This window comes from Oenanthe melanoleuca, chromosome 2 (assembly GCF_029582105.1).
Source record: "Oenanthe melanoleuca isolate GR-GAL-2019-014 chromosome 2, OMel1.0, whole genome shotgun sequence".
NCBI classification, from domain to species: domain Eukaryota; kingdom Metazoa; phylum Chordata; class Aves; order Passeriformes; family Muscicapidae; genus Oenanthe; species Oenanthe melanoleuca.
The window spans coordinates 124,897,194-125,041,372 of NC_079335.1; the positions used below are offsets into that span (position 1 = coordinate 124,897,194).

The following is a 144,179-nucleotide window of genomic DNA, read 5'->3' on the forward strand; positions in this document are numbered from 1 at the left end:
ACAGAATAACAGAACTGTTTGTGTTGGAAGATCTGGAGATCACCCAGTCCAACCCCCTGCAAAGGTAAAGTCACCTAAAGGAGGTCTGCACTGGCAGGAACTGGACACAGGAATGTGTCCAGGTGGGTTTTGAACATCTCCAGAGAGGGACAGTCCATAACCTCCCTGTGCAGCCTGTTCCAGTGCTCTGCTGCCTCAGTGTAAAGCTCTTGCTTGTTTCGAGGTAAAACTTCTTGTGTTTTAATTTTTGGCCATTGCTCCCCATCCTGTCATTGGGCACCACTGAAAAGAGCCTGGCACCACGCTCTTGGCACCTGCCTTCAAGATATTTACATGCATTGATGAAATCTCCTCTCAGCTTTCTCCAGACCGAAGAGGCCCAGTTCCTGCAATCTCCTCATACGAGAGACGCTCCAGACACGAAATCATCTTTTTGACCCTCTGCTGATTCCCCCCACTTGTGGACACAATCAGGAACTGCAGCCCGCCCCTCCAGTCTGATGGTTTAAGGTGTTCAAAATGTGCTATTGCGAGGGCTTTCGCCACGATGTTTTCCAGGAGCGCAGCACGCCCGTGTACACCAGGCCTGTGAGGTGTGGGATGCCGCCGGCCCCTGCCGGTCTCCAAGGGAGGGCGCGGGACTAAGCCGGGCTGGGCGAAGCACCTCAGCCACTGCCTCGCCCCCTCCACCCGGGGCAGCGCGGCTTCGTCCCGCCACATCTGCACCGCGGGGCGGGGCAGGGCAGGGCAGCCCCCGCCAGGCCCATAGCCGCTCTGCCCCGCCCTGAGGGAGCCGTGTCCCGCGGAGCCCGTTCCCTACGGAGCTCACTCCCACCCCGCCATGGCGGCGGCAGGCTCCTCCCGGCATGCCCGGCATTTCCCGGCCGCGCTGCCTGGAGACGGCGGCCGGGGCGGGGCGGGGAGGAGCGGGGCGGGAAGGGGAGGATGCTGCGGCCGCCGCGGGGTGAGGCGGCGGCAGGAGTAGCGGTGCTTGGCGGCGCAGAGGATGCGGCGGCGGTGGTGTCGGCAGCAGCAGGCGGAGGAGCGGGGAGCGATGCGGTGCTGCGCGGCGGGGCCGTGGCCGCACAGCGCCCTCACCACGCTCCTGCTGACAGGTCGGTCAGGGCGCGTCTCCCCGCGGGGAGCGGTGGCGGGCCTCGCTGCTCCGCGGTGCCCCCTCTGCTCGGGCTCCGCGTCCCCTCCCGGCGGAGCCGCCCCCCCGCCTCGCCCTGCGGCTGCGGCTCGCTGCGCGCCCCGTTCCGCCGCTCCGTGCCCCCGTCAGTGCGGGCCGGGCTGTCCCGGCATCCCCGCACGGCGGGCGCTCCACAGGGGGCGCGGGGATGGCGGCCTGCGCTCCGCCCCGGGACCGCCACGGCCCCTCCCGGCACGGCGGGGCCGCGCTGAGGGCCCGGGGGCGGCGGGTGAGGCCGGGGCGGGAATGCCGGGGGGGCCCGGAGCCAGGCCGGGCTCAGAGCCGCTGATGGCGCGGGAGCCTCCCCTGCCGGGGCCTGGGCCGGGCCCGCGGCGCTCCGCAGCTCCCTGACCTGGTGCCTGATACGAGGGGCGGGCTGTTGTGAGTACGGGGTTGTCTTGTGTCTTTTGTGTTGCCCCTCTTCTCCCTTATTTCCCATCTTGACCACTTAGTCGAACCGGGCCAGAATTAGACATTCAGAAAAAGTCTTGATCCTAATCCGTAAAAGCGAAATAATAGCTTTCATGCATTGGACAGGTTTTTACCCGCAAGGTTTTTCACAGCGAAATACATCAAACAGCTAACTCTTAATGGCAGCCGAGCCACAGGACTGCCTTTGTGAGACTTGTTACACCAAGAGTAAGTTGACAGCAAGAAATCTATTTGGGTTGTTTTGAGTTCTGAGAGGTCAGTGGTGTGTTATCTGCAAGCAGTCTGCTCTGTCTCCTCTTGAATAGTATCTAGGTGCCCTCATAGTACTTCTTTTACTTGTGACCGTACTTGTCATAGGTTATTGGCAGAATTGACATGAGGCACTGAATTTGTTAAAGATGTGGTAAGAACTTAAGTGTGAAGTTGTTTAATGAGAGGGTAAAACTTCATTTGTTAGATTCAAGACACTGCTTTCCCCTTACATGGAAATTTTTCCTGCCTCTTCCACCTTCCCCTCCATGACTGATTGTGGGATAGCAACCAAGCAAGAACTAGGACAATTTAGAATAAACTTTCAATATCAACTGAAATAATGTATTTTAAAAATGTCAACTAAATGCTCTTTTAGAAACTGAGTTGTGAGCTTAATCCACAAGTCCTTTCCAGGCTACATGGTAAGGGAAGAGGTCTAAAGGTTTTTTCATGATGGCTTTTCCATTTAGACCTTTCTAAGGTTGGCTCGGTAATATTTCATTAGTTAAAACCAAAGAATACATGGTTTGAAACTTATGTAAAAAAAAAGGCATGAACTTTAGTTCAGTTACATTCTTTTAAGAGATATCTATATAAAATTTATTCTTTGGCAAGGTGAAGATTTATAGTATGTTCCTGATCTAAAAGAAGCTGTCCCAGGTACTCACCTAAGCTCCCCTCTATTCTCCCTAAGTAAAGAACTTCCCGTCTCATCTGCTGGCTCCAAGATGAGCCCAGCATGAAAATCCTTTCTTTTGAATCCTGATCTTAAGTGAACTCTCCAGTACTGCAGCATTACTTAACAAGGCAAGAGACATCTTACAGACAAAATGGCACATGAGAAGTAGCACGGGACTTGTAAATAGATTTCTTTTAGTTCTCTTCAACTGATATGGATTCATTTTTCCCATTTGTGTTGTCGCACGATCTACAGAAGAGAGTTGACTTATGCTTTTCACATTTCCTAAAAATCTATGAAAAAGGCTTTCTGGAGGAGGATAGCTGCTGTTATAAGTCAGAAGGATTGTCTGCCTCTCACTTCTCCCTATCCTCCCTGAGGCAAAGCATTATTTCAAAATCCAGGGGTTTAATGAGAATTAAGAATTTGGCAGTTGAAAGAGTGATTTCAGTTGCTCCTAGGGGTCTAGTATGGTACTCAGTTTGAAGGTATTGACTCTCAAATGCAAGCTGATGCTGCTCCACTGCTAGAAAACATGGGACTTCACTGTGAGAGTGACATGTAGGATTAAGCATTTCTACTAGAAACCAGTTAGGTATTCTTTGATTCTAGCTTTATAGTAATAGACTTCCTAGAAGTTTGCTAAATTATGCTGGTATAGCTGTCTGTCTTATTAGTTTGGTAGTGCAGTGATTTGCCCCCATATTGTGTATCTGCAGAGAAAGTGGTTATCAAAATGTTGAGTGACTGTGGCCAGTGGTTTTGCCCTGGATTTCTGCACATAGAGTTCATTGTCAGTGCCCATGTTGTTCTTGGAATCCCTTTTCATCCCAGGAATAGGGAGTTGTGGAGCAATGGAGCTGTATTCTCATTTCCCCATAAAGGGATTAAAATGGGGAAAGAAGCTCATTAGTTCTCACCTTGCAAGCTGTGGTTATGTGGTCACATTAATTTGTCATAAGGCTGCACTGCTGCCAAAAAGCATTCTCCAGCCCTTGCACAGCTAGGGATTGTTTGCTGCTTCCCTTGATGATGAATAACTTGTACACTGATACTGTGGATTGGGTCATCTGGCTCAAAACCAGTTGACCCACAAAAATAGTTCAATGAAATATATGTACTGGCCAGGACTGGTATGGGATTGTTTGTGCTGGTGTGTGCTAGGTGATGAAGAATGTGCTGGAAATGCCCCCTTTGAGCAGGGCTGCAGACATGCCCATTTAAAACAGCTGTGAAATCACTGGCTGGGGCAGGGATCCAGGAGGCTGAAGCACATCCCTGCACTTGTCCTGCTGTTGACAGCAGAAGTGCTCTTGGCAACACTCCTCTGCTAAGCCACACCCTGTGCAAGGAGGCAGAACATTTCACAGATGGTCTGGTGTTTTCAGACTAACACCACAGCACACCTGCCCTTTTTCCTGTTGTGGGTGCAATCATAAGGGCAGAGAAGCAGGTTTCCTTCAGAGAGCCTCTGGATATCTGTCTGCCTATGAAGATGCTGCCTGTAGTACTAATTTGAGCCAGGTCAATACATACAATCTACTGTCAATAGGTACTTACTTGAATAAGTAATAAGGAGGGGAAAAGTAGCCATTCCATTAATATGCTTTTCATTACAGAAACACATTATTTATAGGCAGTACATGGAGACATATAGAGAGGTCCTAAAGCCAGACAATAGGAAGTCAGCTTTATAATAGAAGATGTAACTGTTCAGTGTGTTATTTTTGCTCCTTAATGTTTTTAGGTTTGGTTAGAACTTCATTAAGGTACTTCAGGAATTGCAGTCACTGAAATAAAACCCTTTTTGTAGAAGAAAGATTATTTCCAATCAAACTAAGAAAAAATTATTTAAAACCTTGACAAGAGTATCTGTTTTTTTCAGTATCTGAAGAGCTTTCAGATTCTTCCTGAATAAGTGATAAATTTACAGCAGTCATTATCAGTGTACTTTCCTTGGCAGGCTTTTAGAGGAGAGTTGCTAGTTTTGATTACTTCCATAGGAATTTGTATCTAAATGTTGTTACAGTTGCAACAGAAACAGCCAAAATGTCTTTCAAATGTAAGTTATTTTAGTGACAGTCCAAGCTATGAAAATGAGGAGTTAGAAAGGACAACCTACTGAGCAGACAGAAATCTTAGCATATTGAAATCAATGACTTTTCTGAATTCCTTAGTCTTTCAGAACAATTGCCACCTCAAAAATTTGGAATGCAATTGCAGGGATACCCTGATAGTTCATATCAAAAGTTGATAGAAATGTAGGAGACATCTTGGAATAGCAGGCCGCCCATGGGCCTGACCTTTGTGGAAATGCTATTCTAATTTGGTTCTCTTGTCAGGCCTACAGTAGGAAGGAGAATGGTGGTGGGTAAATGCTACTGTTAGTAAATCATGAGGGTTTTGTTCTCCCAGTAGTTAATTTGTAGCATTCTCATGAATGCAAATGCTGAAGTTTAACAGTGAGACTGACAAATGCTTTATTCAATTACTTTACTTGAATGATTTAGGATAAATGTTCAGATGTTACAATAATCAGTGGATAGCACAGGAACGTATGGAAAACCATTGCCTACTGAACAAAGGTGAATAAGAACAGAGCCAAGAAAGATTTCTAGGGTTGATTTGGGCTTTTAAAGAGTTTGAATAAATGGAATGTAGATGGACCTGAGCTATCTGCAATGGAAAACTGTCACACGTTGATTCCTCTTTCTTACATAGCAGCTGTTTTTGAAGAGGGTTAAAAAACATCCAGTCTCAATGTGAATTTCCACTGAGAGAATCCCCTTTAATTCATGGTGAATTTCTGCTGTGTTCTATAAAGTAGGCAAGAGGACAATGCATGGAAGTTGGAAGAGGAGGGATAGTAGATGGGTGCTGCAGCTTCTGCCTCCTTTAATGGATGATGTGACCAACTGGGAAGTATCCAGTGTGGACACCAGTGGATCCTCAGTGACTGCCTGGCTACAAGCTCTGATTTCAGCTGTGGCAGAAAGCACCTTGCAGACGTTTCTCCTCAGATGTTTCACTTCAACTTGTATTGTCAGTTTCCGACTATTCTGCTGTGTGGTTCTCCGTAGTCCTTCAGAAAAATGTGCTGTGTATGGATCTGCACTTCCAGCTCAGAATGCAGGAAGGAGGGCTGAGCCAGATGGGATATGTGGTAGAGGAGTGCAAAGGTAGCTTTTTGGAGCAGGGTTGTGCTGTAAGAGAGTAAGGGGCAGTGTAAGCATGGCCCGAGGCCCTGGTCTGTGGCATCAAAGTAACAAGCATGTGTTTGTGTCAGGTCCCAGGGGAAGGTGGAGGTGTAGGAGAGAGGGGTATTGGCAAAGTTTGAGAACTGGAGCTGTGTGCTGCATTAATAGTGGGGGAGATGGGCTTGAGTTCCTACTTCAAAGAAGGAATAAGAGGATAGGTAGAAGTGAAGGGTACTGTGTGGAGGTCAGAGTGCAGTGAAGGAATGGGGAAGGTAAACTTGGTCCATGATACTTGGGCCCTTTTCTGAATGTTATGTGGTCAGAAATTGTTGTGGGTGTACTCTCTGTTAAATATTCAGTTGTTAAATATTATGCAAATACACTTTAAAAAGGGGGAAAAGTCTAAATTAATATAAGTGTGATTGTTACACAATTATAATTAAAGAATAGTTAAAAGAAAACATAATGGGAGGAAGAAGAAAAAACTGATATGCTTCACCTGGGCATGTTCAAGTCCCAGGCACAGAGATATGAATTGCTCCTCCTGTTGAAGGCAGTGGTGGATTCTCCAGCAACTGTGGCAACATGTGTAACAGACTGAAGAGCCTGACACTATTAATATTTTTTTCATCGTGAGTACAAGGCTGATTAAATTAATTCTAAACTGTCTCTTTGATAAAATGCATAGTTTGAATCCCTGCATTCTGTAGTATAAGGTCTCTTTTGTCATCCTTTAATCATATTCAGATGTTCCCAGAGCCTTTCTTGTGTTGTCAGTTGCTTCTTGAAGGCTCTGCTAGACAGAGCATTTGAACAGTGATTGTATCTGTGTCAAGTACAAAAATAAAGTCTGCCTGTTCCTCCTTGATGTTGCTGTTTATGTGTCAGCTGTTCTAGCCAGTGTTCTGGTGAAAGCTCTGTTCAACCTGATTTACATGTCTAGGTTGTTACCCAAGCTGAGCATCCCTGAATTGTGCTAACAGTGTATGTTTGGCATGCTGCTGCCTTTGTTCCTGGTGTGCAGTTACATTTTATTCTATTGAACTGCACATCACTGATCACCATTTTACCAGACAATGCAGACTGTTCTGCCATCTCTATTATCTGTCAATCTCCTAGCCTTTGTTTTTACCTGAAAATTCAATCAGTATATTTGATACATGCAAGTAATTCTTTGTCTCCCTCCTCATCTACATCTCTTATCCTGCCTCTCTTCCCTCCACCCCAGTTACATAAGGCTAATGCCAAAACTCTGTGAGACCCACTAAAAAGCTCATATAACTTTTTAGCAGCCCTGTTCTCTTGCTTTTCACATCCTATTTTGAAATCAAATCAAAGGTGATATATATCAAAACATCACACTATAAAGGATCTGAAACCAGGCAATACTGGTTGCTTTTCCAGTTCCCCTGGGAAATGCAGTGTAGCATGGTGAGGTACACACTCCACACAGCCAAACCTAGCACAACTTGGAACCCAAATCAAAGGCACTTACTGTTCATTTATATTGAAAACCACAATGTGGAACTTGTCTTTCTCTTTTTTTTTCTTTTTTAAAAATTGTATTTAAATATGCTAAAATGATTTATTATCTACTTTTTCAATCAAAGTGTTAGGCGATAAGCTGTATAGCTAAGGGTATTGTCATTATTGCTGCCTTTATCAGCAATTAAAAACTTGTGGGTTCACCAAAAGTGTCAAGAAGGATGCATTCAATCCTTAATGAGGATTAAATAAGGATTGTGATAAGTATAATAATTTTGACAGGAACTAATGCTATTCTCCATTTAATAATTCAGTAATATAATCTTGTATTAATTGTTTTGTCTGGTACTGGTGCTAGTTTGTAGCTGACAAGCTTCTGATTGTCCAGCTCATCCTGTTGGAATAATGGAACAACTTTATTTGAGCTTTTTAGGAATTTCTTGGGTTTTCAAGAATTACTAAAATTTACACAAAGTCCTATGCAGTATTAAATTTCATAGTCCCTAAGATGTTATTGAATTAAGACTTGCAATATATGCAGATCAATTCAGCAGGGAAAAAGTTGTTAGAAGCGTTAATATGTTGGTGTGGTAATTATTGCATTAATCAAATTGTTACATTTAATACATAAAATTAAAAACACATTAAAAATGCAATTTTTAATTATACTTCATCCTCAATTCACTTTTAAATGTTTTGTGTAAATTATTAATAATAAATATCTGTCTTACGTGCATAGATTGAGTGTGGTGTATCTTTATTAATTACTGGTTAAGCTTGATCTGTTTGATCTCCTGAATTCTGTTTGGAGAATGTCTTGTCACTAATTTAATAGCTGCCTGGTGTTACAGGTCAGAAGCTTCCACAGATGTTTAGGCTCCTTTCATGTACTGTTCATGTTTTCCAATAAGTGTTCATTTCTTCATTCAGGCTGGTGCATCTGTAGACAAGTACTGCTCCTTGATGCTTCTAGTATTGCCATTTTTACAAGTACATTAAGATGCTAATCCAAAAACATCTTTGATCCAGGGTTTGACATGACTTCTCGCTCCCAAACTATTTCAAAATTAAAAAACCTACTCATTATAGCCACTTTCCCTTTCCTAGCATCTGACTGCAGTGCCTTCCCTCTCCACTTTCAGCTGGCATGTAACTGTACAGCTGGTATACCTATTATTCATCACAGAAGAACTGGAACAAAAAGTGGGAAGTGAGGAAGGAGCTTTCTCAGGCACCTCTGCTGCTGTGAGATGGAGGCTTCTCCACAGCTGCTTCCTGTCTCCAGTAGTCATTTGCTCCTCGCTGCGTTTAAAGCTTCCACCTTCAGCTGCACGTTTTCAGCTGATTCCTGGCTGTTTCTAGTTGTGTGGGATGTAGGCAGCCATTTTTAATGGGTTCTTTTTTCAAAATTGATTGTTGGTTATGTCTGCAAGGTAATCAGCCCCATGTGTCTTTATATAAGCATCATTATAAAAGCAGAGCTTGCTTATATTACTTTTCCTACTTTGACCAAAATATGCTACTTCAGTGAAAGCTACTTTATATATTTCTGCCTGTATGTGACGTTTTGCCAGTGAAAATATATTTATTAGAGAATGTTCTTCTTCATCTTAGGCATCAGTACAATTATGTGAGCAGAAGTGTCTGCAGAGGTTTAAGCATTTAGCGTGAACTTAGCATATTTGGAAAAATAGGCATCAAAAAGGTGATTGTCAGAAAGATTATTATATATTTATATATTCAAACCAAGAACTTCTGGTTTTTTGACCTGTTCCTAAATTCTAAAACCAAAACATGGTGTAGAAGATGTCTGATCCCATCTGATCAGATTGTTTGTGGAAGTCTGTTGATCTGACTAATTTTTTTGCATTTGTTTTATTCTGAAAAGCTTTTTTGCTAAGCTCTGCTGATGGCAATAATGGAACTGTTAACTGGACGACTAAGCGAGCCCACAGTTATGTTATCAGCAGAATAAAGGCTGTTCAGAAGAATGGTGAGTTTAGGTTGTAAATTTAAATACCCTGTTGGTTCAAGCAAACCCGCTTTTAATATTACTCTTGCTTTTCCAGTCATGTCCTTGTTTTAGGAGTAGGGTGCTATTTTAAGGTAAGTAATTTGGAAAGCTTTACATTTCCTCTTCAAATATTCACAGACCTGTGTGTTCTTGTTAGTCTTCCCTGACTTTTCCTGTTCCTGTAGCTTTGCTTGAAATAATGGCTATTTATACCTAATACTGCACATTTTCTTATTGTGGCTGGTTGCTTGAAGATACTTCTGCGGTTTGCTTAATACAATAACTTCTCTGTAACAATTTTTACAAGTCTTCTCACACATGAATGTAAAAAGACTGTTTTACTGTCATTTATGCAAGTACACATCAAATACTGTGAAGAAGCTTTGCACTGATTGCTCATCTAGGCAGGCAGGCTGGACTGGCCTCCAGATCAAGTTATTTCTGGGATTCTGCTCCATCTGCTGAATATCAGTGGGGAGAGGACCTATTGAAATTTCTAGAAGAAAAAACAACTTCCATTTGAATTATTTCCTGAGGATCATCAACAGGCTTCAGCCAACATGGTGAAACTTCTGAAATTTCTGGAGATGGGGGTTTTCTGTTTCTGCTAACAGGCTTTGGGATGCAGGCTAGTAAAATCCTGTCTGAATTCCTGGCTGTGCCTGTGTTCAAGACCCATAAGGAGATTTTGGGATCTACAGAAAATCCTCCAAGCAATCTGGAAACAAGGAAGAGGAAAGCGGTGCTGTCAAGGTAGCTGATTCTAGCAGGGATCTGATGTGATCCTAAGTAATGAAGATTTTTAATTTCCCATTATTAGTATTACAGAAGCTTTTCACAGTCCCTGAGACTTTTATCTACCACAGGGAATTTGCCCAGACAATTCACAGCTGGCAGTCTGCTTTATTAGATTAGTATCTATTTGTTAAGTATATTCAGTTTCGTCCCTAGATCACCCAAGGTGATAATTACACATTCATCTCCACTCTTGGGAAAATAATCATGGGTTTAAAAGCTTGTGAAGAAAGTAGCATTGCACTTGTTTCCCTATTTCACTTGTTTCGTTATTTCACTTGTTTCTTTATCACACCTAGTGGTAGCTGTAGTGGACTGAAGACTTACCATTTTCTTTCTGGTTTTGAAGAAACTACTTGGGGGAAAGGAAAGCATCTCTGTCAAGGAGGGCAAGAACTCTTCTGAGTTCTTAATCACCATACTTTTGTCATTATGATGTGTTTGTCATTACAAGATAAAGCAGGTTTCTGGGTTTTTTTTTTCTTCTGAGCTATTTCTAGACTTCCACTGAGATCAGTGTTTTATATCTTCATCAAATCCTTACTGGCATACTTGTTTCAGTAGCAGGGAATGTCTCATGGCTAGGAATGAGCAGGCATTTAGTGGTGGAAATAGGTTTCCTATAGCAGACAAATTAAGTGTTATGTGGAGTTTTTCAGTAATTGTTGATTCTACTATGCTTGTTTCTTTCTGAAATAGTTGCTTACGGAGAAAAAAATACACATTTTTTCACTGTTCTTCCTGTTTGAAATGGATTTTCATTGTAGAGGAAAAGTGTGAGAAATGGAAAAATGAACTTTTCTAGGTATTTGATGCACTTTCAGCCAGCCACCATATTTTTGTCAGCTCTTCTGTTCTCTTAATGTTATTTTTTTAGCTTTTCTAGAAAATATTTTAAAGGAAATTAGTTAACTTCCTTGTGCTGTTTACAGCTCATTCGCAGAATTGAATGCAGAGGCTTTTTGAATAATAATTTACTAATTATAAGTAAATAAATCAATGATCTTACTGTATGCAAGTCTGCATAATGAAAATTACAGTAACTGTAATTATTAACCACACAGAATTGTAACCATTCAAATTTCAGGATCATTTTACTTTTGTCACTAAGATGAAATTATTAGAAAGGTGCTGTATTCAGTATTGTGTTAAAAGTGGTTTTCAAATATGGGAAAAAGCAAATGCTGTGGAATGTGATCAGTAGTATATCCAGAGCTCTACATTCTGCAACATTAAGCTTGAAGAGTATGTAACTAAATGTGGAGATCCACATTACAGATGTCTGCATCTCCTCTCAGATGCCTCTGCAGTCCATGGAGAGCTAGTCAGTGTAGCCTGGAATCTAGGACATGATTCAACTCATTTTACAGGAGAAATCAAAACAATCAACCCCGAGAAGCATCTGTTTCTTCTCCACTGACTATAAAAGGAGCCTGACTAACTTAGTGGTGGATGTTGTTTCTGTAGGCATCTAAAATTAGGTGAGAGAGATTCCACTCAGAGTACGTGGTGTGAGGGCTGGAATGCTTATGATTAATGCCTAATTAGTGGTGCCTTTTTAAGCAGCTCTCAAGTAAGAAAGTTGGTATAATAAGGCTGGAGAATTTATACTAGGATTTAAAAATTACCCTAGCATTAAAAAATTATGAGCGCTTTCTCCACATTTCAAATGTGTCCTGCTTATTGATCCAAGTGTTGAAATTAGCCCCTCTGGGACCTACAAGTTTGTTCCTATGAGTTTGTTACAATGACTGAAGCTTTTGGAGTCTGTCTTTCCAGCACCGTGTTGTGTGGCCTATAATTCGTTTTTGGAGATGTGATAAGTTTTTTCCATTTGGGCAAGCAAGGCTGGTAGTTGCATGTGTTTATCTGTGGCTTACCATCTTTATCTACTACTTTTGTAATCTTCATCTCACTGACAAAATCTATTAGCAATGATCAATTCTTTCAGGCCACTAAATTAAAATTCAATTGTAATAAAATTAGTAATACAAGATACAATCAATCTTATTAAAACACCGTGAGAAAGACCTATTAAATCAGTATTCTCTGTTTATACTTACATTTTGAAACTTGTTGGCTTCTTATCCATCTAATTTTTTGTAATGATTTCTTTATTCTTCTAATTCATTAAAATATGTATGTAGTTCTGCATCAAATTGTGTTATACCTAAAAAAACTATGCCCTTGTCAACAAATTTTGTACTAAGTAAAAACACCTATTGTTTTTACGTATACTGATTGTTCTGAATTAAGTTTTTTTTTTAGGTTTTTGATCCTCAGTCCTGTTAAACATGGCTTCACTTTTTTTTTTGTTTGGGAGAAGTTTCACCTGACTGGACTATAAATAGGAACAAACTTGTCCTTCTGCTTTATCCTTCTATAAGCCAAACATCTTCAGTAAAGAGCTCTCTAACCAAAGTTTGAGTTTTTTTACCCTGGTGGTCTGAGAAAGCCTAGCTTTAAGAACTCATAAAAATCAGCTGAAGTCCTTTTGCTATGTCCTTTTCTGCACAAGAACTGAAAAATCTGCCATTTCTGTTCAGTGGGGAATGAGAACTGTCGGTTGGTAAGGTTCCTCTGTATTCTCTGTTGCTGTCTTTATGTAAAATATCAGGAAAACATGATTGTGTAATTAATTTAGTGTACTTTTATTAATGTAATATTACAAATAAAGCAACTATAAAATTACAATAGTCTTCCTCATTTTTTAAAATTACAATAAAAATAAAGAGCTTATAACATAGGCAGTTTTGTTTATTGCAGTCTTGGAAAGGATCTTGTTGGGCAAAGAGAGGGTTTGCTCTGCGTTCTGTTCTTAAATCTGTGTAACCTTTTAAAAACCTTATTAACAGGTGTCTAATATTTGTTGCTTTCCTTCTCCCAGATGCCTGCATTGCTGTTGAAATGCATGAAGTTACCTAGAGCATGTCTCATTTTTGCCTTTTTTCTGTCTCTTATCTCTCCTTCTGCTTTTCAGTGTACACAATTCTGTCTAAGGTGCACTCTGATCGGAATGTATACCCTTCTGCTGGAGTTCTGTTTGTTCATGTTTTGGAGAGAGAGTACTTTAAGGGGGAATTTCCTCCTTACCCAAAGCCTGGTATGAGATGCTAAGATCTTTCATACTATATGCAAATACAGAGAAAATGTTGTTATAAAAATTGAAGTCTATTTAGCATACTTTGTGGTTCAACATGTAAGATAAACAAGATAGGTTTTAGTTTCTATTGAAATATCTTCAAATGAAATAAAATATGTAGTCCTACACTTCTAAAATATTCTAATTTGTGATTGTTTGTGAAAAGATGCATATAATAGTATATTGTGAAAAAAGGTACTTATTTGGGAAGGTGTAGTATCACATTATATATACCTGATATTAAATGTTCCTTCACTTTTGCATTAAATATGAAATTGTGGAAATGCATTAATTATGTCTGTTTAAAATGCTATTTATCTGGTCAGTGTTACAGACATAGAATGTATCAGGCTATATGAAGGAGCAATTTGAAAGCATGTAGTAAATATAAGATAAAATAGAAGATTAAATCAAATATGAGACTTCATAATACTGTTCTCTTTCATTTTAAAAAATAGTCCTTTGGCTTCAGCCTTCTTTGTGTATTTAGGAACAGTTTAATGTTAGCAAGCAGATTGGTTTTAGAGAAGGAGCTGTGATTTCCTTTGTGTGGTTTTGCCATACACTAAAGCTAAAACCTGGTCACTGCAGGTTAGAATATGTGTAAGCAATCTGGTAGGGGTGGGAAGAGAGAACATTCAGCCACACATGCTTATCAACAATGACAAGGAATAAATGTATCCAACTTACATAAATATGACTATTTTCATATAAGAATAGGGAAGACCTATGTACAGTGCACGCATAATCAAAGCCTGTTTCATTAATAAACTTTTAAGTTTATTTGAGAGCGCTATTACTAAGACTTCAAGGAAAAAATAAGCTTCTGTTAGCATTGATTAAATTCTGAGTAAATGTGGGTAAACTAAAATGGTTTTAAAATCTCTTCTCTTTGTAAAATATGTATTTTTCCTGACATGGCTACTCGAGTCTTCATTTATATCATGGTGACTGGCAGAGTGAAGTTTGCCTGTGTTCCAGTTTTCTCTCAGCTTTGGCACACAGGTGGAAGGAGCTTGGCAATTTTATTAATGATGGGTTGTCTTACAGATGCAGCCTCTTGACAATCATACGATTCCAGGGTAAAAGGAATCTGGTTTCAGATCCTGTTGAAACTATTCCCACAGACAATTGTGATTATGTTAGAAATTCACTGTGAGGTCAGGTGTTTTCATAGTACTTTTATTTTTGTCTGAGCTGGACCATGGCCTGCCTTGATGAAAGAAGGGCAAACCAGAATGCCTCACAGGTGGCTTTCAGAATTTTCCCTAAATCATTTGTGGTGCCGGGAATTTGTCTAGAGCAGGATACTAGTAATGGCCAAACTGTGGGTTCAAGCTCTGTATGCACCATTTACTTAAGAGTTGGACTCCATGATCCTTGTGAGTCCCTTCCAACTCAGAATATTCTGTAATTCTGAATTCTCTGATTCTGACTGCAATAGATTAGATTACTGGGACATCCTGAGAGAATTGTGAGGGAAGTTGTATTACACCCAAGTAGAGGTTTGGTGTGGTTCTGGTTCATTTTACCCAACCAGATGTATACCTGAATAGTAGTTACCCTTGGGCAACACATCTCAGTCTCTTTGTCCCTCTCTGGAGGAGATGAGAGCTGTTCATTCTTCAGTGGGCTTGGTTTCTGTTTTCTGTGCCAGTCTGGCTGATATCTTCTTTCATCACTTGTCCTGCATGCTGTTGCCCTCTCAAAGCTAAGTTGGAGTGTGGGGCAGAGGTGTCTGTGCAGGTTCAGAATGGATTTGACTTGAGTTTTGTGCCTCAGCTGGACGCTGCCTTGGTGGTGAGGATTGGTAGTGTACAGTCCTGATTTCATTTACAAAAGCTAAAATAAACTGAAAAGCTAAAATCCAGACATTTATGAGTCTCAATAAGAACCACAAGAACTGATGTACTGGTTTTACTTGAGAGGCTTTTACAGATTTCAGCTGGACCACTGTATTTAGTAGCCATCAGTGGTTCCCATTCACAGGAATGCCTGATCCTTTTTTGAATTAATTTTTTCTCTAAATTAAAATAACTGTCAGACTGTTGGTGCTAAAGACCTGTATGTGTATCCTAATGCTAACAGAAGCTTTCAGGCATTATTGATTACATAACCACTCTTTACAGTGCATTGAGTACCTGAATCCATCATTAAAAACATAAATAAAATTAAGTTGGGAGGGGGAGTTTAAGGACTGAAACCTTTGTGCTTTTGTCTGTAAGGAGGTTAGATGCTTCAATTTGAAGTGGAACTGAACTCTAAAAATCAGACGTGCTAGTTAGTGAACATGAGTACTCAGCCAAGACTCTAGGAAGTATCTGCACATTATGTCTGCAGTTGGTTACACCTTCCAGGTGTATTCTTAATACCTATAAGTGCTAAGTGATAGTTCACTTATTTCTGATACAGTAAAGGTTAGAAAATTTCAATTTTTTTTTCTTCTTAGGTTCAGAAAACAAGGGCAAACAGAATAAGACTTCCTAGTTGGAAAAATAAAATCAAAGCATTTATCATTTTCTTGTAAATATTCTAACACAGTTTCTTTTATCTAGGTGAAATAAGTAATGATCCTATAACATTTAATACCAATTTAATGGGTTACCCTGACAGACCTGGATGGCTGCGCTATATACAAAGGACGCCATACAGTGATGGAGTGCTGTATGGCTCACCAACTGTAGAAAATGTGGGCAAGCCAACCATCATTGAGGTATTTGCTTTCAGAAGTTCAAAAATGTGCATTTTGGTTTAAAGTGTAAGGTTCAGAACTGTCATTGAGTTCCCGCTTGTTTTTGAATAGTTAATTTCTATTCATGTTTTATTCAAAATACAGAGCAAAAAACCTTTGTAAACAACTGTACTTGAAGAATAACTAAATCATAACTTTGTTCAACCTAGATGTGAGTCAGACTTTTCCCCACTAAATGAAAGTCAATAAGCAGTTGTGAGGGTTTTTTTCATTGTTTGTTTTTGTTTGTTTGGTTGGGTTTTTTTATTTGATTGGTTTGGGGTTTTTTCCAATTATTTTCCATCAAATATCCCTTTGTTCCTTGCTCATGATTATTGATAGGTTTTATTTTAGCAGTTTTTTGAATTTAATTCTTACAAGTGTGACAATGAAAAAACTGTATTTTTGAGAGTTAGCTATTCAAATGTTTAAAATCACTAATTATTAATTGAGCAGCAATTCAGAAGGGAAAAGGGACAGTATTTTCCACCATGTATTTCATAGACAGCAGACTGAATCAGACACTGTGTGGTTCAATGCTGAGAAATCTGCACTTTAACTTGCTCCAACCATTTTGCTGCTTCAGCAGTATATTTTTCTTAAGCCTTTGATGAGTATTTTTTTTTCTAAATTGCATTGATGTAGTTTTTCTTTCTCAAGAATGACAGCTCTGAAGGTTAAGTTATACTGCAGATAGTTTCACCCATGCTTAATTTTGTATACACGATTCTGTTCTGATTTCAGTAGGACTAATAACATCTGAGAATTGATCGTGGGCAGAGGTTCTTGCAGACTTTGCTTATTTTTATGTAGAGGAAACAATTATTTGAAAATGCCAGTTTTTAAATGGCTTGTGCTTTTAGATTCTAGGATCTATATCGAGACCTCCATTCTAAGCATGACCCCAGGCCACATTTGAAGTAAGGTTGCCTGGCATACAAATTAATTCCTTGCAGTTCCAGTCTTAGATGTGGCTTTTGAATTAATTTTCTGGTATGTGAGGAGGGCAGATGGCATTTGATCCTCTTCCTAGTGCCCTCTATGAGGAGTGATTGCATATTCCTGGCCTGAATATGACTTCCATCATGTTATAATTCCTGAGGGGATGTCATGGGGAGGTCACTTAACTGGAGGAGACCTCGTGATTAGGAGAGCCTAGCATTATGCATAGCACTGCAGTAGGGCAGGTAACATTCTTGAGCTCAAGCTCCTTTGAAAGCAGTGCAAGGACAGTTTTTGTTTGAATGAATGTTCAGGACAGAGGCAATCTCTGCCATTCCATGGTGTGGTTCATGGCTATGCTGGCAGCTCCTGCTGAAGTGCAGGCTCACAGCAGCCCTGCTGGGTACTGCCCTGGTCCTGTACACAGCTTGTACAAACAGGGGGTTTGATTTTCTGGGTACTACTGGTTCAACTGCTGTTGAAGCAACCCTTTGAGAAATTGACAGAATTAGGACTAGAGAAATCTCAAATTTATTTTGTTAATTTTATAATGAAATTCTAACATTAAACAAGATCTGATTGTGTTGGCTAAGCTTTCCCCTCCCCACTTAAACAAACCTGCAGCGGATACTCCACAGCATTTAACCTTTTTCATTCAAATCCTTTAAAACATGTACAATATCTATTACTTTTATTTATTTAATATTCAGTGTGATAGTGGTTTGTAGCTCTGTTTGCTGAGAAGCAACATAGTTCTGTCACTATTGTCACTCCTGTGTCTCTCCTTTGCTCTCAAAATGAGTGAACTGAAATCTAAAATTAGAAAGAAAATTAGTCTTTTCCAGTTTGTTTCATGAAAGATTTGTCACCTTGCAGGGATAAAAAAGGTAGAGAAGATAATACATAATTATACTGATATCTAGCCTTGTTCTGTATTTCTTACTAATGAGCACTTAATCATAGTAAAACCTTGGAATGCAGTAACCACTGAGAAGTATCCACTTGCATGCATTTCAGGTATCCTAGATATTTTAATTTTTAGATTAGTATCCTTGCATATTTTATTCATGAAGGTATATGTTTCAAAAAATAATAAGAGTCACAAAGGTTGCATCTACCTCCCAGTTTTCACTTCCCCTACATTTACAGATTCCAAGATTATATTAAAAACTACTTGTGTTAGAGCATTTTTTTAATTCATTCATGGATTGAGATTTCAATGGGACCAGAGCTAAAACTAAATAGTAGTCTCAAAGATGAGAATTCCTGGCATCCCAACACTTTTTCTTTTAAAAAAACTTCACCATGTAGTTTATTTCCATTTTATCAATGAATTTAGATCTTACAATATTGATGGAGGGAGGTTAGAGCCAGCATGGGGAAATGGACAAACTAATCTGTCCTTATGGTGGTTCTTAAAGATAACAGAGGAGAAAGAATACACATGTATGGCAGAACAGTTCTATCAGGACCAAAATATATTATTTTCACAAATATCCCTTCGTTAATTATATTCAGCTATAGACTGGTCAAGAAAATTCTAATATCCTGACTTGCAGGTAGTACTGCATTAATTAAATTGACCTTACCTTTCAAATTTTATATTAGTGATTGAATGTTCATCGGTTTCAAAATAAGGAGACAAGGTGCTTAAAATAGATAAGTATTCCTAAATTGCTAATTTAACTTTCACTGATGTTTTATATAATTTTCATTTTTGCATTGTTTTGTAATTTTATCTCCAGATCACTGCATATAACAGGCGTACCTTTGAAACAGCAAGACACAATTTGATCATTAATATAATGTCAGCAGAAGGTATGTACAGAATATAACTGGTTGTATTTTTAACTGAATCAGCAAATCCCTCTTATGGGGCTCTTACTTTTGAAAATAAATGCTGTAAAATAGTTGTCTGGTGTTCAAACCAAATGTAGGCGCTCAGGGGAGAAGTAAGAGAATTTTTCCTGCTTTAATTCATTTTGGTTTTATAATCCAGATTATTTCTGTCATTCAGGACTGTTTTTCTTCACTCACAGTAAAATGTTTGCATCTTTATTTTTCATTAAACTGCTTGTAATTCAATATTCCCCTTGTCTTTTAAAAGAGATCTTACATGAAGGATTTCACTCTCTTTCTGCATGTTGTTTAGTTTCCTCAGATCTGTGTGTGCCTTATGCAATGAACAATTGTGTAGGCAGAATCAGAAAACAACAGGTTATGGCATATATGGACATTTAGACCTTAAAATTAGTTCTCTTTATCACATTTACATTCTGCAGTGTTGCGAATTGGAATCCATTACTGCTACAGATTGGTTTTGACCCCCAAATTAGCATGAATCTAATTATATCTGTTTAATGAAGTTTTACAACTGAGGCCCTTTTCCTCTAGTCTGCTTCTTCATCTCCCTGTTGTTTTATAAATGACTGAAGGTTTTCAGCTCAAGTAGCAACTCGTCGTACTCTCTATTGAATTAAACATAATCACAGTATTAGGTTCAAACCACTAGTATGATGAGCTAATTCAAACACAAGATTTTTGGAAAGGTATATAAATCATGAAGTAGTATTACATTAATCACTACTCCAGATATTGTGAAGATTTATTTTTGGACTGATGGAGCCTTTATTTAATGCAACACTCTTTTTCATCACGAGTAGATTTTCCTTTACCGTATCAAGCGGAATTCTTCATAAGGAATATGAATGTAGAAGAAATGTTAGCAAGTGAAGTTCTGGGTGACTTCCTCGGAGCAGTGAAAAACGTATGGCAGCCAGAACGCTTGAATGCTATAAACATTACTTCAGCCCTTGACAGGGGAGGGAGAGTTCCACTTCCAATTAATGACATGAAAGAGGGGTAAGCGTGTGTCAGTATGATGTTTTCTCTTCACTTTTTTTTTTTTTTTTTTTTTAAATTAGGTTATTGGGAAGCCTAATATTTTTTCAGGTATTCTAGAAACTTTACAATTGCTGTTTTATGTTTTGGAACTAGGTATGAAAAATTTACTCATGTTATAAGCCCCAATTATAATACAGGTTTATTGTGTTAGATACCACTACAACAAAGCACAGTTCCTATATATTGATGTTAGAATCCAAGGAATATTAATAAATTCCATTAATTGTAAATGAGTTGGTAGTTTCTTTTATAATCCCAGTTTTACTTCTGAGCAGTCATTTGGCATGTTTTTCAAGTTTTTTAACTGTTCCAAATTCATTAAACTCAAAATTTTGAAGCAAGATATGATAGAGCAGAGATTGCAGATACACTTCAATTTCTGAGAGCAGTTAGCATGTAACAGTGTAATTTTTAGCTGTACCCATACTGAGTGAGTTAGTTATGTAATTCAAGAGCACTGTTAATTTCCTTCTGAAAGTCTGGGGAGCTCAGGTTACTGGGTGTAAACTGCTGGAATGGACTGTTTCCAGTTGTGATTTGTAAACATAAATAATGTTCTGAGCACTATTTAACTGGAAACTAGTAGGGATTCAGCTCTTTCAAATATGGTTCTGACAGTGCTTTTCCCTGGTGAAAGTAAAGATGCCTAGTTTTTTTTAGATAATTTTAGATATTTTGGGGTCAAATATATAAGTATATAAGAAAGAGATGAGGGTTCAAAATATGAGATGTGTGCAGAAAATACTGGCTTTTTCAGGGTCCTTTTGTGTCTCTGGAGTTTTTGAGCAATTGTCTCCTGTACTAGACAAAGTAATAGCACAGTCACTTAATATGAATAGCTACACTTCAAATATTTAGTTAGATAATGCCTACTGTAACAAGTGGCAACTGGGACCTAATTTCTGTTTCAGAATCCATTGGTACTTTATTAGCTGGTGCAGCAGACTGTATTTTACAGCAGTATTCCATATACCTAAATATGACAATGAATAATACAATCAGTGTAGTAGTGCTTATTTTATGTATGGTAATGCTAAATCAAGTATGAGGTTTACCTTCAGCTTTCAGTGTTCTGAAACAAATTTTGTTTGCCTTGCATAGCTACAGTATGGAATCCTTCAGAAGAAGCTGAGGGTTAGTATGTTCATATCTGTATTAGGTTTAGCAACACCCAGTCAGTCATTGTGAATTTATTTTGAAAACATGGGAAGAAAATAAAAAATCTATGATGAGTAAGATTAAAGGTTTCCTTGAAACAAAATGATGCTATTTTAATACAATTTTCAAAAATAGTACTGATCTACTTACATGAGGAAGCCACATTGGAGCTCTTTGACTTCATAGAAATAGGCACCACTGATGACAATGAAACATTTACATTAACAAGCAAACCAGAATATGTTGTAATGAGCAGCTGTGAAAGTCTTTTTTATTTCAGTCTGTTACTTGTGTGCTTAAAGAGATGAAAGTATACTATAAAGGAAAATTATTTTAAAAAGTAATTCCAATCTTTAAATAACAGCTGAATGTTACTGTGTACAGTTTGGATGATGTTTGGAGGAGTACATCATTGTCCTTTGGGGATTTTTGAGACATCCTGCTGGTCTGTCACTCATCTCTTTCTGCAGTGTGTATGTGATGGTTGGGGCAGATGTTCCTTTCTCTTCATGTTTACGAGAAGTGGAGAACCCACAAAATCAGCTGAGATGCAGTCAAGAAATGGAGCCTGTAATAACCTGTGATAAAAAATTTCGTACTCAATTCCATATTGACTGGTGTAAAATCTCTCTGGTAAGTTACTTTACTATTGCATAAAAGTGATATTTCTAGAAGTACAGGTAAGAGTTTTGCCAGTCTGATCAGACAGCATTGCCAATTCCACTTTACTGTGACTGATATTTTTTTCCACCTAGCAACACTCTTAAGACTGTAAAAGGATTTTGCCATGTAGGCTGAATTCTGTTAGAGTTGAGCCCCAGTGAAACCACTGTATTTGTTTTCACTAGCAGTGAATTCTATAAATGGCCAGAGAACTCCAGAGCTTAAAGAACTAAAAGTAATGAGAGGTGTAGTTCATTAATTCAGAATGCTGATACCACTGGTTACACTCCCTAAAAAGTGTGCAAACGTGTGTTTTCTCAGATACTGATTCTACACTGACCAATTAATACTTTGCTGTTAAAATGCTGTTTCTGAAAATTATCTAAAACATATTTCATGTTAAAAATTAAATAGAAAAACGAATGAAAGTAATGTTGACTAATTAAATAATAAATAGGAACATTCTTCTCAGTCAGATTCAAGAAAAATGATAACCAAACACTAGAGTATTTGCCATGAAAGGAAAATAATTCGCAGAGAGGCATTTTAAAGTTGTTTTTTTTTTTTTAGTTCCTGTAAGGAAAATCAAGAAATAATACAGGATAGGAAGAGAATGTTGCAGGTAAATCTGGACAATGATGGTGAAGGTATATAAAATAAACTTAGGTGGTTGTTGAGCTGCTTCAGACATTACCCAGGAAAAAGCTGAAAGGGAGATATACAGTGATGGAAAAAATTTATTGAGTATAAAAAAGGTATTCATACACAAAATTGATTGGATAACTTCCAGTCCTTTCTACCTATACACTATAAATTAGGAAAGGTTCTAGAAGGTTGGAAAATACTTGTTTCAAAAAATACCTAGATTATTTCCTTTTTACTGGCTTTCTGTTGAGAAATTGTAAAATGCCCAAGTGTACACAGCAATACTTACCAGCACCTGAAAAATAGCAGAAGGCAGCTCGTCTTTGGCAAGAACAGACTATGTCAAGTCTTCCATTTCTTTCTACCAAAGTAGAGCAGCAAATGTCATTCCTTCTTGGTAAGGTTTTTTGATGCTGTCTCACAAGCAAGCTCAGGAACATGACCTAGATGAAGCTAGGAATTTGTGGAGAGCTGGTTGGTAGCCATAGTCATAGCAGAATGAATAATAATTCCTGTCTATTTCTCATTAATAGCTGGATTATGGAATATGCTTATTAAATTAAATTTGTAGTTCCCCATGAAAGTGAAAGAATCTGCAGGTGCATTGAAGGACATGATGGAATTCAGAAAGGTCTTGAGAAATTGGAGAAACAGTCTTGGAAAACAGGATGAATTTTAAAAGAAGCAGGAGAGGGATAGTGCACTAATGCAAGAACAGTCAGCAGTGCCCATGCAGAAGGAAAATAAGCTGATTAGGAGTACTTCCTCAGAGAAAAATGCCTGCTAGTGGCAGTGGCTCATAAACTAATCATGAAGCAGCATTGTCATGCTGGTTTGAGAAAAGCACAGATCACCCTGGCATGTGTAACAGGAACAGGCTTTCAGAGAAGTGTTATTTTTTGCAGCAGCTATAACACAACCTTCTGGAATTCAGCACTTCTTTTGGCAGTGTGCCACAGTAACTGAATTTAAACTGTCTTAGGGGTGTTTACTGTTGCCAGCAGCATTTCTGCTGTAACCTGCAGCATCAAAGGGAAAAGGGAGCCAAGCCTCTCTCTGTCTAATCAGGCTGCTTTTCACAAGACAGGAATTCTCCCGAGATATATGAGCTGGGAGGGAGTTGAGCTTTGTTTCCCTTATCCACAGTTTAAACAAGTGATAGAAAATAAAGCCATCATATCCTCATCCTCATACTGTTTATGAGGTGGTGTTGGCAGTTAGCAGCCAATCAAAGAGTGGATTTAAGCCCCACATTTTGCAAGGATGGGCAGTGTAATAAATGCTCTACTTGAAGCTGCTCTCTGACAGCTTGGTCTCACACTGTGTATGGACCTCTGTCAGTCACATCAATAAGTGCACATTTTTGTGTGTGTTGTTAGGGTTTGAGATTCAGCCAAGCAGCCAGGTGGAACTCAGTGTCCCTAACATAGAAGATACTCTGGAATTAATGAGCAGAGAATACATAAATTAATTTTTGTTTAACAAACACTTACATATATATGTGTGTGTGCACACATTTGAGGCTCAGCAGGATTTCTAGAACTTCATAAAAATCTCTTCACCCATTGCCTAGGCTGTAATACAGCATTTTATGACTTGAAGTGTAAATTATAAAGAAGTGACAATCATTTGCAAGATTTCTCAATGAGAAGTCAGATGAAAGGTCAAGCATGTAAGCAAATATATTTTATTTGTATTAATGATCTGGAGATTAATGCTCTTAAAGCTTGCACTGATAAAATTTGACCGTAATATCTAACTGAAGATAACAAAACAAATGGATGCAGAAAATCAAGTCATCTGGGAATGGCATGTAAAAGCAATAGGAAATCTAGCAACAAAACAGATTTGTATTTCTAGGATCATTGGGTACAGACACACACACACACACACACAGATTATTATCAGGAATGCAGATTTTGGAGGCTAATTGAATTTGTGTGAGGGAGACAATGAGCTGTTCTCGGCAGCTGAGTGGATGGCTCTTGATTTTTTGAGCACTGGATGTAAAGTGTGATATGAAGGAGAAGGACGAAGAACATCATAGGTATGTGACTTAATTTTTGCCACCTTTATACAAGAGAGGACAGTCTTGTTATTTAGGAAGATTAGTAAGAAATGGATTAATTAATCAAAAAGAAATCATAATCAGTTAATTAGTTTGCACTAAAGATGTTTCTGAATTTGTACTCAAATACTGTTTGTGTGAGATATGCCTAAAATTAATCTGTAAAAGACGTGGTATTTCTAGTAGGCACAAAAGAGAGTAGTAGTATTATAACATTACTTATCACACTGGTCAGAAGCTTCATAAAATGTAAGCTTCTATTATATTTTAAAAAGTGGTTGGTTTAAATTGTATAGAATTTGTAAAATGTGTAATATGGATCTTTTTATATGTTATGGTTAGTTAAATACCTGCCTGCTTTTACATTCTGTTACTTTGTTATTTAATTGCCTTTTTTTCTTCTTTTTTTTTTTTTTTTTTTTTTTTTTCTTCTGGGTATCAGGTTGACAATACAAAACAAGTCTCCACCTTTCAGGAAGTGATTCGTGGAGAGGGAATATTACCTGATGGTGGAGAATACAAGCCACCTTCTGATACACTGAAAAGCAGAGACTATTACTCGGATTTCCTAATTACACTGGCAGTGCCCTCGGCAATAGCACTGGTGCTTTTTCTAATTCTTGCCTATATCATGTGCTGCCGACGGGAAGGAGTGTGAGTACTTCAACATGCTAATAAGTAGCTCTTGATTTTTCTAAGATTATAATGCATAGAAGGTTATTTGTTAGAATATCTCCATTCAGTTCATTATAAACATCTAAAGCAGGCCAAAAGGTACCTGCTTGTAATACTAAAGTATTTTACACTCAAGCACGTGCACTAATTTCCAAGCAAGTGGATGTAGGGCCTTTAGTTGTTTTAGAAAGGGTTAGAATACTCAACATATGCACAAGACTCCCCAAAATCTCCACATGTGCACAGGTCTCCAAAATGCCCCCAGGAAATAAAATAGTAATAAAGGATCATTGATTCAGGAGAATATTAAGTAATTTCTAAAATGCTAACTTTCATAACATAAACCTGGTTGAGGAGACTAGCTGAATTTAGACATATTATCAAAGAAAAACACCTAAAAAGAAAGCAGCAAGTAACGTGATTTCTGCCATTTCTTACACAAACTACAATTTCATTTTGTCACAGAATTTATTTTAGCCAGAAGCTTGTTCTTTAACCTGCATTTTTCATTTCCCTGTGCGTGTCTGTGTGTCTGTCACCACTATCACCTCTCTACGTGCGTTCATCAAGGCCTCACCATAAACCCCGTTGCAAATGCTGCCAAGCTGCGTTTAGCAATAACCTTGTCAGCATTTCTACATCATGTACTGTTTTCATCATCAGATAGATTAATGTTCCAACTATCAATGCTATTATTTAATTCATAAATTTTGTTTTGTTTTTAGGGAAAAGAGAAACATGCAAACACCAGAGTAAGTGTCTTCTTTCCTGTTATTTTTCTTTTACCATTTAATTTTCATTCTCAGTGGCTCGTCATGCTTCATACATATGTGTCATAATCTTCTTTCATTCTCTCTAATTCATGGTTTTAATTCATAAATGTGAAAGCTGCTTTTAAATCAGTCTTGGCAAGGATAGAAGACCAGAATAAAAAGGGTTTGAAATTAAAGACTGTCAATTCAAAATAAAATAGTGCTGTTAGAATAAATACATTAATGTGCAATTAATACTCCTGGTTATTAGACTCTTGAACCTGTCTCTTAAAGGCAGTGAACAGGAAAAGAAATATCCTGGAAGGTATTCAGTGCCTGTAATATGGAGTGTTTTAAAATTGATTTACAAGCTTTTATGAATCTACCACAAGAGTCAGGAGTTAAATAAAACTTTAGCTGCAGCAAATAAATGGAACATCAGTCACAAACTGCAGTCTTGAATCCCATGCAAAATATCTATTCAGACAGAAAAACCTAATAGAATAATTACTACCTTAAAAATTAAATAAATTAAAATTTATTAATTTTACTATGTGAAAGTTGTAATTGTTGCACTGTAGTCTGTAGCATGCATCAAAATCCTTGTACTTTAATAATAATGATAATTGAAAAATTCTTTCTGTTTTGGTAGAGCAGTTTATGTATTCACTCTTTTATTTCCTTCTGACACAGCATCCAGTTGGTGCACCACAGTGCTATCCAGAAATCAACCAAAGAGCTCCGTGACATGTCCAAGAACAGGGAGATCGCGTGGCCGCTTTCCACGCTGCCCGTGTTTCACCCGGTGACGGGCGAGATCGTCCCGCCCCTGCACACCGACAGCTACGGCAACACCAGCATGCCTCTGATGCAGACACAGCAGTAAGTGTTCACACCCACCGCTGGCTCTTCGTGCTCTGGGCTGCATCCCCTAACTGTGGGTTCCAGTGCTTGTCCTCCAAAATGTGTTCGTTATGGGAGGATTCAGTAGTTCTGACTCTCTAGTTCAAGGTTGCTCTGATGTTTGCATTTCCAGCAGAAAGTAAGGCCTTCTGTTATAAGATGAAATGTCTGGCTTTCACTGTGCAGGCTTGCAAGAGGCCTGTCATGGAACAGTTAAATTTCTGCATGTTTTGGAGGAAAACTATGTTTGACAGAGGAATCAATTAAAACTGTTCTATTTTAGACACCCTGTCTCTTGACCCATATCTTTAGAGTTCTAGTATAAAACTACCACCAGGTTGGTGGTAGTTTTGTACCAGAAAATCTATACTTTGTAAGTGGTTAGTCATGTACCTGTCACACATGGTTGGTGTGTGAAATGTTGACATTGAACAGAAGAACATACTCCATTACACAGATAATAAATTCAGACTTGCCAAGAAAAATAGCTCATAGCTCTCTCCTGTTTCCATTGTTGCCACTCTTTCCAAGACAGAAACCAGAAAAATAATTAATTGCTGCTCCTTGGAGTTAATTTGTCGTAACTTAGTGCAACTAGTGAGGCAGACCCAATGCTTTGCACATGTTCTAATGCGGACCATAGAGCTGAAGCAAAGGGGCATTTCTGGAAAGGTTTGGTTGAGGTGCCTGGGGCTGAGCAGATCTGAGGCAGTGGTCTCAGAAGTGGCTGGCATTTTTCAGTGCTGTGCTGTAACACCAGCTCCAGCTGGTACCTCTTCTGCTGGCAGGCCTGCATGGCCCTGATGGTACTGATCCTTTGCCAGCTCTAGCTCAGCCCCAATTTACACATGGTTGTCCTAAATTCCCTTCACAATGTAGATCTGTGCTGCAGGAATGTCTTCTTCTCCCTGTCCCGAAAGCCCAGTTATCCAGAAAGGACAGCTGTATAAATTATTTCTTGTACAAAAGCTGTAAAGTGCTCTGCCCCCATCTTTTATAGCTTCTTCTCTGTTCAGAATAGCAATTTTTATGACTTGGGGGCCAAATCCTTTACCAAAGGCTTTCTTGAGTTGTACATAGGGTATTTATCTGCTTCACCTACATTGTAACCCTTAATTCCTTTTTGTAAAAACACCTCTATGTGGTAGCTGTTAAAATAGACACTTAAGCAGGGCACAAAAATGCAACTTTGCCTTGAGAAGTGAACTGGTCTGACACGTGGGAGTGGCTTACTGTACATTCATTCCACAGCCAATTACTACATTGCAAATGCTGTCACCTTTGCTGTAATCATGGAATATGGAATGTTCACTTACAGAAACCAAACTTTGCTTAACTTCAGAAACCCACAGTGATTCTTGTTGCCTCTGGCATTTCACCAAGTCTGAATCTTTGAATGTAGCTGACAAGTGAAATAAGAACTACTTTCACACTGATTGTCTTTATTTCATGGTCTTGGCTAACCTTTGGACATCTGTATTTGCATAGTGAAAATAGATTATTGCTTCATTAGCAAAAAAAATGAAGTGTAAATACTGATCTTTCATCATAATACACTTCAGACTTTGTATGGAAGCATTAAAGATATTAAATGGTTTTTTATAGGAACCTGCCACATCAGACTCAGATTCCACAGCAGCAGAGTGCAGGTTAGTACTCAGAAACTACTGTAATTATTAAGTGAGCAACGTGGAGAAAACACTAGCCAAAATGTATACAGTCTGTGGACAGTGGAAGTAATTTTTAAATAAAGTATTACAGAATTGTCATTCCAGAATTTTTTTTGACACATTAGTAAAAATTTTGGCATGGGATTGATTAAACAAGGAAGAAATGCTATGTTAGGACTCTGCATGAGAGGCTGGAATTTGGTTCGGCTCACTTAGAAACCTCAAATAATTTCTGTTTCATGAAGCTACAGCCAGATTCCCAAATGCAGTTACACAGTTTGGATTCCGACACTTGATAGGAAATCTAAATTCATAATTCCCACCACTATTAACTATCTTTGAAGAAGGAACTCTTTATTGCAGTTATGAGGCATAACTGGGATACTGGGGAATCTGTGGTGAGGCACATCCATGGTTCAGGTTTCCTGTGTCCTAGTCATCACTTTTATATCATTCTCACTAATGCTCATGTACTGATTGAGGTCAGGAATGACCCATCAGGCTGTGGACTAAGGCTGACTGTCCTCTCTACTTAGCATCATCTCAGGTTTGTGAAAAACCTACAGCCATAGCCATGTGAGGGGGGTTAAGGGCCACACAGAGAAAAAGTAGAGGCCAAGTTTAATTTTTAAATATTCAAAGAGATATTTAATCAAAACTCTAGAGAGTTGTTTTGAACATAATATGGGAACTACAGCTCCAAGCAGATGATTTTTTTTAACTTAGGAGTTATATAAGCAACTCTTCCTTTTCACTGAAAATCCTTCTTCTTCATTACTGCTTTCGGGGATTAAAGGAGAATTTCGTATGACAACATTTCAAAGATTTGAGGCAAGTATATAATAGATGTTTCTCTCCATGTAGGTTTTGTTATGTGGAAATTAAAAACACAGGTATAAAAAGTCTGACAGCAGTTCTGGTAGCTTTGCCATTTGTGTTCTTCATTGTACATGACACTGGCAGTCAAAGCCATGATCCAGAGCCTCCAGCACTGGTTTGGGTTGACATTTAGCACAGCTCTTCTCACTCACTGTTTAGAAGGCAGAATAAGAGTGTTACACAGTGCTGCTCTTCTGATATGACTGTTTCATTTCAAGAATTCCAGTCTGTCTTGCAGCAAATAGGATGCAAAATCACCAGGTAATATTGTACAGTGACAGAGTGAGGCATTTTTGCAAAGGTATGAAATACAAGCTAGCACGAGTCTGTCAGTTTTGAGTCCTAAAATTAGATCTTAAAAATTCTCCTGTGTCTGTATTTTCTGCAGTACATTTTTTTGTACAATACAACCGTTCTTTCATATTCATCACAGATGCTGCCTGTGACAAGATCTCAGAAATCCAGGGGGGCAGAATGTATTTGGGACAGAGGGTGTCTCCTCCTCTTCCCTTGGTTTATAATGACACCTTGCTTTGTAGCTCAGATGTACAGGTGACCCTGCAAGCACTTCCATGACATGATGACATGTGCCTTTTGCAGCTTTTCTGAAAGGATATCCATAACTCCCTTGCCAGAATTTTAGATTTTTAGAAAATTATAATTTAAAACAAAATTCAGGCACTACTAAGAGTTTGTACTTATGCTAATAATAAACTTAGCAATCGATTTTATTGATCTGTTCAAGTAAGAAATTCACAGAAATAGAACACCTAAGGCCAAAAAACCTATAGAACGAGACATTAATTGTTAAATTTTCTTCCTTTCCTATAGAAAACTCGCAGTAATATGCTCAGGGAATTTAACATACTATCAGTCACAGCTGTGAATAAGAAATTTCTGTTTTAAATATTCAGTAGACCATATTTAGTAATTTGAAGAGCAGACCATGGATAATAACTGTTGTCCATTTCAGGAACTATCTGAATCCCCAGTAAGGAATAGTTTTATTTTAACCTTATTTAAAAAGGCAGACTTTGTAGCTGACATAATACTTGACTATTTCACAAAGTTTAAAGTTAGTTGGGAAAGAATTGTGTGAGAGGTGACCACTCACATCTAATGTTTATGACACTGATGAAAATTGCTACTGGTCTGCAATATGAACAGATGCATTAGGTTTTATAATTGTCTCTCTGTCAGTAGACAGAACTCATGAGGACTGTTTAAGGTGCTTAGATGAAAAAGCTTATAGGGTATTCCTCTAATGTAAAAGACTAAATATTGCATGTACACCATGTACCACCTTCTCTGTTTTGTGCCTCAGCCTCCCTATGAAGTCTGTTCCATCCCAAATAGAAAGATAAATTCCCAGTTAAATAATCTTTTCCCAGACCTCCCCCTTCCCAGAAGAATGCTTTGTCATGTATATGTCATCTTTTAATCCAGGTTGTACTTGTAGCATTTTTCCAATGTGGTTGTTGATAAAGGAATAATAAATACTATTTATGTCCTGTGCTCATACTTTTATGGTTGAGTACTGTTGAAACATCAAGTGCCACTGATGGATTATATAAATTCTTATCTATTTGCAGGTAAATGGTATTCCTGAGGAAAGAAAACTAACAGAAGCAATGAATTTGTAATCAAAGAAGGCAGCAAAATGTCTCACTTCCTTATTTGTTCTGGTTGATGCATGAGTTTTTCTGGTGTATATTGTGCATGCCCACAGTATTATGATGCTTTCAGTGCCAGGAGTACAATCACTTCCATATAACTGATGTACTGTATCCTTTTGTACTTTGGACATTTTTGACAATTTGTAAACACTGATAACTTTTTATATTTGTTACATTCAGAAAGTAATCTTTAATGTATATATATACATATATATACATATATGTATGTATGTGCATATATATATGTATCTGTATTAATAAATATCAAGCTTTATTCTGTCTTGTGATCTCTCCTGAAAGTTTTAACAGGGAAATCAAAACTTCAGAGATTCAAAGGATTTCAGACTGTTAATGGGATGACATAATTGCCTAACATTTGCACAGGAAAAGCAGTAGTGTACAAGCATGAAAACTTGTGCAACATGATGAGGCTCAGAAATAGTATTGCACAAATATTAGGTATTAATTTTTTAGAGATTATCAAATATAATGAGCGAAGTTATTTTTGAAAAATAAATAAATAACCCCCCAGAGAAAATAGCTAAAACTAATCATGATAAAAATTGGATTTCTGTTCTTTTACCAGATATTTATGCCATTTCAAAACTTGTAAGCAATAAATCATTTAAAATCTGTCCATTCATTCATCTGGTTATGTTAGAAGAAACTGTTACAAACTATTGCAGGCAAAAATTAATGTCTGCAAACAAGCAAGGGTTTGATACAGTATACCTGAACTAACTCTTTAAAAACACTCTTTAAATTTTTTTTGTGATATTCCCAATAAACAGCCCCAATGTTGTTTATTTTTTATATCCTCCACTTTTCTTTCTTTTTTTTTTTTTTTTTTTTTTTTTGAGTGAAAACTGTTGTGGGAGAATTACGTATCCAGTAAATCAGGGATTATATTTTTACATCTTAAAAAGGCCTTAATTAAAGGCATGCTTTGCTGGGAGGTGGTTTCTTTGAGAGGCATTTGTCCATGCAACTGAAAGCTTAATAATATATGGACTTTGCTAAAAGGATCTGAACTGGGGTTTCCTTGTTTGTCAACTGACAACTATAATTCATCTACTGACACTTTTCATCAGATTTTAAATGAATTTCTTATGCTTCTTTAAATCTTCAAATTTGAGGACATCACACAAGACTTCAGGGTCTGCAGCTGTAACAGCTGACACCAAGAGTTCTTGGGGTTTTACCTCAAAGCATGGTACTGTTTTAAGCTGACACTTACCCTTTGTCTTTTTTTCTGTAATATTTTCTCTTTCAGAAGCTGTATGTTCATCAGGACATTGCATTGTAAGCAGAAAACTGCGTCTGCTTTAAAATTGCTAAATGCTGGCTACATTTCCTTAGCTGAGGTTCCTGAAGTCTTTGCTAAGAGAAATTTGAGTAATTTTGGCATTTAAGACTGAGGATAAAAGGAATTTGTAAAATGAGGTCATTTTGTAAGAAGACCAAAGTAGTTGCTCTTGGTTTTGTGATTTTTGGTTTGTTTGTCTTTGTTTTTCTCTTTTTACAGTTATGACCCAGTTCTGTCAAAGCACAGAACCTTAACTGATGTTAATTTTTAAGCATCAATGATGTGTTTGTAGGCTCGGACCTGAATGCAGGATCTCAGCAGATAGAACAAGTCCTGATCTGCTTTTTAGACTAATTTTGAACACCAACTATGATAACTATGACAGCAAAGTATATAAGAAGTGCTCAGTACATGGTACCTACTTGTATCTTGTCAAACCTTCAGTATCAGTTTACAAAGCTGCTCTGCATGCTCAGCACAGCCCACAGGATGTGACAGCAAATCCTGCAGGTGGTTGTTAGACCAGGAGAGGTAGCTCAAGCTACAGGCATTCAAGTTGAGAAATTAAAGGCAGTTCCTGAAACAGGTGGAATACAGAGCCATTCCTACTCACTTTCCAAGTGGCATCCATCATGCCTTCCTACCTCATCCAAAAGCTACCAGGGAAGAGACTTCACCAGTCAATCAGCTTCCTCAGAGCCACCCCCACTTCTTTCCAGCAGCTGGGATGCTTATCAGTGAAAAGCAAAACACAAAACTGCACACTGAGGTTTATAGTAAATTAAACATTTTCATCTCTTACCCAAGGTGTAAAAAAATTCAAGTACAATCAGCATTTGGGTTCAATTAGTTTATACTACTATTTTCAAATGTATCAGCTGTCAGTGCTTTGAAACCAAAATGAATGGAATGGATTTTAAATAATGATTTTTAATGCAACCAAGATTAAACTTTGTAAATAGTTCTGGGTGTGGATCACAGTAATTTCTCGTAACTCCAGGATGACATGACAATCAATGGATCTACCAGTTGAGCTACTCCCACCTTATTTGTATTAATGTAACAGTGCCAATATACTTAAGGAAATAAACTGTTACATACATGTATAAAGAATCTGTTTGTAGCAGTGGAGGCTCTACCTATTTTGGAAAGAATCTAATGATGTAAGTCACATAGGTTTTAAGAATACCTGAACTATTTTATGATTGAAATTGTCATTTATCTGAGGTAAGTTTAATAAAAAATTATTTATTTTTACTTATTAAAACAATTACTCTGAAAGCATAGATTTATAAAGCTGATTTAAGGCACCTAATGGCTAAAGAATTAGTAATAATTAAGACAGTAAATTCACAGTTTCTTTTTAACATTATATGATGGCAATATGAATTGATATTGTATTAAGATACAACCAAATTAAATAGAAAGCCCTAAAGGTCTCTTTGTACATACATGAAATGTATCATCTAATAAAATGGAAAATACAAAGTAGTGAAGTTTTTGCCTAATTATTTTACAAAAGTGCCTGAACAACATTGTTACAGCTTTTAATGTTCCATCCCCAATACTGCATGGTTGGGTCTGAGACCTGGGGTGGAGCTAATGGTGCAGGGTTTCTTTAACTGGGGATGATGCCTAAGTAAATGTTCTAAATGTTGCCACACTTGATGTGAGCACCTGAACGATGTATCTCCCTGATTATAAAATCAGGAGCTTTGTGGATCACAGAATATGCTGAGGTAGGAAGGGACTCATCAAGATCATCGAGTCCAACTCCCAGTCCTGCACAGGACCGTCCCCAAGGGTCACACCAAATGCCTGAGAGCATTGTCTAAACCCTTGTTGGACTCTGGCAGCTTTGACCACTTCCCTGGGGAGCCTGTTCAACTACTCTTTGGGTGAAGAACCTTTTCCTGATATCCAATCTGAACCTTCTGACACAACTTTAGGCCGTTTCCTTGTGTCTTGTCACTGGTCACAAGATTAAAGAGACTGGTACTTCCTTTGCTGAAGGAGTCCCTTCTATTGAGAGTGGGATTTAAGCAGCTCAAGTAGAACCTAAATTCCTTAACTCGAGAAAGTCTTAAAGATGGGCTTGGTTTCTTGATGTTGCCAGACCACAGAAAAGCCGAGTCAGTTCCTCTGCTTTCCTGCAGTTCCTGGCAGGGAACAGCATCCGGCGCCTCCGCTGCCGAGTTCTGCTGAGGGCCCCTGAGCTCTGGGCTGGCTTTGGCTACTGGAGCTGTAATTCCATCAGAGCAGGGACAGTGCAATTTACTGCAGAGCATCTGCCTTAGTTTGTGACACAGTGAACTGCAGCGAAGTGAGAGACAAGCACTAGAGAGTTTTAACTTAAATGACGCTGCTCCCATTACAAAAATAAGCATCCACAGCACATTTATTTTATGTTTAAATTACTTCATGTTTTTACATAACCTGAAAAGAAAATATATTTATCCCACATACAGTAATAGTAAACAAGTGCATTATTTCAAACATTAAAAATAAATCTTTTAACCAAGTCTGTACAACAGATAAATAGAGTTATATCTACAATAGTTACGTAGTGAAGAACAAAAAAATTATCCCTCAAGCTCACAGTTCCCTGTTGCTGATAATACTGGCATAGATGAAGGTTATGCTTGCTGTCCCCCCCACAATGGTGTCCACCTACACCCTTTCCTTCAGTCACTCAAATGTATTGATCGACGAGGTTAAATTCCCAAGCATTGTAAGCAAGATGCACACAGAACAAACAGTGGAGTATCTTTCCAGTATCTTCAAAACTGCTGGCAGGCTTAGTAAAACTGCTGAATTTGGGGAAAGTGAATGATTTCTTTTTTGTTTTTTATGAGGAATGACTGGTTATTCTTTAAAAGAAACTGTCCTCTGCCACACACACGCAAAAAAATTGAAGTAATTCTTTTCATAAATTTGTTTTGCATTCATTCATGGCTGAAAGGTTGAATTCAATGGTTTACCTGGGATAAGAACAAAAACATGCATGTGATAGTATATATGGTAAAAAGTAGGGTTCATGTTGTTTATAACCATACATAATTGTACATATGCTTGGAAAATAATATTGTGCTCATGTTTTTGCCTGCTAACAAATAACCAGAAGAAGAATAAAATGAAAAAGCAACTAGAGGTCAAACTGTTACTTGAACCAAACACACAACCAACCAAGAAATGTCCATAACTTCACTGATAAGTAGAATGTAAACAACAGCTTGTCACTGCCACACTGAAGGACTATTTCTTTCAATTATAGTTTTTGCTAAAGGAAAAAATTAGTAAGAAAATTGGACACTGCTAAATAGGATGAAAAGTTTTTTTCAAACAGCCCCAATCTCATTTCACTTGTAATTCTGAGACTCAACCACCTGCATGTGACAAAGTTGACCATTCAATCCCTCCTTCTTATGATACCAACAGATTAACTTGCATCCTCTTAAATGAAAATGCTATTACAGCATAGAATATGGCACCAGTTCCCTAATGGGACCTAATTTAGGTCACCTACAAACAGGGAGAGGGTCTAAGATCACCATTCCCTTAAGATCTCATGGAGTGGATATGATAGGATTCCATCTGACTGAAAAACGTTGGAGGGTCTTCCAAAAATTTCCCATCTTGAACTGAGTCTCTGAAAATTATTCATTTGTTTGTTCACTGGGATTGTACACAGAACTACACACAGTTAAATGAATTAGTGAAAACTTTATGAAAAAGCAAACAATTTTAGGAAGAAAACCTAAATTCTCCTTGTAAAAAAAATTAATCTCGGAATTCTCCATATTTGCTGAACACATCTTAAATTTCTTTAAAAACCCTCATAAACATTATGTAAACTTGTATATAATCAATCACTGAATTGATGATTACTTGTAACTTCCACACATGAAGGGTTTCACGTGACATGTATTACTATTTCCACCCCAAACACTAATTTCTAACCAGCAGATTACCGCTTTGCTCAGAGCTGCGCCCGGTGTCGCTGTCTCAGCTCCCGGCTGTGCCGGGCGCGCTCCTTGCCGGGGACGGCAGCGCTCCGAGATCAGCGCTCCGAGCTCCGAGATCAGCGCTCCAAGCTCCGAGATCAGCGCTCCAAGCTCCGAGATCAGCGCTCCAAGCTCCATACTCTGTGCTCCAAGCTCCGAGCTCCGTGCTCTGTGCTCCGAGCTCCGCGTGCTCCGGAGCAGCCCCTGGCCGTGCACTCGCCCAGTGCTGGCTGAATCCCGTGACGTGCCCGTGGTGCTGCCCGACCACCGCACTGCTTCGTGTCTCGTTTCAACAGATATGTAAACAGAAACAAACATCCAGTAGAAAAGACTCATTTTCACATGCAATTCTGTACAGTGCACTCTTGTTTCTCAGATTATTTGAGAAGGCTATTTCCACACAAAATATGTACATTTCCACAATATACATTTTCCACACGCTTAATTTAAATGTGTCCTTGTACCTCCAGTTGAGAATTTTTGTTCAGGCAGACACAAAGTAAACCTGAAGAAAGTTTCTAAGTTAATGCCTTGACTGATCTTGCATTGCTGAGAAGAAGTGTAGTCCAGAAAAAAATCCAGCTATGCATAGCAACCTCTTCAGCAGAGTTGAGTTATCTTTAGGAACAACAATCTGGGCTAGATCATTAGTGATCTGAGAAATCTCATGTGCCACGCACACAAATATGAAAGTGCTGACAAGGACATTAAACATTGGATATCCAGGAATGAGCACCAAGATCCCCTTCGTGTCTGCTGCCAGCCAAATATGGTATTGGCAAATGAAAAGCTAAAAGGAAAAAAAAAAAAGTGTTTAACAGTACTTACACATGTAAATATTTTTACTTACCAAAAACAATATAATTATTACTATTATATCAACTGACACACTTCTGCTTAAGTTAGAAGCTGTTTTCCACATCTTTGCTACAGAACAAAACCATGAGCTTGTTAAACCACACAGTGAAATGGGTTTGCTTGGCCCTTAACCAAACACAGCTCAGGGGAGCATTGGATACATTCCATCAGAGCGGGGAAGAATCTGCCTCCCTCAGTTACTGTCTCTCTGGTGAGGGTCTGAGCTGACATGCCTGCAAATAAGAGATAGTGCTTCACCTGCTGATGAATGCACAGCTCCCTGGAGCTGATCAGCACCTAAAGCCCACCAGGAACTGGAAGAGTGAAATGTGATCCTTTAAAAAAACCCACAAGTCCTGTACTCCATATACCCTATATTGCAATGAGTTTCTCCTAGAAATGTATTTTAGTAATTTTAGATGTTATATTTAATATCAGTAAACAGCAAATAAAATGGGAAGCAAGATAATTCCTACTATTCCAAAATACACACTCAATGGCACAAGGTAACACTTGCACTAAGAAGGGGGTTTACATGTAATGATACATATTTCTTTATTAGTCACAAAAAGCTTTCTTGGGCAAACACATTATTCGTGTACTTACACTAGTAAGTACAATTAATGCAAATTCTTCAACTGACCTAAATTTTTATCTTCCAGCTGCATACACCTCACAGCATACCCCAGCATTTAATCCCCCTTCTCACAACCTTAAATCACCCCATCCCCTAAAACAGCACAAAAATAAAGCTTGGAACTGTGAGACTGCTATTTCAGCCATGATTTTTAAGTGCAACAAAAGCTATAATACTAAGAGAGATCAAACATGACAGCATGGTATTTAGTAAGCCAATAAATGTTTTCCCTATGTGTTACAGTCCAATCTAGACAATACCACCACCTTACATTTTTAATTCACTGTACTTCTGGTCATGCTACTTACCTCTAAAGAAATTTTGCCGAACCAGGCGAAGAATGAGCTATACACAGATCGGACATATCCAGGAATGTTCCTGATGAGGATGAAAGCTAAAATCTTTGTTTTTAAAAGAAAAAAAAAAATAAAAACAAAGAAAGTGACTGTGGATGACAAGCCAAACAAACACATAAAAGTTGTATCCATTTTCACTACACTAAGTGAAGTGGATCATGTATGAAAATTTCTTTAAAAGCTCATAAAAATATAAACACATAGGACATCCGGATAAATCAAAACCACAATCACAGTGTTCAATTTCAGTGCTTAAAGACAATGAAAAACTGACTACTGTTGTTAAACTCTTTTTCACTTTCAGACACAGGAATGAAGCTCAATATCTGGCATTCCATGCAAAAGAACAAATATTTTAAAAACGTTTTTTAAAAAAGCTCAAATAAGAACAGACTAGATTCTATCACTGTATTTAAAAGGACTAATAATTACCTGCACAACAGAAACAGAGGGATGTAGCTCATTGCACTCTGTCTTGTTTTTACAGCTACTAGCCCAAATAGAGTAGGTCTAAAAGACATTAAAAAATTAGTCTGTGTAGCAATTATATGTAACATGTGAAAATTAAACAAGAGTATGAAATTTTGAATGCTTTAGTATTAGTTGGTTCACTAAGACGTGGGACACTAAGAGAAAAAAACGATATGACTTAAGTTTTGCAATTGATGAAAACTTATCTGATGAATAATTATTAATACAACATTTTTTCATCAAAAATACAAGCAATTAATTGTGGAGATAGGAGCTAAGAGCTAATAAGATGTTATTTTTATGATCCAATTTTCTTTTAAGCTTTGCAATGAACTGAAAGAGTAATAATGTTTTCATCTACATCTGACTGAACAGAAAAATATTTTAGTGAGTAGATAGATAGACCTGTACAGAAAAACCCAGCTGAAATATCTCCAGATAAAGATTTGATTTTTTGAGGTTTGTATTAGATAATATTGACTAAGCAAGAACTTCAGAAAACTTATTTTTCAGGTATTTACAAACCTCATTATACTAGGCTGCAAAAGATACTTACCAAAAAGGACACAATTGAAATAAATAATAAAACATTTGAAACTCTGTTGGAGAAAAGAGGATCTCCTTTTCCTTCTGATATCATCTGATGTTTCTGCAATGCCAGATAAATAAAAGCAAACAGCATCCCGTGAAAAACCACCTGTAAAAGACAAACAAAATGCAATTAGTATTTCATGGCTTTTACAAGTACTTCAGGTATGAACAATTAATAGAAATGCTACCAGATAAAGATGTTCTAAATCTATGTTTCAAAAGGTCCTTTCCCAGATTTACTGAAGCAAACAAAACCAGACATTCTACACAGGATAGCCACAAACTGCATTTTTAACTAAACTCAAAACCTACAAATAAAGAACCTTTACTAAATGCTTCAGAGAGCATTAAAGACTAGACAGTGAAATTTTGAGAAGCTTTCAAGTACCTACTATCCCCTCTTCTATCTATGTGACCACTTAAAAAGGCTTTCTCTGGGGAAAAACTACAAGTCTCTGGCTTTCTCCCAAATGGGCAGGTGAAAGCATCCAAGAAGCAGGACAAGTGCATCCCTCTCTCACAGACACAATTCAACAACAGTGTTTTACAATCTTATTCCAAGCTCTCACCAGCTGGCAACATGAGGCTGTTTCAGCCCCACGCAGTGCTTGTCCTCTGCATTTATTTTGAGCTCCTCCTCAGCTGCACCACCCAACCACAGCGCTCACAGCAGCTGCCAGGCAGGGTGTGCTGCTGCTGGGCAGCCCCAGGAGTGACAAGGCTGTGACCCAGAGTTCACCTCCCAGAGGGACACACCAGTGTGAGACTGATCCCATTAAGGGTAAGTTCAGCACACAAAGGCTTCCAGCTTAAAAACTCCACTTACCTTTGCCCAGAAGGAAAGGAAAAAAAACCAATGTCTCCCTGTTCTATTCCCCCACATTGCAGGGTTAATAACTGGAAGGAAAGCACTTTCCCAGTGGAAAACAATTTTAAAAAAATGTACAAGAGTAGTCTGGTTTGGGCACCAAATCCCTGATTTTAATGTTTTAAATGCTACCTTAAAAGAAATATATCCTTAATTAATGCAACTTCCAAAAAGTATAATTAAGAAAGCTACCACAGTAATTTGCCTTGTATTTCAACAGCCTGAAGTGCTACAGGTGTTAAATTTTCACGGTAGAATTTTTAAGAAAAGACAGATCTAGGATACTTTATACTTCATTTTTGAAATCCAGAAGCAAATAATTCAACCTTCATCTTTTAAGCAAGGCTTTAGTAGACACTTTCAGAACTAAAGAAGGTGCAGCTTAGTCTTTTATTAAACACTGGGGAAAACTCCTGTCTTCTCTGGAGGGAAGGAAAACAACCCTCTGTCTACCCAGAAATTTAAACATACATTTAAAAGACAAGTAAAAATTTATGCAAATGTTACATACATAGCGATCCAGCTTCCACCTAAACCACCATTCATAGACATTCCCATTCAGTTCAAAACACTTGGACAATGGCCAAAATGAAAATATCTTCTCAAATGCACCCTGTAAAAGACAAATGTGGAAAAAGCATTAACACTGATGTCAACTGTATTTACTAAATTTAAATCAATAACATGCTTAGTATTATTCTACCCTGATTTCACTAGCTACATGGCACTAGAAAAGTAACAGGATTCTTTAGAAGCCTTTCCCCCACCAAAAAAAAAAGAAAAAAAAGGAGAAAAAAAAAAGAAAAAAATCTTCACATGAGAGATTTTGAGTTTTGCCTCTCCTTAAGGTATTTGCATGCCTTCCCTTTTGTACTCCTCCTCAAAGGGAGATCCACTGACAGGCTGTGATAAAGAACGTGCATGCCACAGGTTGTGATAAGGAATATGCACTCCAAGACTACAGTTCAACAGCCCAAAAACCAGTGAGGGATTAAAACCACACAACCCCCATGTTGATCTTGGAGTGACAAACTCTGCCCTGACTTGTGTCAGCTGCTCTTACAGCATGCAGGGAGTCACTAATTTAGCCTGAGAACCAATCTTTTGATGTGGTATCAAAGCCAACGCCAGGTCTCTAAGAGACACAGAACTTCACTGTCACCCTATCACCATATGTGTTCCCATATTCTGGCAAAACCCAGTAACTCTAAGCACATAAAAAAACCCCACCCCAAACCCAAAGCATAGGCCCTTTTATTTACTACATTTACAGCAGCACATTGCAAATATGTCAAACATAACAAACCAATGAGTAAGACACACAGTTGTGGGTTTCTCCAGCACCCACACCAATTCAAATATGAGAAGAAATCAAAATGTTCCCTTTTTTTTTCCTTCTGTACTGATGATACTGGAGCAAATATACAAGTTATGAGCACATCAAAAAGTAGAGACAGGTAATAATATACTCTTAGGTCATTAAGGATAAATAATCAGGATTTACAAACCTGAGAATATGACAGAAAATATATACACGTCAGTAAGCAAATCAGTTTCAGCAGTAAACCAAAGTGCCACAGGCAGTTCCCTGAGGAAGAAATAAATTAATCATTACACTCATTAATTTTTCAATAGCAAATCCCAGGACACATTAAATAATAACTGCCAATTATTTAGTGTAGCTATACGTTGTAATAGACCCATTCATAAATAAATATTCAAATATTACCAGCAATATTTTATAACTTAATTTTATAATATAAATATTACTTTATGTCATTATAATAAACATTCACAGCAATAAAAAAGCTATTAAGCCTAAACTAAGCCTCATGTCTAGGACAGTAACAAAATACATAAAGAAGAGAATTTAGGTGTTCAAACAGAAACACTGTTTTAAAACCTCTGCTTTACCAAACACTCTGCACAGGCAGTCCTTACTCCAGGTGAATGTAAACAAATATATACATAAAAAATGCCTGCCTTTTGTCATGTAAAACAGGTAGAGTAAATACTATTAAACTTTGAAATACCAGTTTTACTCCAAAGTTCAAGTGCAGGTCATTAAGGACAAGTATCTAGCTGAAACAAATCTGAGACACTACTCCTCAAAGCTGTCGACTGATATTAAGCTCTGCCCAAGCCTCAACATTGCAACAGAGATCATCTCCCCCTCCTGCCATATAAACTGCCATATACAGCTGCCTAGCAGCTGTAAACAGGGTCATAAAGTTCTAATTGAAAATTATAGTTTCACAGTACACTATTGCTCCAAAGTACACAAGAGTAATTTCCTGTTTCTGGAAGTGTCCTTCTAGAAAAAAAAAATTGAAGATATTTGCCTTTGAGATAGCTTACAAAACTACTCTTTAAGTGTATTTTTGCAGCATCTATTCTTGGTATATATTTGGTAAATTTCAATGTCATATCTTCAGGCTATAAAATGGGGATCTTCCTCCATCAATACGGAATGAGTATTTAAGACTCTTGGGGTTTTAGCTCCAATTTAGGCAAATTAAATAATAAACATTTACCACATACTTTACAGCTTTTTAATGAACAGCAACCCATAAACTGGGATTTCACTTCAATTTTTATTCAAAATATTTGTACCACAAGACATACTTCTGACAGCTCACTTAATCTAAGGTATTAGGATAGCAAGTTCCATATTCTTATTTAGCCAGCTAAGGCAGAATTGGTGCTCAACATGGACAGACACCTTGGCAACACAGAAGGGGGAAGTCTAAACACTCCCTGCTCACACTGCACCCAGTGCACAACACCCAAGCACACAACAGACATAACTTCAGCAAGCATGGACAGTGCAACCTATGGTTTTCATTTCCATTCAGTAAAATTACAGTTCTTGGTAAAACACATTTCTGATGATCAAAACCTATTCAAAAGTATTCTAATCTGACTGTGACCAGAGGCAGAGTTTAGTTACATTTTTCAACTGACCTAACTCACCTATGACAAACTGTATTTCTGTGAGAAGCTGTCTGGCTTATTTTGACTAACAAAGAGATGGAGATCCACTAACAGTGTAATTTCTGTATGATTATCATTGTAGTTACATGCAAATGTTTTATAGCAGAAAGAAAAAAAGAAATCTTACCATTTGCTTTCTTCTGGACAATCTGAGGCCATACAGCTAAGGTGGCATAAATGATCATAAACCAGACAGTGACTAATGGCACAAAATAGTAGAACTGGTAAGGTCGATCCATCACTATGCACAACACCACAACCAAGAAATTGAGACGGAATAAAACCTGGGGGGTGTCAGAGGAGAGAAAACAGATGAAATGTAAACTTTGAGGCAAAGCTGAGAAAGATGAGGACATGTTCCTTTAGCACTATACAAAAATATCAATGTATTTTACATCTCACATGTGATTGTATTCCAATCAAAACATGGACAAAGTAGCACAAGAAACAGCAGCAGGCAGGTTATGTGGTTCTGGACCTGCCCTACCCTGACCTGCCCGGGTAGAGATTGCAATGAAAATAAAGTTAACCTGATCTGACTATTTCCCAGGCTGGGACCAAGTACTGCAGTTGCTGGATGCTGTTGATGTCTCTCTTTCACCCCCACAGCTACCTGGTCTAGCTCAGTTAAAGCCAGAGTAGTGCTATTACCAGGCTGTAAACATACGTTTAATAAACACAGTGACCTGAGTCACAGGACAATGTAAGACTTAACAGCAATAAAAGATATGCATAATAAAAAAAAAAAAAAAAAAAAAAAAAAAAAAAAAAAAAAAAAAAATTAAAGTACTACAGCATATGCTGCAAAACCTAGGAGGGAAGCCACAAAAACCAGGTATGTTCTCCAGTACTGTTATGGTGTGAAAATTATTTTTCTTTATTAATAAACATAGAAACATAGGCTCCAATACATTGTCTTTGGAAGCCCACCTGGCTCATTACTTACATATTGCTATATACTGTAATATAATAAAACTGTAATGGATTGTCCATTGCTTTTTATTAGAAAATATTTTTCTTGATATTCAGAGTGTACATGCTTGCATTTTTTACCTTGTAAGAATCATTTGTATGGTTTAAGTTTGTATCAGATAAACACTACCAACTAAACAGATCAGATTACATAGACACAACAGCCATTTTTATTGTTTAAACCTTAGTAAAGTGATCTGATATCACATTATTTAGAGAGTATGGATATATTATAGATACTTTGCTATCTGAAAAATTTATTTATAAAAATAGTAGGCAAATATTCTTACCTGACACACTCTGTATACACCAAAGTCCCCTTTTATCCAAAAATATGAGAAGTGCCCATAACCTGTTTGAAACAGATATGCAGCAACCAGAACTCGAATGTGCATGTACACAGGCAAAAACTGTTGAGAAAAATAAAGTACCTTTCATAAATGTCCAGTAAATGTTTTTGGCTTTCTTTTTCCCCCTCTATTTTATGCTATTTCTGCATTGCAGTAAATCAGATTTAACTAAGGAACACTGTGGTATATTGCCCTGTTTCTTACTAAGCTCTTTTGGTGTCCTAACCTCTGATATTATAATCAATTTTTTTTTATTTATTGCTCTACACTTGCCATATTCTATTATTAGTTATGAGAGACTAAAGAAGGGCTGTTTGAAACCTCACCTTCAGCAGTTTCTAGCTACTAGCAATTAAAAGTAAATTAATGTAATATTCTACACAAAGAAACAGTTTTTTCACTGGTCAGGTAACATATATAATGTTTTTACGAACCAAACCTGCACTTAGAAAAACTAACTCTACTAACACCATGTTTAAAACTTCAGAAACAATAGCATTTTTTATTCATTCTATTCAGTTCTAATGCCCATGTACACTATCTTTCTTTTGAAATAACATACACGGATTGCATTCCCCCTAAAAGTAAAAGAAAATCAAATCACTTACAGTGCTTGCTCCAGAGATATGATAAATCAAAATAACAAGTTGCATCCAGCCCTTCCATTCATCAGTCTGTTCTCTATTTAACACTTTAGTCTAATGCAAAACAAAACAAGAGTGTTGCTATTCCAAAAAGAACAAGGAATATCTACAAAATGAGGAGAAAAAGTTCAAAACAATAAACCACTTTGTGGGTAAATGGGTCTCATCTGTAAAAGTCTTGTCTAGTAGGCATAGATTTAACATGATTTAAATTCTCTTTTAGCTGAGCTCTTATCAATTCCAGTTTGAAAGAGTGAGAATGGCTAAAGTGGTGACATCCATATAGCTTCAAAAAGCCTTTGTATCTAATTCAATGCAAACATTATACTGCTTGAGAAGGCGTTTTTTTATAGGTGACTTTGGAAAATGACCCTTTTTATATACTGACTTTGAAAAATTACCCTTGAATACTTAGAAATCGGTTATTTTACATGCAAATTGGAAAAACAATATTTTTAGCAAGATGTCAAGGTGATCATTACCTCTTTGGTATTTTCAGTATAAAATACCCCCAAAACCAAGATATAGACGATTGGTATGAAGAAAGATGAATGTGTGTAAAATTTATTTTCCTTCATGAAAAGATTTGCTCTGTCACACAGATAAAAATAGGTCATGATTAGACCAAGTTTGCAAAAGCAGTGTAAGAGCATCTCTAAAGTAGAAACGTTAGGTGTGCTGATGACAGGTTTCTTCTCTTCTCCACTTTCCAAATCAGTGCATGATTTGTTCTTCCGATAACTATTCCGATGAATTAAGCTGATAATTAAATATCCAATAATGGACAAAGTAAAAAAACAGAAAGCTATCTTCTGTATCAGAGTGAGTGGAGGCTGAGGCTGGCAGCAGGAGCCATCAATGGGCTTCACTATTTTATTGCAGTAGACATTCATAAGAATCATTGCATTCTGTAAAAAAAATAAGCAGTTTTGGTAATTAATTTTTAATGAAAAAATTAACATTTCTATCAGAAGAAATTTTCTTCTGCATCACGTGCTGACATAAGACATGCAATTCTCCCTTATCATTACAAAAATAAAATCTTCCAGTCCCACCATATACCCAGTTGCATCCAATAGTCCAGTCAAAACACTTCTTCCAAACAAAAAATACTTGAGCTTCTAGAGGTAAGCAGAAATGGCTAATCTTAGAACAGAAGGGTTCTCTCTACTGGCTGTAGAAGATCTATAAAAAAAAATAGCCCACAAACTTGGGTTTGCAGGTCTCTAAAACATGACAGTGAGACTGAAACATGTGGTAAGATGACATTTAGTTCACCCAGCACTTAAAAGCAATTTAACCTGCAAAGCAATGTAACCAAAAGTGACATGAGAGCACGTTCACAAAAAGCGAAGGCTGAAAAGCTCAGAGGGGTTCACTGCATGCATATACACATTGGTTAGTAAAAGAGAAGAAATAAAGTCAGAGGCACTCCATGCAACCAGGGAGGTCTATACTGTGAGTTTATCTTCTTCATGCTCCTTACAAAACCAAATTTTCTGGACACATAGGGAAAAATTTAGGACTTACTTCTTAGCACTGCTTACAAGTCATTGCCACCTTAACTCATTCATACACATGAAAGCATGAAGTTTGCACTCAGGATCTAAAGATCTAGTGGATTAGCATCTATTTTAAAATAGTTATGCACTAATGTGCTTGCTATTATGTTTTATAAAATGCCTATAAAACACTGCACTCCCACACACCGGAATTTTTGGAACAAAATTCCCTGACAAATGCAGTCCTCATTACATCCATACTGTTTGCAGTTTCACAACATTCACTTCAGATCTTGTTTTACTATTAATACTTTTAATGCTGACCAGTGATAAAAACACTTACTGTATCTCTGCTTGATTCAGGGAGATGCAGGCCATCCACAGACTTCATGATAGTTTCTTGTGCTATCAATTTGGATACACTGAACACTTTAACTTTAGCTTTGGAATTTCGGGAGCTGCTGTTCAGAATACGAACAGCTGCTTCATTATAAGCATCTATTTTCTCATTAGTGATCATTTTCCGACTTTCACTCAGCATATCTTCATAAACAGGATCTGAATTTGAAAGGACAAAGAATGAGCATATTAATCTTCTACTTATCAAAGAGTTTCCTGAGCTTAAGTTGCATGGGCTACTTTCATTTAAGAGGTCACAATTGTTTTGGTACAGAAAAAATGTACAGCAAGGTATAAATGCTATAGTTACCAGAGCTGTTTATTGTGAAATGTTCCTACCACCACTACCTATTAATGTGTATGTAGTTATAGGTTAGAAAGCTCTGGTCAGACATGAATGCTTGTTTAATTTCTCTGAATCCAGGAAAAGCACATAATGCTAGAGTGCTTATGCTTTGTCTCAGTAATGGAATCTCCTAAGAAAAGACTCCAAAGCAAAAAGGGCAGAAGACAGGCAGCAGAATAGACATATGAAAAAAAAATAATTCTCAAACCCTCTTTTTTTTCTGTGGAAAAAAACCAGCTCCTCATTTCTCATAAGTCATAGACCATAAACATATTTCACTTTCTCCTGTTCATTCCAGTTTAACTTATGGCAGAATCTCAGTTTTACAGAAAAAAAGGTCAACTTAATTGCCTACAGACTTCAGAAATTTATGTAAAGCTTAAAAGAAAGTGATATGGAGTTCTAGATCAAAAGGTCAGCCGGAGGCCTTTAAATTCCTGTGAAAAGCTGTGACACACCTGTGAGATGCAGATTGATTTACTTTAGGTACCTCATGCCTATGTTTGCATAATCAATGTCTTGACAACTCTGTACACACTGCTTCTCCTCCCACTTGGGCCATTAAAGAGCCCAGAGATTACGTAAATGGACTAGGTCCTTAGCAATACCATGGCAGGACAAGTCTGACAGCTAACTGCTTCTGCTATAAATAAACATGTCTTGAAAAGAATGGGAGATTGATTTGTTGATTCAGATTTATCTCTAGAGCCATCTTTGACAGAAACTTCGATGTGGCTGTAAGGGTACAGCTGGGTATATTGATAACTGGGTTCAAAATCTGCCTCTGTTTCTAACTAAGGTGATGACAATCTAAAATGCTGTGTCCTGTGGCAGAAACCAGAAGAACATTCTACCTCATGAGTTCAGCTTCAGGGAAATATTTTAGTTTTATTGAAGAAAAGCAAAACAATGTAAGCTTGGTGCCATAATAGAAATCTCATTAACTCATTGTGAGGCAACATTTCTTGTCACAGTGTAGAGAAACAAGTTTCACTCTAGAGACTTAAATTCTCCTTATTCTCAGGAGTATATCTATTAATTCACACACAGAGGATGCACTTGTTCAACCTCTTCTGTTATTAATATAACCTGAAAATTCAACTGAACGAAACCACAGGAATACTGCTGTTGCATGCACCTGTGCCCTTGACTCCCAGGAGGTATGCATGCAGCACAGCACAGGGAGAATAGACCTGCCATGTTGAGTCTGACAGTAAGCTAACAAAGAATTAGGAGTTCATAAGGCAAAAGTTTTTCCTGGCAAAGCTTAGAAATCTCTATCAGTAATTGCAGCTATTTAGGTATCATCTTAGTTAAGATTGCAAGAAAAGAGAGACTGAAGTGAAACCAACACATTTTTCAATCTGCAAGTAAGCAGTATGAATATCATACAACATAATGATTCAATAGACAGTGAGGGTAAAAATTGTTACCTACTGTTCATTACTTTACCTTGTAAGACCCAGTAAACATCACTACTTATTGCTAATTTTTCCAAAAGAGGTGCAATTGAAGTGATATTGATTTTATATTGTGCAAGGGCTTCGTTGCTGCCATTGTGAATCTTGATAGACCACTGGAGAAATAAAGAAATAAATTCAGAACCTGTATGTCTGAGGAACCTTAATTAATTGAATTCCTTGGTCCTTTTGTATCTATTTTTTATTATTTCTACACAGCTAAATTTCTTCAGTTTTCTATTCAAAAGTGCTAAAAAATTCCAAGCAGTGTCCAGACAGATAATAACAATCAATCACATCATCTAAATACAGAGTATTTAATATTCAACTTATATGTATATTTGACTTTTCATAAATTAAATGACTCAAGATGTTTTCATTCAAAGTCTACTGGCTTTATCCAACAATGAAGTAGAAAAGCCAGTCTAATCATTGAAAAATCTTGGCCAGTTCAGACAAGTCCACTCTAGAAAAACTGACCACAGCAAGAGATGCAAACAAACAAAACTTGATGGTGGTATCAAGTTCCATTATTTCCATCTGTTTTGCAGATATCCACAAGGGGAAAAAAACCCCAGAAAAAACAAACAAGAGCCCTTTTAATTTCTGGTTTAATCTTCTATAGGAAATCCCTGGGAGAATGCCATAGCCGCACAAGAATTCCTCCTAACTTTCGAAAATTATTTCCCACACTGTATGAAAAATGGATGCAGCACTTTTTTAAAGTGTTATTGTATCTACTGAGTTAGTAAAAACTAAAAAAAGCAAAACCAAAACAATTATCCTAAATGTAGCAAACTCTATTTATCTCTAAATAGCTACATTAAAATTTCATCATAAGACAAGTACACTGATTAATGCACTTCCTGAAAATATTATTCAATACAAAGTAATACTTCATGAAACCAAGTAACATACAGCTGCTCTGAGAACTCACACTGGAAAAAAAGAAGCAATTTCTCCCAGCAGCTAAATACTTACTTTGAAACACCAACAGTATTTAACAGACAGATAAAGCAGCATACAACATGTTCCATACAACAGGAAGTCAGGAACTAAGAAGCAGAGCATGGCAGTGACATTCTCAGAGAAGCTCCTTTTCCCAAAATAAGCAAGCCTGACTTTTGTGTGTGCTGGAGTTCCACCAGCTTAAAAAACTTTACTTCTATTAATAAACTGTTATGCTGCAATCACCTTAAGACACATGTCCAGGCTAAAGTAGCATGACCAGCTAAGTAAAATATATAGGTAAATTTCAAAGTGCAGCAAAGTCCAAGAGCACATACCAACTTAATCTAGTGGCAGGTTACCACACCAGTGTCAGCTATGTTTAGATTGCTGATGTCTCAGATTTTTGAAGCTTTTATTTTTTTGGAAGTCCCTTAAAACAGGGAATGTTTATTTTTGTCCAACTCTAGATACAATATTAAATGTTTTGTATAAATATACTAGTGTTAAAAAGAGCAGAGCCTCCCCTGTATACTGTTAGCTTCTATCTCCTGCTGTCCATAGTGGTGGAATCTTCCATGCAACAAGATTCCAGAACTCCAACCTCTTTAGTTGCTGAATTACAATTTTTACCCATATATATATATATGTATATATATATAAAAGAAATATGTGTGGTGAAAGAGACCATCCCAGATTGGGTCTTGCTCAAAAGTAGAATTTTGTGGCTGAAAAACGTGTTAAAAATACACCTCAGTTATTATGCAAATACTTTATTTAACTTAATAATTTGCTTTTAACTAAATCCACTTTATTAGCTAGGTCAAAGAAAATTAATGATTATTAACCAGCATTGCTGACAAAAAACAGTACTGCATATCACATAGCTGTAATAAAGCATACTTAATATTTTAAAACTACTTTTTGTAACAGCAAATTTGCTGAGAATAGATATTTTACTATAAACTGTGTTTAACAACTTGATCATGTAACCAACTTGAGAACATGAAAGTCATCCTACAAGAACTTCCTTCGTTACTAAAATCCCCTATATATATGTATAACTTACCGTGGCAGCTCCTACTACAATTATATGAGGTTTTGCCACAGAACCCTAAGAAACAAAAAAAAAAAAAAAAAGAAATTAGTTTTAAAATATTCCTCAATTATTATTAAGATTGAGATCTTAATTAACTGTTGACTCATATGCCCATCAGCTAATGGTTACAAAAGGGTAGACTGTAAATATATTACAGAGAACATACACCTGATATATGCAATATACCTGAATTTTCATGTAATAGAATCTACAAAAGCATGAAGTATCAATAAGCACCTACAATCCTGATCAATTTAGCAGCAGTTCTCTATAAAAGCTATTTGAATATCTTCTCCTAAGGTCAAGTAGACTGTAGATCACACTACTCATTTTTTATCTCAGTCTCAGCATTGTCTAACATCTGTTAGACCTGCTGCACTGACCATTGTCACCCCAGAGGTCTGACAGTTCTGTGCAGGACAAGGAAACAAAAAGTCCTGAGCACCTCAGTACCAATTTTATCCTGGCACAGCAAAGGAAAACCAGCAGCTCTCAATTTTTTGTAGAAACCACAGAAAAAGAAAACCAAATGATAATTTCAGCTACCCTGATGGAAGGTGTTGCGCAAGCATGATCAATAGGACAGCAAAATAATCACTGTGAGCTACTACTAAATAACTCCTATTGAAAGGTCAACAAAGGAAGAAACAAGAAAAAATTAGTTGTCAATCTGTAAATGTATCACTTGTTGTCAGCTACATATGGAATAATATGACAACCTGCATCATAACTGAAACACATAAAATAATTAGTATGCTAATTGCAGGAGGTAGTGAAAACAAATCAAATCAAAGAATTCTTGACTTTGCAAATTACCTTTGCCCTACACTCTGAAACACTCAAATTAACATATATACAAAATCATAGAATCATAGTGTATCTCAAGCTGGAATGGACCCATAAGGATCAAAATATTTAGTCACATTAAAGTGGAGTCATTGCAGTCACAGAGGAAGCAAAATGCCAAACCAGACTGTAATTCTTTTAGCTCTTAATAGGATTAATTAACTGGCTTCTAGGAAGAAGGGTTTTTCTAGTTTGTTTAGGGGTTTTTAAGGTCCAAGTGATACCATCTTTGGAAGACCAGGAGACACCCAGAAACATATATACCAATAAACATCCCCTTTCCTCTGCACTGAAGTCAAATTTTAGATCTCTTAAAACAAACCTCAGTCCAAGATTTGATACGTTGCCTCATAGAGCCATTAACTTCTGGATACCACAGAAAATCCTGTAAAATAAAGGCAGAGTTACTCTGTAAGCTTAAAAGACAATCAGTAGACTAAAACAAAAAAAAAAAGCAAAAAACTAAACTAATTGCCATCAATTAACCACAAAGAAAAAACATTTGGCTCAGAGTGTGATTTCCATATAGTTAGCATGAAAAGCCTGATATCTTATTCCAGCATGGAAAACAGAAAGCAAAGAAAAAAAAGGGGACAAGAAACTCACAAAACTTTTCCCTGATGAAAAACAAAATTTAATTGTAGTTCAGGTGTTGGAATTTCACCAAGAAGGTATTTTTTCAATGTGTGCCAAATGAGATGTCCTCGGGTTTCTAATGCAAGCAGAGATAAATCCAAGGTCACATCTATAACTTATCAGAACTTGCTTTTGGCTCAGATTTCCACATTTTCATCAGCAGGTTTTCTTTGTTCCAAAGCTTAAAATAATTGACAGTATGAAATAATAATTTTCAAACACAACAAAAACCTAACAATTTACCTTACAACTTCATAAATTATCAGCTCAGTTTAAATGCCATGGCTATGAAACACATTACCTATCAGCATTCTTTTAGACGCCAGGAGCAGTGCTCAACTTTCACCTAGAAGGACAGTCTAGACTAGTGCTTTTATGTCTCCCAGGGAAAGCCATGACTTCCTAGCATTTAGTTACTCCTTAGGACAGCACTATTGAATAGTCTAAAAATACACCCTGAAGGGAAATGGCAGGGACTACACATGCAGAAACTATTGTAGGAAACTTTGTAACAGAATGCTGAAACACTATCAGCAGAGAGGAAATCTCTATCTTCCATTCCCCTGGGTTGCAATATTTTGGTAGTTCATTTGAGTACTGTCAATCCATTATTTGGCTGTGAGCAGTCATGCAGTCCTCTGCAGTGGCTGAAGGACAGAAGAGTTACTGTGATGACTAGAAAGGGAAAAACTAAACTCTCCACTTGTTCCCAGTAATTTTCTCTTTTGATGGTCAAGTATTTTCTGCATTTGGATTACTGGGTCACAGCCAGTCTGAATATGGAAATTCAGCTACCATGCCAATAATGTCAAAGAGGAACACTGCATCAAAACAAGGAAGCAACAAACTGGGAATATATTAACTACCAGACATCTCCCAAAAGCCCAGACCTGCCATCTCAAATTTTGATGGTTAAGGAGTTTTGAAGATGTGATCCTGTCAGGCTAGCCCAATGCAAATCACACTCCAAATCACAGCCTCTTTGTCCTGCCTTGTGCTCTGTCTCATCTTTTCCAGCATTCAGATAACCACATGATGAGCCACATCAGACCTGATCAAAAAGGAATCCTACAAACTACATTTTGGGTGAATTGACTCCTGAAAAAATCCACTCTACAGCTTACCAGTGCTAGTTACAGCACAAATACAGGAACATACTGTGAAGGCCAACAGAGTAGGTCACCACATGCTTAAATTGCCATGGCCTTACACCCTAAAATGTTACTCTGTACCCTAAATCTTAACCATGTACACAAACAAGTACTGAAAACCCACATTCAGACAACTCAGCGAACACACTGCTTCTTTGGTTTTGATGAATAGAGAAAGAGTTGTCCTCAAGGCATAAATAAATACATGACTAGCACAATCCCAGCACTGCTGACAGCTGTCATGGGAAGCAAAGAAAGATATTGAGGACAGCATTTCCATTGCCAGGGCAGAGGAGAACAGAGTCCTTCAGAAAAACTAGACTCAAGTACTTTGTTTTCTTCTTTTAAATGTCCACATTATAAACAACATTGTGCTTATTTCTCCATGCAAAAACAGTGGAAGGAATACTTGTCAGGATAGCATAGAAAACTCAATGAAAATTACAATTGCCAATCCAAGGAAGACCCAGATACATATTTTTAAACATGAAAAGAGTAAATTTCCTGGCAAAAGGTATGCTTGGAAAGACCAAATTGTAAGATCTGAAAAAATTATACATAGTTTCAGGGCTTATGGACAAAACTAAGCCAAAATACAAGTACTTCATGCCAAATTCTCTTAAAATACAGAATGTTAAGATATACTGTGAAATGTCTGTAAAACATTTATAAAGAATGTTGATGGTCTTAATCTTATTTTAACTTTTCAGCTCTGACAGCATTTTCAATTACATTGTATGAAATAATATCAGGATTATAGCCTCCAATTTTACACTAGATAAAAACTTACCACTTTAATTGAAGCAGATTTATCTTCAAATGGGATATTTCCATGCTGTCAAAAAAAACCCCAAAACAATAAAAACAAAGTAAGAAAAACTTGCAGAACAAAAAAAAAATATTTACATACCTATGCTAACATGCTCTGACACAATATTTATCTTAAGTGGAAAGGATTTTTCTTGTATAAACTTGTCAGTATACTCACACAAAATATTTCTGTTGCTTTCTTGATAAAACAAGCTACAAAAATAAACAGTTATTTTTCCTGGAAGCAATCTAGCTAACAAAGCGTGAAATGCTTTCCATTCACTCAGTTACAAAGGTATCAAATATTTTCCTAAATTTAGCCTCACAACATAAGAAAAACTTACAACTTTTCCTCTTTATTTTCTTACATTGCTCTTTTCTAGCCATCCTTTTCATCTGCCCATCTCATTTACACAAAACAACCAACATCATTTTAATTAAGAATAAAAGAAAATAATCTCAGGCATTAAAAAAAAATACAAGATGCGTTATTAAATTTTCTGAGTGAAAACTGTAAGAAACCAGAAAGGAAGGAGTCAGATCTGCATATACAATACTCCTTTAAAGTTATTAAATACAGTATTAATTTTGGTCCTGGTCCATAAGAACAAATGTACTTCTTTCAACTGAGATCTTGACCACAATGACACTTAATAAAAAAAAAACTCAACTCAAAATCCATCACAGCACTCTATCATCTCACCATTACTTTTGGCAGCAAGAGTGACCTAACCAATTGACTAGGAAAACTAGAGCTCTTGGGCCAATCAAACATCTTGTTTTGACAGATGGAAGTAACTGCATGCTGTATGCTGGATGAGCTGCCAGCTTGCACTTCTGAGTGACAGAATTACTAAATAATTGATAAATCTGATGTACTGTTGAAAGATGTCTTTTCCATCACATATGTACATACATCTATGAAGACATGTGCCCAAGAAGGACCATACAGCAAAAGAAATCAGCATTCTGTTCAACAAATGATACACCTAAATCCATTCTTCCTCCTTCCACCTGGCTGCAGTTTACATACTTCACCTTATAAAATTCAGACAGCTCTTCATCAGTGATTGAAAAGAAGGTAAGACCTGAAGCTATTTTTAGTTCCAGCTTCAAGTCAGACTTGGAAATCTGTCATTGCCCCAAGGATTTTTATGAACAGATTAGATCAGCAATTTAACTGACATTTTAAATGACAAATTAGAAGGCATGAATTACTACTATTTAAAAACACACAAAGGAGCAATCATTTTCTCATCAAGAAACCAAATACAAATCATAAATTGCTATGGGACAAGTCAGCTTCATTAATTTATTCCCTGGCTGCCACAAGTTTTCTCTTGAGCTTCCAGTTCTCTTCTCAGATTCACAATTATCTCATCTGTACTCAAACAATTATTTTGGTCTAATCTTGTTCTTCTTCAAAAGACCTTTCTGTGCTGCTCTTTTCATGTGGCTAGGCCAGCAAACAGTATTTGCTTTTCTGAACCCCCGACAAGAATTATGAGGTAAATTGGGAACAAAGAAAAAAAAAAATCAATCACCAAAACAAGCTATCTCACCTTAATTCCCTCTTCTTTGACTTGAGGATTTATCAGTTTTATGAATGAATAGAACAGCTGTCGAATTCTAGAATCTCCTATAAACACAACATGTTTGTCTATGAGGCAATTTTTTGCTTCACTGTAAAACAAAACAGCAACAGTAATGTTACAGAAAATACATATCTTAGAAAAAAGAATTCTGAAAATCTACAGAGCTATACAGATAATTCTAAACATTATATCCAGCTCTAAGGCATGATAATTTTTTTAAACATGCTGAATTAATAAAGAGTTTATTGAAATTCATATAGAATTGAGAATGAACCCTACTTCTAATGGGATTAGGCAAACTACTAAGTAGGTTTTCCTATTATGTGTGCTACAAATACAGTCATTTCAAAATGGTAATGTACAGCATAACTCTAAAAAAAAAAAAGTTCTCTTACCAGTGAAGGGAAATGAAAAAAGTGTTTGGTAATTTTATTTGGGATATTTTTACTTGCAATTTGACACATAAGGTCAGTAATCTGAGAATGACATATGCAGCCTCATGAGGCTCTCCATAACCTGTGCCAGTACCTCCATCACCAACATTTATTTGTATTTTTATACAGAAATATAACTATAGTAAATACTGTAGACACACAGAGAAAGTACTTGGATAAACTTCTTTCTGATAAATGCTGTATATTGTTGAAAGCCTAGAGAATCAGATATAAAGTAAACAATATATGACACTGCAATTACTACAGCTGCAGTCAAACAACAATGACTATTCTTTCCAAATGAACAGAAGACATGAGTTTCCTTACCTATTTTTATACTTATGCATCATACAACTGTGAGGTTGCCATACTTTTTCTCCAAGAAATCTCCCACTGGACAAAAGGTACTCACATGTATCACCACCTTAAAAATGTTGTATTAAAATTAGAATTCAGACACATGAAATGTAAAACAGAGCCCTGTTGCTATTATAAAAAATAATTTGACAACATCTGGAAACCAGAAATTGAAATAATCAACAACAGTAAACAAATTTAAGTGATTGTAAATACATCTTGCACAAGTTTCTGCAAGTTGCCTTCTCCCTTACTATACACTACTGTTCTGAAAATCCCACCCCATCCACAAAATGTTAGTGATTCCACTTCTGCTGTCAGAAAGATGTTGTGACTTAGAATGGCATTTCCTTTAAGAGACACCAATTCACTCTGCTATCTACTATCCAGAATACACTAATATGAAATTAAAGAATACAACTGTTGAATAAAATAATCTTCTACACAGAATCACCATGCACAGCATCTTGTATAGAACACAAAACTCATCACAAGGTTTGCAAGCCAGTCTGCTACATCTCCATGTTTAAGACAGAGTCGTGTGGTCACCTTAGAACAGGTGATACGGGTTAATACAAAAAAAAACAAAACAAAACAAAACCAAAAAAAACCAAAAAAAAACAACCCAAACATTTACACATTAATTTGCTGATCATTCTGAACCACACTTATCTTTTCCAGTCAATAATTTTTATGCTAATTAAGCCTAATCACTTTACAGGTGCTGATGTTTCAGGTCACGTTAAATTTCAAATATCTCAGTTATGAAATCAGGGACTGCCATCTTCCCAACTCCATGTTAGATTCTGCTGCTTTATAACTGAACACAACTGAACTCCATTCACTGCAAGAGAAGTTGCTCTCCAACATTTTTGTCATACTTGGCATTTCCGAGCACTGACAAACAGGGAAATGGTTGTGAATGAAATGGTAGGGACTTGTTCTAGCTTGTGCAGAAACAATGTACCACTGCCCATACCTAACACTTTCTGTGAAACCTTCACTTCATTAAGCTCAACTCATACTCTGGTTATCAGGCAACACAATTTCCCTGATCCTCAAACTTTCAAACTCATGTAAACTGTCATTTCAAGTAAGTTGCATAAACAATGAAACTGTTAGGAATAATAAAAAACTGTCTAATCAAAAGCAACATGAGTTAGACAATGAGGTGGCTTAGAACTACTATTGGTAAGAAGTTCTCCACTTTGCAGATGAGGACAACTAGATGTATCAAAGTGATGTATGAGTGATCTTTGTAAAAGAATATCCATGACTATCTCCCTCTGGCATTCATTAACTTACTGAGAAAGATCTGCAAGAAAATCAGGACAGTTATTCATGGTCAGATCAATGGTCAGTCTAGCCTGGTATTTCACAGGGGCCAAAAGCAGATGCTCAGAGATGAAAAAGAAGAGGGCAAATAAACACGCTCTTGCCTAATATTCTCCCAACTATGTTCATCCCAAGGACTTACTGAAATGGACATGCAGTCTTCAAGTTCTTAGCACCACAGAATCCTTCCATCTAGAATCTGACATTTTGCATATCAGCTATATCCAAAGCTGATGCCTGAAGAACTATCTGCCTTTATTTGAAATAAATCTACAAGATTTTCTTGGGGCACTCTCTCTCATGACTTGAAGACCACTATCACTTCTCTTCAATCAAGGTTTCAAGACTGGAGGATATCCTTCTATTAAGTCATGACCCAAGCTGGGTACCTCTCTACTCCATGGCACTCCCATCACAATAATTGGCCATAAATAGATCAATCCTTCATCCTACAATACATTCACTGAAGTAACATTCCAAACATCACACATTGGATAAATTTCAAACAGAGACAATATTTCATGTCAACAGGTTATGCCTTCTTTCCCAGCTTTAGGTACTGATTATCTTATTATTGCCCTGAGCAATATTACAAAGCTCCTGAAACTCATTTGATATCTCCCTTTAAACATAATAGTAGAAAATAAAGGGAGAAGATGAGGCAGGGGAACAAAACAAAAGTTAAACAGCAGCCAAGAAAGTAAAGTGGAGGTTACAGATCAGACAGTGCCTCCAGAAATGCTCAACTCTGGCTTTAGCAGATGAAATAGCAGCCAAAGAACTATGAACATTTAAATACACCACAACAACTTAAACATCAATGAGATCTTAAAAGAAAAAGTCAAACAACAGAAAAGCCCGACCAAAAAAACCAATCCAAAGAAAAAGAATTGCAAGTGCCACTGTATACACAAAACACAGATGATTCTTTTCAAACTTTCTTCGTGTGAATTATCCTTCCAACAGATAAACTTTTATGCTCACTTAGATACACAACATTACAGTTATACAAAGTGTATAGTTTTTCTGGATTTTATTATGCTCGTTATTCTAACATTATCATTCCTCAAAATTGTGGTTATTCCACTGAAATTATGAAATCTCAAAGTCTTCATTCAGCACCAGTGCAGACTAAGTTCCACAAAGCTTTCTCTAAAATGCATACTCTCAAAGAGCTGGAAATTCAATTGCTCTCTATTATTCAAAGTAAAAAATGTAGTTTTAAACAGAGTCTACTACCGATTTTAAGAATGCAAAATTTAAAATAAATTCTTATTTCCAAAAAGATTTAGGACTGCACCTTTGAAATACAACTGAAAAACATAAAGCACTAACTTCACTAGATAGTATGTAAACATTCAACATACATAACTCTTCAAAAATTAAAGACAATCTGTACCTACTCTTTATTCACATTGTTTTGCAAAAAAATGTAGGTGACTCTTAAATACAACAGTCTTCTTGAACATAAATCTGACCTTCCACAACCCCAATTCAGCACTTTTTCACACCAGTAAATTTTATACATTTTATATATGTTTGACTGGGAAGTGCACTGGGCTGCTCCTATCTATAATATGTACTTGCATGGCTGCAGCCAAAATTAGCTAAAACCTTCACATGTAATGACAATCAGACAATAGGGAAAGTACAAAAGCACAACAAACACAGCAATCCCTTATGTGACATGGCCTGGCTTTCACGGCCTGGCAACTTTGAACCTATTTGCAGCCCTACCTCATACGTCCCCTAGAAATCAGGAGAACCCTTTTTGGGATATTTTTGATCTAAAAATCTTGCTGTAAAATGTCTTATGTGTAAAACACAGTGCTTTCTTGAGATCATTTAAAATGTATTACTTAATTTCATTTGTCAGTTGGTACTTTATGTGTTATGGCACAGTAACAATCAATTTACCTTCCCCCAATAATTCTTAACATTTCAGATCATGAAGAAGTTACTGGATTTCTGTCCAGGCTAGGGAATTTTAATCTAGTTCAATATTTCTCATAGAGAAGCTGTTTTATTCTTCTGCCATGTGTGCTGCTCTTTTGTACATACTTTCCAAGTTCTATTATACCACTAGGAGTGGGTGACCAACACCACTGAGATTAAGTGAGGTGCCAGTGAGCTTTAGCTGTGCACTATCAGTCAAAACCTCTGGTTTTTTCATTACTTGTCAGAGTATTGTGGCATTTCCTGAGTTTCAACTGTTGGATATCACTGCAGGTTTGCAGAATGGTCTCTTCGATAAAGGCACCTCTGCTTCTACCTATCCTAAAAATTCGTCTGCTGTAATTTTTCCACCTTCCTTTTCTAAACTACTCTTTTGAACATTTTATGTTCAAAGAAGCCCAAAATAGAAAATCTATTTTCACTATGACTCCATACCTTTTAAACATCCTACCTTTTAAACCTTACCCTTTAATTGCTTCAAGAAACTAAAAGCCTTAGGTGAAAAAACCTGAAAGGTTTGTAACAATTCATACTCACTGTATCAATTTACATAAAGGCCAGCAGATTCTCACCATTTTATAATCTAAGACTTACCCCCCTCATTAACTCACCCAGAATATACTGAAATTATGCATATTTTATTTTCCTTCTAACCTGCTTTATATGTCAGTCCCCATTTTCTTAGTCTTGCAATCCCTCTTTAAAAATTTGCCACCCTCCTCCTATCTAGTTTTGTGACTCTCTTGTGCCTCAAGGAACACTGCACAACAGGCAAGTTCAATTACCTCATGCTTGAGCTACGCTAGAATTCAGTAAATGCTTCCAAGTCTTCCAGTTTAATACTAGTCAGTTTATCAGACTCACTGACATGCCAGCTAGAGGGTGAATCTAGGGAACTGTAAAAATAAAGATCCCTTCCCCTTTTCCCATTCCACAATGAACTGCCTCAGCCTTGTCTCCCATGAACGCTGGCAGCCGAGTGTTAGAACACGACACCAGCTGTGCTACACCAGAGCCGCGGTCATCTCCCTGCAGATCACCGCTTTCATTTACACACAAAAACACACCACATTTTTTAGCGTGGCACAGAAACAAGTAAATATTTCCTTCAGCAGCTCCGTTTGCATTTATCATGCCAAGGTTCTCCGCTTCAGGGCCAAAACAGCCGTAGCGAGGAGGAGCGAGCAGAGCTCCCAGCAGCCGGGCACGGCCACAGCTGCGCCCGCCCGCTCCCCAGAGCTCGTCCAGGGCCACCGACAACACGTGAAACCGAACAGCTCTCGGCTTCGCCTCATCCGCCACGGCGGCTGCTTTCGTTATGTTTGAGGCGGTGGTTCCAGGAGTGAAACAATGTGAACCAAATCTCGTACCAATTAAGACTTTAACCACTAATTGCCGGGTAATTAGCCATAAATCATGCCTTACGGAAACAAGTGACAGGGAAGAAGTCACCCTCTACCCCCGCAGCTTCACCTGCCGCGGGCCGGGCCCCCGGAGCTGCGGAGCGCTCTCAGGGCAAACGCCGCAGCCCCGCGGGCCTCGCTGGCTGCCCTCACTCCGCGGGGCCTCGCCCGCCCGGCGGGGCCTGCGGCGACCCCCGGGCCGGGTCCGTACGGCTCCGCGGGCCGCATCCCCGCCGCCGCTGTCCCCCAGGGTCGCATCCCCCGGCAGCCAGCGACCCGCCGCGCCACGCTGCCCAGACCGCCCCGGGCGGAGGGACCCGCCGCCCTCCCTGCGCGGCCGCGGTTCCGAGCTCCGCCGGGGCTGCAGCGGGGCTCCGCCTCCCCTGCCCGGCAGCCGCGGCCCCCCGCGGAGAGCCCGCGGCCGCCCCCTCACCTCGGTAGCGGCGGGAGGCGGCGTGGCAGGCGGTGAGGAGCAGGACGGCGCCCAGCGCCAGCGCCTTGGCGCTCCTCACGCTGAAGTAGTAGTTGATCTCCCGCTTGCCCCCGGTGTAGGCCAGCGCCGCCATCTTGGCTCCTCCATGACAACAGCGTGCGATGGGGCGGGCGGGCGCGGCGGGGCAGCACTGGGTCCCCGCCGGCGGCCAACGCGGACCCCGCCGCTGCCGCCGTCCCCGCCGCCGCGGCCGAGAGCTGCCTCACACCCCGCGGCCCACGGGGCGGAGCCGCCGCCCCTCTCGAGGCGCCGCCGCTTCCCCCCTGCCGCCAGCGGGCGGCCCCAGCGTTCGCCTCCCCGCCCCGCCGCGCCGCGGGGCTGCGGTGGCTCCCGGTGGGTTCGGCGGGATCTCACCGCGCTCGCCCGAGCTCCGAGCTGAGGGGCCGGCGGCGAGGCGGAAACTCCCCGGGGACTCAGGAGCTGAACGAGGGTCTGTGCCGCGTACGATCCATAACGGGCACGGGACAGCGGGAGCTTCGTCCCAAATAATGCGGTTTTTAAACACTTGTCACTCGTCTGTTGGCAAGGAAATGGTCATTCCAGGCTGGGAAGGCGCTCGCTCCCTGTGAACGCGGTACACAGCATACAAGGTATACACAGGTATACAAGCAAGCTGACCCCCAGAATCACAGAACCAGTTAGGTTGGAAAAGACCCCTGGGATCATCGAGTCCAACCTGCGATCGAACACCACCATGCCAAATGGACCGTGTCACCGAGTTTAAGGAAAAACATGCAGTTTTAAATACCTCCGGGGATGGTGACTCCACCAACTTTCTCTGAAGAAAGTCTTTCCAATGTTCAATCCAAATCTACTGTGGTAGATTAAGATGTTAAGACTGTGCCCTCTCATCCTATGGCTATTTACCAAGGAGAAGAGGCCGACCCCCACAGATCTAACTGGATTTGACGGATGCATTAAACGATTGCTGAAATCAAACTTTGCTAAGATTTACAAAAGGGAAATTGTGCTACCTGAGTACAGAAAATGTGGGCTCAGAATCCAGTCCCTCATCGGTGGTGGGGCTGGGAAGCTGCCACCAAACCCAGCAGGCCAGGAGCAGGGCAGGCTGTCATGGAAAAGACACTTCCACAAAATAAAGTAACCACACATAAACAAATTTTAAACTGTTATAAATACATATTATGGTATTGGCTTTTTGCAAATATTGGGGTGGATACTGTGTGTGTGGTGTTGAAATGGTTTTTAAGATATAATTTTCTTTAGGAGTGATATAAGCTGATAAAGTGTCTTTGTAGTAAGTGAACTACCTGCTTGGTTGGATAACACCCAGTGGAGACACCTGCTACTGATATGCCAGTTACCAGCACCAGCCATCTGCAGAAATTGAAGACCACAGCCCAAATTAAAACTGATAAGAAAAAGAAATTAAAACCACAGCCAAGAAACACACATGCTCTAAAAAGGCAGACTCAAAGAGTGGCCATGTAAAATGGTTCTTGGAATATAAAAAATAGTTTGTAGAAAAGTTTGAATATGCATTGCAGGTCTATGAATACGCTGAGGAATTTAAGGGTTGTTTCCAAAGCAGCCAGTGTGCTTTTGGCTGGATGCCAAACACCCAGCTGTTATAACCTTTTGCTTTATTGTTTGTCTCTTATTGTGTTTTATTAAACTTTTTTAATGTTACCAGGAAAGTGAATCTCGTTTTTCACAAAACTTAGCAAATGTGTGCAGTATGTACTCACATAATGTAATGTGAGTACAAAATTTGAGTCCTAAGTATTATTCTGATGTGTGCTGTTACTATATATTAAATGCATATCCCATTTCTATGCAACCAGTGTCTTTACTCTCTGCCAGCATATAGCCTATACTTCATTTCTATTCAAGTCTTTTGATTCATTCAGTTTTTCAGTATTCCTTTTAAATAATAAAAACACTTCACTATTTTAAAGTGCTCAGGTTTATTCTGTCAGGGAAAGAGAGAGAAAAATGGTACCAAGTATACAGATGGGTAGGTACTTAGCTATGTTTTTCCAGGAAAACCCTGACAAAGCCAAACTAAAACAGTGACAACAACACAAATCCAAACAAACCAACCCCCCCAATTCTGGTTGTAGTAGGGATTCTTTTAATCCATAAATGAAAAATTCTCATTGATGCATTATTTTTTTCTCATGCCTCATTCAAAAAGCCAAGAATTTTCAAAGCCTTCTTACTGTGAACAAACCTTATTGTTTGTTAAAATATTAATGCTTCAGTTTCTTTGTCTTCATATGCATTTTGAGCTTTAGGAAGCAACTTAAACACTTTTAACACTTTAGCTAGAATATTTTGTAGCTTTTTGCATTGTTGCTCATTAATATTTCTTTACAGTGTTATGAAATATATCTTTCCTGCAGTCACTGAGGATCACAGATACTCTTTTTCATCTGTTCATATAACATTTGTTTATAAACAAGTGTTTCATGAGATTTTTCATCCAACCAAAACATATTTACTTCAGCCTGTCTCATCCTGCAATGTAATTAAGTTTGAGGGCTACGTGGCAAGTCTGCAAGGTGCATTTATGACCATGATTGCAGCTCCTCAAAACTTACCCAAATTACTGCTGTTACTATAAGCAGTGTAGATGCAGAAAGCATGGGGTTATGCCAGAGCTCCTGTGGTCTTGACTCAGCTTCTCAGTTAGGGTGGTTACAATGCTTAAGTAGGGAAATTTAATTTATTATTTTATTCTCAAAATAAAAAAAAATGAATTCAAGTCTCCATAGCAAGGTTGTTTCTTTGGAGAATTTCAGGGATCTTCAACTATCATCTTCTTTTTCTAAAAGCGCAGCAGGAACTAAAATGCTATCAAAACAACCATACTTCTGTTTATAGATATCTCAGAAAATTACAACCCTTAGAAATAGTAAGTCCTGCAAGTCTGTCCTGCAACCTTTGGAGGGCTCTTTCAGATCTGCTCCCTGCTGCTGGAAGCCCCTGGGCATCCTTCACTTGCCATTAAGACTAACAGTGATCTACAGTAATGCCTGAAAGCTCCATGTGTGGATTTCAACTGTGTTATTTTAGGACATGCTGATGACAACTGTTGCAGGTTGAGTATCTTAATTAAAATAATCCCCCTGTGTATATTAAATATTTATATGGATGTGAGTAAGACATCTGTTTTTGCTTCCTTGCTTCTTTGCAGACATGGCTTAGGTGTTTGATAATTGAGATCCCCTTCATTCAGTAGAAGCTTTTGGCTGAAGTGCTGTGAGTTAGGAAGTGGTTTACATGCATGTGGTCTAGCTTCTAACAGGCTCCTCCTTGTTTTTCACAAGCTAATTGCATTTGGCATCATGACATACACCTAAGTAATTCACACCAAAATCACTATATATAAAAGGCCTGATAGAAAAGGCTAATTAGAGATTGCTAAGTACCCTATAAAACCAACTCCAGACATGAACTATTATTAGCTAGAAGCAGCTTTGTAAATCATGTACCTTCTTTATTTTCCTGTCTGCTGACCAACTTACCGTGCTGGCAGTAAACCAAAGGTCTGCTAGCTCTTCTGATCAGCTTTTGGTTTGCAAATGCTAAGCTTCCTGTTGGCTTTCTGCTTGCTCTGCTGGAAGCATCAAGGGCTGTCAGTGGGAGGGGACACTTAGAGCAGCCACAGAGAGAAGACCCAGAGATTTGAAAAGTGTTTCCTTTGACAGGCAGAGATGTGGCACTGCTGTGCACTTGGGATAATGTCTATGAACATTAAAAGTAAAATGCCTCTGGAAGAATTTCACCTTTTTTTTTTTCTACGGTGTAGCCTTGGGTCAACTGGATTAATTCTTTTCATAAGAGGCTGTGGTTTATATGGTCACTAATGACTGACACTGTCCTTACTGTGGTTTTTGGCTGCTCTATTTCCTCTATGAGTCAATCTAATAACAGTCAGGAATTAAGGAGTTCATGCCATCTAATTCCAGTGTATTTTAAACTAATCACCATCCCTCCATAGAACTGAGAGAGCAAGTGAGGTGGTAATTTACGTGTAAGTTAGAATAAGGTGAATGACTTACCATGAATGGTAAGGTGAATGACTTACCATGAATGGTGACTTTCTGTTCAATTTAGGAAACAAATTTTAATTGGACAGATGTCATTTACACAGGTATAATTTAGGTGAGGTAATTTTTCTTTGAATGCTTCTTGACTTTGCTTGGCAGGCTCAGCATAAGCGGAAGGAGAACTTTGTGCCATGGGTCAATCCATGCACATACAAGTTTGCTGATAAACTGAGTGCAAATAATTTTTCACAAGTATATATAGCAAGGAATATAAGCAAGGAAAAAATTATCACTTACCTCTAATCTTGAAATTTCGTAAGGAAAATGTTCATAAGGAACACACTGTTTTTTATATAATAAGTAGAATATTTCTTATTTTAACTTACAGCTTTGGTGTTGACTAATTAACTAGTAGGATCTGCCATACCCCAAACCATATCACTTCTTAATTTAAATGTTGCAGCACTGCCAGATTGCTCTGGTCAAATTGTAATTCCAGAAATAAAGCTGTATTTCCAATGGATTCCTGGGCGGTGTAGTATTTTCAGTTATACAGCTTTTGCCTGGACAGCTTTTGAGTACTTGCCAAATGATGGCATCAGACATTTTAATTGCTGGGTTTCCAGCCTCATAATGATAATCAATTTCCTCCTAAGGATCAAGTTTTCATGTATGCATGGTAGCCATCTATCACAAATATTTGATTGCATAAATGAAGAGGGAGTACAAAGTATAAGAAGTCTTTTCCTCTGTGGAATTGTTCAATCAAGAAATGTAGCCTGAATACTGAATTTGTAGCCAAATGCTGAAACAAATATAACTTCAAGCCTGTAAGATCCTGGAAATTCTATCAGAAATTACTGCTTTTACAGGTTTCTAATTTTGTAACAATTATAAAAACGGTTTCTTAATAATCTGTACTAAAATCAGACTGATATTAAGTGAAGTAATTACGAAATCACATGTTCAAAGGCCTTATTTAGCTTTATCACTAAGAGATAAATACTTCTTCTGTTCCATGACGTGAGTGGGAACACATAATAGTGCTTTCTTTTGAGACTTCTGTGTGTCTGATACAAAGAGTGATCATATGAAGACAGGGAAGGGAAATGGGCAGATAGCAAATATTTAAGCCATCTGTCATTAAGTCATTTAATTAAGGGCAGTCAAGGGCTGCACGTTCTGCATCATGGGGTGTGACATTGCTGTGCAGCCACACAGTCCTGAGAAAGGGGCTGGGACCTGGCCCAGCTCACTAATACAAATTTTCTTTCAGCTGCTTGTATTTTTATCCTCAAAACTTTGTATCCATCAAAGTAATGGGTTAAGAATGTTTGATTCAGATGAGTTTTTTGGTATGCAGGCTAAGTTTTTTCTATTTTCCCCCTCTCTTTTCTTGACTCCTGGTTGAGGGAAAATGGTGCTCACTGTTAGTAAATTGAGTTATTATTTTTTTCACGAACACATTATTTCATATTGTTCCTTTTTCTGGTTCTCCTTTGTACTCCCAGTTGTGCCTCCTTAAAATTCAGAATTCTTTGTATTTATAGGGCAGCCTTTGGAAGCCTACACAGCCACAGTGCAAGCTTTGCTGTGTTTGTGCAGCATTATAATATTGTGCAGCATACATCCCGTCTGGCTGCCAGCAATGCAGACGCCATGTGAGGACCGTGTTCTCTTTTAGCATCTCTGCACTATATCCCTGCTACTTGAAATCAATGTTTTTGGAAACATAAATTTATTTTGGGTAGGAAAATTATTTTTTCTTGTGAAGATTCCAATGCCAGGGGAGTCTCTGTGGCGCAATCGGTAAGCGCGTTCGGCTGTTAACCGAAAGGTTGGTGGTTCGAGCCCACCCAGGGACGTGTTCCTCCTTTTCCTCTGCCATGGCAGGGGCTTGGAACCAAATGACCTCCCAAACCTAGCCATTCTATGAAATTTTAGAAATTTGGAATTCTTTGTTTAGCCTCAGGTTCACTGAAACCCTGGTTTGCTGAAGTATCAGCAATGGATTAACATATTAAAATATTTCCATGCATCCTTATTTAAAAATGAAATTGCATAGAAGCAGTTTCATTTTAGCCAAATATTGCAACATTCCCTTTCTGTCATATTTGTTTGTCTGTATGGTGCTCTGTTGTGTTGCTTGTGAGCTCTAAAGGACCTGTGTTATTTTATGATGGTGAAATGTAAACATATATACACAAAATGTCAACATGGGCTACTGTGCACCTCAGGCTTAGCAAAGATTTATCTTTTAGGAATTAGCAGGTAACTGAACAGTTGTGCCATTTCCATCAATTTTGTGTAACTGGTGAGTTGGAATCAGGACAGCTATTGTTTTTTGGTTCTGGCTTTAAATCTCCTGTGCATATCACACTTAAATAATTGCTCAGATGACTGGCAGGTAGATCTAATTATTTGCTGTGTCATTTTTTCTTATGCTTTAAAAAATAATAGAACTGAAAGGTTTAACTAACAGTGTATGTCTTTCTGTAAAGCCCAAAACCAGAACAAATCCATATGCAATGAAACAACTTGAGTCCATTGTCCTTCAGCAGATTTCTTGTGGACTCTTTTTCAGGAGCTATAGTGGTAGGACAAGGGGTAATGGGTATAAATTGAAAGAGGAAGAATTTAGGTTATATATTAGGAAGAAATTTTTTACTGTGAGGGTAGTTAGACACTGGAACACATTGCTCAGGAAGATTGTGGATACCCCAACTCTGGCCATGTTCAAAGCCAAGCTGGATAAGGCCTTGAGCAACCTGGTGTAGTGGGAGGAGCCATGCCAGAGGTGGTCAAGAGTAGATGAACTTTAAGGTCCACTCCCACCCTTTAAAATTCGATGATTCTATGATTCTGTTTTATGAGCCTGCCCTTCTCTCACAGAGCTCTCTTTCCACAGGCCTGTTTTCATGGTACATGCAAAGCAATTTGGAAATGGATTACAAATCCCAGTTGGTTTCCAACATGCTAGGTCCAGATCATATCAGATAATGAATTTAAAATTTATATATTTTTAAGGGGCACACTGTCCTAAATTTCAGAGTTTCAAATTGTAAAAGGCTGTGAGTTTAACAAAAAAAAATCTATTAAACTTTTTAACCATACTAAGAAACAGATGAGGGAGTCAGTAGAAATCAATGCAAGTAGTCTCCATAGTGTGTCTGGGCAGTGCATTTTCATGTGAGTGGAAAAGAGGTAAAGGAGTTGTTCAGACAAAGCTCACAGAAAACAACTACTGAGTTGCTGCATATGAAATTTCCACGGTATTTATGTAGAGTTAACATAGAGAATGGATTTTTAGACCTAGCTTCTGCAGCAGAGAATAGATAGAATGTAAGAACATTGCTATGGATCAAGAAAGAAGGTGTGAGAGAAACTCAGTTAATCCATAGGCCAGTCCTTGGCCCATAATTATATTAGCAAGGTGTCACACCTAGAATGGATACCCAAATCTTATTGCAATGAAGAGATCTATAAGGTCCTGATGTACAGACAACAGTAAAAGCTGTGGACATGGTAATATCATTGTATATAGGGCCAGAGAAACACTGCCTTAAACATGAGCAAGGTGTTAGAATCAGTATTGTTTACTGTTGGATGTGCATGCCAAAATACATATTTTATATTTAACTTGCTAGAGGGAGGTGAGTGGAGGGTAGGAATGTAGTTCTTGAATCTCCAGGAGAGTTGAAGTGCTCATACTCCCAAAGCAGCTGAGAGCATCCCAGCACTGGAGGAGGGAGATGAAATGCTGGTTACTCCCACCTGGAGCCAGACAAGAACACTGTCATCTGTAGGCACAAACCACCAGCTCATCTTGCACAAGGTTAATTCTTAACTTTAACACTTAATCTCTCCAGAAAATTGGAGACTACTAACTAAATTAATAGTTTCAAAACTACATGAAATAAATTTGAAACTGTGCTCCAGAATCACATATGGAACTGAAAAAGTTCAAAGAACCTCTTGTATCTGTCTGTATCTTTTGTACCTATCTCTTGCATCTATATGAGAATTAAAGTAGATGAGAAAAATGAAGTAAAACTGCAATTATACTCTTTGTCTACAGTGAGGCAGGTGCTCTTCATGGGTGTGGTTTTCTCTCTGCTGTTCCTGAGAAGAATAAGCAGAGGTCCTTTGGATTTCAGAATCTGGAAAGCAATAACTTTGGCTATGGGCAGCTTCTGTAGGAATTGAGATTTTAGATTACTGTGGTAAAGCAGATGTGATATAGAGGCAGGTACAGACAGCCATAATAGAAATGGATGTTCTTTCAAACTGAGGAATTAGAGCTAGTCTTATTCCCTGTTAAATGCTGACAGGTGAAAATAAATGAGAAGGTAGCTCATTATTAACTTGAAACAGTAATGGAAAACATTTTTCACAAATTAAATCAGGCTGTGTGAGCAGAAATTTACACTTTGAGATGTTAAATACCTTAACCAAAAAGTAGAGGTAAATCCCTTTGGATAAAATTGCCCAGAAAAACAGTAATAATGGAGTAGGGATTTCATGAAGAAAAAAAAAACAACCTGTCCTTTACACTACTACATCCAGAAGATAATTTCAGATTGACAGAACCTGACAACTAAAATAGTAACTTTAATTATTGTCTCTTTGTGAGTGAGCCTGCAGTTTGCTGCCAAGAGCTTTCCTGTTTGGATGAGTGTTCTTCTCATATGTTAGTGCATATTTAGGGTGAGTTCTGATTCTGATGTTTTGAAGGAATAGCCTACAGGATAGTCTTGACACAGAAGCTTGAACACAGCAACAACCCTGAGATTAGCTCAGTTGCTTGGAGCATGGTGCCAATAATACTGTGGCTGTGGGTTTGATACCTCTATGGGCCATTTACTTAGGAGTTGGATTAGGATCCTTGCAGATCCCTTCCAACTCAGGATATTTTGTAATTCTCTTAATAACAATGAATTCGGGAATAAAAGCCCTAGAAAAACAGTCTTCAGGGGCTGGTGATTAGTGTGTGCGTCAGTAGGTGGTGCACAAAGCCTATGAAAATCCTGGAGAACTGCTCTGCTGCAGAGCACTCCCAAATATAATTAAGATCACTTTACCAGTTATTATATTCCCAAAACTAGACAATATTAAGGCTCTCTGCCATTTATGTCTTATTTTGAGCTATGATCTTTGAAAGACAGTTTCTTCAATATTGTACATAACATAAGCAAAATACTCGATCATGCTGTAAGTTCTGATAAGCTGAAAACCTGCAAGGAAGACTGAATATCTTTCCAGTGTTAGTGAGGCTGGAAACTGTGAGGTAAAACAACACTGTGTATTTTTCTGGGTTTACTCTCCAAATGAAGCTGCTTTTGGGGCAAAGATCTGAAAACACGTAATTTGGATGTTATCAGTGAGATGACAGAAGGAAAATGTTCTCTAGCAGGACATGCCATGGAATAGATCACAGAGAGCAAATGAGAAATCAGAAGAGGACAAAAGGAGACAGTGTTTGCTAGGTGTAGTTTCCTTTCCAAACTCAAGTTCCTTTAACTGTGGTTTGAGGTTTTTTTTCTCCCCAGGCAACAAAGGTCCACCTCCCTATCCTAGCAATAACCTTTGCATTCCTTCTAGTGAATTGCACAACCTGAAGGATGAAATTTTAGCTTTTCAGTCCTTGTAGGAACTTCTTGTCTTGTAGTTAATCTGTACAAGGAAAGAAAGTCTTTACTGTTTCCAAATATTGAATTACTGTTTTTACAACAACAAACATTTTGAAATGGTAAAACAATGCTTAAAATAATATTTTAAGAATCATCATGGTCTAATGAGCAAATGCAGGTATTTACCTACAGTATGTTTTACTCAGTGAAGAAAAAATGGGCTGTTTCATCATGGAAATTCCCATTTTACTAATTCAGCACACAGCTGCAGGCACATACAGCTGCACTTAAGATCATGTTTTGATATTTTACCTATTTTCCTTAACCACTTCATTGCAAGCAAGAACAAAAAAAAAAGTCTTTAGAAACAGATTATAGTGCTTATTCCCCCTTGCACCGTTTGGAGCTGCCTTCAGACTCTTAGCTGCTAATCTTTGGAATGGTGCTTTCTTCAGGTTACAGGGACTTTATTCTGGAAATTTTTTTCATGCCTCTCTTTGGGGTTCTGGCTGACCATCTCACCTCTTGCCTTACGTGCTTTTGCTGTTGTCTTCATGGTCCTCTGTGGGTTCTCTCAAGCACCTTCCCAATCACAAAAACCTGGTTGTTGGGATTGCAGTTCAATTAGGGTTTTCAGCAGTCTTCTCAAAGGTCTCAGAGAAGAAGTCTTTGCTTCTCATGGTGGTTTGTGTGACAGTAAATTATTAAGATTAGCAAAAGTATATGGTTCTGTGTCCCATACACAACTGAGCAAAGTAAGGGCTAACAAACACTGACCTTCCTGACAAAACAACTAAATTTGAGATTCTTGGCATTGACTTCTGCATATCCTTTCTGAAGTGCACAGGCACAGTTCTGCTGATTACAGCACAGCATCATCCAGCAGAGCTCCATCAACAGCTAGGAGCTCAAGTGAAAGACAGAAGCTTCATTTTCCTTCCACATTTAAGTGAGATGATGATCCTTCTCGCAGCCATTAATCCTGCTTAGTATTTGGAAAAAGGAAGGAATTATTTCTGCTTCTGAACTTCTCATACAATGAGGCACAGAGTTACTGAGTGATTTTCTTGAGAACTTCTCAAAAGTTAGTGTTGAAATGAAGAGTCAAATAGACAATCACACCCTAAGAGAGTTGTAGAAAACCTTTTAAGGCATTAACACAATGTGTTATAGCAATGTGCTAACTGTATTGTAAAATCTGGGTGTGAGAATCTCCAAGTAATTAATTAAATAGTTTCTTTTGGAACACTGGACATGCTTTATTTCTTTTTTTTTTTTTTTCACAATTTATTTAAACATCTCACATATACAAAATACATTTTCTTCTTCTTTGGAGAAATGATGATTTTTATTTTTTTTTTACCCATAGTAGAAGATGGAAATGAAATTTGAAAGAAGGAAGACCTGATTTTGGAAGAAGAAGACAAAGAGGAAGAAAAATTATCCACATGCTTAAGCTGTGGGTGAGACAGGACATCCTAAGTTTTAAGACAGACTTCAAAGAAACAGAGAAGCAATACTTTAAATGCTACTAGCACCATCAAAGTTCAAGTATTGGAAAGATACTCTGTAATTATGCAATTAGCACCACTGTATTTTGAGTGGAACTGGAAGTACCTCATATTATATGGAGAAGTTCCTACACAAGATGTGGATCACTCTTGATTTAGTGTATGAGGTAGTTTAAACCTTTGGAAGTCATGGATTTAAACTTCCTCTGTGGAAGATATTCAAAGGCCACAAGTGGTGCAAACTTTCATGACTTTTTATTTTGTTTTTTTTTCTTTACAAAGGTTGACATTTCCCAAAACAAGGTGTTAAATCTTGAAAGACTTCCAAGTCCATTTGGGGCTGTATTAAATTTCATTGCACAATGCTCCAATCAATTCTTCTCCTTCTCTTTCGCCCAGAGTTTAAGCAAGTAGATGAACAGAAGAAATGGAAGGAGTCAGCTTTCATTATAAAAAGAAATGACAAGAGAATAATTTGGGAGAGGCTTTAAGTTAATTTTAGTTCATTCATTTAAAACAGACTGGGCCAATGTCCAAACCGAATTCTTGGTCAGCACCACCAATATCCAAAGGTGCAATGTCAAGGATGGGCAGGCGGGATGGCTTGTTTGTTCTGTATTCAATGATTGTTTTGCCCCATTCGTTGTTCTTTCTCTGTAAGAGAAGATTGATTGCAATTGTTATTGCATTTGTTCACAGTATTAAGAATTGTTTCACCTAAATTGATAATTTCTGGAATAATTTCTAATTCATTTTGCTCCTATTGTTTGCAAATTAGATACAGACATCCAATTATTTAGATCTCTATACAGAAATCTATTTACTTGAATCTTCTGCATTCCTATATGATGCTGTATGCAAGCTACCATATTATTCACACTGATGTTAGATCCTAAGAGAACCCTGCCTGATTGTTTCAGGATTTAAAGACCCTGTCCCTCCTATAGCTTGTGTACTGTTTTCTTATGAATCTTCTGTTTACATAGAATTTGGGTCTGGTCCCTTTGAAAACTTTTCTTTTGGCCACATGTACAGTACAAGGTAGGATTTGTTTGGAACCTCTTCCTCCCACTTGTTAAGGATCTGGCATGGTTGGGTTTGTAGGCTGTGTATCTTCACCAGGCAAAATTTTTCTGGTTTGACCAAAAATCGAATTCTGAATTAAAGCAGAACTCTATCCCTAATCACACCTCACCGTGGTTTCTGCGCTACTTACAGAGCAGCCATCCTCGAGAACACTGAAAGTGAATCTGCTGTTGCCTTCAGCTCGGAGCTCCACGTCGTTGGATCCCTGCAGCACAACAGCCTTCTTCAGGTTGCCAGTTTCTGCATCCATGTAGGCAATGCTGTTCTTGCAGTGGTAGGTGATGTTCTGGGAAGCGTGGTTGGCCAGCAGACGCATGAAGGCGAGTTGGGTGGCCATGTCCTTCGAGGTCACTCCTTCACTGTTGTATTCAAACTGAAAAACACAGAGGAACCCAGTCAGTGGCATTGCTGGGGAGAGGAGCATGTTTGTAATGAAAATGCATGGTAGCTGCTCTAGTGTCCTGGTTTCAGCTAGGGTAGAGTTAATTTCTTCTCAGTTGCTGATACAGTGCTGTGTTTTGGGTTTGGAATGAGAATGGTGTTGATAACACTGACATTTTTGATTTTTGCTAAGTCATGATTATTCTAAGTCAAGGGGACTTTTTTGTTTATTTTTTGTTGTTTGTTTTGTTTTTTTTTGTTTTGTTTTTGTTTGTTTGTTTGGGTTTTTTTGTCTCTCATGCTCTACCAGTGAGGAAGTAGGCAAAAGAAACTGGGAGAGGGCATAGCTGGGACAGGTGACCTGGGCTGATCAAAAAGATATTCAACACTATAAAAAATCATGCCTGGTATATAAACTGGGATGAAGTAACCCAAAAGGGCAACCAGTCTGGGTTCAAGAAGCAGGGGCTTCTGGCACCAGTCAGCAGGTGGCTAGCAATGATGTTGTGCATCACCTGTTATTTTCCTTTGTATTATCATTATTATTTATCATTGTTACTCGATTTTTTTCCAATTATTAAAATGTTTTTATCTCAAAATGCCAGTTTTACTTTGATTCTCCTCCCCCTTCTCATAGGGTAGATTGGGAGGAAGAGAGAGGGAGTTGAGCAAGTGGCAGTGGTATCTAATTTCTATCTGAGCTTTAATCATGACAGCTAGGTGCTTTAAAAAAAAATGATTGCAAGTCTGCAAACACTTTTCTACTGCCACTCCAGAATTAAAGAGCATGAAATAAAAGTAGTAGGAGGTAGACTGACAACCAGGCATAAGTGGATGTAGTTAAACTGTAGAGTTCTATTGCAAGATAGGGTGTTAACAGTTTATATGGATTCAGAGACAAGATCAGATAAGTTCAAGGAAAACAATCTACCATTTCCACAGCCATGCACAAACAATGCCTGTCTCAATAAAACCGGGAAACTTTTTCTAGGGAATTTGGAAACTTTTAAAAATATAATAGTATCTGTGGATGGTATAAATGTTTTCTTCACTCTTATATTCTTTTTACAGCATCTACTTTTAGACCCTCTAAGAAACAGAACCCTAGACCGTTCTGATCCAACGTGATTTAATCTCATCTTAGACACTTCATCACAATATTAACTAATTTTCTTTTAAAAATTATGTAATTAAATCTCCTTAGCTGTACAAAAGTGATGTATTTGCAATTTTCTGGGACCGTTTCTAATATGCAAGCAGTAGTTCTTGTTTTTACTTACACCAACGATTCTGAATGTTACGGTGGCATGCACTCACAATGTGTGATGTGTAATATAAATATCTTTCCAGGAATAGTGTTGTATGTATTTTATGTAACAAACATCAATTAAAAAGATTGATGTTTTTCTTATTTTTTCAGACATTTTCTGGATTGTCCTTATATGTACCATATTCCAGTCCAGTTTTCCCTTAGCAAAAATCAGTCAGGCTGAATTGATCATTTGCAGACATCAAGAAAAGTTCGAACAATACTGAGGAGTACTCTTAACAAACTGATCTAAACCAGAATCACAGCTCTGTGTCCTTGAGATAAAAGATAGTTGGCTTTTTCATATTTCTCCCCTAAGAATTTAATTTATCTGCTTGTTTCCTGAGAGTCAGTGAATTGGTAACTCTTCAGACAGCACCACAGGAAACAATCCCCTTGCCATACATCACTTACCTGGCTGCCACCATTGATAGTTTCACCAAACCATATGTGCTGCTTCTTGTCCCTGGGATTCTTGTTGATATACCAGTTCTTAGCAGGAATATTGTCTGGGTTGGCATAGATGCAAGTCTCACCATTGGTAAAATCACAGTATGCTCTAATGGCATCTGCAGTGCAGCCTTGGTTGGGATCAATCCAGTAGAAGCCTGCCATTGGGGGAAAAAATGTGAACAGTGGTTCACTCAGCATAAACTTTGCATGCAGTTCACATTCACTTGTCTGATGTAGGAACTCAGGCCATAAATATCACAGCTAGGTGCAATAAAGGTGATGAGTGGGATACAGATATTTTTGATTTTTAATGTAAAAGAAACTTTGAAAGCAAGGGTTAAATCTTTTGGCATTAGTTTGGAAAATCATTGCAATAATGTGCAAAAATATCTACAAAGAGCTTTTCAGGATATAAGTGCATCTATTTTCAGTGAAGACAGGAAAAACTTCTTCATTGGTCATTTAGTATTTTTGCCAAGTGGCCAAGGATAGCTTTCACTGAAAAAAGGTGAATGCCCTGGGAGTGCTCCCTGACCAGAAACGGCAAACATCTGGCACTAACCGCTGCTCCATTCTGGGTGGCTGAGCCTGAGGTCACGACAGGTGCGAGCTGGGTTCTTCTTGGAGCCTTCTGGGGTCAGCAGGGTCTCAATTTGGTTGTTCAGTGTTTTCAGAGTGGCATCAACTTCATAATCCTTGGGCCTGAGAGAAGGCTGGTCAGCCCGGTAGTATTCTGCATCAAAGCCAACTTCATATCCACCACCATTGGGACCAGGGGGGCCAGGGGGACCAGGAGGACCAGGAGGACCCTGAAGTTTTCCAAAAGCAGAAGACAAAAAGCATTTTGTTAGAGATATGATGCTTTTAATGAAATGCTTCCACACATGCATAGTCCTGGTTAGCTCCTGGTACTCTCAGCTCTAATTGGAGGCAGCACACACAGACTTGCCCTGTGGTGACTGCTATGGGTTGAAGCAGTGGAAGATGCACAGTGCAGAACTACACATCTCCTTTGTGCATTTGCTCCCTGGCCATAAGGAGTGAACAAGACCTTTTAGTTCACGTCTATTAAACATTTCCCTAATATTGAATACATTTTTAAAGAAATAACACCACGTGCATTATTAAACTGCTAGGCTTCTGAAGTGATGTAATTACTTGGAAAAATGTGTTAAACCAACAACAAGAAAAGGTTATACTCACAGCAGGACCTTGGCTACCATGAGAGCCACGCACACCAGCAGGGCCAATAGGTCCAGGGAGACCATTGCGACCATCTTTACCAGGAGGACCAGAAGGACCAGGTGGACCCTAGAAGGAAATGTGAACAGTTTAAATGACAGTAAAAATGCCACAAATAGGGATTCATATATATGGGAGCATACATATATACTGCACAAAGAGACTGGGAGTTATTTGAATATATCCTGAAAGTCACATACCCTTGGGCCAGCAGGGCCAGTGTTACCAGGAGGACCTTGGTCACCATGTTGGCCCTATTGGGAGAGATACACAGTCATCAAAAAAGAGCAGTGGAACATGTTTGTGTTTGCTTGCTTCAAGAGGGAGCTGTATGTAATGGTATCTGGGCTCAGAGAATGGGAATCTAGGGCTAATGATATTTATTAGTGGAGTTAGGGTATGAAGTGCTTGTTTTGTGAAGAGAGAAGAGAGGGCATCAAGATATACTTAAGAGGATGACCTATAAAATTCTTCATATTGTTTCCTCTGATCTTCAGAGAAGGCTTTAAACTAAAAGGCAGAGCTCCTAAAGTTGATACCCAGATTTAAAGGGAAGAAAATCCAAAAATTACTTCAGCTTTTCTGAGATAAAAGTTTTACAATTTCTAGCCAAAATAAAAAATAAATAAAGGAAGAAGACTTTTAAATTCTTTGTTAGCCAAATGCAACTGAGCTTTAAGGAAATTAATGGTAGTCACAGTTCAAATGTCAATATCAGAATTTGCCATTTTATACAAAAAAATTGAATGATATAGAGACTTATGATTTATAGAGATTTATGATTTTTCATTTGAAAGATGCTGCAGAGTGAAGTGGTATTAACATGCTGTATTGTACATGTGTAATTCCTTGCTAGTGTGAACTTATTTTGGTTTGTTTGCTCTTTATGTTCAAAACCCAGAAAATCATTTACTCACAGCAAGACCAGGAAGACCCTGCAGTCCATTGTGTCCCTTCAAGCCAGGCAGACCTCTAGGTCCCTTATCACCAGGCTGACCTTTCTCACCACGTGGACCTTGTGGGCCCTGGGAAGGGATACAGGTGTCAAAGGAATAAATTAGAAGGCTTCAAGAACATACTCCTGCCAAAGCAAGAATTAAGTGTAAATATTCTACATTAAGACATATCCCAATGTATATAATGGACATCCCCTTAACACACCCAGGAAGAGTGCCAATCCCAAAAGTTTCAGGATAAAAGAGATAACTGAGATTCTAAGTTCCTAAATATTTTCAGGCCTTAAGCATTGCTTTTTGGGCCCCTTGATCACAGTTATGAGTGCTTATTGATAAAGCATGTTTTCTCTTCTTGCATCAAGGTGGTAATGTATTTAAAAATCACTTACAGCAAGACCTCTTGGACCAAAAGCACCAGCAGGACCGACAGCACCAGCAGGGCCCTGAAACAAGAACAGAGAATGCATGTCAGTGCTGTCTATTGCTCTAATGAAAGTTCCATGCTCAACACATCTCTGGAGAAAGTGAAGTAATTATCTATAATTGTAGAGGTGGGATGTACTTTGTGTATATGATAGACAAGTCTTAGTCCTTGTAGACCTTAATGCAGCAAGTTAAGGTGCATCACCATCTCATTGACTTACAGGTTCACCACGGTTTCCAGGCTTTCCAGAAGGACCAACTTGGCCATGAGGACCAGGAGCACCCAGAGCACCACTGGGACCAGGATTACCAGGAGCACCACGCTCACCCTGGGAACAGAATGCAACAGGAGACACATTGTGTTATTACTGGCTTACACATATTGGAATATTTCTTCCATGACAATGAAATAAAAGAGAAAGAAACAAGTTACCTTGAAACCAGGAGCACCATCACGGCCTGGAGGACCATCATTTCCAGGATTGCCCTATTAAAATACCATGAAAAAAATTACTAAATTCCATCACTTCATACAGAGCTGTGTCTCAGTCTAATTGCTTACACTGAGAGTAAGAAGATATTGAGATAGAATATTTAAGATTAAAAAAAAAAATTTTAAAGAGAAAAAACCTCTTCCTTTTACATGCCATTCTCAAACGCCTTAAATACACTAATGCTCTCAGAAAACTAAAATGGTCTTCAAATATTTTAGGTTTTTAAAGTTCAGTAATGAAAAAAATTACTGAGTTTTGCAACATTGCTCTAAATGAAAAGACTAAGACAATAGTGGTCTACACTAGCTTGCACTCTTTTAAAAAGATGAAAAATGCCAGTTGAGGGAAAAGAACCTAAACAACAGGCAAAACTAAAATACTTTGTTGTGGTACCTCACAAGGTTAAATGGTTTCCTTTGTGAATCTTAATTTCACTTCAGCACATAGGCTGTCCAGAAAACCCCCTTTTCCTTCAGAAAATCCCAATGAAATGAAGTTTGGAATTTTTAAATTACTATTCTCTGTTCGCTTTGAAATCCTGCAAAGTCTCTGCAAGATTTGTATTAACTATCCTTCAGGTTATCCAATAAGCTTCCCTGATGAGGCTGTCACCTAGCTGGGCATAGGAATCCATGTCTATAAAAATCCTGATACAATTTTCTCTGAAGACATTGCAAAAGTTTGCTAGAAGAACAGCCTCTGGTTCCATCCACTTTTTCTGAGTGTATTTGGAATAGAATAAAGGAAAAGCAACCTGAAGAGGATAAAAGACAGCTTACATCACGTCCAGCTTCACCAGGAGCACCATTTGGACCAGGAGAACCCACAGGACCAGAGGGACCACGGGCACCAGGAGGACCAGAAACACCCAGGGGACCAGGTTCACCCTAATATAGGAACAGTTGTGACAAAATGTGACATTATAATACAACACAAACCAGTCTTACAGAACTTTTAGCATTTATCTAAGAGCAACATTTCTCTGCAATAAGTTCAGGAAGGAAAAAAGAATCAGGACACAAGAAACATACCTATTATATCATATGTTATCTTAATTCTAACTGTTACTATTAGAAACCTCTTAACACTTCTGATATTTCTGACATTCAGAAATTTGCTTGCAGTTAATTCTGGTTTGCAACAAGCCATAATTTTTTCCATTGGCCTAGGTCTGGTAGGTGCATACAGCAATGGAAACAGCATCATCTGCATCTCCCTGGCTTCCCATAAGACAGGACCTCAAGTGTGTGTGGGTTCTTCTTTTTTATTACATGTTATGTGTTTAAAGCAGTTAACTGATCATATACTCACTGTTGCTCCAGAGATGCCTGGAAGACCACGTTCTCCCCGAGAGCCAGGCAGACCAAGGATACCAGGAGCACCAAGAATACCCTGGGGACCTGGGCTACCAGGAGGACCCTATGACATGAAGAGAATAATATTTATATTAATAGACAAAAATAAATGTAATACACACATCAGACAATGATACTGAAAATTTCATTCTGGGTTGCAATTTCAGAAAAAAAAAATCTATAATTTTTTGTTGAGTAACAATTGTGATATTTCACACAAGTGCTTACTTCAGTAAGACAGAAACATGTATGACTTTTGAAAGAAGTCAGTAATTCTGGATGTGAAACTTAAAGATACTCAAAAAATATTAATTTATTTGCATAATTCTAAGTCAATCTGTGGGCAGGCAACTTTAACCTTGTGATCCCCACAAATCAAGAGTTTCTGATGCAGCTATGAATTGAGCTTGTTCTAAATGGACATTCACAGGTTCCTTCTTTTTCTGTCCATGAGGATCAATTTCAGAGCAGAAGACATGCTTTCTTTTCTCAGACTAAATGTCAATTTCTTCTGTAGTTAGAGAAATATACAACTTATCACAAGAGAAAAAGAGAAAGAAAACCCTGACCAGAGATCAGGTTCACTTTTTATGGTATGTTTGTCAAGCATGCCTGTCAGTGGAACTTCTACTTAAAGGCTTCTCTAAATTTGTGGATAAAGTAGAAAAGCCCTTCCCAAACACCAAAAGTATCTCAGAAGACATAACAATTACATGAAGAGGAACATATTTAATGAGATGTGATAACTTACAGCAGCACCAGCCTCTCCAGATGGACCCTTCTCACCAGCAAAACCAGGTGGGCCAGCAATGCCTTGCTCACCGGTGCGGCCGACTGGCCCAACATCACCACGCAGACCTCGAGGACCATCTTTGCCAGCTGGGCCAGGAGGACCAGGGGGACCAGTGATGCCCTAGGATTGAGCATGAACATGATACCATTACAATACAGACCTGGGGATAACATAGATTAATTTCATTTTAAGTCCATGTGAAAAAATAGCTCCTTGCTTTGGATACCGGGATTTAAAATTTATTTTAATCTAGAGTATCTAAGAAGGGAATTGCCCTTTGGGAAAGGTTGGAAACACCTTTGAGAAGAAAAAAAATCTACAAATGTCAATCTAGAATGAGAATTTCTTGCAGAAAAATAAAAAAGATTCACATTCCAAAACACAGTGAGTTTGCCCTGCTCAAGACAGGGGCTAGAAGTGCAGGTACATTAGAAAATGTAGATATATGATAACCTTAACACTCTTCTGCAGACTGGATATGACCTTCATATTCCACCACGAGTAATTGCAATGCCATTGATTTGAACAAAGGCAAATGAATACAAATTTTTAGAATGGTTGGGTACTTCAAGAGGCATAGGGATGCTTGATGGATTGTAAAACTCACAAATTAAATGCATAGGTTGTACTCTGGGAGTTTGAACAATTAGATTTTTTTCTCATCCAATTCTATAAGGATCTGAGGTTATAACAGTACAATTACAATTCACACCAGTGAAACAAAAATTATCCCTAAGCAGAGCAACTTCTGACTTATCTCCCATTAGAATTCTTCATTAGTTACTTACAGCAGGGCCAGGAGGACCAACTCTTCCAGCAGCACCAGGGAAACCAGTCATGCCCTGAAAACAAATTTGAAAATGAAGATTAGGTTTAAAGGAAACAAAAACTTCATGAAAAGCAGCAATGTCAGTACTAAAAGCCTGAAGACTTACAGGAGGACCAGCATCACCACGAGGGCCAGCAGGACCAGCAGCACCAATGGGACCCTAAGGAGGAAGGATTGGAAAAGAGATGGATCAAGCAAAGACAATCAATGCTCCCTGTTTAGAATAAGGGCTTAGTCTCACCAATGTAAAAAATTGAGTTTTACACCAGCAGGAGGACTGGGCCCAAAACCATGCTGCCTATCCTGATAATAGGGTATTGAATTCTCACAGACATTTTAAATTGGTATCATAAGACCTGAGAAAAGTTGCATAAGGCATTTATGATTCAGATTAATTTCCTTGCAAATGTTACATGCATCTAAACTAATCTGGAAATAAAAATGTGAAAGCAGGGTAAAATCATCAAATCCTCTGTTTGCACTGTGTAACTAATACAGCCACATAGAGCCTGGCATTGTGTATTAAATCATACAATAAGTAACCCAAGCCACATTATCCTGGTATTTGAAGTACGTGGTTCTGACTTTCTGCATCATTTCAACCAGCTCCCCAATAGTGGGCATGTGAAGCAGTATAAAACTTTGGGCTATAAAGGTGCCAGCACATGAAAAGTCTATGTGCAAATGGGTGCATGGACAAATTTGCACACATGCTTCTGGGTGAGTGAGTCTGAAAATCAGACTGTGACAGCACATCCCATCTTTGAGAGAAAAGTGTCAATGCCCTCAGCTCAGAACTTACCCACAATCACCCCCTGAGTGCTCCAACACAGAGTGAATTTGCTGGTCTTCAGAGCAAGTTGAAAATTAGTTATTATTTTCTCTTCATTCAGTTCCAGACTCACGATCTGAGCCCACATAAATAGATTGATAAAATTTACATAATGTGTGAAAATCAGCATGGTAACTTTTCTCACTGCCTTGCTTGAAGTTTTGTTTTTTTCTTTCATTACCTTTTCAGAATTCAAGGCTTTCAGGCTAATGTACTGCTTGCATGGCACAGTTGAGAGCTATGCATTTCACAAAGACACAGTTCACTTACTGGTGGTCCAGAAGCACCAACTGGGCCAATGGCACCTGTTGGTCCAGTTTCACCCTTGGGTCCTTTGGGTCCACGCTCACCCTTAGCACCAGGCTGACCAGCTGCACCCTGTGGGCAGAAAAACAAAATGAGGAGCTGAAACCTTGCAGAGGAAATAGAGGAAGGTTATGGCATCAACATGAGGAAAGTGCAAACAAAACTCACAGGGGGTCCAGCAAATCCACTGGGACCTACGGGACCAGGCTCACCACGTTCACCCTAGAGAACAAAGAAGAGACAACTGGTTGGAATGGTTTTTAAAAGAGCAATTTTCTGAGCATCATGCCTTTGACACAGGAATAATTGCAGAAATTGCTACTTACAGGGATACCACGGGCACCAGCAGGACCAGCAGGACCAGCAGGACCTCCTTCTCCCTAAAAGAGAGCCCAAAACATATTGACACTGGGAAATGGCCCTACTGTAGCCAGAACAGGAATGCTCCTGTAGTACAGATACATAGAGTGAGTCTCCTTGGGTCTCCAGTGCAGAAGATGCCACTGAAAATGCTTCTGGTTTTGATCCACCCTGCATTAATAATTTCTAATGATTCTCAGACAGCATAAAGTATCATTCTGTGCTACAATTCATCATTATATCAAAGCCTCCTCTCACAGTGCAAGTAGGATTGTGGAGTTTAACCTCAGCTGGGAAAAATTCAGCCCAAGGCTGAATCAGAATCCTCTCCAGATATAACCCACTGCCATGTAGATGTTCATCCTCTCTCCTGCCCTTTTAGAAAAAGGTTTGGGGTCCTATGGCAATCTTCACTGGATAGTCCCAACAGCCCTTGCTTCCTGAATCTGAAAAACTTAAAGAATTGGTGCAAACTAGAAAGATGGAATTGATTTTTATGGAACTCATCTTTAATATTAATGTGTGAATAAGTTGTGTCAAACAGGCATTTTTTCATGCAAAGAGTAGACTCACCCGATCACCAGCACCACCAGCAGGGCCAGGAGCACCAATAGCACCAGGGAGACCCTATAGGCCAAGAGAAAGGACACTGCTTCAAACAAAATGCTAATAGGACCAACTACTTTAAATAAGTTTTCTCTTTCCTCCTGGAGAAAGGTGTGTGACTAACTTTCTTCCAGATGTTCTCAGTATAAAGGATACATGATTTTATAAAAACAAAATCTATTCTGTTATTCTCCTTCCCAAAGTATGAATTCTAAGAAAGGCACCTGAAATATCAAATTAAGGATAGTTTAGTGTAACTTTGCAGGCTGCATTTAAAATTAGCTGTCTGGGCTGAGCCCATGAAATTAGGGAGGACACTGTCACACTGAACAGCTGTGCAATGTCTGTGCAATACCCTGCTCATGTAATTTCTCTGCTTGGATGCATGAGAAGTGATTGCTTTTCTTTCTCTCTCTCTCCCCCTGATTTCAATCATCCTTGGACAAGGGGCAGTAAAATTACATTGATTTGCATCAAAAATGAGCAGATACAAGCAATAATGCAATATAGTGTTCAGAAGCAAGTTCTGAATGTCCTTCTCAGTTATTTAAGTTCTGAGGGGTAGCTAGGTAAAGTCAAGTAGAACCAGAAGATACTCACACGAGCACCATCTCTTCCTGTTGCACCTGTATCACCTCTCAGACCTGGGGCACCCTGGAACACACAGTGGGAAAAACTGTATTGGTAGTGAACACAGCAGTTTGTATGAAATAAGTCTTGAGCTGTTTGCTAAGTATCTGTGCATTATTTTGAATGGAATTAGAAAGTGAAAAACATGTCCATGTATATTACAAATGATAAGTGTAAATCCCCCTCAAACATTTTTTTTTTTTTGGTCAAGAGATATCCACTTGCAAAAATTCTTCTGGGTATTCATGTTATACTTTCTATACGAAGCAAGAAAACAGCTACTAGAAACAATAATGTCATATGGGCAGACATAAAATGCCACATATTTCATATAACAAAAAGATATTTTCAGGCCATCACTAGAATCAAGAAATCAGATCAGCATTCTGTTCTCTTTTTTTCTTAATGCAGCCTAGTGTTCTGCATTAATCTGTAGGTCAATACATAGTTTTTAAAAAAGTTTTATTATAGCACCTTAGAAAAGACAGTCAGTCTGTTAGACCAACAAAAACTCTACCTGTTGACTATTGAGTAATACAGTTTCAACAGTAAACAAAAGTCACATTGGGGTAACCTGCAGGTCTTTCCAAGTTAATGACATTTAGCATCTCAAACCTGTGCATGCAGCAACAAGCCAGTTGTCCCTCTTACCTTTTCACCCTTGCCTCCTGGAACTCCAGCAACACCTCTCTCTCCTGGGATTCCACCAGAGCCAGCAGGACCAGGAGCACCAGCAGCACCAACATTGCCAGGCTCACCCTAGCAGCAACAGCACATCATGTAAGCCAGGGTCACCTCACTCACACAATTTGGAACAAAATCATCATTACTATTCTGCCTACCATTCTACTTGGTTGCAAACAGTGTGAGTAGTAACATTTTTGTCTTGAGCTATTGTACATGTTTTACTTTTCCAGCTAGTGAAGATGCTAGATGTAAATACTCTCTCCAATTCTGTGGGCTCCTGAGGTTTTAGGTCTATTTTCCAAACTAAATTTCTGTAGAAAGACTAGCCAAGGAAATCCAGAATACTATGACCCAGAATCACTTAGCATCAAGCCAACATCATCATTTGCTAGATGATCACTTACTACTGCTCTAGTATTTGGGGGGAAATATTGCTTACTAGACACAAGAGCTTCCTGTGTGCAAGTAGGTGTGGGTATAAAGAGAAGCCAGCATGAATTTTGGTCAGAATCTCAGATCCTATCTCCAAACAGAATAACACCATACCCAGCTGACAACCTGTATTCAAACTGACTTCCCCTCCCATCATCTACAGTACTAAACATGAACCCATTTAATATTAGTGTGAGCTAGCTGGGATGGAACTTTACCACTAGGAGAAAAGGTTTGGATTGAGTTCATCAGGAGTCCAGCAGTAAGGCAATGCAGCTGGAAAGGGCATACCTTGTTGCCATCAGGGCCTGGTGGGCCAGAGGGACCACGGCTTCCAATGGGACCAGCAGGACCAACAGCACCGCTCTCGCCAGGGGGACCGCGCTCACCCTGCAGGAGACAGCCTGACCTGAGTGCTCCCCCCATTGCTCTGGCTAGGAGCAAGGACACATTTTTACCTGAACAAACCTTTAATTAGAATTGTGTAGCTATTAACTAAATTGGTCATAAGAACTGGCTCTAACCTTTGACATTAAAATATCAAAATGAAGTAATAATGTCTTGCATCATGACAATAACTGACAACTAGAATATTGCTACTTCTTGAACATGGATTTTGGCTACTGTGCTTGTTCTGTTAACAGTGTCTGGCATTCTACTGTCAAAAGGAGATTCTGTTTTAGGACAAATAATGGATTCTAATGAAATTAAGGGGATAGTAATTGGCAAATAAATATTTTTACAGTGGCAAATGCCTGGTGACAGAAGAATAAACACCTAAAGCCTACTAATGTGACCTGTACATTATAACAGGTATAAGGATAAATTCTGAATCATAGATCTAGAGACATGGAAGTAGCCAGAAACTCAGTTTAAATGCCCAATAGATCTATCAAAGATAGAAACACTAGTTTTACTAAAGGTATTGCAAATTACCTCAGTGTGATCAAGATGGACATCAGTGAATAATCTGATAAAGTATAATGGAGTTTTTAGTTATGCTGGAGAACTTGGAATTTGTCTAAGAACTATAAGGTGGTCAAAGAACTGACTTAAGGGGAGATAGCACACCAGTAGAAAGCACCAATGATGCAACAGATTAATTTATATTGTAGAGATGTTCCTAAATTAAATTTTTATACATTTTATTAATTACAGAGAGGCAGAAAAAGAAGAAATACTCAGATATCACAATGGTGGATGCATTTGTCAACAGGAAGAGGATTGGCAGACTACACAGGAAGAAGTGAATAACCTTGGCTGTCAGAACAGTGATAAAATTCAAGAGTGCAAGTACCAGGCAATTTATTTAGGCACCAAAACTGTGAATTCTGCTGTAAATGGAAGTTTTAAAGGTGAAAAGGTGACTGAAAGGAAAAGGTGATAGCCAACAACATGACACAGACATGTAAAAGGAAAATGTGATCTGGCACAGGCAGTGGGGTATTTTTAGGAAGTGTTAGTTTTGTGTATAAAGCATCAGTAAGATCTAATTTGGAATACTGGATGAAATACACTGAGGGCTGGATATGTGATGCTTAGGGCAAGCTAGAGCAGAGAGAAATAACTGCTACTACCATGACAAAGGGAACTTGGCTTGGATGCATTGGCAGAATGAGAGTTTGGAGCAGACACAGTTTTTGATACAGACTCAGGGCACTAAAATACAGGGAGCAAAAGTGCTATTTAAACTTATTGAAATAACTTATAAGAGAGAATGGGAATATTTGTCACTGGATACATTCAATCTGAAAGTCAGAAGAAAAGAAGAAGCAAGAGAAGTAGGTTAAATATCAGTCTCTTTAGAAGGGGATTTGGAAAGCAAATAATTAATTGAGCCCTTTATCAATGACTCCTTGCTCTACATAAATGGGATCTTCCTGCCATGCAGGAAGGCATCACACAAAGCTCTTTGAGGATGTTTATTGACAGTTCAGAATTAAAGAGAAGTGGGAGGCAATACCTTCTAATGACTGAATTCAGCCCACTCTTTATTCAAAGACAGTACTGGGGAGGTAGGAGCTGCCTAGCAAGGCATAGTAAAACTGAAATGGTCAGGTTAAACTGCACAGGCACTGCAGATGAAAACTCTCATATTCGTCAGGCCTCAGTGGAACACTGCTCTTTATCATCCACAGTCTCATGGTAGGGTTAATACAGGACATCATTCTTTGGGTAATAGCTATAGTTCTTATACAATAGTTTGCTAACACTGGCAACTGTGTTCACCCTAACTTGAATACCCTGTCACCTGCAAAGAGCAGAGATTATTGTCCTTCATTCCTGGGAGTCTGCTGCAATACCCTGTTCTGTGACAGAAGAGGTTTCTGCCTTGAGGAACATGGAAATGTGTACAGTTACTATTACCATTGAACACATCATTAAGACAGTCTGTGTCAGATTTCAAATGAGTTACTCACTCTTGGGCCAGCAGGACCAGGGACACCAAATTCACCATGAAGACCCTAGAAGAGAGTAGATACAGTGGTAAGGTTTTTTTTTAGTTGCTTAAATTGTACTTTGTTTCTTAGCAACAAATGGAAATTCTCAAATTGCAGCAGCATATTTAAAAGTTTCAGACAAATTTTCAGACAGTCTATTACATACAAGGAAATAAGCCCTTTTCTTCCAGCTGCACAGTATCTCAATGTACACATTAGGTAATATTTTTTCACCTGAAGGGTTAGTTATTAAATTGCAAGCTCTTTTTTCAAGTGTATGCATTTTAAACTCTTTTACAGGGACACAGATGTAACTATAAATGTTAAAGGTGATTATGATTATGATGCAGACTACATCTCACACTAACTGTGCAGCAGCTAGAGCATGAATTATGAACTACCTCAGTTAGATGCCATTGTACATTCCCTGAAATCAGCTGAGGTGCAAAAATATAACTGGAGTAGTGCAGGTTAGATTGAACCTTGGAGATTTTGAAAGAAATGTAAAGTAAAATATTTTTCATGCACTGTCTCTTCTGGGGGAAGAAGCATATTTTATTGCTAGTAAAGGCCCAGAAAGCAAAGGACTATCTTTGCTCTGTGTCATACCAAAACTTTGAAAAAGGGAGTGTGATGCAGAAGGGGCTATTAAAGTTTGCATGTTACCCTGATGGCTTTGTTTTGGCAAACAGACTCAACAGGCTCTTGCTCCACCTCGTGTGCCACTGCAAGCACAGCCCTCATGCACTGCCTGCCCCATCCATGGGATGCTGTGTCTGCCACTCACCCTCTCTCCTGGTTTACCAGCCTCTCCAGCAGGACCTGAGGGACCTGGCAGACCCTGAGTGCAAAGGAACAAGAGTACAAACACAGTTAAGGCAGAAGCTCTTCACTCTTTGGGAAGCACAGATAAGATTGAACAGAGCACACAGTTGCTTACCTGGAAGCCAGGAGGGCCAGCAGGACCTGTTTCACCCTTTCCACCTTGGTTGCCCTGGATGGAATGAAAAACAGGTGATTAACTTGGAAGAAGAAATACAGAGAAGTAGATTTTAAAATGGGAAGTTCCCATTAATGAAAAGTAAATCACAGATTTGATTTGTGTGGAGGCTGTTACTTACAGTGACTCCAGGAGGACCTTGAGCACCATTGTTCCCCTCTGGACCAGGAGCACCCTATAAAGGTTCAAGTAGAAAGCTATTATCAAAGTTTTGATTTTATATGAGTAATATCTCTAAATGATGAAACCAAAAGTCTCTGACTATGTACTTTGCACTTAACCATTTATTTGCAAGTACTTCACAGCAAGAGGTACTAAAAATGCTTAAAATCTCATTTTTTCATTATTGTTTTAGTTATTGCAGCAAATTCATACTGAAGAAAACTTATTATTTAATTACAGAATATAGAAACCTTGCTGATAGCATTTTTCACACAGCAGACTGTTTTTTGGGTCCCTTAAAGAGAAGAATAAGTAAGTTTCAACTGTTAGTAAAAAGTTGGAAATTTACAGGATGAACAAGAAACCATACACTGTGCTCTAAGAATTAAGGACAGAGAGTGCTATTTTTTCCTCTTTGTAGGATAATACCCTATGATTAATTACCCAACTAATACCCAAGAAGGGAAGTTTTAATTCATCTATTAAGTAATAGCCCCCACTGACATAAGGTCAAAAAAAATGCATTCCCAAGGGCTTTTCTGATTTCATCATCTATTCGTACTTGCACAAGTCAATGGAAAGTTATTACAGAGGTTTGGAAAATCTACTTTTTTTCTCTCTCTGGAAGGTGATAAATAAAATATATCCACTTACCCGGGGGCCAGCAAGACCAACATTGCCTTTTTCACCAGGTTTGCCAGGTTCACCCTGAAGTTGAAAACAAAGATATAAAAGTTAACCAACACTTCATATTAGATCCAGTTTAAACTATTAAGCAAAGACTTATACTCTCACTGCTAGAAGGCTTACTGTAATATTTCTTTGACCTCAAGTAAAACACACACAAGCTCCATCTGTCTTTTTGGATCATTTAGATTAAAATGATGCCTTTTTTGAACTTGATGCCTTTATGTTTTATAATATAGTGAATGTTTGTATGTGTGTATGTACAGCAACAGCAAGTCCAGGACATGATTGGTATCTGCTATCTGTGACCTCTGTGAGACATGTAAAGAACTCCACTGAAGTCACTGGTAGCTTTTCTTCTAAGTTGAGTGAGCTTTGGATAGTGTTCCATAAATAAAGGTACTCTGGAACTGGTTGAATGGCCAAACTTGACAGAACTTTTACGGATGTGAATATACAGAAATGATAAAATGGACATGCTGAAATCATAAAATAGACATATATTATTCTAATCACTTCAATGTCAAAATATCCCTAAGCTAATTAAACTGCTTTTTTATTTCTTTAATTATATTTTAGATAACTAGAAAATAATCTGAAACAGAACTCTTGAATGTAAGAAGATGCTATCTGCTGAGCACCACAGGAGGTTACAGGGAGATGTGTTACATTAGTGATAGAGTTGGGACCCTACAGATTAGTCTGGAAATACTTTCATAATAATAGAAAGTTTCTGTACTGTACTTACAGTGGGACCTTTTGGTCCAGGGAATCCAATGTTGCCAGGTTCACCTCTATTACCAGCTGGACCAATTGGCCCAACTCTTCCATCTGCTCCAGGGAAACCCTAGAAAAATAAATCATACTATTAAATGGGTGAGGTAATTTAATTAGAGTTCAGCTTAAGGAGAAATATGTACTGACAGGAAGAAAATGTCATTTAACTTTTCACCATTTTTGATACATAGCATGTATCCCTCCCTTTTTCTCCTTCTTGTACAACTCTATTCTTCCCCTTCCAGGACACAGGCCTGATCTGAGACCCACAGAAATGAATGGAAAGCTCACACTGATCTTCTGAGTAATAAAATAGAAAATCTTGCTGGTTTTACACAGCTGTGTTAGAGCTCAGCTCTGAGATGTCTGCTTTATGCAATTGTACTTCATTCTTTCCCATGCAATGGGGGAACAGAAGAAAAAGAAAGGCACTTACAACAGGACCTTCCTTGCCAGCAGGGCCTGGGCTTCCAGGCTGACCTGGGAGACCCTGAAAAAGGAAAAAATTCATGTTTTTAGAACACATAAACACCATTTTTTCTACATGCATGCAGAGGTGCCAAGTTATCAATGTACACCATTTAAACAGGACTGTAGGTGCTATCACATTTCTACCTGAAGCACACTGACTGTTCATTTGGTGGTGTGTGCTCCCATGCCAGTTAAAAATCAGTATAGGGAAGAACCTCTTTTACTCAGAGAAACTAATTTAGGCTCTACTTTGGAGGATAGTGTGTTTCAATGTTTGCAGATGCATAATACTCATATGTGCATTACAAACTTTCACTTCACAGGGTAGGAAGAGAAAGAAAAAGGAGTATAAATGTAATGAGATGAACACAATCTGGCTGCAGCCACCACCACTAAAAGTGTATGGCTGTTTTCACTGAAATAATTTGCAAAATGAAAAAGAAATAATTGAGGTCTGCCATTTCACATCATTTTAGGAGGGTCTACTTTCCTTTGAGTTCATTAAAGAGAACACACACCCTAATTGTGATCATAATGACCACATTCTGTAAATAATCACAAGTGGAAACCCCTTACAGAAGTCAATGCAGTGTCCTGTACAAGAGGACAGTGCTCCTTCCCAAGGCAATCAGATGCTACTCTAACAAAAGTAACTAATTTCAATAAACATTTTGATGCTTCTTAATTGTTCCTAATGTGGTTTTTTCACTTGAGTGGTGGAAATGCCCTAACTGTGGTTAACACAAGCTGAATTTTTACAGTTGGATTTCTGAATAATTTTGTCCATTAGTTGTAAATCATATTCTTTCTATGGTCTAGTCCAAACTGAATGCACAGAGCTCGAACTTACTCTTGGACCCATAAGACCAGGCTCACCAGGACGGCCAGCATCACCATTAGGACCCTTGGCACCAACAGGACCACTAGCACCACGGTTACCAGCAGGTCCCTACCACAAGAAACAAACAAAATCAGGCAGAGGTAGCAAAAGGCATCACACAAAAAGCTGTGTGTAAAAGGTGGTTCAGAAATAGTGACCCAGACAAAAGTCTTACCATGACACCAGCTCTGCCATCAGCTCCAGGGAGACCACGAGATCCAGGTACACCCTGCAAGCCAACACAAAACAAATTAAGAATGGGAAAGGAATAAATCTGTTCCTGTGAGGTGTATAGTGCCTACTAGATTTCAGCCTTCCAGGCAGGTCTGCTGAATTTGAGGAAAGTGCAGCTTTAAGCACATCCCTCAGTGTAAACAAGTATTGTGAAAGAAATCTCTCTCACTTCCTGAAGATTTCTTTAAATTCTAATCTTTTTGTATAATTTTCAGTGTTCATTGTAACTGACAGTGGCTCTACCCAGCAGCTAGGATCCCACAACCTGCCCCACACAATTCCACATCCCCTGTAGAGAGTTACTGACTCTGAGTTCTTTATCTCTGTCCAAAAAAAAAAAAAAAAAAAAAAAAAAAAAATCTGGGGGAAGCACTGCCTTTATTCTTATTATTTTCCCATTAATTCTTTTCCTTCACCAAGCTACATGTCCCCTGAAGTCCATGGGGTGGCTTTCTCACCCAGTGAAAAGTTTACTGGCATCCTTGAAGACACTGAATTGAAAGCTTTCCCCCCATTATGTGTGAGCCCATTATCTGTTTTAATAAGTTAAATCCCATCATGAACTTTTAAGGGTGATTAAAAAATAATTCACTAAATATTACACAGTGGATAAATCAAAGCAATCCCTAAATACTTGAGGGGTAAGACAGTACATAAGCATTAATGCAAAACAAAAATGGGTTTGGTCCCAACTAATTAAAAGGCTCTGAATTTAAAATTATCACTGTTTAGCAGCATTAATGTAAATTTAATTACTCATAACTTTTAAATTTGCCTGTGGGACTCTAGATGGATTTCCACTTTCCTTTTTGCTTCTATTTCTGGAACATGAAAAGAAAACCTACTCTGAGTCCAGCAGGGCCTGGGGGACCAGCAGAGCCAGGCTCACCAGGGCTGCCTCTCTTGCCTTCCTCACCACTAGGGCCAGGAGGGCCAGCAGGTCCAGCAGCACCCTGTTTTGGACAAACAGGAAAAAGAAGATATCAGACTCCATGTTGCAGATATTATCAGGCTTTTGATTGAAAATGCCTTCACATTTTGCCATACTTACAGGCTCACCCTTCATACCACTTTCTCCCTTGGCACCAGCAGGGCCTGGTTCACCCTAGAGCCCAAAAAAAAAAAAAAAAAAAAAAAAAAGAAAAAAAGAGATTACAGAATTAGGCATGATTCCAAAAATCTCTCTTCTATCTGGAGAGCTTACTCATGAATCAAAAAATTCTTTTATCATCTAATAGCATTCCTCCCTCTATTGTGAAAATTGTCAATGAGCACAACTGTATTTTTTACTTAAAAGGCACAAAACCAAAGATATTAAAGATGCTCAGAAATGACAGTATTGAATGACACATTTAGGGCTGGTTCCTCTACTGAGGATACCCACTGAGGGCCTAGGTGTGAGATACCAAAATGGGCTGAGCTTCAAGGTCACACAACATTCTGCACTGGAAGGGACACACAGGGATCATTGAGTCCAATACTCCTTGCACTCACAGGGAGTGCAAAGTGAACCTTCTCAGTCTCAGCATCTAAAATTAAGAAATTAACTACAATGTTCACTTATAGTGCATCAAGAAAAAATGCCTGCACCATAACAAAAACATATCCAGAGGAGATCTTTTACAACTGTGGACACTTTGTCTGATTTCCAAAACCATGCAATATAGGAGGTCACTTACAACAAGTCCTCTAGCACCACTAGGACCAGCAGGGCCAGGGGGACCAAGAATACCACGGGGACCAGGCAGACCAGGAGCACCAGCAACACCAGGAAGACCCTGTCCAACAGAGGGGGAAAAAGGTGTTGTGAGCCCATTCTGCTGCATTAACTGAATGGGGTTTTTTGGAGCAAGCATGTGTCAGTGTAGTTGTACTTACAGCTGCACCTTTAGCCCCTGGAAGACCATTAGCACCAGGGTTGCCCTGTTAAGAAGATAACAATACTGGTTAACTCAGAATCAAGAGTGCACACATCTGACAATAGATAAAGTCTGGCAAGTTACTCACTGGAGGGCCAACAGGACCACTAGAACCAGGAAGCCCAATCTCTCCTCTTGGGCCAGCAGGACCACTTGGACCAACATTACCAGCAGGTCCAATTTCACCCTGTTGGAGAGGACAGAACCCTCTATCAGTGTACACAGTTTTATGGCAATCCTATATCAGCCTGGCACTGAGATAATGATATTTGTGTATTCCCACTTCAGAGGCCAGGAAATAAAACAGCTGAGAGTTTTTAATGGATTTTAAAGGCATTCAAGTTGGGATGTCTAGTTAGGCTCCATTTAAGGTAATGGCTAAGACAGGAAAAACAGATGCTTACCCAGAAGGTTGACCAAAAAAAAAATCAGGATTAGAATTCCAGTCTCATTTGCATCCATGTGCCTCCAGAATTGGCCTGAGGTACATGAGACCCAATTGGCCATTATCTTGTACTCTCAAATGCCATTTGCATAGATGCAAAGTGCAAAATTATGCCTGATCAGAGTATCATGTGACAGTGTTCACAATGGGGTAAATGACAAAAAAAGGTCCTTGCTTTTATTTTCAGAAGGTTGTATTCCCTAAGTTGACTACAAGAACCTGAATATAATGACAAGTTCTCTTCAGCAGTTCAGAGTTCACCCTGGATATGTAGACAGTCTTCTCTTGAAACTACATGTTATAACCACACTTACATCTGCATTACAGAAGACTTAATGGTTTTCAAAAGTCTTGCCTTTTGAAAAGAATAACCAGACTGGAATCTCAATTTTTTCACATCTTCCCTGCAGATAAAACTATAAGGTATAGAAAACAATACTTTTTTTTTCTTCTAAAAGTGGATTAAGTTTTGTCTGACACACATGGATTTTGTGCTGAATGGTGAGCAAAGTTTGTAAATTAAATCTATGTAATACTCTTTCCTCAAATGCTCTGTCCTTCCTTGGACACTCAAAATATTGAGGCTCTTACCCAGGTAAAAAATGCTAAGATTTGAGCAATAAAGTGAATAAATTACAGTTTGCAAGAGCAAAATGGTACTGCCCTAAACCTGAAAAGTTTTAATACAATTTCTGCATTGTAATTTCAGGGACTTAGACTGGAAGTAGCCCAATACTCAAATGCAGCTGCTTTGCCCTCCACTATTTCTGTAAAGTGATGTTATTTATTATGATTCATGTCACCCTGGAAAGTGTATATAAGTGCTCCACATAGGAAGCAGCAAAAGGGTCTTGCTGAACCTGCCCAGCTTCAATTGACAGCTGTGAAGTCACTGCTGTATTTTAAATCAGCATTCATATCTGATGTTCTCCAAATACAGACCATGATGAGGATGAATCCCTAGAGTAACTAACAAGAAAGCACTCCTAATTCATAGAGAGTGGGGGAGTTTTTGCTGCCTAGGAACTCTGGTTAGTACATTTCATCTTCTCTGTCAAATGTACCAGTTACAGGAGAAGTTCATACCTTAGCACCAGGAGCACCTGGGAAGCCTGGAGGACCAGCAGCACCAATAGGGCCCTGGGAAGTGAAAGGGAAACAGCTGTGGAAAGGAATTCAGTGACAACAGAAACATCTTGCTTGTTGAAGTTAACAGATTAAAAATTGCACTTTTACTTATTCCACACATTACCACCTCAGCACATTAGCCACCTTTTGCAAACTGAGAGATTTGGTTCACTACAAACAGTTAAGAGCCAGGTCAATGCTTAAACAACATTTGCAGTGCAAATTAAGCCAAGAATTGGCAAAACCTTGCCTTGAGGCCAAACACCTGAGAAAGAACAGAGGATGAGCAGAGGCAGACATCTGCAAGGCAAGATGACTGATTCTGCTGTGTTTACCTATTGCTGTGAGATTTATGGTCACATTGGGACAAAGTTCCAACATAACAGACATTACAGGAGAAGATACATTGATGGATTCATAAAATTAATTTTTTAATGCATACAAATAAAAAGAGATAGTTTTTCTTCAATTATTAATTTAAAATCCAACTCATTAATTGATATTGTGAATCAATAGCTACTTTTTTGTGAGCTAACATCTTTCAATTAGAAATATTTATAACAAAACTGCCTCAAAATCCAAGGTAATAAAACATGTCGGCTGGTATGACAAAGAGGGGGTACCTGGAATTGTCACTAGTTTTGCATAAGCAAAAAAAGAAGACTGAATGCCATTTAGGATATGTTTGAATTTTCATTGCAATGAGTTTTTACATTTTAAATTTCTAATAGAAAGAAGGATAAAACATTATTTACATTTTAGTTTTTAAAAATGACTGTTAATAACTGCTTTGCAAAATATTTAAGGTATCATAACCTAAGTATATGAAAAATAACTTCAGCCTGGGACAAGCACTGGGACGTAATGCAGCACTGTGCCCATTTTGAATACCAGCCTATGCAATCAGCAGCTTCAGAACATTTTTCATATAGCAACTCATCTGCCTTCATTCAAAATGTCTTCAGCTAAAATGCTTTGGTTCTGCTGCATCAGATCTTAGCTGTAAGATTTTTATTTGCCTGCAATTAACTGCCCAATCATGTATTTTTTAAATACTCCACATGGGAGTACTTAAGAGAAAGTCACAGCCGTGCTCACATTCTACTCTGTTAAAGCACAACTGGTGTTTGAAGTGACAAGCTGCATTAAAATCAACTTTGGCAAAACAGAACCAAGCACAGCATCATCACAGACTCAGTTTTTGAAGGTGGGAAGAAAAAAACCCTATTAACTTATTACTACTGTTCTGGTGTATTCCAGATTTGTTTTACAGTTTCAAAACTATATCCTTGTACACATATTTATGTGGCTGAGATAAATGAGGTTTTCTGAAGTCAGGGGTAAATTATGGCAATGCTAACTCCTTTTTAAACAGAAATCTGTATTGGAATAGCTCTTATTTGAATACTTAGTGTTTACCAGTCAGGTCAGGAGAGTTGGATCTCACTGGCCTTTCATGCTAGCCCACAACTCAGTGATGAATTTTATCAGTGGTAAATTAAAAAGGTTAGGCCTGTCAGGCTGATAGGACACTGCTGCAGGTGCAAAGCTATGTCCTGTTGTGTATATATAATTTACAGGATGTATATCATTATAACCATCTGTAACATGTGCATGATATGTATCTGCTACAAAGCAGAAAGTCTCTTTAGCTTTTGGATGAGAATTATTCTGTCAGACTGTTGGAAATGAGAATTCTGTGCACTGGGTGTTTCCAGTGAGATGTGCTGGAAAACCTTCTCATGAAATCACCAGTGCAAATAAGAGACTATTTGGTTGCTTTGATATGGATGTGTTTAATATACATTCTGAGGCTCTCATGATACTGTCTGCAAAGGATTTGTGTTTCACTAGTTCTCTCTGCGATGGTCTGATAAGCAACAAAGAACTATATTAAAAAAATCAACACAGTCAACTTCTTAAAAGCCCAAGAAATCCTCTAAAAACAGGAAGAGAAGCACAAAGCCTTATGGAACCAGGCTGTCAAAAAGCAAGACTGAAACTTACAGCAGGTCCAGTGGGGCCAGCGCTGCCATCACTGCCACGAGCACCCTGTGAGGAAAGAAAATGGTAAAGTTTGAAAAGAGAACTAAATATCTGAGGAAGCCACAGTAAGTGGCTGATTCATGATGACAGACAGATGGGAAGCCACTTACAGCTGGTCCAGGGGCACCTACTCTTCCTCTCTCACCAGGGAGACCACGAGCACCCTTGAAAGAAAAATTAAATTAACTCATTTGTATGTTTTCATTGAACACAGATATACAGAGAACTTTTCCTCTGCTAAGTCATATTACTGTTACATTAGAGTATCTGGGTATCTGGAGTGTCAATAATGACAAATATTAAAGAAAATGCTGGCTGAACTAAATCACAGCAGCAGTGAATACTTACAGGTTGTCCTGGGGTACCATTTTCACCAGGGGCACCAGGCTCTCCCTATAAAGAAAAAAGTTTGGATGCTTGAGTTACTTAAAGGCTGCTTTGGACAGATAGTCTAACACTACCTGAGAGATTTTCAGCTACTGGATCCCACTGCCTGTGACTTCTGTAGCATTTTATAACACAGCACTATCCATGTTTCTGCATCACATTGCACAATAATAGCACATCAAGGGTGCAGAGACTGCAATTGTCCCTGCATATACTGGAACACAGAGGGGAGGGCCAGAGAAAGTTGTGTCATTTGCTCAGCTTTCTTCACCCCCTTTCTTTATGCTGACATTTACTGTGTAGTGCACATTAAGAGATTGGATCTGGGTAGTCAAGTACAAACCCAGATCAATCAGCAGCTGTTTCTTTTTTCTAGAGTAGAAGCAGAATGATGCTTTCTTTTGCCTTAATAGAAGTTGACAAAGTCTTCTCAAATGGCTTCAAATAAGGATCTGCCTCAGATATTTTTAACTTAAGGCCTATAATATTGAGTATTGAGTAACAGCCATTAATACATGGCTCTTGTCCCTTCACTACTGTATTCTCAACAGCCTTCTCAACTGGTTTAGGCTGGTCTACAATGACAAGATTTCTTAGAGCACTTGTATCCTGAATATACCTGAATGCACCTAGTCTTAAATGCTTCAAAGAGAGCAAGATTTTGCTTTCATTGCTGCTTTCAGCACTGTTACATCATGAACAACCTTGTTTTATATGGTGGTGTTTTCTAGCACTCTTACTAGTAACTTTTCTATCCTTTACTTATATGCTTTATCTGCTTTAAATCTCCAATGACTGGACAGACTTTGCCATTTAAACTTTTTCTGAAGGTTAACAAATTGCAGTGATATTGAAGAATGCTATGTTACAATTAAAAACCCTATAACCAAGTAGTGCTAAGCTCTTAGAAACAAGCAAGATGAAGAATTAGTATTTGAGGTTTTCATTGTTATATTAGAAGTCTATGAATACAAATCTCCTGTGAATTAGTCAGGATTCCCTATAACACAATGATGCAATAGTGAATTTTTCAAGAACACTGATATTAGACACTGAGGTGGAATGGGAGAAAAAAAAAACCTAAAAGACAAAGAGTTTACCATAGATGTTTCTAGACTCTATTTCAGGATCTTTTTTAAGGTGTTTTTTTTTAAGGCTGGTGTTCAAATGTGCACTAATATGAAGATGATAACAAAGCCTGTGAGGATCAAACAGCCTTAACTCAGAGAAGCACTGAATGTTTTGAAATTTTTAGCAAGACACACTGACCATGTGTCCCACAAAATAGAGTTTTGTAGAAAAATGAGATGTTTTCATTTTAGCATGCTTTATAAAAACCTACCCAAATATAGAATATAATCCAGATAAGAGCAGAGATAGCAAAATCAGTCTGAAGTGCTGCTGAATAATCAGTCATTAAGAGCCCAATTCTGCACCTTTATTCACTGAAAACACTAACTTGCTTCCAACTTGATTGAGGGCTCAAGCCCCAGGAATGTTTTCTCATGACAAGGTGCATGTGTTTGTTCTACATGGATATCACTGACCTCTAGATTACTGCAGCTGGGCAATGTTTAATGGCAATGTGGAAGACTGATTGGATGGGCCCTCACATGTCTTTTGCTAGGAAGAGCTACAAATGCATCCTACATTTTCAGGTTTTGTCTTTACCTTGTTGCCAGGAGTACCAGGTTGTCCCTTTTGACCATCCAGACCATTGTGTCCCTATATTGAGTAGAAAAAATAAATATTAATACATATTTTCTCTCAAATGACTATATGCAAATTCCTAGTCTTATAACTTAAAACCTTCCTCCCACACAAAATTACTTCCTAATTCAATCTTCTGATTTTTCAGAAATAATTAGTCTTTCATATCAGGCAATATTAAAAACTTAGAAGAGGTTCATGCACTCTTCACTTTCAGAGGATTTCAAGGGGTTTTCAGTATGCTGCAGTGATGTACTCACCCTAATTCCCTTAAAGCCAGGCAGACCAGGAGTTCCAGGGAAACCACGAGCACCCTAAAAATACACAGTGCATGAATGATTGTCTCTCATATTATACAGGGCAGTTAAAAGGAAAGATGATGAATAAGTCTTTCAATAAAATTAATAGGTGGATTTGGAGCATTGTCATTCAAGTAAGGAATACAATCTAGATCCTAACCTCTCAGGACCAGACTTTTTTCAAGACTAACAGTAATCAACCTGATTTTTTCCAGTTCTGAATCTCAGAAATTTCATGCATAGCCATGTGATAGCACAGCTTTTTAAACTTTCTATGCCAAGGTGCCTGCTTACCTTCTCCTGTGCAACTCCTCACAAAACCACTTCTGTTACTCATCACTAGCTTTAGTGGCAATGGGTAGGGAAACAAATTAAAAATATAATTATATGATATCCCTGGAGGTAAGGGCTGAGGTTGTATTAATCCATATAAGGAATATTACTAGACTGTTAATGTGGTGATTTCAGAAAGGTTGTTAGATTTCATTGATTAGTGAACTGGTTTGTATTGTATCCAGTGAATCACTACACACCTGAGGCCCAGCAACACCCCTCTCACCAGGTCTTCCAGGTTTGCCAGGGTGACCCTAAAAAATGCAACAAAGATGCACTGAAAAGGAAAGCTTCTTTTATAAAATAGCAACACAAACCATTAAGAAATAAAGAAAATACATTGGCAAGGCTTCTCTTTTTCCATAAATACAGGGACATTCTTAACTTTTAAGTTTTCTTCTCCCTGTATTCAGGAAGTCAAATTATGTATTTGGAGTAGTTTGGATGTTATCTGATTTTCTGTATATTTCCAGCATACTGCATCTCTTATATTATAAAGTAGTTATTTTAGAAGTTTATTTATTTAACAATGTAAGAAAATATGGCCAATAGAATGCTTAGATTAACAATCTGGTTGTTAAGAGTTGAATCACCACCCCAAAAGAGATGAGAAACATTTAATAACCACTTACATCTTCACCAGCCTTTCCTGGAGGACCAGGGGGACCACGAGGACCCTGGGGACCCTATTAAAAACAGATTGAGAATTACTTAAAGCACCAGTTCTAATATACATCTTCCCACTCTTTTCTGACTTGAGTTGGGACATAGGCAGAGCTTAATTGACTTTGCACTTTATGATTCCAATTGGAGAGAGCTGGAACCTGAGAGTTCAGCTCTGTTTCTGTAACAGGATCAAGCAGGAGCATCCTAACATTCAGAGAAGTGCATATGGGTAAGAGAAAAAGTCCTAAGCATTGCAAGCCTGCTTTTGTGAGCTATTCCTAATGCTAGCAGTGTCTGTATGTGCTCTGTACTTACTGTTTGACCAGGTTCACCAGGCTCACCAGGAAGGCCTTGGAAACCAGGAGGACCCTAGAAAATGAGGGAGATACTATTAGTTTCCAAACAAGATAATTTGTAATTTCACAGGATGTCAGTGTTGGTAGCAGAGAGAAGACTGTACTCACAGGGGGTCCAGATGCTCCAGGTGGGCCTCTGGGTCCCATTAAACCCTAGGGAAGAAAAATCACAATATCTTTTTTTAAAAAATCACAGTTATACAAACTCATCTATAGCACCAATTCCCAGCATTCCTAAAATATTGGTTAGCATCACAGTTTTCATTGTGCAATGTTCAAATGAAATTAGAGGAAGTTAAGAGAACTGCATGAATTTGCACAGGCAGTCCAAGTGCAAATATCTTCTAATGGCAAGGAATCAGCACAGAATCCAGTGGGATGATTAGAAATGTACCCCCATGGCTGTGAACTTTATGATTCATATTAATCTATTCTGGCTTGTTAGCAAGTAAACTGGTTCATTTTTTTTAAAATTCCTCCCTCACCATTCCTGTGCAGAAATGTCCAGAGTTTAAAGATGAGGATCATAAGACATTATGAAAGGCTCTTACACATATTGTGTATACATCTATTCCCATTAATTACCTACTTCTATTTAAATATTTCATTGTTTCCTGTTTTCTTCATATCACTTGCAATAGAAGTCACTAATATACTCTCCTTGACATTATCTACAATTTATATATATCTTGAAAACACAGGGTGAGAAAACAACTTCTGAAAAGGAAATTTCCATAGACTGGTGCTCTCTCTTAACAGTTCTCTTAAGGTTTACCAAGCAAGCAAACAACTGTGAACTGAAATTTTAACTTGGACTTCTATAGTCCAAACAAATGATTTAGAAGACATTTCAACAGAAATAATTATGCCTTAAATTGGTTTAAAGCTTTCTCAGAAAGTCTTTTAGATTTTGTCACTACAAGATTAAAATCAGATGCCAACTTTTCAGTGGTTTATGAAGCTTTCCCATAAGACTGAAAACCTTTTATTAAGAGGAATAAATGCACATTAATAACAGGCATTTACTCATGGAAGTTAAAGCAATGTTGTGGATATAAAAACATGCAGTAATTCAAGGAAAAATAATGTTTTCTAGACAGTCTGAATCATAGATGCTGCATAAACCCTGTGAATTTCTTCACAAATTATATTCTACAGTTACTTTTCTCTTCCTGATCTTTTACATGTTATTTGTGAAACTTAAAACTTCCTCACAATACTACTGCTGTTTCTCTCAAATGAACCTAACTGACCCAAAAATTGGAACACAGAAATAGTGACACCTCAAATAAATCCTCATCTATGTTTTCTGATTAATCATCAGACACTGAGGGCAGAACTTGATTGAAAGTACTCCTATTTTTCTATATTTTGTAACTAAATGGATGGCAAAGTATTTTCCACAATCCATTTAATGTTAGGGTGTTTTTGGAAGTGGAGACAAGCACTTGACCCAGAATAATCCTGGTTCTCCTTCATCCTGCTGCTCACCCATCAGCTGCACTGTGATGTCAGTGTGTGTGGTGAATGTAACCCATACTCTGCCATCTATGTACACTGAAAATATTTGCTAACATAAGGAAGGGTTAGAAATTCACATGGAGTGGTGATAGACCCCTTAAATTCCATTTGTACATAATATACAGTGTGCTTTCTTCCCCAGAACAGCCTTACAGTACCAAGTACTAACATTCAGATGCTGAGAACCAAATGCAGCAGCCACTTTCCTAAAAACCTGTGCAATCCAAGGATATCAAAAGAGTTGTGCAGCCATGGGGGAAAAATCATCACCAACTGGAGCCAAGATGCTGAGTTACTGCTTTAGAGAGCAGCTTTACAGTTAATCTCATTCCCAAAACAACATCTCCTGTCTCAATATGGGTTAAGTAATACTGTATCAGAGTGCATGTGTTATCCAACATCAGATTATGAGATTCACTGACTCATAAAAGTGTGGTCAACAGAGTTAAAGCACAAGTCCCAGCAGTGCTATATTCAAGATAAATATATAGATCCAAGACCATATTTCAAGTCCTCAGACTATTTAAAACACTTATCACCATCCTATATTAAAGGATATGTTTATAGTCTGAGCCAATATATGATTAAACCACTAATTTTAACGCTATTTTTTTCATCAATGCAGCTGAATTAAAGGAAAATCCTAAACACATTGTTCATGTGAGTTATCAAGTTCTATATCATATACCCACCATAGGTCCTGGGCCAAAATCTGCTGCTTTAGATGGATCATATTGAGCAGCGAAGACCTGTAGATAATAAAAAGATTGACATCAAAATATGAAAAACTTTACTTTAAAAACTATTTTTAATCAACATTCTATGTCTAAATATCATCTGATTTGTTATGCTTGCTATGGGGTTTGTTAAAGCAGCATACATATAACTCAGTAAATACAGCCCTATTATAAATACATTTCTATTCACTTGTTTCCAGAAAGACTTGATTTTACTGGGAAGGCCCTTTCAAACCTAAATATCTCTGCAGAAGTGGTTCAATAGTGTGAACTGAAAATTAGGAATGTAAATTCAGTGCTCACTTAAAACTGAAAACTTTTTTGAAACTCTCAAATTATTCTGCCTAATTTCCAATGAGGGAAGTTAAGCAATGCAGTGAAAAAGGAAAATTAATGTACCAGCCCTGAGTAGCTATGGCATGAGGTGGGCCCTTCAGTTTCAGAAACATCTGAGGAGTATGCAGCCTCTGAAACACTGCAATGGATTTTTGATACTTTATCAAAATAGAAAAATTTGATATTTTCAAGCAGCAAAATAAAGTATTGCTATTCACACTGAAGTCAAAAGGGTATTCTTCCATGCAGAAGGATTTAATAAACTTGATCAGTACAACACTGTCTGTGTCTTCATGCTCCCTATGCAAGCTAATGTCAAGCAAAGAGTTAAATTCAGCATTCTGCAGAGAATACATGATGGACACTGGTGCACAAAGTGTGTATGCAACAGCTCATCTACAGTTCTGCAGTATGAATAGAGATAGAAAGAAACATTTCTAAAGGACAATACTCTAAAATTCTATAGCACTTTTAATTGATTTTTAGCTTAAGGAGTAGTTTTCTTCACCTATTCCAATACAGTTGCTGTCTCTTTAATCCAACCAAAAAAGTTTCTTTTTCTCATCTACTTAACAACACTGGTTTCATTTAGTTGATCAACATATTATCACTGTGTAAGTTTAATGCTAAATAATAGGGTGGATTTGCTCTTCTTCCTAAATCCCTATTGAATACAGAATCCAAAATTTCCATGGAATATATACACCTCAAGGAGGGTTTCATTGGAGCTGGGACCTTTGATTTCTTATGGCTCTCAAGAGAGACTCTTCAATTCAACAACAGTGTTTTCCAGCAAGTATAAATTTCATCCTGGTCCCAAAGCACAGCTTATGAGTTCTGGAAATAGAAAGTTTGGATGCCTTACTCCGCCAAGACCTGGAGGACCAGGGGGCCCTGGAGGACCTGGTGGACCATCTTCACCATCTCTGCCTGGTGGACCTGGTGGACCCTAGAGTTAAAAAGAGAATTATTCAGTGAAAATTAGAAGTGGCTGAAGAAATCTCTGATGTGGTAACTTCAGGCACCCACAGCAGTGCTATATATTCCAATAAATAATTTCAATAAGTGCTTAACTTGAGAAAATAAACATAGTCTGATTTAATGTTACCTTGCTTGTATCAGATAAGTACTGGAGGTTTGTATTTGAGGAGATTTATGGGAGAAATATTGGATTTATGCTACCAAAGCATAATGTCCAAATTGGGAAGTTTCATCTTAAGTGACAAACTTTGGACCTACAAACCCCAAGTGACCCATGTGGACCCACACAGCCTGGCAGATCCTGTCAGTGAGAGCCTAAAATTTGACCAGCTGAGGATTGGAAAAGTTCAGCCCTGCTGATATGAGTTAACATGGATCCAGAGTCAGCCCAATGCCAGTTTTTAGTCAGTATAGACAGTTTGCCAGTACAATTGCAAATCCAATTAAACTTTAGCAGTGCTCTTCTACAGATTTTTGATACTGTCCATCCGCTACCACTGTCAGAACTTCTTACAGCAGGTTGAAATTCCCTGTGTTCCATCCAGTAACACTTGTCCTTACATTCTTTCATCCTCAGTACACAAAGCTGGTGAAGTTTTGGCATCATGGCAATTGATGTAAGGTATTTAATTTGTTGAGTTTTTTGAACCAAGTTCAGTACTTAATGAAATCCATTATAAATGGATTTCTAAAGGAGCAGAATTAGGCTTGTTGTCTTCAGAACAAAGAAAGTTCTCTTTTCATTAAACAAATACAGTTAGCGGCAGCCTAAAGCAAATATCCAGTTGACCTCACTGATACAGTCTTCCTAATAGATTCCATTACATTTGTCAGCACACTATGATCTCAGAAATCTTCAAGAGCTCCCTCATCCCTACTATGGCATTTTCATTTTCAGATTATAGCAAAAAGACACACAACTACACACAACCAGATAAGTACATGAAGTTCAGAATACCACTTTACAAAAAGCAGCAGTTATGCAGAAGCAAAATAGAAAAGCAGATATCAGCAATATGAATTAATATTACAATTAAATTATTCAATTGTCCTTATTTGTGGTTACTTTTACAGTAGAGCCTCTTGCTCCACTTTGACTAGTAGAAGGTAGATAGGAAATGCCCAGCTTCCAAGAAAACAGCTTTTCCAAAATATTTTTGGAGGCACAGATAATAAGTTATCTTCAAAGCAGGCTTAGACTATTCAGATTGTATCTAGAGGGTTTACCCATACACCATATTATTCAAAGATTACATCTTTACATGTCAACTTTTCTCTCTGCATTTCAATGTGTTATTTCCACTGTGAGCAGCTGGAAAAACATTTTTCAAATCATTACTTGAAGAGCTAGGCTGCCCTATGATCTCAACCACATCTGCTCAGGCACAATGACCATAATTAGGCTGAATTTGGTACATAGGTAATTTAGTTTCTTTTTTTAATGAAATTGTACATGCAAGCTTCTACAAGTACAATCATTTAATCCCACAGAAATGCTTAAACTTATTTTTTTCCTAATGGTCTTCCAACAACTACTGCTCAAAGATCACAAGTAAATGTCAATCTAGTTCCTTACCCTTTCTCCCTGTGGCCCTTTGTCTCCTCTGGGGCCCTGCCGGAAGAAAGTAACACTCAATGAGTTACTGTGGAAATTTTCCAGAAAAATACAGGGAAACAGATACATTAAGAATAATTAGTGTCCATTAAAAAGGAAAAGAAGGCTGCACATACAGGTCCAACAGCTATTTTTTGCAGGCTGTATATTTTTTATCCACAACAATCTACTGGAAATAGATTAGCCACTGCCACTGCTGGGTGAATTAAAAGTGTCACAGACCATAGAAGTGCTTGCAAAACTGGTGTTTGTTTCTACTAAATTACTAGTTCTAATTTAACAGAAGTGACTTTCAGAAATAATATAGAATCAATTTAGCCTTTTAGACCTGTGTAGATATTGCTGTTCTATTCAATCCACATACATCTTTACAAAGAAACTCTGTGTAAATAAGAATGATACCTTGATGCCATTTAGATCTTGGTAGGCTTAGTTCTGCTCACAGGTAAAGCACCTTTAATTCAGTATTTGAATTTACCCTGGGGTTACAATGCTGCATTGATCATTCCCCTTTTTTTTTCCCCCTACCTATTCATTTCAGTGCTACTGCTATCTTCACAGAACACTGAAAATAAGCAGTGTAGTCAATTTTCCTTTCATCCAATATTCAACAAAATATTAATCTGCTGAAGACAACCTGACATCATCTTCATTTCCACACAGCAAAAATAAAAATGCTTACCTTGCGCCCTGCAGGTGCCTGGAAGAAAATAGGGAAGAGAGTTTGAAAAAAAAAATAGTTACAATTTTTGCCAGTATTTTAAACTAAAACAATGCATAAACCTATACTAATTTTCTTATATAACTACACCTTTTCTCAGTCCAATATATTTAACTGTGCCTTATTAAAATTACTTTGAAAGCTAAGAGATTATATATAGCAAAGATGCATGTAAATATATTAAAATATTGTGTTGAAGACTGAAAATTTTATTGCTCTTACAGTCTAAAATATTATAATTAAAATTAAAAAAAGTCACACCTGAGCTCTTTCATAATCCTACTGCACAATGAAATTTAGATTGTAGAACTGGCTTTAAAGAAAAGTCATCTCAAATCCAAACTGCCAGGTTCAATGTCCAAAGAGCACTGTGCTGTTGCTTTCTCCTCATGGTCTCTACACCTATGAAGGCAGTCTCTTAAAAAGGCCATCCCACTTGTGAAATTGGGGTGGGTACCTTTCCAGGCAGTGCCTTCAGCATTTAATCACTTCTTGGGAAGGAACCTTAGAAAATAATATTGCCACAAGAAGAGAAGCCTAGCCTGTTAACTGGAGTGTTACATATCAGATAAAAAAATTATACTGACCTCACTCACATCTGCAAAGAGAGGGAAAGAAAAAAAAAAAGGATAATTAGAGCAGGGATTCAAACTTTTTATAAGTTTTAAATTTTAAACTTGCTTTCAATTAAAAATTAAATTTTCTGCTTTTAATTTGAAATGCAATTTTGTTGATTTCCTTAATACAGTAAACATTTTCCTAATGCAATCTCTTACTGTTAAGATGATTATCTTAGACTGGAAAGATTCACGGGTGAAATTGCCATGTATTTCAAATTCAAAATGGATTTACTAATTAAATTAAGACAAGTAATGTGGCTCATATAGTAAGAAGGCAGATATCAACCAGAAACCTGCTCTAAATATGTTCTAACATACCTCCACTGAACAACCCCCCACACCTATGTATTTCCATATGTGTTCATGCAAGAGATTAATAAACCCAGGCAGACTGACATGTATGAAGACACTAAATTGTGGAGTAATCTGAAATTTTCAGATAAATGGCCCAATGGGGAAAGGTTCTAGCCAAACATTCCTATTTCCACATTTTCCTGCAAAACTGTGTAAGAGGGAACAGTTTGAAGCTTTTAAACACCACATTTCAAATAACTATCTGTACGTTATGCACTGCTAAGTGTGAGTATGTGCTTTCTTCATTAGTTGGAGAAACAAATTTTCAGAGTTTCTTAATTTTAATGAATTTTATAAAATCTATTTTTACTTAAACTCACCACAGTAAAAGAGTCACATCACACTTGAATGCCAGCAATTAACATGAGCACTAACTAACAGGTTGTTGGATGTTTTTCCACAACGTGTCACTTTGGCTGTGTATGATCACACTAAACCCGGATGATTCGTGCAGTCCAGAAAAAGGGCTGAAAAGCTGAATTCGCGGCAGCACACACTGGCAGCCTGTGCTAACCCACACCAAACTAAAGCCACTGCTGCCCGCAGCTGACGGTGACAGCGGCGCCGACCCAAACTCGCTGCGGGAAGCGCGGGGTGCTCGGTCCGCGGAGCCGCACGAACCGCTCCGTGTCCTTTGCTCCCGGGGATGGGGGGATGTCCCCAGGATGCCCGTCCAGAACGGCCCCGCCGCTGCTGCCCGCCCCGGCGAGGGCGACACGGAGCATCATCCCGGGAGGCATCATCCTAGGGGACATGCATCATCCCGGGGGCACCATCCTAGGGGACATTATCGCGGGGGACATGCATCATCCCGGCGGGCACCATCCCGGAGGGACATCATCCCAGGGGTCATGCATCACCCCGGGGGCACCATCCCGGGAGGACACCATCCCAGGAGTCACCTTCCCGGAGGGCACCATCCCGGGGGACATGCATCATCCCGGGGGACACCTTCCTGGGGGATATCATCCTGGGGGGACATCATCCCCGGGGCTCCCGGTGCCAGGAGCGGCAGCGCACGGCTGCTCCCTCCTGCGCCCTGGAACGCGGCCAAACCCTGGGTCAAAGCCACGGTGGCCAGGGGCTCTGGGGGCCCTTCACGGGGCGCTGCCCTGCAGGAAAGCTCCGCTTCGCCCCCAGCCGAGTGGCAGGGCGCGTTTCGCTCCCATCTCAGTGTGCGGGGTGTGTGTGTGTGCGCCTCGCTGACGGCGATGAGGGGGCACTATATCCTCATCCAACGAGAGGCGGAGAGCTGCACTGCGCTCCCTTTCGGCACTAGAGCGGAGCACTGCTCCTTCCCTGCCTCCCCCTGTCCCCCTCCTCCCTTCCCCGGGCTCCCCGGGGCAGCGGCAGCTCCCCCCGCCGCCCTCCCCGAGCGGCCCGCAGGGGGCGCCCCGCGCGCGGAGCCCCCGGAGCATGGACGGACGGACGGACGGACGGACGGAGGGACGGACGGAGGAGCCGCCGCTGCCCCGGCTCCCTGCTTCGGAAAGCGCGCCTCACACCTCACAAAAGCACAGCCCCGGTTCCTCCGCTCGCCGCAAACTCTCTCCTGCCAGCCTGCATCTGTATCTGCCCCAGCATCTGCGCTGGAGCTGCGGCTTTGTGTCCCCCTCTAGGTACGAGCCCGTCTGGGGGGGAGCTGGTCCATTTTTAATTTTTTTCTTTTTTTTTTTTTTTTTTTTCCTCGTAAAGGTGGGTCTCTTTGGCCATTTGCCATCTTTTTCTGAGGGAAAGAAAGAAAGAATCTAGTCTGATCTGGGACGGAGGTGGCAGTTTATGAGCTGGTCTCTATCGCTTGGGAAGCGGCAGCTCCCCGCAGGCTGCCGTGCGTGGGGCGGGCGCCGGGACGAAGCACAGAGCGCAGAGCCGGACAGCCACCCCGGCCACCACCCCTGCCACAAACAAGCGGAAAACACTTACGTTGGCCTGTTGCTAGGTATGAAGTTACTGCGAGCAGCAACCAAATCCGTGTATCCACAAAGCTGAGCATGTCTAGTTGCAAGACATGCAGACTCCTTGTGGTGCCGAGTCGGTTGGTTAGCTATCGCCTGTGGGACGCAGGCATACAGTCTCGAGGAGTAACTCCAACCTTAGCAAAACCTGCAGCCCGGGACGCTAAATTAAGCCAGCCCCGGTCCGCCCTACTTATACGGCAGGAGGGTCCCGGCGCCGCCCAGCCGTGACGCGCCCCCGTCCCCAGCGCTCCGCAGCCGCCTTGGCAGCGGCAGCGCCGGGGGGGCGGCCACGCTAAATTGGTTCCATGCTTTGAGGACGTGGACACTGAGGCTTTCGGAAGGAAAATCTGACTCGTCGTCTCCGTTTTTTTTTTTTTTTTACCCTTTTCTTTCTTTCTTTTTTTTTTCCCTCTCAGCCGTCCCCCGCCCCTCTCGGCCCGCTTTTCAGGGAGCGCGGCCGGGAGCCGGGCCGGGCAGCGGGTGGCAGCGCCCGACGGCGTTCAAAGCGGGAGCTGTCCAGGGCCTGCGGCGCCTCCGCCCCGCGGGGAAGCGGCCGGGGAGCCGGGGGGAGGCTGGATCCCAGCTCAGCAGCCCCGCTCCCTGCCCTCTCCGCGCTCCCACTGCAACCAAAGGCAAAAGGCGACTCTCCCCCCATCCCCGGCCCCTCCAGCACGACCCCTCTAGCACGGTCACCCCGGCCCCGCTCCCCTGCGTTCCCCCGCGGACGGGGAGTGCTGGGGACACGCACAGCCCCTCATCCCGGGGAAGCACCTCGCTCCGTCCAGGGCGCGGGCAGAGCCCTCCCATCGCCCGTCCCGCTTGGCGGCCGCTCGGGCGGTGTGTGTGTGCGAGGGGAGCCCCGAGCGCTCCCGGCCGCCGAACGGGGCTGTCGGGGCGGGGGGAGGAGGATGGGCGCTCCCGCAGCTCCCCTTGGCCACGGCCACCCTCCCGCCCGGCCGAGGGAAAGCTGGCGGGCGTGTTTGCCACGTCTGTTCTGCAGACGGCTTCTCCCTTCGGGGGAGGGGGCCGGGGTGGGTGCGAGAGGAGCTGCCCGCGCTGTGCCCCGAGGGCGGCCGCCCATCGCTGCCGTGCCCCGGGCCGGGCTCGGGGCTCAGGCACTCGGGGCTCCCATCGCTGCCGTGCCCCGGGCCGGGCTCTGGCTGCAGGCACTCGGGGCTCCCATCGCTGCCGTGCCCCGGGCCGGGCTCGGGGCTCAGGCACTCGGGGCTCCCATCGCTGCCGTGCCCCGGGCCGGGCTCTGGCTGCAGGCACTCGGGGCTCCCATCGCTGCCGTGCCCCGGGCCGGGCTCGGGGCTCAGACACTCGGGTCGCCCACCGCGGCCCCCCGGCTGCCGGGAGCTGACGTGGTGCCTCGGGCCGGCCAAGCGCGGCCGGGCCAGCTCGCCTCCCCGCCCAGGGCTCCTCCAGGGCGGGCTGCCCCCTCCGGGCCCCTCCTCGCCGGAGGGAGTCCCGAGCAGAGGGAACGGCGGAGGCAGATCGGAGCCCCGCCTCAGGCTGGGGCGCCTCTCCGGGGGGGAAAAGGCGAGGAGGGCGCCTGTCCTCGCTGCCCTTCCCTCCCCCGGGATGGCCGAGCAGGCGGATCCTGCCCAGGCACAGCACTGAGCCGGACAGTCTCCGGGAGCGGAGGGAGCAGAGGGGTCCCGCAGCCGCCCGGCGCCGCCTCCTGACCGCCCCCAGCACAGAGGGTCGCGTCTCCTCAGCCTGTCTTAGGGGATGTGCCGGGGCTGTATCCAGCCCGTATTTATCAGCTGCCGTCGGGGCACGAGTACGGCAAGCGTGGGAAAGATGTGTCATGGATGTGCGGGGACCCACAGTGGTTATGTCTCAGGGCACATCCCTGTGCCTCGCATCCACGCGTGTCCAGCCCTTCCCGGCTGGACAGCCTGCCTGAAGCTGCCTCCCCGGACAGGACAGGTCCTCGCTAACAAAAGTGCCGACGAAATGGAAAAGCCTGCAGTGTGGATAGGAAAATCCACAGCGTTAGGAAAAGGTGATCCAAAGAAGTGTCGGACCGCAAAACGGTAGCGCAACAAGTGACGTGATTGAAACACTGTAATAAAAGTATATGGCATAAACCGTACATGAGCATTCTTTCAGAGAATGGTATCAGTTTCGACCAAGAAAGGTTTTAAATTAACCTGAATAGTGAAGATAACTACTTGAAAGTTTATACCAGCATAAACCTAAAGTAGCTCAGTGAGCTTCAAACAAGTTCAAATAATAAGTAAAAAATTATTATTATAGACCCAAAGCTCTGTGGCTCAAGTCCAAGTATTCCTTGATACAACTTTCAGGGAACAGTTACTTTTTTTCAGAGTTGTTCCTTGAAATCAGTCATTGAGTCTGTAGCCAGTTTTCTTTTTACTCTGATGCACCAGCAGAATAGTTACTGACTGATTATAATAGTAATTAGAGATTTCTGAGACAAGCCTGTTGTAATTGCATATGTGTAAACCTATTGTACCCTCGTTTTCAATAAATGATAGCCCTTTTCTATTAATGAAATATGTGGAAGATGCAAGGATGTGGAAGATGCAGGCACATGTATCCTGACCAAATCAAACTAAGCAAGTCACTCTTCCCATCCATCCTACCCAAGAAGTTTCACACAGGAAGGACAAGTTCCCACCCAAAGAACAGAAAACCCCTGCAAATATGTGGATTTTCAATCACTATGTCTCCCATAAGGCAGGTGGCTGAGGGAGACTGAGTGGAGCAAGAAGCTCAGCAACACACGAAAGCAGTAGAGATGGTATGAGAAACCTCAGGCTTACAAAGAGATGAATTTTTGGTATGCTCTGGCAATTTCAGGATTACTGCATATGGATAGAAAAAAAGAGATGAAGAAGGCTGATTCCTTCCTGGGCTGGGGACCCCAGAGTTGGATACAGTAGTCAAGGTGGGATCTCACCAAAGTGGAGTAGGGGGACCAAAGAATTATCCAGCCAAAAGTTTAATACTGTCTGGCCAGCACTATACTGCCAGAAAACACAGAACAATGCTAGAATTTGGAGAAAGATCTGCATCTCTTTAGGCTGTCCCTAAACCTCATATCCCAGGGTGGATTTGGTTTGCATTTGATGTGCTCTGAGATCCAAGTTCTCCTCCAGCTGATGTGAATGGTAGGTCAACAGTGTTTGTGGTTGGCACAAACAAGTTATTAATCTCTTTTTATCTGTTCCTACACAAACTTTCACACATTTGTTCATATGATGGATGCATGACCCACCATACAGCAGCTGTGGGTGAGCAACAAAGGGAAGTATTTTCCCAGTGGGATGGGTACTGGGGCTGGTTCAGGGACATGACCTGGATTCACTCTTCCTTCTGTAGATTATATGTCCTTAGTAGGGATATATGAGGGTCTCCATGATTGCATGCATCACTAAGCTGATCCTTGGATAGTTTTTGCTTGATGTCTGCTGTGTAACCATATCAGATTCCTTAGAGCAATCTTTAATGGAATGGTTTATGATTCTGGACTTCACACCTTAGCTTGGTTAGTCAGTATTTTGCATTAACAAAGAGATTAGTGCACTGTCAGTGGAGAAAAGATGGAAGTAGTACCACATATCTCCATCACTGTAGCTCATATCATGCTTGTTGTTTTCTTTTTGACTGCTTAGTTAAAAAAAAAAAAAAAAAAAAAAAAAAAAAAGCAAACCAGAAAAAAAAGAAAAAAGAAAAAAAAAAGAAAAAAAGAAAAAAGATAAAAAGGTTGTGCTACGCTCTTAAAGAAAAATCCTGCAGAGAGACAAGATACTGCAAGGAAGCTCCAGCAGTCCTCTGTACCCAGTGTTGAAGGGCTGGGTGTTCTAAGGCTCCTGCAGCCTGTCCTGCTGCTGTTATATAGCACTAAATGTACACATGGATGTAAGAGCATGGCACAGGTACACAGAGTCATGACTCAACTAACAGTTTACAGCACGTGGGAAAAGAATCAGGTTTTTTTGTTATCTTCATGTCCTGAGTTTCAAATAGCATGATAATAAATGGTAGTTTTCCATATCAAGTGGTAATTTTCAGCTACAACAAAGAACATATAACCCATAACTTAATGGAAAGAGATCTGTCTCAAACACCTTCAACCTGATTCTTCATTATATGGATACCACTGGTATGCACATTGACTGTCAAAAATGAGCAGCAGTGCGAGTAAAGGCTTGTTTCAGACAGTGCAGATCACTGAAATTAACTTCTGAAGCAACTAAATTCCCACAGGCAGTGGGGATAATTTTTGAGTGCATTTAAATCCTACTTTGAAAAATGAGGCAGCAACAACATTGTCTGGTCAGTCCAGGCTTTTCCATGACTATAACTTTTCAGCAATTGCCATCCTGAATTGATTTCATCTCCTACAGAAACTGTGGACAGATCTCTGTTCTGCTCCACATGCAGTTAGAATCCCTCATTCTGGAAGGAGAATGCACAGGAACACTTATGTGCTAATCATTTTGGAAGTCCTTCTCACAACATTCTGTTTCCTATTCACTGAAAAGATAAACGAATCTACTGCTTCAGACTAGGGAAAAAATGTTATAGCATCTGAGTACAAGGACTTAAGGTGTATTTTTATGTCACACAGAGGCAAACGTGAAATCCTCACAGCTGAAATCACTCAAATAGGGCTTAGCTACGTATACCATGTTGCTGTTCTCCAAAATTGTACACCACAGCCTTCCCATTTTTAAGTGGTAGAATTAATGAATGGCATGCAGCACCGTGTTTCTCCCTACAAACATTTTTAAAGCTGATTGTGCTTTGTTAAAAGCACTTAATAGAGTTGAATGGGCCATTGTTTGTTGTTACAGCTTGTGGTTTTGTAAAAAGCCCAGGGTGATTGCAGGAGGGGTGGAACCCACCAGCCTTGCAGCAGATTGGTCAGAGCATGGAGCTCATAAGCAAGCCCAGGTCATGGGCTCTTCACTGAAGAGCTGGACTCCACTGTCCTTGTGGTCCCTTCCAGCTCAGAATATCCCGTGTGATATTGTCTCACACACCTTCAGAGGAACAGATGTGGCAAACATCCTAAAAACCTGATTCCCCCTTCTCCTAGATTAACCTCTCACATCTACACCTGCTCCTCTCACTAGGCTCAGGCTCCTATTCTGAAGCTATCAGCTGGGCAAACAGCATCCCACACCAGTGCTGGCCCCAGGCATGCCAGCATGTTTGATTAGCCAGCTGGTGAACCAAACCAGACAGTTTTGGACCCACACTGAAGCCTTTTCTTCTTGGAGCTGCTGACTTTAGTCTTTTCCCTCTAGCTAACCTGCCAGTTTCATGAAACTTGCAGAAACTTTATATCTTTGTGGATTCTTCCATCAGTTCTGCTGAAGTGGGCTACAAGGTTATGGGGGAACGCAGTGGGCAGGCAAGCAGAGAGGGTGCAAGTGTCTCCTTACTGATGTCTGTTGGGCTTCAGACATAAATCTATTTTGTTGAATGTTGTTGGCATTCTTTAGTACAAAACACCTTGTTAGTATTAACTTTGCTTGTTAGTAAATACCACTAATAGATATAGAGTGGCAGCTCTCCATTTTCTCTTCCACAATATTTTCTTATCTTTGAAAAAGGATGCTCCTCCTTTCCCTGGTGTACTCCTCCATAGTTTTGTGAGATGATAAGCAGCCTTGTAGTCCTGTACTCCACTTTTTTCACAGCATGATATTTTCACATGTCAAACTTTAACAGGATATTTGAAATACTAGGCAATAGATCAGTGGACTCCTTGAAACTCTACAAAGTGGAAATTTGCAAGTGAGAGTTGGGGCTTGTTCCTGCACCACAAGAAGATAAAGGCAGTGAGACTATTTAAATAAAATATCACCTCTTATATTTCTTGTTTTTAATGTTATTTATTGGTCACCATTGGAGACAAGACACTGCATTAGACACCTTTGATATGACCTGATATGTTCCAAAGTACTTATGAATAAAAAGCCCCCACAATATTGAAAGAAAGTTGGGTTCTTTAAACACAGAGTCACAGAATCATGGAATATCCTGAGCTGGAAGTGTCCCATAAGGACCATTGAAGTCCAGTTCCTTGCACAAGACAACTACAAGAATCACAGAATCACAGAATAAAACCAGATTAGTTAATAGAATCATTACATTTTTAAAGATTTTATCAGTACAGAGGCTGTGTATTTAAAATAATTTTTGTTCCCTATGTAGTTTGCAGATTTAATTTTTTCTCCTGGATCTTTCTTGAGAAAAGTAGATTGTGACTTTGATAGACTGCTATCAAAAAATTGAAAGGAAAATCTTGACAGGTATATTCCTGGGACTCTGAGAAAGGTAATGTCTACAGAATCTATATTACTGACCAGGCTGTACATGAGACTAGTTAAACTGTCTGTGCTCAGTCTGATTATGCTAAACAGGTATGGTGGAGAATATTTTAATCTGTAAACTGCTTTTTATCTGTGACAAGATGCTCAGTAGGGTGTATGGATAGGACCTGGACAGAAGAGCTCCCAGTCAAGCACATACAAAGTGTATGTACAAATGTCAGCTGTCTTACAGATGATAGAAAGAGTGATTAAGGACTAGGACATCCAGGTCAAATTTCTGTGTGGATGAGAGTCCTACTCCTGAAAAATGTGGTGGAATCCAGTCTCAGTGGATTGGCCACAGGAAGCTAACAGGTTTTGTCTCAGGAAGGTGCTGGGAATTTAGCACTGTCTGTAGTGGAGATGAGGCTCTATTGCCCTCCAGGAAAGGTAGTGGTGCAGAGTGGGGTTCCATGGTGAGGGAGCAGACTGCTCTGCTCTGGGCTGAGCCCAGCTGCTGTGCATTAACAGGGAATGCTGTGTTGGGAAGCTCAAGGGCACAAGCAGCATGGATAGCCCAGAGTGAAATGCCCTCTCAGGATAGTTTAGGGTGCAGTCCAAGCAGCCTGCAGAGCCTCAGGAAGTTTGATTCAGCAGCTGCTCTGCCTCCCCTGCAGTGGTCACAGAACTGGGACTACAGGCTACCATAACCTCATAGATTATCCAGATTGAAAACAAAAATATTTTCTTAAATTATTTCTACCAAAAATGTCTCATTGAGTGGAAAAGGAGCAAATCAACAAACGGTTAAAGTGCTTTGAAGAAACCCAGACTGGCTAATTAAGTGAATACTATTTAAAAGGTCTTTGGCTTTTGGAAGGCTTCTCTGAAAGGTGTCAAACCACAGAGGATGGTGCCTCTGTTATTAAACTGCCATAGAGAAAAAATAAGGGGTTAAACCTTCTATAGTCCCCTCAAACACAAGAGTGTTTGCCTTTCAACAATTTTGCCTCATGAGAAAGGATTAATTTTCTCAGGGCAAGGTTGGCTTATGAGACCTTCCCTGGATTCACAAATTTGACTTAAAATAATTAGGTAACCTAAAGAATGGTGTAGAGGTTCCTTTCTTGAGGCAACTCACAATTAGAGAAAACCTCCAATTTATTTAGCTAAAAGAAGTATGATCATTTTATTCTAGGAAGTAGGTTTTGATTAGTGTTTGCTGATCATACAAGGAACAACAGTATTTCACCTCTACTATAAGAGAGGTATTAAATTAAAAAAAGTATTTATGTAACATGTAGGTAACAAAACCACCACATATCAGATATATGATCTGCTGGTGGAATTGAATCAGGGCTACAAACATTTGAGTATTTTTTTCCTTTAAGCCTCTGTTTCTTCAGCCTTGATGCATTGGGTTGTCTTCTTCCAACAACAGCTCTCCACCTGGTTTGAGGGCAATGCTTCTGGGTTCTACAAGGAAATATTGCTAAGTAACTAACATGGAAGAGCTGACATGATAATTTAAGAAGCTAGATTTTCCCACTCTAATTCAAAATACAGGGGCAATGCCTGGGAAGTGTTAATATTTTGGAGTTTCATTTGGTAAAGAAGAAAACATGCTGCAAATTCACTCCTTCATTGTTAAACTTCAGTCTTTAAAATTTAAGTTTGCTCTCAGTTCTTTTAACCTAAGGTTGGAACAGTATCTCAAAAATAGGAGAAAATATATACTTTGATGTCAAACATTTCAGGCTCTGTATCAAAGACTTCAAAGAAAACTTCTTATCAATGAATTCCAGGTCATTTGTTTTTATACAGAGCTGCATTTCACACTTGCAAGGTTGTTGATTAAAAATCAAACTGTACCAATTTTAACACAAATTTCAGGTTCTCAGCTCTTACTTCTCCAAAGTAATAAGTGCTCCTGAGCTAAGGTCAGAGCAGGAGAAGGGGCTCACTTATTACAGACTCAGAACCAAAGAATGATTGCATTCACACCTGGTGGAATCTATTGCAGCACACCAGAAAATTTCACTGGTGCAAGAATAACACTGCTAGAAATGACAGCACTTTGGCTCTCATTCCCAACATCCTTGCCAAAATTAGGCAGATAAAAGCGAAGAATACCTTTCCACTCGCTGCAGTGTAAATTTCATAGATTTCTTCTCTTTGTTTTTAAATTATTTTGCTATCTACCTATTATACTCCAGGTTACTGGTTAAATCAAATTTTACTTAGAAATCTATGAGTTACATGATAAGCATGTTGCTTGCACCAATATTCAGTTTCCAGGCCATTAATACAGTCATCAGACTCAGGTCAGTTGGAGACACTATTTAGCGGTTTAACAGACCTTAGAATATCATTATTTTGAGGGGTCATTTAGCTCCCAGACAATTTCTTGGTTTCCAAAAATGGAGTGTTTGCATACACAGAAGGCAGCACGATGGCATTTGCCATGAGACAGGCATTTATCAGGCATTTACCTGAAGCCACTGATGTGGCAGCTAACCTCTGAGAGTTTGCCTCCTGGGTCCTTGTTTCTGCCCCTGCATTATGCATACAAGAACTTTCATTTACATGCTTTGCAGAGGTGTGATGCATGCTAATAGTTTCATGCTGGTGCAGGCTTTGAAGATATGCAGCTCAACAAAGGGGCTAAATATTCTCCTTTTAGTCAGCCCAGCCTTAATTTCATGTGACACAGAAATGTTAATGTTTTGGCACAAGCAGACCTTGTGGCTGAGCCCTAATGCCAGTCATAACCTTCAGTGCTGGGTCTGTTCACTCAGCCCTGGGCATTAATCTCTTCAAGTAATTAATATTTCAAGAGCTATCTTTCTGTCATCACCTGTACACTCCTGTTAGACTGCTCACCACCATTGTATAGGATCCTTGAATATTTAGACTTCCACCCAGTAGAATTTCAGGCCTTTTTTTTTGTGACTGAGTTAGTATAACAAGGTTGGGAAAAGGCATTCTTGCTATCTGAATTCAACAGTGGATATAATTCAGCTTTTCAGCCATCTTCCAGCTACAAAGGTGTCTGCAGAACTTGTCTGGCCATTAAAATGCTACTTAGATATTGTCTTGATGACCTGCTCTTTATTAGTCAGTTCTAAAGAAATTTGTGGCTGATTATGGTTCTGAAGGCCTGAGACATTAGCTTTGATACAGCAAGGTGGTTGTGCTCTAGATTTCTTTTTATATTTCTTACACATACTTCTTAATGAGTTTCCCAGAAAAGGATTATGCTGTCACTTGCAGAGGCTTTGCTCATCAAGTAAGGCTGTAAAAGAACCAGAGCAAACAGGAAATCCCTGTCTTCAAGCCCTAATTTGAACAACATGTGTGTTTACAGAGAACCACCTAATAACTATTTTGCTATATGATCAGGCTGATCAGAGATTTACAGAAGTCACTTGGGTAGGCAAAATGTGAACATATCTGGCATTTCAATGCAGGAATTCCTCCAAAAGAGGAGGAAAATGATGCAGGCAGGGACCTAGAGGGGGTATGGCCAAGGTCAGGACATGACTTAAGGCAGCCCCTCTGCCTTTTAAGTGTGCCTGTGTATATTTAGGGATGTGTAATATAATCTTTCTTGACGTCTAGTCCTTCTTGTATTACCTCCTTTCAAAGAAAGCATCACTTCAGAAGTGTCCATAACACCTGGATTTGCCCCATAAGAAATAAATTATGGTTCCAGGGCTTGTCCCATAATTAGCTGACCTGGTTCTCATACACTTCCTGCACTGCCTCTCTTCTGATGGGCTGGGAGTTGGGGCTGTGAGAAGAAGGAGCAGTTTGCTGTGTGGGAAAGACTGCTGCAGGTCATGAGTGGAGCTGCAGTAGCAGGCAGAGGTGAGGAGTGGATGCAAACACTGCAGTGCACAGGGTCTCACTTTCCACTTCATTTCTGGGTTGTTCTCTATGAGCTGCTTAACACAACTGATAATTGACAGCAGCAGGTCCTGGATGTAAAGTGAATTGGCTTGCTCCAGCTCATAAGGAACATTCTTCACTTCCTTTTCTATAAGCTCTTGTATTTCACTGTTATGAGATATTAAAATTTCTTTACCACACTGCATGACCTTTGATGGCAGATGAAGCATATAGTACCCCTTGGAATAAAATACTCTGCAGTCACTGTAGCTGACAAAAGAAACACAGAGCCCTATCTGTCTTCACAAGTCTTAAAATACAATATAAGCACAAATATGTGAATTGCTGCCTGCAGGTGGTCTAACAAATGATCCGTCACCAGCTGAGCTGTGATCAGTGTCTCTGAGCATGACAAATAATCTGACATACGTGGCAAAATGAGATTATTTTATCTCTACACCCTTAAGGGGTATGATAAATTGTATTAGTTTACAGTTTACATGATCTGGGTGACATAAATAGTTGATATGTAAACAAATCTTAATTAATTTGACTCTTTTTATGGATCTGTACCTGTGTCCATCTAGAACTATGTACCTGTGGAAGTTAGTTGCTCTCTTGTGAGAGAGAGGACATAATTTCAATGTCAAGAAAACTCCCTGCTACATCAGAAGTTTTCTGTTGCTGTCTGTATGCAGTGGTCAGCCTTTCTTTCAGAATTGGTTGAAAGCTACTTTTTGATGGATTGGTCCCAAAATCTTTTAAAAAAATAAAGCTGGAAAGCAAGAGTTCTTCATAGCCAGCTATGAATCATCTCACGTCCATCTGAGAGAGCAATTAGGAAATCTAGGAAAGAGCCTGTGCTTCCTCCTACATGTCATGCAACAGCCAGCACCCAAGGTGGTGACTTACTTTGGACTGGGCTCCCTGTGCTCAAGGAACTGAGGAATTGCCTTTTTTCCCCAGCAGATCAGGCAGAGTGAAACTTTTGTCCAGTTGCCTGGCACTTAAAGGTTCTAAAGCAGCAGAGAAATCGTGAGTCAGAATACATGCAAGGAATGTTTTCCAACCAAATAGTTTATTTTAGAATAGTGCAGCCTGAAGAGTGGGGGCAGGGAGGGAGACAGGACTTCAGCTCAGACATTCTTATGATTTCAGCTGAAGTTTTTCATGTCCTGGGAGGAGTTAGTTTTCTTAACCCTCTCAGAAATATCTGAATAACTTCAGGCAATGTCACAGACAAACAATGCATCTTGTTACTACAACATGGTCTGTACTTTTGTGAAGAGTCAGAGGAAGAGAGTAAAGACACAATCTGACTATTTATACTAGTTTTAATCTGGAGTAACTAGTAATCTAAATGTAATTTCTTCAGAGTGTTACAAGTCAGAGAATCAAAATTATCTACATCCTTAGATATTCCTTTACATCTACTGCTGCTGTAGATTAATACTGCAATTGACTGCTCCATGAATTCTACCCTAAAACCTCAGCATGTAAATCACAGCAAATGGGTAACATATGACAATAGCAGCACTGCCAGCTACCTGTATATTTACAGATGCATACATACACATATTGGCACAGGGTAGGGTTTCTTTCTGTCCTCTTCTCTCTCCTGTCCTTTACCATTAAAAAAACCCCAGCACCCAAACCAGCCTTGTCTGACTTTTGTTCTGCCTGTGTTTTAGGGAGCTGCTGCAAAACTATTTTGTGGTTTGCCTTGATGCAGTGCAGCTGTTGGGAAGTACAGGATCTTTCCAGCCCTCCAAATGCTCTTTATAGCTGCAGCCATTTTCCCCTCCTCCCTTCTCTTACTAAAACTGCTTGCAACTCCTCGATTTCAGTATCCAGGCAAAGTTCATGCTGAGTATTCCCCCTATTATGAAATAGTGAGGAGGGAGGGTGAAAATGAAAAGAGAGGAGGGAGAGAGAAGCTACTAAAAACCTGTTGGTGTTATAAAAAATTAAGAGATAGTCACTGACTCAGATCACTGACTTCAAATAATTGTATTTAAGCCACTCTTTTTTTTCAAGCAGCCCTTCAGAAGTAAAGGGCTGTTAGAGGAAGTCTGAGCTGAAATGCTTAGCAGTATGCTGGCCTTACCTGTAAAGAAGGGGGCTTTTATTAACACAGAGATGTTACCTGCTTTATTAGAACCCACTTTTGACAAGAAAGCCTTTTGGTTTTTCTGCTTCTCTAACTCTCATCAGTGCTGTGCAGCATCTCACAGGCAAGTGAATCTTGTGTCAACTTGCAGCATATGAACCTGGAACCTAAAGTTAAAAGCTCAGAGAAGGGCACACCCTTTGGTCAACATAATAACTATTTATCATTCAGCAAAATCCACAGGATGCATAGTTTTTTTAAACACACACATTAAAGAACTAAATATATCTCTTACTCTGACATAGATTTGAAAAGCAGCAGGGAAGGACTGGTTCAACTGTAGTCTCTGTAGCATCTAGCAGTTCTCTCTTATTTAAACATGATATCCAGTGTAACTCCCATTTTAGCCTTCAGTGGCATTTGATTCAGAGTAATTGCTTTGCATGAAAAGCATTTGTATTTGCTTCTTGAATGAAGATGTGAATTTTTGGAGATTAGTTTGGAAAAATGCTTGAACAGGTATCCCTTCTTATGACATTGTATATCAGATAATGCTGTTTCCTTTTGCCTGCTTATCAGTCTGGAGTAAATGCATGATAACTATCACCAAACAGGCTGAAAAATGAAGAGTGCTTTAATTTCTAAAGAAAGGCACGGTCAGAAACACCTGTCAGGTTCATTAATCTAGTGGTACAGATGCTGAAAAGAAATAAGCCTAGAAAAGATTGTTCTGGCTCCTATCAGCAAAGTCTTGCAGTGCCTTGGCAGCCAGCCCCTCAGAGAGGGACTGCAGGAATGGAGGAGGAGAGGAGGGAGGGAGGAAGCAAGGAAGTACTTCTGTAAGAAATCCTGCCAATCCTGGGCAGTTTCCTTGAAATGCCTCCATGTGAGAGCTGGATCATGGTTTGGAGAGCTTGCTCTGAGCCACGTTTGCTGTGTTGAGGAGGGAGGGCAGAGGCAGGATTTGCTGCAGCCAGCCAGCCATGTGGCAGTGCTGCTGCAACTGGATTCCTTCACCATTACGTGTCTGCTCTTGGGCTCACAAGCAGCTCAGCTCTCACAGCCTATGCTTCAAGTTATGAGGTCTCAAAAAAAAGGAGAAAAGCCACATTGTGCCCTCCCCCTCCATGGTCTGAACATGAAATATTTGCAGTAGCCACACAGCTCCCACTGAGCAGGCAGGGACTGCTGCATTAAATTAAGCACAAAGCAGTGCCTGCCTCTGCCCAGAGCAGGGGATGCTGTGCCTGCTACCTTGAAAACACCTGGCAAGCTCTGGGCTTCACCTGGGAAGCCAAGTTCCCCCAGGGCCTGGGGAGAGCTGGGCTCTGGGGAGGATTCACAGCTCACAGCACCATGAGTGGGGGTTTCCTACTCTGGCTAATAAGGCACAAGTTGGAAAATGTTTGCCTGTTTTTTTTTTTTATTTTTCCTTCCCATGTGGTAGTAGGATTAATGCACTGAAATCACATCCTGGATTTAACCTCCTATGGCTGTCTCCTTGGGAATGGGTAGTTGACTTGTGCTTTTTTTCCCTGACATGGGAGTTTCTGCTAGATGTGCAGATTAACCCTAGCTATTTCTGCTTGTTCCTGGGCAGTGGTGATGCCTCAGAAAGGTTACACTTATATTGGGTTATATTTTATCATGTGTCAGACATGTGCTGAAGCAAAGCCATATTTTAATCTATGAAAGACAAATTAAACACAAACAATTAATTTGTCAGAAATTTATTGTTTCTTTGTATTTCATAGTTTGTTAAAAGCTTTTAAATCAACACATATAGAATTAAGTGTGTCATAAATATGCAGAAGCTGGTGTTTCATATAATGGTAAAGTACTTTTAGATGAATGACACCTTCCTGAGTTTGTTTTAAAGGGAGGACAAAAACTTTTTTTCTCTGCAAATTCTTTTGACTGGCAAGACTGAATTGAAAAAAAAAAACTTGAAAAACCTAAAACCTCAGTCAATTAAACTAAAAAACTCAGTCTCTGATTCTAATAAATATTTAAAATTTATTTCATTAATGTCTCATGGTTATGTATTCACTGTGTACTGTGTGCTTCCATACACCCTTAAGACTCTGAGAAAACATAAAACTACACTACAGAAGGTCTGTAAAGACTGACAAATTAAAAATCTGTAGTTATGGAACCAACATGGAACTAAAGTTTATTCACTTAAGTAAAAAACAAAATAAAATGAAACAAAAAACAGTAGAGAAGGATTTTTTGTAATTTTTTTTCCCCCCAAAGTGTCTTGTTTGATATACAGATGATACTAGGAGCAATTGATGCAGCATATTGCTAATTTCATAGGTGCCCATGTGTTCTATCTGCCTAAATAGTATGGGGTTTACTGCTTTTAGTGAATTTGCAGAATTTCTGTTATGAGGACAGGTGAAACAGTTTGAATAAAGGCTAAAAATGAGTTCTTTACTATTTCTGCAACACCTATATATTCTCCTTTTTATGTGATGCTTCCTTTCAATTTGGCATCTCTATCTGTGTATTGACAGCATGAATCATGGTAGGTTTAGTGGATTTTAAGGAGAAACTATTTGAAGGACCCAGTGCTGTTCCTACTTATGGTACAGTTGCATCTGATGGTCTGAGCTGGTCATAGATCTCAACAACTACCAAAAAATGTGACTGTATTCCCATGTGGTCCTGACCTTGTAGTACCTTTTTTCCAGGTTGAGCTCTTATCTAAATTTTGGTGAACAAGCTCTGTTCACCAAACCAGCTGAAAACCACTGAGTTTTATATCTGTACTTGTTTTTGGGCAGTTTAATAAGCTGATTTGCCTCAGAAAGTCATCAGACAAACATTGTGCTGCAAAACTGCCCCTTTCAAGCTGTAAGTTCTCAGCTTCAACCAGCTCACCATTTGAATGTTCATCTTTATTTCATATTACTTAATTTGCATTTGCAAAAATCAGAGTAAAAATTATTACATTGCAATCTGGAATTTCTTACTGGAATCCCTGCTTATGAACTTCCCACCTTCATTTTACATATACTAAATTTTATACTCAATCTGTCACCTTCCTATCCCTTTGCTACTTCTTTTGTATTAAAATTAATCAAAGCTAACCTGTACTAAGGTCTTCTCTTTTAAGAGAGATTATGTTATTGAGAACTTTTCCTTTCCATTTTCTCCAAACATAGCTTCACTCCACCATTATTTCTAGGATGAATGAAAATTCCTCTTGTTTGGTGTTCATTAGTTTTCAGTCTTTTTGAATTCTTCCTAGGAATATAGAAGCTCAGTCACAAACAAAGAAACAAAAACAAAAATGAAGATCCTGAATGAAATAGAACTGACATACAGTGAAACCCATTAAGCTGTGTTGGACTTAAAATGAAACTTACTGAGGAGTTCTCTAAGAAGGTTGCCATAGGTCTGATTTTTACTGTTTGCTTAGTTGATGGTGGATGTAAAAATGGAAACACTATTTTCCTAAATAGTTCCAATCTGCTTTTATTAATCACTTAGGTAACAAATACAAGAAGAGGAAGGATTGTCCTATAGTTAAAAACAGTGAAATGTGGGTCATATTCCTGGATGACTATGGATTTCTTGACTGGGTGAGCAGCTTCTGTGACCTATAGTTACTTCATTTGTATTCCTGGCTGTAGCTGCTCCCAAAAGCTCCACCTCTGCTTTGTAAGAGAGCTGCTGGGCTGAGTTGAGGGGGCTTTTACTGCACCCAGTGCTTTTTATCCCAAATCATAAAGGAAGGGCTTAGTTTCAGTTTAGGTTCAAGAGCATTTAGCCACCTGGAGAGGAGCTCTGTTGTGCCTCTTGCCCACATGCCCAGGCAAGAGACCTTGTTCCTGATCCCTGCTAGTGTGGGTGCTACTGCACACAAAGAGCAGGAAACATAGGACATCAGAATATGACCCAAATTTTGCCTCTCTTCCAGAAATTAAATACCCCATTGTCCTTACTTAGGAGCTTATGTCAAACTGGGATTTCCAGGACAAAACTGTATGATGACACCTTAGTGCATCCTTAGTGTCATTTCATCATTCTTGTGTGCAAAATGTATGAGGAATTGCTGAATCTGCAGGATCAGTCTTGTGAGATAAAATGCTGAAGCAATCTAAGATATGATTTTTCTCCATTTTCCAGTTTATTAATAGTATTCATATTCACAGTAGCATGAGAAGTTACCTACTTAAAGGGGAAAATGTAGCTTGTTCTGGTACAGGAAATTATTTAAATTAAATTAACTAAATTAATTACTTTAATTAAAGGAATTTTCTGCTGAGTTATTTTTATATGAAAGGCTTTTCACACATACAAACATATGATGAACATAAATGTATGGATGTGCAAGCACACACACATCACATGGTATTCCCAGCTTCTGTACTTATAAATATATATAAATGATCATCTTAAATGCAAAACTCATCAATCTGACAAGAACACAAACTGTGTTTGAAATGAATAATGTTTAAGCACTCTTTTTTTTGGCATTACAAAGAAGTTCACATGCAGTTATAGAACTGAATCCTAAGGTGGGGACCCTATTTTTCCTGTGTGGAAGAGTTGATTGGACACAGAGGAAGGGAAAGGGAAGAAAATTCTAGAAATACAGGTCTCCAGAAGTGTAGCACCACATTATTAGCTATATGGATTTAGCTGCACTTCTCTCAGTGGAGCAGCATCCATTTACCCCAGTCAAGTCTCAGACCCAGACTCACTTCCACTGCTGCTCTTTGAATCCATGCCAGAGTGAGGTATAATTTAAACCAGAAACAGATGTGGGTAACTCTAGCTGAGCTGCAGGATATATAAAGGCTCCATATGTGTTGATTTTCCAGGCATTTGTAACAGGATTGCTGAAATAACTGTAAAATCTTGTAGCTAGTGGACCCTGAATGGTAAGAAAAGCTTCCTCTTCGTTTGCTGCAAGTTATCTTTCATTTCTGCTTCCCTGTTTAGATTGCACTACATTTATTTTGAATTGTTTTCAGCCTTTTCTGCTAAGGATCATGGGAGAGCAAACTAAGTGATTGCAAATGTTTCTGCAGTAATCATTTCCACTGGAGAAGCCAGCTGGATCATCCCCCGTATGCTGGCTGAAACTTCTGTCCTTTTCTTTTCAAAAAAATAAAAATATGGTGGGATAAATATTTTAATTTGCATAAATACAGTCCTGGAAATGCAGGGTACAGGTATATAGGAATGTTTAAAGTGAGCAGTCCTTGAAGCAGAGAAGCACCAGAGGAAGAATTCTTTTTCAGCTCACTATGGTTTTGGAAGGCAGACCAAAAGAAAAATGAGAGGTTTCCAGAAAAAACAGAGTTATGAGCCAAACTAAGCAAAATACTTAAAGTGAGCAAAGCAAAGCTCTGTCTGCTAACAGTTTGCAGCAAGGGAATGTATTTTCTTTACCAGCCTCCTACCCCAGGATCTTTGTCTTAACATCAAATAAAACCCACCATACGAATAAACAGATTTCTGGTGATGCACTGTTTTGCAAAAACAGGCTATTCCAAAGCTAAAATAATTTTTAATGAAAGGTTTGCTTCTGTTGTTCACTTATGAATCAAGACTAAATCACTGTACATTATCTTGTCTTAACTCTGCTATCATTCTATCAGACTTCTTGTGGTTTTTTCCAAAGAAACAACCTTTCTTTAATAAGAATGGGTGTAGTGGCATTTACTTCTTGAACTTCAGGAGTAAGTAGAACGTTTAGGAAGATTCAGAAGTCCTTGCAGTTTTATTTCCCTGTGATATTTTCAGTCTCAAGTGAAGATGGAGAGCCCAGTTTCCTCACTTTGAGAATTTCCATGGCTGCATTTCCTGCTGAGTCCTCACAGTGCACGGTGGCTTCTGCAGCTTTAATACTAAAATCACTTGTTCATTATTCCATTTCTCTTCTCCATTACAGAGCAGTTCTGCAGGGGCTGTTAAATGGACTAAGCTTGCAATCAAGACATTCAGCCTCTGAATTTACCAACTGATATTTTCTGTTGAAATTTTTCTCCTGGGCAGAACACCAGCACAGTGCCCAACTTGCCACGTATGTCCCATCTCTGTGTGGATCATAGGAATGTGAAGAGGTTACTTTGGCTCCCTGTGCTTGTGGAAGTGTAATGGTGGTTTGCACACTGGTTTTGCATCAGAAAAGAGCATTCATCTCACTATGTCTATAGCACAAGAAAAAAGAAATGTCTCCACATTTCTGAAAAAATTCCTGAAGAATGTACTGTTCTGCAGAGGTGACACATACAGTGTATGTCGTGGGAAGGCTGAGATAATTCTGTATTCTCTTTCTTTTTGGACTGTTCAAAGCAATGGCTAATGAGACACACTGGGTATGTTCCCAATGAAAATGTTCTAATTCTCTTCCATAGTAGGAGTGCCTAATTCTTCAAGATGGTGAAAGTGATATCAGACAATGGGCCATGCAGATGAAGGGAGGAGAAGCCTGAAGAAGGCATTTGTCAGGGCTCTGGCAATCTCACCAATCTCTCCCTGGGGCCTCCCTCTCAGCACAGCCTTGGGCCATGAGCCCCTACCTGAATCCTGCTGTTCTCTCTTCAGCCCTGATTCTGGTCCTGCCTCCTGGATGGGCTTGGGCCCTGTGCAGTAGGTAACTTGTGTCTTGCAAGAACCTTTGCCCCATAGTGCAGCCTTGTCTGACCTGTCTCCTATTGCTGGTGACAGGACTTCCCAGTAGGACCCTGGATCTGATTCCATGTGTGCGGAATTTCCAGCTCCTGATGGACCCTCTTGACAGCACCTGACTCTGTCTGCTGTGTTGTAGTCATCCACCCCTACCCTTCTGGAAACTCTAATTAGACAAGCTTTAAAACTGTTGTAATTTATATTTGACTGTGGAATAAAAAAGTAAAACAAACCTGAGTGGCAGGTCCACGAGTAGCTCCAGGAGAATTGCCATATTGTGATGTCTCATCTCAAAATATTTTACTTTAGTTAACTAAGGAAACAAGGAGGTATCCATAAGTAGAAAAAATGGTCATAAGATATTTAGGGAGAAAAGAAAGGGCTTTACTGGGGTACCACATCTCAGATGATGTCTAGAAATGAACACACACAAAATAAAGATTTCCATGATATCCTGCATTGTAAAGAAACCATCCTTTGAAATTCAGTGTTGTGAAATCTTATACTCATTAGTTAAGGGCACTGTATTCAATCTTTTTATGGAACCTGTGTCCTCACATTACACTTAAATCTCTTTTCTTGCTCTTAACTTCAGTTTTCTTCTGCAGTAAGAAGTACAGAAAGTCCTAAAGAAGTCAAGTACTTTAGAAGAATGTCATGACACTTATTTTTCATCCTGCTAATTACTAGACTGTTTTGAAACAATTGGATAAAATCAGAAATGCAAGAAATATTTTATTTTACTGTGAAAACGGTTCCTGATTTTTTCCTTAGCAGAAATTCTGCCTGATCATCAGTTGTTCTAAAATAGACATGAAAAATAAGTTGAAGAGAATGCTGAAGAGAATGCTGATCCATACCAACTGCAGCTGACCAGTGAAGACATCAGTGTGTCTGGATGACAAGAGAAGTGTGTCTGCAAAGTGTTTGTGTGCTACTGGAATTGAAGTGATGAGCTCTCAGGTGTGCAATTCAGAGAGGGTGCCAATGGACAGCTGAACCAGCTAAACCCTTCCCAGCCTGCAGGAGCCCCACTCAGAGCAAAGCTGAAGGTTCTGAAATGGGGAATCCTCTGCAGTGGTGAGGGTTCACTCCAGGCAAACCCCTGTCCATACAAAAATAGAAGTTCATGATGCTTAGTAAGACATATGGCTCCCCAGTCATATGGATTAATGGCACTGTAGAGCTTCCAGCTGAGAAAAATCAATATAAACGTGGGACCCCCTCCTACATTTCATAGCCTTAAAAGCAGCAGTCATATGCTAGAGCTAGAATTCCTGCAAGGCCTTTCTCATTAACCTAAAAACTGCAGCCAACTGAATGCCACAGCCTGAGGGATATGTTTCAATGTATAAACAAAACCCTATGGAAAGAATGACCATGTATCAGCCTGCTTAGCTTAGCATGCTTTCTCAAAGTGTTTTTTGTTTTTCTTAAAAGAAAAAAAATCTTTTTTTGCAAGTTCTCATGATGCTGTTATCTTCTCTGTCTTAGATAGGGAGAAAGAAAATATTTAAGTTGCATTTACTGTTGCTATTACTAGTTTGAACAACAGAGAGAAAGACCAAGCTGGAAGCCATAGGAAAACATTTCAGCCTGTCAATTTAGGGCTGAACTATGGTATCAGTGCTAGCCAGGTTCTGAGCTCCTTGGACAAACATTGTCTGCAGTAAAGCAGAACAAGTGCCTGCACTCTGCCACTGTCCAAGGGCTCTGGGTCCTCTGGTCTCCAGTCTTGGGCTTGTTTCTTTGGCAAACCAGAGTGAGTCCCATTTCTGCAGCTCCAGCTACACTAATGACTGTGGCACCAGCAGGGCCATTAGCAGGAGCAGTTGAAAAAAAATGGATGAAAAGACAGAGAAATTTTTATGTTTGAATTCATCATTACTGTTGAGCTGAAAATATTTTTTTTTCTTTCAATGACAAATGGTTTTATTTTGCCAGTAGGACAGTAGAATAGTTTTGTTTGGATAATGTCTGGTTTACAATAGGAAAAAAAGGCATGAAAATTCTGTGTATATGTATAGAAACTTTAATTATAACATTTAATAATATATGTACCATACTGCAAAAGTTAGGTTAACAAATGGTATTAAAGTCACATACCATGAATTAATGTGTAGAGAAAATCCAAGTAAACAAGGCTGCTTGGGAAGCCTGTACAGAATATTGTTCCTATTAATTAGAGTGAATGAAAATGTAAACAATTGTATCTTATGTTTGTCAAGTAAACTAAGAAATAAATGTTGTAAACATCTAATGTACTGCCAGACTGTGGTGCACACAAGGAACTGATATCCTTCATCCAATAGGTTGGTGTTTAAAGCAAATGCTTGCAAGATGGGAGTCTTAAACCCTTCCTCTGTTTCTTCATCTCTCAGAAGGAAACTCACCTTTCAGAAGAGAGGGTTTCTGTGCTCATGGTTTATTCTTTGAAGGTTGTTCAGTTTGGGCAGTTGTTAGTCAGAGTTGTAATTCAGAATGTAGATATCCACCCTTTATTTCCTTTCCCTACTGCAACAACACATATGCAAGTGTAGATGGGCTTGCAGTCCTGCTGGACAGGGAAAGAAAAGGACAGGGAGGATTCCCAGGTGTGCAGGAACATCCTGTGATACAACATCTCACACTCTGCTTCCAGAGTCTAGTGATCCCCCTCACTTCCACCAGCCCAACCCATTCCAAGTCTCCATCATCTTCAGACTCAAAGACTTCCCGTATTTCTTCCATGTGTCACTGCCCAGCAGAAGGAACCTCAACCCCAGAGGACTGAAGAGATGGGGATTGCCTTCAGCTGGTACTGGGACATGGCTTGAGCATCCAAATGTCTGGGTACACCCCTGCCCCAGAGAAGAGGGGAGGTAATTTGCTCAGAAAAATAAAGGAAAATTCCAAATGATCATCCCTGCACCCTAGGAACTTCCTGGATTTCATATAACAGATCTGAAGAGTACATTAATGTTCCCCTTACCATAGGTTAAACATGCATTATACTGATTTCCTTTACATTCATTGCAGGAACAGGTAATCACTGCATTTCTCTTTGTGTCATGCTGCAAGGTGTTCTACAGACCATCAGCAATTCCATTGTAATTCCTGTGCTTAATGAAAACATGTAACCTTCAATCTAGTTGATGTAATTCCAGGCAGGAAATTTGCACATAAACTGTGCAATAAGTTCAAAATATGCAGATGAATTAGTGTATTGGTTGAATAGAAGTTCTTCTGAATTTAGAAATTCACAGTGGTTTTGAGCTCATGATGCACTTTAACATTGTTCTTGAAAGATCACTTCAGAGATAATGTGGCATTTTGATCTCTATTCTTTTTTGGAGTCAGAGGACTTTGTGGATTTCATTACATTCCTGTGGTAAAACTTCTGGGTTGAAATTCTGGGTCCTACTGAAGCCAGTTGTTTACCCCTACAGGTGAATTTAGGCTATTCCAGTTTGACCCTGCTCTATTAGCACCTTGTAGGGCTGCACAATTACTTCCCTTAGCATCAGTAAAAAGGAGACCAAAAGGCTTTTTTGCTGAACTTTTGGTCCAATTTAACTGACCTAAATTGAACCAGAAATGGAGCAAACCCCTGTTTCTTTTTTCTCTGCTACCTAAGTGGAGTTATTAATGCATTTTATCTTCCTCGCTGTGTAAAAAGTAGGAAAGAAGTAAGAAGGTAGGAATTTTTAATTATTTTGTTTCTTTTTACATTCAAATGTTTTTAAATCTCCAGTGGGGAAAATCAGGAAGTGTGAAGAAAGACATTGCTAACAATGGGCTATTATGAGTGGAGCACTAAAAATGGTGTCAGGCAATATTGCATTATGAATCAAAATTTCAGCTTACTACAGAAAATTGCAGCTAGTCTAAAACAATCTATCCAGGGCTGTGTTAGGTATCAAAAAAACGTTTCTGAAGAGAAAAGAATAGCAGGTTTTTTGACTCTGAATATTTTCCACACATTTTTAATTCTTCCAATCTTTTGAATTTGGGTGCTTGATATTATAGCCTTAAAACATTCTTTTAATTTATGTGTTTAATATGTTTTATTTCTTTATTAAGAACAAAAATCTTGTAAATTGGATAAACAGTTTCAGAGGGACTGCACAGATGGTAGCTTGCCTGTGCTAAATGTATGTAAACAAACACACCATCTCTTTTTCCTGTCTGAACTGTAGGTGTTTTTAAGCACCTACTCAGGAGAGGCTTTGCTGAGGTTGCACAGATCCCACAGTATCACTAAGTCCAACAAAAACAGTTCAGGCTGAAAGAGCCAGTCATTGACATGATGGGCTTTTTAAGCTCTCCACACAGAGCTAACCACATAAGGGACTGGAAACCACCAGCACAGCCACCTGTGGAGTCCATTAATGAGCCAGATGTTGTCCACAAAAATAAACACTTCCTCTGCCCTGGCATCTAAGTCCTGCAGGTCTGTCAGAGGTGGGGATTAATGTAAAGGAGTTGGATGCTGCTGTCCTGCCACAACACTGCAGCCACCTCATGCAACTTTGGTTTTTGCCATGAAATAGATATCAGTGCGCTAAGTTCATATCAGTGCTCAGCACATAAACATGGATGTGTGTATAGCAAGTATGTAAAACAGAGAGATTAGACATCAGTTGGATTTGTGCACATTTCATTCCACAATTCACACAATCACAGAATTTGTATGGTAAATAATGTGCAAATTATTCAGTCATATCCATTCTGGAAAATGGGAAACTGCCTCTGTTCCCCATGTGAGTAGATTATGTTTACATGATTCAAAAGTGCACTTGGACTAAGCAAAAGAGATAACTGAACATCAGCCACCAACTGAGAAAAGTCCATAACTGTATTTATTTTCTAGAGGATCTAACACTCACCTGTGTAGTTGTATTTACGGTTTCCTTCAAACTTTTCAAAAATATTTGGAAAATGATACTTGAAGACATTAATTTCCACATTTAAACATCTAAATCAACTTGCTTCTGTCTAGATATAACATACTTTTTGGTGACACTTCACTTATTTCTTACATTTTACTCTGAATTCTGCTATTTGTTTCTCCTTTTTGCTCCCAGCATAATATTTTTATTGTCCCTCTTAAGTCGTTATATATTTCTCATTTTTTATGCATGTTTCAACATCCCAGATCAAGTACACATGATAATAAATGTTAATAATCAGCATATGATGCCAGCTCTGATAGCTCCAAGGATGGTTTTTACCGCAGATTTCAGCAGGTTCTTCTGTCCTCAAACACATCATGTCTGGGATAGGTAGAGCCATGACTCTGTGAACAGACACTCTTATTTCAGATAGATGGTTAAATAGGTGTAAAAAGGTGCATGAATAAAAGGTTTTCTTTAATTCATACTTTGCTGCTATTAGGAGCTGAGCAGATAAATGGGGTGCTCATGCTTGTGCTGTTATCCCTAGAGGGAGTGTCCATACAGGTGGTCACCCTTTGGCCTTGCTAATAGAGTAGTGAATTTTTCCTGGATCACCTCTTCTTAGTTCACAGAATTGCAAAACACTTCAGTGTTTATAAATGAACCCAATGGGCCCAAACCCAGGTAAGGTGTCTCATACATGTGGCTCAAAGTCCCTCTCCCAACCTCTAGAACAAAAAAACTTGAGCTCCTGTACACTGGCTGCTCAGAATGTGAGCACTATGGAACCAAAACTAGCTAAGAGTGACACTTATGTCTTCATGGCAGTCACAATATCATACAGACATACAACATACATACTGAATTAATTCTAGCACCAGAAACCATGGGGACCTGGGGCTGCTTAGGGCAGGAGCAGCATTGGCTCTCTAAGGGTAGGAGCAATACTGGCTCTCTCTGTTAGGCTTTGGCTCCCAAGTCAGGTCAGGTACATGGATGTGAAATTGCACAGCATGGTCTTGATATATCCTCAGTCTCTCTGTGCCTCAGCTCTTCCCTGATTCACAGAGAAGAGGACTGAGAGGCTTTTGGATATAGAGATAGGAAGTTCCTGGTGTATTAAATGGAATTAGGCACTTTGTTGTAAACAGAGGTTTGAAGTGTGCACCAGCCCCTGCTGACTGAGATGTGAGGGGCAGAGGGGCAGATATCAGCAGGCACTTGGGCAGTTTGGTGCCTTGAATCCCTTCTGTGCTGATTTCAGTTCTGCAGTGGCTGAGCAGCACTGTGCTGGGCTGTGCTCCTGCTGATGTGGCACCAGGATTTCCAAGTTTGTCAAGCAGAAGGTATTGCTGCTACCTCCGCCTCCCTTTGTGCTCTGCAGCCCTACAGACGTGGCAGCTCCCTGAACCACTTCCCAATTATATGGTATGCATGTTGTACGTCCCCTGTGACCATCAGGACACGAGGAGAGTCAACAATTCCAAATTAAGAGCCACAGAGCACAAAAAAACCCCCCAAATGAAAACAAAACCAAAAAAAAACCCACCCCAAAACTGAGAAGTCGGGAAGAAAAACAAAGACTTTCTCTTCTTATTTTTCTCTTCAAAGGAAATTTTTGTAGCAACACAGCCTGATACACTGAGACTGAGAATTGCTCCATCTCAGGATCTAAGTTTTGTTTGCTGCAGCTCCTCAGCAACATTTAAAAAATGCTGTTATGATTTGACTAAAGCTTAAAGATTGAGACATTTGCAGGGGAAATTTTCAGCTTTTTTTGCCTGCTCTTTCTGAAAGGGGAGAAGCTGGGAGGCAAGATGACTCACTCCATGGGACTTTTAATTTTAAAGTGTCTAGGGCTGCTGTGAGTGAGGCCAGGCTGTGGAACACCCGGAGACTCGAAGGGTTTTATTACCCCTTTCCACGTCATCCTGCACTTCTCAAATCCCTGGAAGAAATATTCAAGCAGAGCAGGGGGGAAGGGAATCCTTTGCTTTTTGACCTGCAAGTTTTCTTGTTAAAGCACTTGCATCTTTAACCCACAAGCATAAATTTTGTCAACGTTCTTTCCCGTGGTACTTCTGCATCCCATGGGTTTGTTTGGAACACCAGATAATTTAACATTTTCCTTCTCACCATGCAAGAGGACATTTTTCTGTGGGTTAGAATTTTTCTGTGGGTTAGAAGTTGCCTTATCACCTCTGAAGCTTTTAATTTTTAAATGCGAAGATACTCGGCTGTAAAATAATTTTCGGGGGGTACCAGTATTTCTGAAAAATCACAAAGAAATAACATAAAGGGGGAGGACAGTTCTCAGTTCCATACCTCCAACAGGATGCAGTTTGTCACTGAGCTCATGAAGTAAAGAACAAGCAATTTGCAGTTTAGCATAGGGTGCTTGTGTTTCTGTTCAGAGAGCACATGGAGCCTGAGCTACTCGGCAGCACTTGGGAGAGCAGGTTTACTGAATGGAAATGTCTAAACTTCCCTGCTCTCCCCCTTCATGCCTAAAAAAAGTTTCCCTGCTCCTTGCCACAACATAAAACCCCGTATGCTGTGTTATTTTTTAACTTAGTCTGAGCCGATTCACATATCTGCAGCAAAAGAGTGAAAAAATAAACTGCAGAACACATGGAGGACAGAGGCAGGGCTGCAAACAGTCTGTGCACAGCAAGATAAAAAGAATCTCTGCTAGGAGAAGCTGGCCTGTTTCACTTCATGACGTGTCAGGAAGATACAAATGACAGACCATCTCCAGGCTGAGCACAAAGCCTGGGCAAAATCTAGGAATAGCCTTTGTTAAACTGCCCCCTGGATCTTGAGGAGGAGGTGCAGCAGGGCTCAGGATCATGTAAACTAAGGAGAATCTAATGTTTATGTATAAAAGTGCCTTAAATTATTGAGATTTTAGAAAATATGAAAAATGAGAGAACAGTATTGTAAAATAAGTTTTTTAACTACTTGTTTTTTTTAATGAAGAATGCTGAAAGTTTTCTACTTTTTGAAAGTTTAGTAAATGACGTTTTACATGGCTTGAAAACTTTTTCATACTGCTTTTTGTTTCTCATGGTTTTGGTGATCAACATTTTTACTAAATTACTTACTAAAAATTTACATTTTTACTAAAAAAACCCTATTTCACTTAAAAAGAAAGGATTTTAATATTCTTTGTCACAAAACCCTTTCAATATATAGTATGATACATGGGGGGAGAGTGTTGATAAACAATAATTTTTAAAATTCATAAGCAAAACCATTACAGAAATGTTTAAAAACACCCAGTATTACAGTAAAGCTGATTAAACATCAGGGAAAATTTCTGATTGGAAAAAAAATTATTTAAAAAATAGTTTAGATGAAAAATTTCGAAAAACTTTCCAGCAGTAGCAAGTACCACTTGACAGAGTCAGGTGTGTTGAGTAGGATCCCTGGAAATCAGTTAATTCAATTTCCTGCTTGAACCAGCAGAGTTGCCAATGCTGTATCAGGTCAGCTGTGACTGAAAAGGTAACTCACATCCTGGGGCTGTTACTTTTTTGTCTCTGGGATGAGATTTCCCATTAGGCTCCTCCCAAAGAAAGGATAAATGAATAGGGAATGAAGATGTTACAAAAAAATTTGCAAGAACATCTTCCAAAAATAAATCTGCATGAAAAAAATGACTCCCCCTCTACATCTAGTCTACATCACATCACTGCACTTAATTCTTACAGTTTTAGAGAGGGGGAACCCTATTAATGAGAAATCACTGAGGGTGGAATTCATAAAGGATGAACAAAAAAAGAAGTTGGAGACAAGTTTTAGAAATTAGCTTTGGATAATTGCCTTGCAGTGGGACAGTCTTAGACAATGTCATAAATATGGTGTCCTATAGTCTTTCATTATAAATATTTGATTCAGGGTATTTTCTTAATTGCAAAAGGACCATATGTGAGTTCTGCCCAAGATTCTCAGAGCATATTTCAACAGAAAAATGTTTAAGTGTGACTCCACAGTGGGGGCATAGGCTGAAAGCCATTATCATTAGGATTCAGAGTGATCTTGACAACTTGGAGAAAGGGAGCAAACCCATTGAATTCAATTAAAAAGAACCAGTAGCAAAATAAGTTTCGGAAGGAAAACAGATACACAAATTTGCAATGAATAGTTAGCCTGGGTGGGTGATAACACCTCAGAAAAGGATCTGGAGAATCCAAAGGAGGTTAAACTGAGTGTGAGTCAGGGGCACAGCTTCTTTGCAGCTTTGTCTGTGTCATTCAGATGTATATTAATAAAAATGTTGTGTTTAAGCACTTAAATAGCATTTTTCCACACTCATGAGGTCTCGGCTTTCTTCACTCTTGAAATTCATGGGGGACAAATTGGAGAGTCCAAGAGTGAGGGCAAACAAAGAAATATGCAGTCATTCTACAAGGTAGAGGTTTAAAAAATTAATTTTGTGGAAATTAAGATTGAATGGACATATCATCTGCATCCTTTCAGCATATGAAAGGTTATTCACATTTCATTTGGGACACAACAAGCAATTTTTTTCATTCTTCAGAAGATGAAAAAATGGTAGTTACCTACTGCCACTCTTGAGACAGAAATAATTTCCTTAGAAGCTTAAAAAAGTTATTTAATATGAGTCAGCATTCATATAGAAATATTTGCCCTTGATTAGAAGAGATAGATTAAGCTGACTTTGATTTCTCAGCCCTACGTTTCTGTTATATTTAATAAATTGGGTTTCTTAAAATTTAAATGGGCTTGCTGTTAAAAGAGTTATTTCAATGTCTGCCCAAAGAGCCCAGCATTGCACAGCCTTGGCAGGAACTGGGAACTTTTCATGACAACAGTAATGCTGGTGATCAAGGACTGAAGAATCTGGCAAAGAAGAGTGAATCTTAGAACCACCTGTTCAAAATTATTTGATACCTATGGACAGCAAAGGGTGTGGTATAGATTTTCTGATGTGAAACTTCTGATTTTGCCTCAAAGCTGTCTGAAACTTTTCTGCCAAGTGTTGCTTTGGATGTGCACAAAATTGCTCCATCCCCCTTTACCTCTGGGCCATGCTGGCTGTGAGCACAGTGGTGAAGTTAAACAGGGGGTCTCCTTGGGCACTGGAAATGGTCTGTATTTTCAGAGTGGTCCCTGGGCTGCTTTTGGCCCATGCCAGCTCATAGTCTGCCAAGCAGTTGTGAGGTATTGTGCCTATTCCAGGTATCAGCCCCAAAATCATTCTTGTGTGTAGCACAGGACAGGTTTCCTGGCCCAGAACCAGACCTGGTTGAGTACAGAATCCTTCTGGGCATGTCTGGTGCTCTGGTATAGACACACTTTGTCTTCATTGTGAATCCAAATGTGTATCCTCATTTATATTTCTATGGGCAAAGAGAATGTTTTTGTTTCATAGATGTTGAGATATTGTAAGAGACAGTAAAATATAGGTTCAGAGTCTTATAATTTAAATATAATAAAGAGTATATTTTACTAGGATTAAGGAATTATTAAACCAGCTCCTCAGGAGAGATCTCTGCCTATCTCCAAGACTTCATTTTAAATCCAGATTGGTGCTGTCAGTTGCAGAGGGAGGCAATGTTCTTTTCTTCACACTGATTAAAATTTGCAATGTTCTCTGTACTATTTTAGATACCCTCATGGCAGAGAAATACAAGTAATTTTAATGTTGCTTTTATTAGTAAATGTTTTGTTTAATAACGAACTGTCATAGATCTCCTCTGCCTAATATAAACTCATTAACTGATTAAAAAGAAGGGATAAATCAAAATTGCTTTTGTTACTATTGACTTTGTTGTCCTGCTGAGAGTTGCTGGTCTTTGACTTGCACTTGGTTAGTGTGCTGGATACTGAAATAGGTTCTTTCTCAGCACCTCATAACACACAGATTCACCTATTCTGCTACAAGTCTTAAAATTAAGCAAAAATTGGATTGCAAAATTCCTTATGAAGGGATGTGGAGCAGCCCTGCCCAGAAGGAGCTGGGGGTGCTGGTGGGTGAGAGGCTGGACATGACCCAGCCATGGGCACTCACAGCCCAGAGACACAAACGTGCCCTGGGCTGCACCAGAAGCAGCGTGGGCAGCAGGGCAGGGAGGTTTTGTCCCTCTGCTGTGCTCTGGTGAGAGAGACCCCACCTGGAACACAGCACCCAGCTCTGGGTACCAGCTCAGGAACAACATGGACATGTTGGAGAGTCCAGAGAAGGTCAACAAGATGATCAGAGGGAAGGAGCCCCTCCTGTAAGGAAAGGGTGAGAGAGTTGGGATTGCTCATCCCAGACAAAAGAAGGCTCTGGAATGACCTTACTGTGGCTTTCCAGTAATTAAAGGAGAATTTAATGATGGAGACAGACTTTTCAGCAGGGCCTGCAGTGATAGGAGAAAGGATAACAGTTGTAAAGTAAAAGAAGATATATTCGGATTGGATAGAAGGAAGAAACTTTTTATGATGAGAGTGAAGGAACACCGGTGTGGATGCCCCATCCCTGGGAACACTCAAGGTCAGGTTGGATGGGCTCTGAGCAACCTGATCGAGGTTGAAGGTGTCCCTGCTCATTGCAGGAACTCCATGGGGTTTTTGCTAGCCAGTGAATTTCTGCTGGTGCAGAAGATGCCATCACCTAAACCCAGACTTCTTGAGGCAGTCCAGGACTGATAAAAGGATATCTTCTTCACAAGATGTAGCAATACTCTTCTTCCCTTGTCATAGATGGGAGGGCTGGAAGACACAGCAACTATGGGGGTGGACAAGTGTTAGGGGAAGAAAGAATGTCTGAGTAGAGGAATGGTGGAATTCTCTTAAAAGATATAGAATAATCTATATCTTTATCTATAGATATAAAGATAGAGATATATAGATATAGATATAAAGCTATAGAATAATGTATTAAGAGTTTTATCCTCTGAAAAGGTGGGGCTGGTGAGGTGCCTAAGAAGGAGGCAATGGTTTGCTGGCTTTCAAAGACAGAAGTTCTTAGCACTAATATTTTATTTTGTTCCAAGGGGAGCAGTGTACTTTACAAATACTTGGCAGCCTTGCATGGGCATCAAACACACCACTGGAGAGGGGACTGCTGTTTTGCTCTCCAGCTTAGCAAGTGCATCATGACTCTTGTGTCATCCCCTGGGTGTGTGAGAGGATGTTTTGACCCTACCTTACAAGGTGATATCCGTCTACAGACCACAGAAAGTTTTGGAACTGTGGCTAAACACCACTGTCTCCATTTCAAGTGGAGGAAACTGAGGCACTAAGAGGCAAGATGATTTGTTTTAGATAGCTCAGCAGAGCAGAGACAGATAGTAGCATGGAAGTTATTTTGTGATGGGGAGATTTAGGTTTGTGGAGTTAATGTTTTTTCGTTTATTCAACTTCATGGTATTTACATAAACATCAATAGATTCTATAGAATCTGCTTTCAACTCTTTCCCTATGAGGAGTATTTTTGTTTCACTTTATATCAGACATTTTCCTGGAGATTGAAGAGAGAAAGCAACAGGCATTTTAATTCTTCAGTTCATCACACATTTATATAACCAGAGTGAAATCTGTTTTCTGTTAGAAGAGAGGGGAGGGCAGAGTTTTTCCTTTTTCCTTTTTTCTTTCTTTTTTTTTTTTTTTTTTTTTTTTTTTTTTTTTTTTTGTGTGTTAACAGACCCAAAAGTTGTCTGGAAACTGTGCCAAAGCAATGGCATAAAAAGAATGCATCTGGAAGTCATTAGGGAAGCTCAGAGTGGGCAGTGATTAAAGCAGGATGGAATTTTCTACTTTTTTTTACTCCCATTACAGTTTCTAAGCCAATCAAACACAGCACAACTTTAGAGCCAATCAAAGTCCAACACTTTTTCAGTGTTATGAATATGCAACCAAGAAAACTTTCCCCCCATTTCCCTCCTGAAGGCAATTCCAGTAAACCCTTCTATAATACCTCTGAATGCAGCTCTCTGCAGTATTTAGAAGTCAAATAGTTTTGCTTTTGCTCTGCCTATTTTTCCTCTCATAGTTTTCACTAGAGCATTCTAACTTCTTCCTTACATTAAAAACAACTGCTAGAATATTATACTGGCATTGTAAAATACAGGGCTATAATCTGGCATTAAAACCAAATCTCTGTAGAGAATTAGAATAATCAAATTATGAATGAAGAACTATCTTCTGTTGAACTTCTGCTGGCAGATCTGTTTGCCTGTGGATAGCCATTTTCCTCCTGCAGACATCAGCTCTGTGGGCCAGGCTGTTGCAGTCTCCTCCCAATAGCTTCTGCCAAATTATGCCTTGAGTGCAGGTATTATAGCCAGCTAAATAATGCCAGGGTCCTCCTTTCCTGCCTAGCTGCAAACCCCTCATGGGACCTCCTTCTGCTTAGCATATCTGGTGATGAAAAACCTGAAGACTTTATCCTTTACTATTCTGCCTAAAATCTGTTTTTTTCCCCTTGCATCTTAAATGGTCTCTAGCAGGGAATCTAATCTACTGTAAGGTTAGAATCAGCTGCAGTCAAAAATGTGAGAATCCACTTTTCTCAACCAATTTTCAAGATAAGTGACATCATAAAGAGACATCAGCTGATCCCATTTCATCATCACAGACAGAGAAATAGTAGCTAAATTACTAGACACTGTCACTGGTACCTGAAAAGACCATGAAGAAAAGGTCTCTCACTTCCTATTTTCATACACAGTGTTTGTACCATGTTCAGCTGATGGAGGGGCTATGCTGGTGGGCTTGAGGTGCTTCACTTTGTCTGTACAAAGAGAGATGATATTGTTTTCAATGCTGTTGAACCTAAAAGATGGAAACCAGTGAAAAAGTAGAATTGACCATACATTAACTGGTGTCAGTAATGGCTGTGTTCTGCCACTGGAGTGTTCTGTGGACTTGGCCAGACATTCAGCCCCTCATTTTGCAAGTGTCTGTGGTCAGACAAGTGTCTAGAAGAGCACAGAGGTATTTTGAAGTGCTTCTTTAACACCTGGTTGAGGCTTACACAGACTGAAGGATATATGTGGATATATAAATATTGCATCTATGAGACTGCTATAAGCACTAATGCATATGCTGCCTGAAATGATTGCAGAACATTAAAAATGAACAAAAATACAGGTTTGACCAATTTGCTTTTCACCCTGTGTCTCCTCAAGAAGTATGGGATAATCATATATGGGGTTTTGCCTGGCATTTCTGTTAGAGAAACAAGCACTTTCAGCCTCCTACTGCCTTAACACAAGCCAGTAAAATGTTGCTAACAGGAATTAACCTGTGTATTATTTTGGACTTGACATCTCCATATGTAAATGTATATATTTAGCCTAAGATCAGTGCTCTCCACTTTACAATCCCCTACTTCTTTTCTTATTTGAACTTTGGAGCTGCCTATGTCTCATTTTCTTCTCCTAGTATTTTATTTCTGTGTGGCAGTTGTCAGTTTTATGCAGAAACAGTGATGGTACCAAGGGGTCAGCTGTCAAACTATTGCTTCCTGCTGTGAACAGTATTAAAAATTGACCATCTGGGGCAGAAGAAGTTTTGAAACCAGCTGCAGATGCAGCAGAAAAATAA

At 39.3% G+C, this 144,179-nt stretch overlaps 3 protein-coding genes and 1 non-coding gene across 17 annotated transcripts; 2 read left to right on the forward strand and 2 right to left on the reverse strand.

Moving 5' to 3' along the window:
- Window positions 1-921: 921 nt before the first annotated feature.
- On the forward strand, window positions 922-33,651 carry SGCE (sarcoglycan epsilon). 14 transcript variants are annotated; one of them, XM_056483215.1, is made up of 12 exons: window positions 922-1,115; window positions 9,126-9,230; window positions 13,027-13,149; window positions 15,744-15,901; window positions 18,607-18,679; window positions 19,525-19,723; window positions 21,394-21,556; window positions 24,742-24,953; window positions 25,700-25,726; window positions 26,420-26,608; window positions 28,235-28,278; window positions 32,128-33,651. In XM_056483215.1, exons 1-12 carry the CDS (start codon window positions 1,007-1,009, stop codon window positions 32,181-32,183), a joined length of 1,458 nt encoding a protein of 485 aa, XP_056339190.1. In that variant the 5' UTR covers window positions 922-1,006; the 3' UTR covers window positions 32,184-33,651. The 14 variants fall into 14 exon arrangements, with proteins under 14 accessions (XP_056339190.1, XP_056339194.1, XP_056339192.1 ...); XM_056483219.1 differs by lacking the exon at window positions 9,126-9,230 and adding an exon at window positions 29,096-29,130; XM_056483217.1 differs by lacking the exon at window positions 32,128-33,651 and adding an exon at window positions 30,771-31,667 and having other exon boundaries at window positions 924-1,115.
- An 889-nt stretch (window positions 33,652-34,540) lies between these two features.
- CASD1 (CAS1 domain containing 1) lies at window positions 34,541-61,891 on the reverse strand. The gene is made up of 18 exons (XM_056483230.1): window positions 61,616-61,891; window positions 56,459-56,555; window positions 55,665-55,785; window positions 54,083-54,127; window positions 51,828-51,890; window positions 50,630-50,674; window positions 48,605-48,728; window positions 46,751-46,965; window positions 45,388-45,813; window positions 44,870-44,959; window positions 44,202-44,321; window positions 43,067-43,223; window positions 41,454-41,533; window positions 40,457-40,558; window positions 39,043-39,183; window positions 38,448-38,525; window positions 37,968-38,060; window positions 34,541-36,954 (listed from the first exon to the last, which is right to left on the reverse strand). Exons 1-18 carry the CDS (start codon window positions 61,746-61,748, stop codon window positions 36,688-36,690), a joined length of 2,397 nt encoding a protein of 798 aa, XP_056339205.1. The 5' UTR covers window positions 61,749-61,891; the 3' UTR covers window positions 34,541-36,687.
- Window positions 61,892-67,482: 5,591 nt separating this feature from the next.
- TRNAN-GUU (transfer RNA asparagine (anticodon GUU)) lies at window positions 67,483-67,556 on the forward strand. Its single transcript has one exon. It is a non-coding gene; the product is annotated as a tRNA-Asn (tRNA).
- A 5,512-nt stretch (window positions 67,557-73,068) lies between these two features.
- On the reverse strand, window positions 73,069-110,962 carry COL1A2 (collagen type I alpha 2 chain). The gene is made up of 52 exons (XM_056484016.1): window positions 110,756-110,962; window positions 108,446-108,456; window positions 107,820-107,837; window positions 107,099-107,134; window positions 105,407-105,490; window positions 104,161-104,217; window positions 102,056-102,100; window positions 101,907-101,960; window positions 101,558-101,611; window positions 101,126-101,179; window positions 100,554-100,607; window positions 100,255-100,308; window positions 98,545-98,589; window positions 98,307-98,360; window positions 98,158-98,202; window positions 96,109-96,162; window positions 94,666-94,764; window positions 94,537-94,581; window positions 94,338-94,436; window positions 93,710-93,763; window positions 93,504-93,611; window positions 92,600-92,653; window positions 92,395-92,493; window positions 91,510-91,563; window positions 91,045-91,143; window positions 90,264-90,317; window positions 89,569-89,622; window positions 89,388-89,441; window positions 89,235-89,288; window positions 88,427-88,471; window positions 86,298-86,396; window positions 85,539-85,646; window positions 84,858-84,911; window positions 84,225-84,278; window positions 83,618-83,671; window positions 83,460-83,513; window positions 83,256-83,363; window positions 82,260-82,313; window positions 82,113-82,166; window positions 81,283-81,444; window positions 80,488-80,595; window positions 79,956-80,063; window positions 79,116-79,169; window positions 78,904-79,011; window positions 78,649-78,702; window positions 78,221-78,328; window positions 77,504-77,557; window positions 77,265-77,372; window positions 76,624-76,870; window positions 76,023-76,216; window positions 74,049-74,291; window positions 73,069-73,486 (listed from the first exon to the last, which is right to left on the reverse strand). Exons 1-52 carry the CDS (start codon window positions 110,823-110,825, stop codon window positions 73,340-73,342), a joined length of 4,095 nt encoding a protein of 1,364 aa, XP_056339991.1. The 5' UTR covers window positions 110,826-110,962; the 3' UTR covers window positions 73,069-73,339.
- Between the last annotated feature and the right edge of the window lie 33,217 nt (window positions 110,963-144,179).

Bases quoted from the DNA above. Each gene is read 5' to 3' on its own strand.
- SGCE (XM_056483215.1), top strand. From the start codon at position 1,007: ATGCGGCGGCGGTGGTGTCGGCAGCAGCAGGCGGAGGAGCGGGGAGCG. The intron at 15,902-18,606 runs GTATTTGCTTTC...TTTTATCTCCAG, and splicing joins GCAAGCCAACCATCATTGAG to ATCACTGCATATAACAGGCG. The intron at 18,680-19,524 runs GTATGTACAGAA...CATCACGAGTAG, and splicing joins TAATATAATGTCAGCAGAAG to ATTTTCCTTTACCGTATCAA.
- CASD1 (XM_056483230.1), bottom strand. From the start codon at position 61,748: ATGGCGGCGCTGGCCTACACCGGGGGCAAGCGGGAGATCAACTACTAC. The intron at 55,786-56,458 runs GTAAGGAAACTC...TTTGTTTTACAG, and splicing joins ATGCATAAGTATAAAAATAG to TGAAGCAAAAAATTGCCTCA. The intron at 39,184-40,456 runs GTATGTAACATT...TGTCTTTTACAG, and splicing joins GGTGGAAGCTGGATCGCTAT to GTGGTTTTTCACGGGATGCT.
- COL1A2 (XM_056484016.1), bottom strand. From the start codon at position 110,825: ATGCTCAGCTTTGTGGATACACGGATTTGGTTGCTGCTCGCAGTAACT. The intron at 94,765-96,108 runs GTATGAACTTCT...CCTCTCCAACAG, and splicing joins CAGGTGCTCCTGGTGCTAAG to GGTGAAATTGGACCTGCTGG. The intron at 93,612-93,709 runs GTAAGTATGGCA...TGTCCAAAACAG, and splicing joins GTGGTATGAAGGGTGAGCCT to GGTGCTGCTGGACCTGCTGG.